The 144179-nt window shown below is 28.8% G+C and overlaps 7 protein-coding genes across 8 annotated transcripts; 3 read left to right on the top strand and 4 right to left on the bottom strand.

Moving 5' to 3' along the window:
- The first annotated feature begins 28740 nt into the window (after positions 1–28740).
- On the top strand, positions 28741–30004 carry LOC113553361 (ribosome maturation protein SBDS-like). The gene is made up of 5 exons (XM_026956663.1): positions 28741–28998; positions 29073–29293; positions 29366–29475; positions 29561–29728; positions 29790–30004. Exons 1-5 carry the CDS (start codon positions 28868–28870, stop codon positions 29916–29918), a joined length of 759 nt encoding a protein of 252 aa, XP_026812464.1. The 5' UTR covers positions 28741–28867; the 3' UTR covers positions 29919–30004.
- A 2066-nt stretch (positions 30005–32070) lies between these two features.
- Positions 32071–44544, top strand: LOC113551486 (protein bark beetle). The gene is made up of 36 exons (XM_026953752.2): positions 32071–32364; positions 32424–32596; positions 32673–32869; positions 32982–33156; positions 33718–33887; positions 34094–34323; positions 34390–34508; positions 34575–34711; positions 34800–35799; positions 35857–36099; positions 36163–36349; positions 36410–36570; positions 36633–36859; positions 36941–37123; positions 37187–37428; positions 37498–37738; positions 37806–37911; positions 37983–38225; positions 38340–38584; positions 38658–38842; positions 38911–39183; positions 39250–39536; positions 39601–39869; positions 39928–40072; positions 40291–40554; positions 40615–40872; positions 40950–41188; positions 41298–41512; positions 41966–42196; positions 42258–42382; positions 42445–42579; positions 42644–42914; positions 42975–43170; positions 43252–43496; positions 43599–43785; positions 43851–44544. Exons 1-36 carry the CDS (start codon positions 32071–32073, stop codon positions 44009–44011), a joined length of 8259 nt encoding a protein of 2752 aa, XP_026809553.1. The 3' UTR covers positions 44012–44544.
- A 510-nt stretch (positions 44545–45054) lies between these two features.
- Positions 45055–52174, top strand: LOC113554998 (CD209 antigen-like protein B). Its single transcript, XM_026959240.1, is given in 6 exon segments — positions 45055–45262; positions 45265–45288; positions 45374–45534; positions 46444–46579; positions 50775–50957; positions 51654–52174. Coding segments are annotated over 6 exon segments (882 nt in total). The 5' UTR covers positions 45055–45216; the 3' UTR covers positions 51986–52174.
- A 75-nt stretch (positions 52175–52249) lies between these two features.
- Positions 52250–72572, bottom strand: LOC113554996 (xaa-Pro aminopeptidase ApepP-like). Its single transcript, XM_026959236.1, has 14 exons — positions 72300–72572; positions 62518–62647; positions 62077–62161; positions 61445–61621; positions 61076–61301; positions 59358–59619; positions 58964–59084; positions 58272–58418; positions 57570–57783; positions 54708–54941; positions 53335–53406; positions 53079–53146; positions 52873–52968; positions 52250–52712 (listed from the first exon to the last, which is right to left on the bottom strand). The coding sequence occupies exons 1-14, from the start codon at positions 72325–72327 to the stop codon at positions 52506–52508; spliced, it is 2067 nt and encodes a 688-aa protein (XP_026815037.1). The 5' UTR covers positions 72328–72572; the 3' UTR covers positions 52250–52505.
- Positions 72573–72826: 254 nt separating this feature from the next.
- Positions 72827–76971, bottom strand: LOC113554997 (importin subunit alpha-7). Of its 2 annotated transcripts, none has more exons than XM_026959239.1 (8): positions 76774–76971; positions 76416–76605; positions 75631–75849; positions 75331–75551; positions 73939–74202; positions 73666–73870; positions 73458–73601; positions 72827–73392 (listed from the first exon to the last, which is right to left on the bottom strand). In XM_026959239.1, the coding sequence occupies exons 2-8, from the start codon at positions 76578–76580 to the stop codon at positions 73036–73038; spliced, it is 1575 nt and encodes a 524-aa protein (XP_026815040.1). In that variant the 5' UTR covers positions 76581–76605; positions 76774–76971; the 3' UTR covers positions 72827–73035. The 2 variants fall into 2 exon arrangements, with proteins under 2 accessions (XP_026815040.1, XP_026815039.1); XM_026959238.1 differs by having other exon boundaries at positions 76778–76971.
- Positions 76972–80884: 3913 nt separating this feature from the next.
- On the bottom strand, positions 80885–82307 carry LOC113554036. Its single transcript, XM_026957687.1, has 3 exons — positions 81986–82307; positions 81795–81917; positions 80885–81490 (listed from the first exon to the last, which is right to left on the bottom strand). Exons 1-3 carry the CDS (start codon positions 82141–82143, stop codon positions 81307–81309), a joined length of 465 nt encoding a protein of 154 aa, XP_026813488.1. The 5' UTR covers positions 82144–82307; the 3' UTR covers positions 80885–81306.
- A 26115-nt stretch (positions 82308–108422) lies between these two features.
- LOC113552487 (protein FAM166B) lies at positions 108423–109664 on the bottom strand. The gene is made up of 3 exons (XM_026955362.1): positions 109345–109664; positions 109050–109200; positions 108423–108659 (listed from the first exon to the last, which is right to left on the bottom strand). The coding sequence occupies exons 1-3, from the start codon at positions 109662–109664 to the stop codon at positions 108423–108425; spliced, it is 708 nt and encodes a 235-aa protein (XP_026811163.1).
- Positions 109665–144179: the final 34515 nt, after the last annotated feature.

Genomic DNA, 144179 nt, shown 5'->3' with positions numbered 1-144179 from the left:
TCATTTGGTTAACCAATTTGCTCATTTGGTTAACCAATTTGCTCATTTGGTTAACCAATTTGCTCATTTGGTTAACCAATTGCTCATTTGGTTAACCAAGATTGCTCATTTGGTTAACCAATTTGCTCATTTGGTTAACCAAGATGCTCATTTGGTTAACCAATTGCTCATTTGGTTAACCAATTTGCTCATTTGGTTAACCAGATTGCTCATTTGGTTAACCAATTGCTCATTGGTTAACCAATTTGCTCATTTGGTTAACCAATTTGCTCATTTGGTTAACCAATTTGCTCATTTGGTTAACCAAGTTTGCTCATTTGGTTAAAAAAAGTAGTTAATCAAAATTGCTCATTTGGTTAACCAATTTGCTCATTTGGTTAACCAAGATTGCTCATTTGGTTAACCAATTTGCTCATTTGGTTAACCAATTTGCTCATTTGGTTAACCAATTTGCTCATTTGGTTAACCAGTGCTCATTTGTTAAATTAAAAAAAGTAGTTAAATCAAAATTGCTCATTTGGTTAACCAATTGCTCATTTGGTTAACCAAGATTGCTCATTTGGTTAACCAATTTGCTCATTTGGTTAACCAGTTTGCTCATTTGGTTAAAAAAAAAGTAGTTGGTTAAACAAATTGCTCATTTGGTTAACCAATTTGCTCATTTGGTTAACCAAGATTGCTCATTTGGTTAACCAATTTGCTCATTTGGTTAACCAATTTGCTCATTTGGTTAACCAATTTGCTCATTTGGTTAACCAGTTTGCTCATTTGGTTAAAAAAGTAGTAAATAAAAAATTGCTCATTTGGTTAACCAATTTGCTCATTTGGTTAACCAAGATTGCTCATTTGGTTAACCAATTTGCTCATTTGGTTAACCAATTGCTCATTTGGTTAACCAAATTGCTCATTTGGTTAACCAATTGCTCATTTGGTTAACCAATTTGCTCATTTGGTTAACCATTTGCTCATTTGGTTAACCAATTTGCTCATTTGGTTAACCAATTTGCTCATTTGGTTAACCAATTTGCTCATTTGGTTAACCAATTGCTCATTTGGTTAACCAAGATTGCTCATTTGGTTAACCAATTTGCTCATTTGGTTAACCAATTTGCTCATTTGGTAACCAAGATTGCTCATTTGGTTAAAAAAGTAGTTAAATCAAAATTGCTCATTTGGTTAACCAATTTGCTCATTTGGTTAACCAAGATTGCTCATTTGGTTAACCAATTTGCTCATTTGGTTAACCAATTTGCTCATTTGGTTAACCAATTTGCTCATTTGGTTAACCAGTTTGCTCATTTGGTTAAAAAAAGTAGTTTAAATCAAATTGCTCATTTGGTTAACCAATTTGCTCATTTGGTTAACCAAGATTGCTCATTTGGTTAACCAATTTGCTCATTTGGTTAACCAGTTTGCTCATTTGGTTAAAAAAAGTAGTTAAATCAAAATTGCTCATTTGGTTAACCAATTTGCTCATTTGGTTAACCAGTTTGCTCATTTGGTTAAAAAAAAGTAGTTAATCAAAATTGCTCATTTGGTTAACCAATTTGCTCATTTGGTTAACCAGTTGCTCATTTGGTTAAAAAAGTAGTTAAATCAAAATTGCTCATTTGGTTAACCAATTTGCTCATTTGGTTAACCAAGATTGCTCATTTGGTTAACCAATTTGCTCATTTGGTTAACAATTTGCTCATTTGGTTAACCAATTGCTCATTTGGTTAACCAGTTTGCTCATTTGGTTAAAAAAGTAGAAAATCAAAATTGCTCATTTGGTTAACCAATTGCTCATTTGGTTAACCAAGATTGCTCATTTGGTTAACCAATTTGCTCATTTGGTTAACCAATTTGCTCATTTGGTTAACCAATTTGCTCATTTGGTTAACCAAGTTGCTCATTTGGTTAACCAATTTGCTCATTTGGTTAACCAATTTGCTCATTTGGTTAACAAGATTGCTCATTTGGTTAACCAATTTGCTCATTTGGTTAACCAAGATTGCTCATTTGGTTAACCAATTTGCTCATTTGGTTAACCATTTGCTCATTTGGTTAAAAAAAGTAGTTAATCAAAATTGCTCATTTGGTTAACCAATTTGCTCATTTGGTTAACCAAGATTGCTCATTGGTTAACCAATTTGCTCATTTGGTTAACCAATTTGCTCATTTGGTTAACCAGTTTGCTCATTTGGTTAAAAAAAGTAGTTAAATCAAAATTGCTCATTTGGTTAACCAATTTGCTCATTTGGTTAACCAATTTGCTCATTTGGTTAACCAATTTGCTCATTTGGTTAACCAATTGCTCATTTGGTTAACCAATTTGCTCATTTGGTTAACCAATTTGCTCATTTGGTTAACCAATTTGCTCATTTGGTTAACCAATTTGCTCATTTGGTTAACCAGTTTGCTCATTTGGTTAAAAAAAGTAGTTAAATCAAATTGCTCATTTGGTTAACCAATTTGCTCATTTGGTTAACCAAGATTGCTCATTTGGTTAACCTTTGCTCATTTGGTTAAAAAAAGTAGTTAAATAAAATTGCTCATTTGGTTAACCAATTTGCTCATTTGGTTAACCAAGATTGCTCATTTGGTTAACCAATTTGCTCATTTGGTTAACCAAGATTGCTCATTTGGTTAACCATTTGCTCATTTGGTTAACCAATTTGCTCATTTGGTTAACCAATTGCTCATTTGGTTAACCAATTTGCTCATTTGGTTAACCAAGATTGCTCATTTGGTTAACCAATTTGCTCATTTGGTTAACCAATTTGCTCATTTGGTTAACCAATTTGCTCATTTGGTTAACCAATTTGCTCATTTGGTTAACCAAGATTGCTCATTTGGTTAACCAATTTGCTCATTTGGTTAACCAAGATTGCTCATTTGGTTAACCAATTTGCTCATTTGGTTAACCAATTGCTCATTTGGTTAACCAGTTTGCTCATTTGGTTAAAAAAAGTAGTTAAATCAAAATTGCTCATTTGGTTAACCAATTTGCTCATTTGGTTAACCAATTTGCTCATTTGGTTAACCAGTTGCTCATTTGGTTAAAAAAAGTAGTTTTAAATCAAAATTGCTCATTTGGTTAACCAATTTGCTCATTTGGTTAACCAAGATTGCTCATTTGGTTAACCAATTTGCTCATTTGGTTAACCAATTGCTTTTTGGTTAACCAATTGCTCATTTGGTTAACCAATTTGCTCATTTGTTAACCAATTTGCTCATTTGGTTAACAATTGCTCATTTGGTTAACCAATTTGCTCATTTGGTTAACCAATTGCTCATTTGGTTAACAAGATTGCTCATTTGGTTAACCATTGCTCATTTGGTTAACCAATTTGCTCATTTGGTTAACCAGTTTGCTCATTTGGTTAAAAAAAGTAGATAAATCAAAATTGCTCATTTGGTTAACCAATTTGCTCATTTGGTTAACCAAGATTGCTCATTTGGTTAACCAATTTGCTCATTTGGTTAACCATTTGCTCATTTGGTTAAAAAAGTAGTTAAATCAAAATTGCTCATTTGGTTAACCAATTTGCTCATTTGGTTAACCAAGATTGCTCATTTGGTTAACCAATTTGCTCATTTGGTTAACCAAATTGCTCATTTGGTTAACCAATTTGCTCATTTGGTTAACCAATTTGCTCATTTGGTTAACCAATTTGCTCATTGGTTAACCAATTTGCTCATTTGGTTAACCAAGTTTGCTCATTTGGTTAACCAATTTGCTCATTTGGTTAACCAATTTGCTCATTTGGTTAACCAAGATTGCTCATTGGTTAACCAATTTGCTCATTTGGTTAACCAAGATTGCTCATTTGGTTAACCAATTTGCTCATTTGGTTAACCAATTTGCTCATTTGGTTAACCAAGTTTGCTCATTTGGTTTAAAAAAAGTAGTTAAATCAAAATTGCTCATTTGGTTAACCAATTGCTCATTTGGTTAACCAAGATTGCTCATTTGGTTAACCAATTTGCTCATTTGGTTAACAATTTGCTCATTTGGTTAACCAATTTGCTCATTTGGTTAACCAGTTTGCTCATTTGTTTAAAAAAGTAGTTAAATCAAAAATTGCTCATTTGGTTAACCAATTTGCTCATTTGGTTAACCAAGATTGCTCATTTGGTTAACCAATTTGCTCATTTGGTTAACCAGTTTGCTCATTTGGTTAAAAAAAAGTAGTTAAATCAAAATTGCTCATTTGGTTAACCAATTTGCTCATTTGGTTAACCAAGATTGCTCATTTGGTTAACCAATTTGCTCATTTGGTTAACCAATTGCTCATTTGGTTAACCAATTGCTCATTTGGTAACCAGTTTGCTCATTTGGTTAAAAAAAGTAGTTAAATCAAATTGCTCATTTGGTTAACCAATTTGCTCATTTGGTTAACCAAGATTGCTCATTTGGTTAACCAATTTGCTCATTTGGTTAACCAAGATTGCTCATTTGGTTAACCAAATTGCTCATTTGGTTAACCAATTTGCTCATTTGGTTAACCAATTTGCTCATTTGGTTAACCAATTGCTCATTTGGTTAACCAATTTGCTCATTTTTGGTTAACCAATTTGCTCATTTGGTTAACCAAGATTGCTCATTTGGTTAACCAATTTGCTCATTTGGTTAACCAAGATTGCTCATTTGGTTAACCAATTTGCTCATTTGGTTAACTAATTTGCTCATTTGGTTAACCAAGATTGCTCATTTGGTTAAAAAAAGTAGTTAAATCAAAATTGCTCATTTGGTTAACCAATTTGCTCATTTGGTTAACCAAGATTGCTCATTTGGTTAACCAATTGCTCATTTGGTTAACCAATTTGCTCATTTGGTTAACCAATTTGCTCATTTGGTTAACCAGTTTGCTCATTTGGTTAAAAAAAGTAGTTAAATCAAATTGCTCATTTGGTTAACAATTTGCTCATTTGGTTAACCAAGATTGCTCATTTGGTTAACCAATTTGCTCATTTGGTTAACCATTGCTCATTTGGTTAAAAAAGTAGTTAAATCCAATTGCTCATTTGGTTAACCAATTTGCTCATTTGGTTAACCAGTTGCTCATTTGGTTAAAAAAGTAGTTAAATCAAAATTGCTCATTTGGTTAACCAATTTGCTCATTGGGTAACCAGTTTGCTCATTTGGTTAAAAAAAAGTAGTTAAATCAAAAATTGCTCATTTGGTTAACCAATTTGCTCATTTGGTTAACCAAGATTGCTCATTTGGTTAACCAATTGCTCATTTGGTTAACCAATTGCTCATTTGGTTAACCAATTTGCTCATTTGGTTAACCAGTGCTCATTTGGTTAAAAAAAAAGTAGTTAAATCAAAATGCTCATTTGGTTAACCAATTTGCTCATTTGGTTAACCAGATTGCTCATTTGGTTAACCAATTGCTCATTTGGTTAACCAATTTGCTCATTTGGTTAACCAATTTGCTCATTTGGTTAACCAATTTGCTCATTTGGTTAACCAATTTGCTCATTTGGTTAACCAATTGCTCATTTGGTTAACAAATTGCTCATTTGGTTAACCAATTTGCTCATTTGGTTAACCAATTTGCTCATTTGGTTAACCAGTTTGCTCATTTGGTTAAAAAAAGTAGTTAATCAAAATTGCTCATTTGGTTAACCAATTTGCTCATTTGGTTAACCAAGATTGCTCATTGGTTAACCAATTTGCTCATTTGGTTAACAAGATTGCTCATTTGGTTAACCAATTTGCTCATTTGGTTAACCAATTTGCTCATTTGGTTAACAATTTGCTCATTTGGTTAACCAATTTGCTCATTTGGTTAACCAATTTGCTCATTTGGTTAACCAATTTGCTCATTGGTTAACCAATTTGCTCATTTGGTTAACCAGTTTGCTCATTTGGTAAAAAAAAGTAGTTAAATCAAAATTGCTCATTTGGTTAACCAATTTGCTCATTTGGTTAACCAAGATTGCTCATTTGGTTAACCAATTTGCTCATTTGGTTAACCAGTTTGCTCATTTGGTTAAAAAAAAGTAGGAAATCAAATTGCTCATTTGGTTAACCAATTGCTCATTTGGTTAACCAGTTTGCTCATTTGGTTAAAAAAGTAGTTAAATCAAAATTGCTCATTTGGTTAACCAATTTGCTCATTTGGTTAACCAGTTGCTCATTTGGTTAAAAAAAAGTAGTTAAATCAAATTGCTCATTTGGTTAACCAATTTGCTCATTTGGTTAACCAAATTTGCTCATTTGGTTAACCAATTTGCTCATTTGGTTAACCAATTTGCTCATTTGGTTAACCAATTTGCTCATTTGGTTAACCAGTTTGCTCATTTGGTTAAAAAAGTAGATAAATCAAAATTGCTCATTTGGTTAACCAATTTGCTCATTTGGTTAACCAAGATTGCTCATTTGGTTAACCAATTTGCTCATTTGGTTAACCAATTTGCTCATTGGTTAACCAATTGCTCATTTGGTTAACCAAGATTGCTCATTTGGTTAACCAATTGCTCATTTGGTTAACAATTTGCTCATTTGGTTAACCAAATTGCTCATTTGGTTAACCAATTTGCTCATTTGGTTAACCAATTTGCTCATTTGGTTAACCAATTTGCTCATTTTGGTTAACCAATTTGCTCATTTGGTTAAAAAAAGTAGGAAATCAAAATTGCTCATTTGGTTAACCAATTTGCTCATTTGGTTAACCAAGATTGCTCATTTGGTTAACCAATTGCTCATTTGGTTAACCAATTTGCTCATTTGGTTAACCAGTTGCTCATTTGGTTAAAAAAAGTAGTTAAATCAAAATTGCTCATTTGGTTAACCAATTTGCTCATTTGGTTAACCAATTTGCTCATTTGGTAACCAATTTGCTCATTTGGTTAACCAATTTGCTCATTTGGTTAACCAATTTGCTCATTTGGTTAACCAATTTGCTCATTTGGTTAACCAATTTGCTCATTTGGTTAACCAATTTGCTCATTGGTTAACCAGATTGCTCATTTGGTTAAAAAAGTAGATAAATCAAAATTGCTCATTTGGTTAACCAATTTGCTCATTTGGTTAACCAAGATTGCTCATTTGGTTAACCAGTTGCTCATTTGGTTAAAAAAGTAGTTAAATAATTGCTCATTTGGTTAACCAATTTGCTCATTTGGTTAACCAAGATTGCTCATTTGGTTAACCAATTTGCTCATTTGGTTAACCAAGATTGCTCATTTGGTTAACCAATTTGCTCATTTGGTTAACCAATTGCTCATTTGGTTAACCAATTTGCTCATTTGGTTAACCAATTTGCTCATTTGTTAACCAATTTGCTCATTTGGTTAACCAATTTGCTCATTTGGTTAACCAATTTGCTCATTTGGTTAACCATTTGCTCATTTGGTTAACCAATTGCTCATTTGGTTAACCAAGATTGCTCATTTGGTTAACCAATTTGCTCATTTGGTTAACAAATTGCTCATTTGTTAACCAATTTGCTCATTTGGTTAACCAATTTGCTCATTTGGTTAACCAGTTTGCTCATTTGGTTAAAAAAAGTAGTAAATCAAAATTGCTCATTTGGTTAACCAATTTGCTCATTTGGTTAACCAATTTGCTCATTTGGTTAACCAGTTTGCTCATTTGGTTAAAAAAAGTAGTTAAATCAAAATTGCTCATTTGGTTAACCAAATTGCTCATTTGGTTAACCAATTTGCTCATTTGGTTAACCAATTTGCTCATTTGGTTAAACAAATTGCTCATTTGGTTAACCAATTGCTCATTTGGTTAACCAATTTGCTCATTTGGTAACCAAGATTGCTCATTTGGTTAACCAATTTGCTCATTTGGTTAACCAATTTGCTCATTTGGTTAACCAAGATTTGCTCATTTGGTTAACCAATTTGCTCATTTGGTTAACCAATTTGCTCATTTGGTTAACCAATTTGCTCATTTGGTTTAAAAAAAGTAGATAAATCAAAATTGCTCATTTGGTTAACCAATTTGCTCATTTGGTTAACCAAGATTGCTCATTTGGTTAACCAATTTGCTCATTTGGTTAACCATATTGCTCATTTGGTTAAAAAAAGTAGTTAAATCAAAATTGCTCATTTGGTTAACCAATTTGCTCATTTGGTTAACCAAGATTGCTCATTTGGTTAACCAATTTGCTCATTTGGTTAACCAAGATTGCTCATTTGGTTAACCAATTTGCTCATTTGGTTACCAATTTGCTCATTTGGTTAACAAGATTGCTCATTTGGTTAACCAATTTGCTCATTTGGTTAACCAAGATTGCTCATTTGGTTAACCAATTTGCTCATTTGGTTAACCAATTTGCTCATTTGGTTAACCAAGATTGCTCATTTGGTTAACCAATTTTGCTCATTTGGTTAACAAATTGCTCATTTGGTTTAACCAATTTGCTCATTTGGTTAAAATTTGCTCATTTGGTTAACCAGATTGCTCATTTGGTTAAAAAGTAGTTAAATCAAAATTGCTCATTTGGTTAACCAATTTGCTCATTTGGTTAACCAAGATTGCTCATTTGGTTAACCAATTTGCTCATTTGGTTAACCATTTGCTCATTTGGTTAACCAATTTGCTCATTTGGTTAACCATTTGCTCATTTGGTTTAAAAAAGTAGTTAAATCAAAATTGCTCATTTGGTTAACCAATTTGCTCATTTGGTTAACCAAGATTGCTCATTTGGTTAACCAATTTGCTCATTTGGTTAACCAGTTTGCTCATTTGGTTAAAAGTAAGTTAAATCAAAATTGCTCATTTGGTTAACCAATTTGCTCATTTGGTTAACCAGATTGCTCATTTGGTTAACCAATTTGCTCATTTGGTTAACCAATTTGCTCATTTGGTTAACCAATTTGCTCATTTGGTTAACCATTTTGCTCATTTGGTTAAAAAAAGTAGATAAATCAAAATTGCTCATTTGGTTAACCAATTTGCTCATTTGGTTAACCAAGATTGCTCATTTGGTTAACAATTTGCTCATTTGGTTAACCAATTGCTCATTTGGTTAACCAAATTGCTCATTTGGTTAACCAATTTGCTCATTTGGTTAACCATTTGCTCATTTGGTTAACCAGATTGCTCATTTGGTTAACCATTTGCTCATTTGGTTAACCATTTGCTCATTTGGTTAACCAATTGCTCATTTGGTTAACCAATTTGCTCATTTGGTTAACAAGATTGCTCATTTGGTTAACCAATTTGCTCATTTGGTTAACCAATTTGCTCATTTGGTTAACCAGATTTGCTCATTTGGTTAAAAAAGTATTAAATCAAAATTGCTCATTTGGTTAACCAATTTGCTCATTTGGTTAACCAAGATTGCTCATTTGGTTAACCAATTTGCTCATTTGGTTAACCAATTTGCTCATTTGGTTAACCAATTTGCTCATTTGGTTAACCATTTGCTCATTTGGTTAAAAAAGTAGTTAAATCAAAATTGCTCATTTGGTTAACCAATTTGCTCATTTGGTTAACCAATTGCTCATTTGGTTAACCAATTTGCTCATTTGGTTAACCAGTTTGCTCATTTGGTTAAAAAAAGTAGTTAAATCAAAAATTGCTCATTTGGTTAACCAATTGCTCATTTGGTTAACCAGTTTGCTCATTTGGTTAAAAAAAGTAGTTAAAATCAAAATTGCTCATTTGGTTAACCAATTTGCTCATTTGGTTAACCAGTTTGCTCATTTGGTTAAAAAAGTAGTTAATCAAAATTGCTCATTTGGTTAACCAATTTGCTCATTTGGTTAACCAAGATTGCTCATTTGGTTAACCATTTGCTCATTTGGTTAACCAATTTGCTCATTTGGTTAACCAATTTGCTCATTTGGTTAACCAATTTGCTCATTTGGTTAAAAAAAATAGATAATCAAAATTGCTCATTTGGTTAACCAATTTGCTCATTTGGTTAACCAAGATTGCTCATTTGGTTAACCATTTGCTCATTTGGTTAACCAATTTGCTCATTTGGTTAACCATATGCTCATTTGGTTAACCAATTTGCTCATTTGGTTAACCAATTTGCTCATTTGGTTAAAAATTTTTTTTTAACTAAATTTGCTCATTTGGTTAACCAAGATTGCTCATTTGGTTAACCAATTTGCTCATTTGGTTAACCAATTTGCTCATTTGGTTAACCAGTTTGCTCATTTGTTTAAAAAGTAATAAATCAAAATTGCTCATTTGGTTAACCAATTTGCTCATTTGGTTAACCAGATTTGCTCATTTGGTTAACCAATTTGCTCATTTGGTTAACCATATTGCTCATTTGGTTAAAAAAAGTAGTTAAATCAAAATTGCTCATTTGGTTAACCAATTTGCTCATTTGGTTAACCAAGATTGCTCATTTGGTTAACCAATTTGCTCATTTGGTTAACCAAGATTGCTCATTTGGTTAACCAATTTGCTCATTTGGTTAACCAATTTGCTCATTTGGTTAACCAAGATTGCTCATTTGGTTAACCAATTTGCTCATTTGGTTAACCAAGATTGCTCATTGGTTAACCAATTTGCTCATTTGGTTAACCAATTTGCTCATTTGGTTAACCAAGATTGCTCATTTGGTTAACCATTTGCTCATTTGGTTAACCAATTTGCTCATTTGGTTAACCAATTTTGCTCATTTGGTTAACCATTTGCTCATTTGTTAACCAAGATTGCTCATTTGGTTAAAAAAATTATTTAAATCAAAATTGCTCATTTGGTTAACCAATTTGCTCATTTGGTTAACCAAGTTGCTCATTTGGTTAAAAAAAGTAGTTTTAAATCAAAATTGCTCATTTGGTTAACCAATTTGCTCATTTGGTTAACCAGTTGCTCATTTGGTTAAAAAAGTAGTTAAATCAAAATTGCTCATTTGGTTAACCAATTTGCTCATTTGGTTAACCAAGATTGCTCATTTGGTTAACCAATTTGCTCATTTGGTTAACCAATTTGCTCATTTGGTTAACCAATTTGCTCATTTGGTTAACCAGTTTGCTCATTTGGTTAAAAAAGTAGTAAATCAAAATTGCTCATTTGGTTAACCAATTTGCTCATTTGGTTAACCAATTTGCTCATTTGGTTACCAAGATTGCTCATTTGGTTAACCAATTTGCTCATTTGGTTAACCAAGATTGCTCATTTGGTTAACCAATTTGCTCATTTGGTTAACCAATTTGCTCATTTGGTTAACCAAGATTTGCTCATTTGGTTTAAAAAAGTATTTAATCAAATTTGCTCATTTGGTTACCAATTTGCTCATTTGGTTAACCAGATTTGCTCATTTGGTTAACCATTTGCTCATTTGGTTAACCAATTTGCTCATTTGGTTAACCATTTGCTCATTTGGTTAACCATTTGCTCATTTGGTTAAAAAAGAGTTAAATCAAAATTGCTCATTTGGTTAACCAATTTGCTCATTTGGTTAACCAAGATTTGCTCATTTGGTTAACCAATTTGCTCATTTGGTTAACCATTTGCTCATTTGGTTAAAAAAAGTAGTTAAATCAAATTTGCTCATTTGGTTAACCAATTTGCTCATTTGGTTAACCATTTGCTCATTTGGTTAAAAAAAGTATTTAAATCAAAATTGCTCATTTGGTTAACCAATTTGCTCATTTGGTTTTAACCAAGATTGCTCATTTGGTTAACCAATTTGCTCATTTGGTTAACCAATTGCTCATTTGGTTAACCAATTTGCTCATTTGGTTAACCAGTTTGCTCATTTGGTTAAAAAAGTAGATAAATCAAAATTGCTCATTTGGTTAACCAATTTGCTCATTTGGTTAACCAAGATTGCTCATTTGGTTAACCAATTGCTCATTTGGTTAACAATTTGCTCATTTGGTTAACCAAGATTTGCTCATTTGGTTAACCAAATTGCTCATTTGGTTAACCATTTGCTCATTTGGTTAACCAAGATTGCTCATTTGGTTAACCATTTGCTCATTTGGTTAACCAATTTTGCTCATTTGGTTAACCAAGATTGCTCATTTGGTTAACCAATTGCTCATTTGGTTAACCATTTGCTCATTGGTTAACCAGTTTGCTCATTTGGTTAAAAAAAGTAGATAAATCAAAATTGCTCATTTGGTTAACCAATTTGCTCATTTGGTTAACCAATTTGCTCATTTGGTTAAAAAAGTAGATAAATCAAATTGCTCATTTGTTAACCAATTTGCTCATTTGGTTAACCAAGATTGCTCATTTGGTTAACCAATTTGCTCATTTGGTTAACCAATTGCTCATTTGGTTAAAAAAAGTATTAAATCAAAATTGCTCATTTGGTTAACCAATTGCTCATTTGGTTAACCAAGATTGCTCATTTGGTTAACCAATTTGCTCATTTGGTTAACCAAGATTGCTCATTTGGTTAACCAATTTGCTCATTTGGTTAACCAATTTGCTCATTTGGTTAACCAAGATTTGCTCATTTGGTTAACCAATTGCTCATTTGGTTAACCAAGATTGCTCATTGGTTAACCAATTTGCTCATTTGGTTAACCATTTGCTCATTTGGTTAACCAGATTGCTCATTTGGTTAACCAATTTGCTCATTTGGTTAACCAATTTGCTCATTTGGTTAACCAATTTGCTCATTTGGTAACCAAAATTGCTCATTTGGTTAACCATTTGCTCATTTGGTTAACCAATTTGCTCATTTGGTTAACCAAGATTTGCTCATTTGGTTAAAAAAGTAGTTTAATCAAATTGCTCATTTGGTTAACCAATTTGCTCATTTGGTTAACCAAGATTTGCTCATTTGGTTAACCAATTTGCTCATTTGGTTAACCAGTTTGCTCATTTGGTTAAAAAAAGTGTTATCAAATTGCTCATTTGGTTAACCAATTTGCTCATTTGGTTAACCAGTTTGCTCATTTGGTTAAAAAAAGTAGTTAAATCAAAATTGCTCATTTGGTTAACCAATTTGCTCATTTGGTTAACCAAGATTGCTCATTTGGTTAACCAATTTGCTCATTTGGTTAACCAATTTGCTCATTTGGTTAACCAATTTGCTCATTTGGTTAACCAGTTTGCTCATTTGGTTAAAAAAGTAGATAAATCAAATTGCTCATTTGGTTAACCAATTTGCTCATTTGGTTAACCAATTTGCTCATTTGGTTAACCAATTTGCTCATTTGGTTAACCATTTGCTCATTTGGTTAACCAATTTGCTCATTTGGTTACCAAGATTGCTCATTTGGTTAACCAATTTGCTCATTTGGTTAACCAGTTTGCTCATTTGGTAAAAAAGTTTTAGTTAAATCAAAATTGCTCATTTGGTTAACCAATTTGCTCATTTGGTTAACCAAGATTGCTCATTTGGTTAACCAATTTGCTCATTTGGTTAACCAATTTGCTCATTTGGTTAACCAATTTGCTCATTTGGTTAACCAATTGCTCATTTGGTTAACCAATTTGCTCATTTGGTTAACCAATTTGCTCATTTGGTTAACCAAGATTTGCTCATTTGGTTAAAAAAGTAGTTTAAACAAAATTGCTCATTTGGTTAACCAATTTGCTCATTTGGTTAACCAAGATTGCTCATTTGGTTAACCAATTTGCTCATTTGGTTAACCAATTTGCTCATTTGGTTAACCAATTTGCTCATTTGGTTAACCAGTTTGCTCATTTGGTTAAAAAAAGTATTAATCAAAATTGCTCATTTGGTTAACCAATTTGCTCATTTGGTTAACCAAGATTGCTCATTTGGTTAACCATTTGCTCATTTGGTTAACCAATTTGCTCATTTGGTTAACCATTTGCTCATTTGGTTAACCAATTGCTCATTTGGTTAACCAGTTTGCTCATTTGGTTAAAAAAAGTAGATAAATCAAAATTGCTCATTTGGTTAACCAATTTGCTCATTTGTGTTAACCAAGATTGCTCATTTGGTTAACCTATTTGCTCATTTGGTTAACCAATTGCTCATTTGGTTAACTAATTTGCTCATTTGGTTAACCAAGATTGATCATTGGTTAACCAATTTGCTCATTTGGTAACCAAGATTGCCTATTTGGTTAAACCAATTTGGTCATTTGGTAACCATATTGTCATTGGTTAAAAAAAAGTAGGTTAAATAAAATTGCTCATTTGGTTAACCAATTTGCTCATTTGGTTAACCAAGATTGCTCATTGGTTAACCAATTTGCTCATTTGGTTAACCAATTTGCTCATTTGGTTAACCAGTTTGCTAATTTTGTTAAAAAAAGTAGATAAATCAAAATTGCTCATTTGGTAACCAATTGCTCATTGGTTAACCAATTTGCTCATTTGGTTAACCAATTTGATCATTGGTTAACCAATTTGCTCATTTGGTATCCAATTTGCTCATTTGGTCAACCAATTGCTCATTTGGTTAACCAATTTGACTCATTTGGTTAACCAATTTGCTCATTTGGTTAACCAGTTTGCTCATTTGGTTAAAAAAAGTAGATAAATCAAAATTGCTCATTTGGTTAACAATTTGCTCATTTGGTTAACCAAGATTGCTCATTTGGTTAACCAGTTTCCTCATTTGGTTAAAAAAAGTAGTTAAATCAATATTGCTCATTTGGTTTTAACCAATTTGCTCATTTGGTAACCAAGATTGCTCATTTGGTTAACAAATTGCTCTTTTGGTAACCAAGATTGCTCATTTGGTTAACCAATTGCTCATTTGGTTAACCAATTTGCTCATTTGGTTAACCAATTTGCTCATTTGGTTAACAAGATTGCTCATTTGGTTAACCATTTGCTCATTTGGTTAACCAATTTGCTCATTTGGTTAACCAATTTGCTCATTTGGTTAACCAATTTGCTCATTTGGTTAACCAAGATTGCTCATTTGGTTAACCAATTTGCTCATTTGGTTAACCAATTTGCTCATTTGGTTAACCAATTTGCTCATTTGGTTAACCAATTTGCTCATTTGGTTAACCAGTTTGCTCATTTGGTTAAAAAAGTAGATAATCAAAATTGCTCATTTGGTTAACCAATTTGCTCATTTGGTTAACCAATTTGCTCATTTGGTTAACCAGTTTGCTCATTTGGTTAAAAAATAGTTAAATCAAAATTGCTCATTTGGTTAACCAATTTGCTCATTTGGTTAACCAATTTGCTCATTTGGTTAACCAAGATTGCTCATTTGGTTAACCAATTTGCTCATTTGGTTAACCAATTTGCTCATTTGGTTAACCAATTTGCTCATTTGGTTAACCAAGATTGCTCATTTGGTTAACCAATTTGCTCATTTGGTTAACTAATTTGCTCATTTGGTTAACCAAGATTGCTCATTTGGTTAACCAATTGCTCATTGGTTAACCAATTTGCTCATTTGGTTGACCAGTTTGCTCATTTGTTTAAAAAAAGTAGATAAATCAAAAATTGCTCATTTGGATTAACAATTTGCTCATTTGATTAACCAAGATTGCTCATTTAGTTAACCAATTTGCTCATTGGTTAACCATATTGCTCATTTGGTTAAAAAAGTAGTTAAATCAAAATTGCTCATTAGGTTAACCAATTTGCTCATTTGGTTAACCAAGATTGCTCATTTGGTTAACCAATTTGACTCATTGGTGTTAACCAAGATTGCTCATTTGGTTAAACAATTTGATCATTTGGTTAACCAATTTGCTCATTTGGTTAACCAAGATTGCTCATTTGGTTAACCAATTTGCTCATTTGGTTAACCAAGATTGCTCACTGGTTAACCAAATTTGCTCATTTGGTTAACTAAGTTGCTCATTTGGTAACCAAGATTGCTCATTTGGTTAACCAATTGTATTTGGTTAACCAAGATGCCTCTTTGGTTAACCAATTTGCTCATTGGTAACTAATTTGTCATTTGGTAACCCAAGATTGCTCATTTGGTTAAAAAAAGTAGTTAAATCAAAATTGCTCATTTGGTTAACCAATTTGCTCATTTGGTAACCAAGATTGCTCATTGGTGAACCAATTTGCTCATTTGGTTAACCAATTTGCTCATTTGGTTAACCAATTTGCTCATTTGGTTAACCAGTTTGCTCATTTTGTTAAAAAAAGTAGTTAAATCAAATGCTCATTTGGTTAACCAATTTGATCATTTGGTTAACCAAGATTGCTCATTTGGTTAACCAATTTGCTCATTTGGTTAACCAGTTAGCTCATTTGGTTAAAAAAGTAGTTAAATCAAAATTGCTCATTTGGTTAACCAATTTGCTCATTTGGTTAACCAAGATTGCTCATTTGGTTAACCAATTTGCTCATTTGGTTAACCAATTTGCTCATTTGGTTAACCAATTTGCTCATTTGGTTAAACAGTTTGCTCATTTGGTTAAAAAAAGTAGATAAATCAAAATTGCTCATTTGGTTAACCAATTTGCTCATTTGGTTAACCAAGATTGCTCATTTGGTTAACCAATTGCTCATTTGGTTAACCAAGATTGCTCATTTGGTTAACCAATTGCTCATTTGGTTAACCAATTTGCTCATTTGGTTAACCAATTTGCTCATTTGGTTAACCAGATTGCTCATTTGGTTAACCAATTTGCTCATTTGGTTAACCAATTTGCTCATTTGGTTAACCAAGATTGCTCATTTGGTTAACCATTTGCTCATTTGGTTAACCAAGATTGCTCATTTGGTTAACCAATTTGCTCATTTGGTTAACCAATTTGCTCATTTGGTTAACCAAGATTGCTCATTTGGTTAAAAAAGTAGTTAAATCAAAATTGCTCATTTGGTTAACCAATTTGCTCATTTGGTTAACCAAGATTGCTCATTTGGTTAACCATTTGCTCATTTGGTTAACCAATTTTGCTCATTTGGTTAACCAATTTGCTCATTTGGTTAACCAGTTTGCTCATTTGGTTAAAAAAAGTAGTTAAATCAAAATTGCTCATTTGGTTAACAAATTTGCTCATTTGGTTAACCAATTGCTCATTTGGTTAACCAATTTGCTCATTTGGTTAACCATTTGCTCATTTGGTTAAAAAGTAGTTTAAATCAAAATTGCTCATTTGGTTAACCAATTTTGCTTTGGTTATTTGGTTAACCAGTTTGCTCATTTGGTTAAAAAAAGTAGTTTAAATCAAAATTGCTCATTTGGTTAACCAATTTGCTCATTTGGTTAACCAGTTTGCTCATTTGGTTAAAAAAGTAGTTAAATCAAATTGCTCATTTGGTTAACCAATTTGCTCATTTGGTTAACCAAGATTGCTCATTTGGTTAACCAATTTGCTCATTTGGTTAACCAATTTGCTCATTTGGTAACCAATTTGCTCATTTGGTTAACCAGTTTGCTCATTTGGTTAAAAAAAGTAGATAAATCAAAATTGCTCATTTGGTTAACCAATTTGCTCATTTGGTTAACCAAGATTGCTCATTTGGTTAACCAATTTGCTCATTTGGTTAACCAATTTACTCATTTGGTTAACCAATATGCTCATTTGGTTAACCAAGATTGCTCATTGGTTAACCAATTTGCTCATTTGGTTAACTAATTTGCTCATTTGGTTAACCAAGATGATCATTTGGTTAACCAATTTGCTCATTGGTTAACCAATTTGCTCATTTGGTTGACCAGTTTGCTCATTTGTTTAAAAAAAGTAGATAAATCAAAATTGCTCATTTGGTTAACCAATTTGCTCATTTGATTAACCAAGATTGCTCATTTAGTTAACCAATTTGCTCATTTGGTTAACCATATTGCTCATTTGGTTAAAAAAAGTAGTTAAATCAAAATTGCTCATTAGGTTAACCAATTTGCTCATTTGGTTAACCAAGATTGCTCATTTGGTTAACCAATTTGCTCATTTGGTTAACCAAGATTGCTCATTTGGTTAACCAATTTGCTCATTTGGTTAACCAATTTGCTCATTTGGTTAACCAAGATTGCTCATTTGGTTAACCAATTTGCTCATTTGGTTAACCAAGATTGCTCAATTGGTTAACCAATTTGCTCATTTGGTTAACTAATTTGCTCATTTGGTTAACCAAGATTGCTCATTTGGTTAACCAATTTGCTCATTTGGTTAACCAATTTGCTCATTTGGTTAACCAATTTGCTCATTTGGTTAACTAATTTGCTCATTGGTTAACCAAGATTGCTCATTTGGTTAAAAAAGTAGTTAAATCAAAATTGCTCATTTGGTTAACCAATTTGCTCATTTGGTTAACCAGTTTGCTCATTTTGTTAAAAAAGTAGTTAATCAAAATTGCTCATTTGGTTAACCAATTTGCTCATTTGGTTAACCAGTTGCTCATTTGGTTAAAAAAAGTAGTTAAATCAAAATTGCTCATTTGGTTAACCAATTTGCTCATTTGGTTAACCAAGATTGCTCATTTGGTTTACCAATTTGCTCATTTGGTTAACCAATTTGCTCATTTGGTTAACCAGTTTGCTCATTTGGTTAAAAAAAGTAGATAATCAAATTGCTCATTTGGTTAACCAATTTGCTCATTTGGTTAACTAATTTGCTCATTTGGTTAACCAAGATTGCTCATTTGGTAACCAATTTGCTCATTTGGTTAACCAAGATTGCTCATTTGGTAACCAATTTGCTCATTTGGTTAACTAATTTGCTCATTTGGTTAACCAAGATTGCTCATTTGGTTAAAAAAAGTAGTTAAATCAAGATCATTTGGTACCTCATTTGGTTACCAGATTGCTCATTTGGTTAACCAATTTGCTCATTTGGTTACCATTTGCTCATTTGGTTAACCAATTTGCTCATTTGGTTAACCAGTTTGCTCATTTTGTTAAAAAAAGTAGTTAAATCAAAATGCTCATTTGGTTAACCAATTTGCTCATTTGGTTAACCAAGATTGCTCATTTGGTTAACCAATTTGCTCATTTGGTTAACCAGTTTGCTCATTTGGTTAAAAAAGTAGTTAAATCAAAATTGCTCATTTGGTTAACCAATTGCTCATTTGGTTAACCAGTTTGCTCATTTGGTTATAAAAAAGTAGTTAAATCAAAATTGCTCATTTGGTTAACCAATTTGCTCATTGGTTAACCAAGATGCTCATTTGGTAACCAATTTGCTCATTTGGTTAACCAATTTGCTCATTTGGTTAACCAATTTGCTCATTTGGTTAACCAGTTTGCTCATTTGGTTAAAAAAGTAGATAAATCAAAATTGCTCATTTGGTTAACCAATTTGCTCATTTGGTTAACCAAGATTGCTCATTTGGTTAACCAAGATTGCTCATTTGGTTAACCAATTTGCTCATTTGGTTAACCAAGATTGCTCATTTGGTTAACCAAATTGCTCATTTGGTTAACCAATTTGCTCATTTGGTTAACCAAGATTGCTCATTTGGTTAACCAATTTGCTCATTGGTTAACTAATTTGCTCATTTGGTTAACCAAGATTGCTCATTTGGTTAACCATTTGCTCATTGGTTAACCAATTTGCTCATTTGGTTGACCAGTTTGCTCATTTGTTTAAAAAAAGTAGATAAATCAAAATTGCTCATTTGGTTAACCAATTTGCTCATTTGGTTGACCAGTTTGCTCATTTGTTTAAAAAAAGTAGATAAATCAAAATTGCTCATTTGGTTAACCAATTTGCTCATTTGATTAACCAAGATTGCTCATTTAGTTAACCAATTTGCTCATTTGGTTAACCATATTGCTCATTTGGTTAAAAAAAGTAGTTAAATCAAAATTGCTCATTAGGTTAACCAATTTGCTCATTTGGTTAACCAAGATTGCTCATTTGGTTAACCAATTTGCTCATTTGGTTAACCAAGATTGCTCATTTGGTTAACCAATTTGCTCATTTGGTTAACCAATTTGCTCATTGGTTAACCAAGATTGCTCATTGGTTAACCAATTTGCTCATTTGGTTAACCAAGATTGCTCAATTGGTTAACCAATTGCTCATTTGGTTAACTAATTTGCTCATTTGGTTAACCAAGATTGCTCATTTGGTTAACCAATTTGCTCATTTGGTTAACCAATTTGCTCATTTGGTTAACCAATTTGCTCATTTGGTTAACCAAAATTGCTCATTTGGTTAACCAATTTGCTCATTTGGTTAACTAATTTGCTCATTTGGTTAACCAAGATTGCTCATTTGGTTAAAAAAAGTAGTTAAATCAAAATTGCTCATTTGGTTAACCAATTTGCTCATTTGGTTAACCAAGATTGCTCATTTGGTTAACCAATTTGCTCATTTGGTTAACCAGTTTGCTCATTTGGTTAAAAAAAGTAGTTAAATCAAAATTGCTCATTTGGTTAACCAATTTGCTCATTTGGTTAACCAGTTTGCTCATTTGGTTTAAAAAAAGTAGTTAAATCAAAATTGCTCATTTGGTTAACCAATTTGCTCATTTGGTTAACCAAGATTGCTCATTTGGTTAACCAATTTGCTCATTTGGTTAACCAATTTGCTCATTTGGTTAACCAATTTGCTCATTTGGTTAACCAGTTTGCTCATTTGGTTAAAAAAGTAGATAAATCAAAATTGCTCATTTGGTTAACCAATTTGCTCATTTGGTTAACCAATTTGCTCATTTGGTTAACCAATTTGCTCATTTGGTTAACCAATTTGCTCATTTGGTTAACCAATTTGCTCATTTGGTTAACCAAGATGCTCATTTGGTTAACCAATTTGCTCATTTGGTTAACCAGTTTGCTCATTTGGTTAAAAAAAGTAGTTAAATCAAAATTGCTCATTTGGTTAACCAATTTGCTCATTTGGTTAACCAAGATTGCTCATTTGGTTAACCCAATTTGCTCATTTGGTTAACCAGTTTGCTCATTGGTTAAAAGAAGTAGTTTAAATCAAAATTGCTCATTTGGTTATCCAATTTGCTCATTTGGTTAACCAAGATTGCTCATTTGGTTAACCAATTTGCTCATTTGGTTAACCAATTTGCTCATTTGGTTAACCAAGATTGCTCATTTGGTTAACCTATTTGCTCATTTGGTAACCAATTTGCTCATTTGGTTAACCAAGATTGCTCATTTGGTTAACCAGTTTGCTCATTTGGTTAAAAAAAGTAGTTAAATCAAAATTGCTCATTTGGTTAACCAAGATGCTCATATTTGGTTACCAATTTGCTCATTGGTTAACCAATTTGCTCATTTGGTTAACCAATTTGCTCATTTGGTTAACCAATTTGCTCATTTGGTTAACCATTTGCTCATTTGGTTAACCAAGATTGCTCATTTGGTTAACCAATTTGCTCATTTGGTTAACCAAGATTGCTCATTTGGTTAACCAATTTGCTCATTTGGTTAACCAATTTGCTTTGCATTTGGTTAACCAAGATTGCTCATTTGGTTAACCAATTTGCTCATTTGGTTAACCAATTTGCTCATTTGGTTAACCAATTTGCTCATTTGGTTAACCAAGATTGCTCATTTGGTTAACCAATTTGCTCATTTGGTTAACCAATTGCTCATTTGGTTAACCAGTTTGCTCATTTGGTTAAAAAAAGTATTTAAATCAAAATTGCTCATTTGGTTAACAAAGATTGCTCATTTGGTTAACCAATTTGCTCATTTGGTTAACCAAGATGCTCATTTGGTTAACCAATTTGCTCATTTGGTTAACCAATTTGCTCATTTGGTTAACAAATTGCTCATTTGGTTAAAAAAGTAGTTAAATCAAAATTGCTCATTTGGTTAACCAATTTGCTCATTTGGTTAACCAAGATTGCTCATTTGGTTAACCAATTTGCTCATTTGGTTAACCATTTTGCTCATTTGGTTAAAAAAGTAGTTAAATCAAAATTGCTCATTTGGTTAACCAATTTGCTCATTTGGTTAACCAAGATTGCTCATTTGGTTAACCAATTTGCTCATTTGGTTAACCAGTTTGCTCATTTGGTTAACAAGAGTAGTTTAATCAAATTGCTCATTTGGTTAACCAATTTGCTCATTTGGTTAACCAAGATTGCTCATTTGGTTAACCAATTTGCTCATTTGGTTAACCAATTTGCTCATTTGGTTAACCAGATTGCTCATTTGGTTAACCAATTTGCTCATTTGGTTAACCAATTTGCTCATTTGGTTAACCAAGATTGCTCATTTGGTTAACCAGTTTGCTCATTTGGTTAAAAAAGTAGTTAAATCAAAATTGCTCATTTGGTTAACCAAGATTGCTCATTTGGTTAACCAATTTGCTCATTTGGTTAACCAATTTGCTCATTTGGTTAACTAATTTGCTCATTTGGTTAACCAAGATTGCTCATTTGGTTAACCAATTTGCTCATTTGGTTAACCAATTTGCTCATTTGGTTGACCAGTTTGTTCATTTGTTTAAAAAAAGTAGATAAATCAAAATTGCTCATTAGATTAACCAATTTGCTCATTTGGTTAACCAAGATTGCTCATTTAGTTAAGCAATTTGCTCATTTGGTTAACCATATTGCTCATTTGGTTAAAAAAAGGAGTTAAATCAAAATTGCTCATTTGGTTAACCAATTTGCTCATTTGGTTAACCAAGATTGCTCATTTGGTTAACCAATTTGCTCATTTGGTTAACCAATTTGCTCATTTGGTTAACCAAGATTGCTCATTTGGTTAACCAATTTGCTCATTTGGTTAACCAAGATTGCTCATTTGGTTAACCAATTTGCTCATTTGGTTAACTAATTTGCTCATTTGGTTAACCAAGATTGCTCATTTGGTTAACCTATTTGCTCATTTGGTTAACCAATTTGCTCATTTGGTTAACCAAAATTGCTCATTTGGTTAACCAAGATTGCTCATTTGGTTAACCAAGATTGCTCATTTGGTTAACCAAGATTGCTCATTTGGTTAACCAATTTGCTCATTTGGTTAACCAATTTGCTCATTAGGTTAACCAATTTGCTCATTTGGTTAACCAATTTGCTCATTTGGTTAACCAATTTGCTCATTTGGTTACCCTATTTGCTCATTTGGTTAACCAATTTGCTCATTTGGTTAACCAATTTGCTCATTTGGTTAACCAATTTGCTCATTTGGTTAACCAATTGCTCATTTGGTTAACCAATTTGCTCATTTGGTTAACCAATTTGCTCATTTGGTTAACCAGTTTGCTCATTTGGTTAAAAAAAGTAGATAAATCAAAATTGCTCATTTGGTTAACCAATTTGCTCATTTGGTTAACCAATTTGCTCATTTGGTTAACCAATTTGCTCATTTGGTTAACCAATTTGCTCATTTGGTTAACCAAGATTGCTCATTTGGTTTACCAATTTGCTCATTTGGTTAACCAATTTGCTCTTATGATTAACCAATTGGCTCATTTGGTTAAAAAAAGTTGGTAAATCAAAATTGCTCATTTGGTTAACCAATTTGATTATTTGGTTAACCTGTTTGCTCATTTGGTTAAAAAAAGTAGTTAAATCAAAATTGCTCATTTGGTTAACCAAGATTGCTCATTTGGTTAACCAAGATTGCTCATTTGGTTAACCAATTTGCTCATTTGGTTAACCAATTTGCTCATTTGGTTAACCAATTTGCTCTTATGGTTACCCAATTTGCTCTTTTGGTTAACCAAGATTCAATTTTCCACATTTTTTCAAAAATAATTGATCAGTGAGTAATTTTGGTTAACCGAATGAGCAATCTTGGTTGACCTATTTGTTTATCTTGTTTAATCTAATGAGCAATCATGATAACCAATTTTTTTTACCAATTGAGCTTTTTTGGTTGACTATTGACATGCTTTTATTAACGTATAACTTCGTGAGTATCTATTTTCTGTTTTCTGATGTTTTAGGGCTCTAGTATCTGAGTCCTAGTAATAATTATATCAAATATTGTTATTGTTTAACTTCAGAACATTAAAAGAGAGATGTAAAGCATACATTTATGTACGAATAATTGAAAAGGGAAATGCTTTATTCATTTCAAAACTCGATGAAATTCATAATCATTCTATATCTCCTACTATGTATAGTTTTTTCCCAAACCATCGTAAGGTAATATCAGAAACAATTGCAGTATTTTTTGAATTAATGGATTTAAATGCCAATAAATAATTAATCCAGAATATGTTGTTTCATTAAACAAACAGGAAAGATTATAACAATAAATGACATTACAAACAGATGTAGAATAGGTATATTATAGACTATAGTATATTATACTAACACTTTTTAATCGAATAACTTAATCCTTGATAAACAATCATGATTAATTAAGGTTCAGTCGTTAATCTTCATATTATTAATATTTAATAATATAAAATATGAGAGAGAACCATATGACAGCTGTTTTCATACCACAAATACTAGTACTTATTTGAACATTTGTTTATTTATTAAAAGGAAAACAACAATCAAAATGTGATATTGAAAAAATAATCCAAAAATTAAAAACATATTGTTGTTCAGAGGAATTGTCTGTGTCTGATGATAATAGTTTGGTTGGGATATTCATTCAGGACAAAATTATACAAGTCATTTCAAACATACCCTGAAGTAAAAATACTAGAATTAAATTTTTCTATATACATATATTATTACAAATAATTTATTAATATTTTTAAATTATTTTTAGGTGATTTTCGTTGATTCTACTTATAAATTAATATACTGGAAAATTCCAGTATACATACTATTATTAGAAGACAGTAATAGGCAAAGTGAAGTAGGAGGCTGTAGTAGAATAAAATATAACGAGATAGACAATAAATAAAGTGAGAGAGAGAAGGGGCTATGATGAGGGGATATAAATGTATTGGTGGATTGGTAAAGTAATGAAATGATAACAAGTAATAAAGATTAAAAGGGAAATAAGTTTGTGTATGATTTGAAATTAAATGCATTTGGTTGTAAGATAATTGAAATTAAATACCCTATCTGCATTATTTTATTCTGCTACTATTTATATTATTGGGTCGACATGAAGCTACGTATTTAATTTTATGTATATATATGTTAAATTTCCACTTACCTTTTTGTCGACGGATGTGTATAGATATCTCGGTGTTGTGATTCGATAAGCACTATTATATACGATCCGATTTACTTTATTAAGATAGATACTGAGTCGTTTGGGCTCGAGTATAACCTATATTGGTATATTAATGTTGTAAGATATTTAGAAAGGGTTGGATAGATATTAAATTAGGACTTAGGATCATAGGACAATGTATTAACATGTTATTGGATGCCAGGCAGTATAAATAATTATATGAACGTTTTTAAGTTTTAAGTAATAAAGCCAATATACCAATCTAGGTTTATACTTAGAAAACGGGGAACCAACGCAACGTTACGAAATTAATAATAAATAGGTCTTAGTACGCGAAATCGAATCTTGTGCTGTTCTCGCGTGTCTTCAGTATATTTTCGTGTTCTTTTGGCGGTGTTTCTGCTTGAAGCTTGTGTGTCGTGTTGGTGAGATTTTTACACTGCGCGCATGCTGTGAGGGCGTTGTGATTTTATATGCCTTCTTCAATGATGTTTTTGAATGTATGTTTGCGGCATTTTTGATATAGATAATTTGGTCTGTCCGTAATTATGTGATTGATATTTTTATTTTAAATTTAATTGTCGTAGTATTAGTTCCAGTATCTTTGTATAATTTGATTATCGTGGTATTTATTTTAATTCTTTAATTGCGGTTTCATCGCGTTGATATGATTGAATGATAGTATATGGTACTTATATTAGTTTGGTCGATTGCTATTTTATCATCTTCGTATAGTTCGTAATTGTAACATTTATTTTAATTCGTTTATTGCGTCTGGTTCCACATTATCTAAGTAAGCCTACAATCTTAATCCTAATGCTGTCATATATCATGTTTTCCTTTGTATGATTCAACCCTATGTGATAAACGATGGTTAAGAGGATTCTATTACAAAGAGCTTTAAAAACAGCCGTTGACAAATCTGAATGCAATCAACAAGATGATGTGGAAATAAATTTTGAACCTTGTATAAAAGTATAGAACAGATTAAATCAAAAAATCAAAAAAGTAATCATGAAAAATTTCGAAAGGCATTTATTTGTATTACTAAAATTGCTGAGCTTATTTCATATACATCTAATGTCAATTTTGATAGAAAACTTGAACAACTTAATTTACTGTTAAGAAGTTGGAGTGATGATGGAAAAGAGATTTCAATTACATTTATTAATGGTATAAATACCTATATAATAGCAGGCTATAGACACTGTCTGATATTGGCCAAATCGGGTGTCTCTGGCCTTGAACACGGTCTCCAGTGGACGTGACATACATTATCACTTAATAAATAATATCAATATTATCACAGAGAAATATATTTTGTTATTTATTTATTTAACAATAAACCAGTGTTAAATAACAATATTACAGTAGCACTTATTCATTTTACTAAGATTTATTAAAATACATAATAAATAATAGTATAATAATAATAAACAAAATAAATAATTTGTTTCCGTTTTTATAATTTCGTAACAAATAGGGATACACATTACCAACTTTTAATCAGATTACGGATACGGTTTTAACTTTTAGAGTCCAATACATATACCGTAGGGATACAGTAAACCGATCAGCTGGTTGAGTGTCGCTTCTATATTGTTCTGTGATAATAGTGGCATGTGATATTATGTTTTCTTATGTATACTTCAAGGCAATAATGAAAGAACGGAAGAGCCAATGGACATAGACGATATTAATGATGCCAATACGTGCAATGATAACATGTTAAATAATAATTTAAATGGTAATTAGTAAACAAAACATTGTAATGCATTTTGGGAGTTATTTTATTGTCATTTGTCTTTTTATATTCTTTAACATAATTACCTGCCAAATGTATGGTAACATACCAGTCAAAATATAAGTATATAATTTATATCATATGTTTATTAGGTGATTTTTTTGGACACAAGTTATACTAAACAAAATGTTAACACTACTCAACATGATCATAACTATTTTATTACTGCTGATGCTGAAGGATTAATGAATGAGAAATGTGCTGATGTCAGCAGATCTATTTTTAATAATGCCTCATCTGATCAATTAGATAAAGACGTGTCATTACCTACTTTTGGTATTTTTTTTTTAATTAAAATATTTTTATTTGTATAATACAAATTATAAATTTAAGTTATGTTTATATTGAAAAATATAATGAATAATTTCCCAGATCAACCTGAGAAAACATCAATTACAATAACCAAAGTACTGAAATCAATTATAAAAAATTCTACAAATCATTTGATTGGTATAATTTATATTATTTTTAATCAATTATTACTAAGATTTTAAGCTATTTTAATATTTTTACCAATTGCCTATTTTAGCTGTTAGTGATATAAAATTACCAACTAAAATTAAAACCTGTGATCAACCCAAAGAAGCTACATTGACAACAATTGGATCACAAAAAAAAAAAAAAGGATTATGTAAACCAGTTGCTTTTAGACTCACTATCTAGAACAACAAAATATAATCATTCAGTGGTTAACAAATCATTCAATTGTCCAAAATGTCAGAAAACAATATTATATTATACAAACAGAAGACATAAACACTCAAGTGGAACTCATCCATATGGGAATAGTTGAACCAGAAGTTAATATTAATTTAATCAAACCATTGTGTAGTACTGGTGCTTGGGATTTACTCAAAGACATAATTTAATTAAAAAAACATATTAATGCCTGGGTGTGCCCTACTTGTCAAAGTGAAATAAATTATGAAGATTCCATTTTATGTAATTCCTGTTTAACGCTACACTAGAAAAATTTTTAACACTCAAAAAGAAAAAATTATCTTGGTTCTGCTTAAGTTGTTGTAATAATTTGAAATCTAACTAACTACATAAATTTCAATATAATTATATTTATCATAAAGAATTGTATGCAATGTCTTCATTATTTATGCACACCAATACACCACCTCCGATGAACTTCACTCTTAACTCAGAATCCAATTCTGATGGCCTTAAAATATCCTGAGTAGGTAAATCCTACACAATATTGCTATAACTTAATTTGTTTTTATAATCTTGTAACCTAACCAGTAAGTCTATCAATTATCAAGTCCAAGATTTATTGAAATAAATATGATATACCTAGTGATAATACTGTAGATACAGTATATCCTGTATATCTACTATTATTAGGCTACTAACCTACTAAACATTCCTTTCTATACACACCACCATGTGGATAAACATTACATATTGTCAGTGGCGGTTATAGTAGAGGTGTAGCGCTTGCTACACCTTTTATAATTACAAGAAGGTGGAGTGGATTGTCTATTTAATTTCTCATAAGCGAATAATACAGAATAATACTTTGGGATATTTTAATAGTATAATAGTAAATTAGTTACTATTTTTTTTAACATGTTGAATAAACTATTCAGTAGATGGGATGTTTTAATGGATGAATATTAATGGGGGTGGGTGATTATTTCTTATGTTCCGCTACACCTATATTTTTAAGGATAGCCGCTACTGCACATTGTACAAAATTAGAATCTTTATAAAGTTTAAGCACCCTCTCGAAATCTAGAAAATCGTTAAATTCGTCACCTAATTTCATATTGAGTACAAACTTCAAAATTAAAAAAAAATTAAATATATGTAATAAAAATATTCGCAAATAACGTGATTCTAGTTATTTTTCGATAGTTTGTCTTGTCTAAAATTACTAATTAGCATATAAATATGAAATAATATTATAAATTGTCTAAGGCGCATGCGCATTAATAATTCGGCCAATTTGGGTATCGAACATATACACAGATGGATCCGTGTGCACTTTATCTACCCGGATATCTAGACACAGTGTAGATAATATCTTTGTCCCTGGTATCAATAACTATATCTTTTTATCATAAAATACAAAAACAATGCTTTCATTATTGAGCATTTGAAACACTCAAACTCTAATATATAAATATATTTATTTTTATTTTGAACTTTTGAAGATTGTTTTAAATTTATAAAACTATAAAAGTAATAATTTAATTGTTTTATAATAAGTTTTACCATGTCGAAGATATTTACTCCTACTAATCAAATTCGTCTCACTAATGTGGCTGTTGTTCGGATGAAAAAAAATGGTAAACGATTCGAAATAGCGTGCTATAAGAATAAAGTAGTTTCGTGGAGGAATGGCATGTATGTTAACACCAGCTATAATACTTGTTGTTTAGACAATATTAAATATTTGTTTACTTTTTTTACTTTTATAGTGAAAAAGATATTGATGAGGTGTTACAAACACATTCTGTATTTACTAATGTATCCAAAGGCCAGGTGGCCAAAAAGGAAGATTTACAAAAGATTTTTGACACTGATAACTTAACCGATATTTGCAGACATATATTAGAGAAAGGAGAGTTACAGATTTCTGATAAAGAAAGATCTGCTCAATTGGATGCTTCTTACAAAGATATTGCCACTATTGTTGCAGGTAATACATAAATTAGAAAATTAATTTAAAAAAATACAATTTAGTATTAAATGATATTATTTTTATTTCCAGATAAATGTGTTAACCCAGATACAAAAAGACCTTATTCTGTAACTATGATAGAAAAAGCAATGAAAGATGTACATTATTCAGTAAAACCGAATAGAAACTCAAAACAACAAGTAAATACTAATTACTTGGCAGACTTCTGATATTCCTAATTATTAATAAACAATAAATAATAAACTTGTTATGAACATTTAACAGGCTCTTGAAGTCATACGTTTAATCAAGACTGTGCTTCCACTTGATAGAGCTATGATGAGGCTAAAAGTTGAATCAACAAGCAAAGATGCAAAAAAATTGAAGGAAAAATTTGTTGCTTTAGCATCATCTGTAGAGTCAGAAAATTGGGATTCTGGAGAAATTACTTTGGTAAAAAAAATATTTAAAAAATCTATTTAACATTAATGTGATAATTTGTGTTATTCTGTAGATACTACTTATTGATCCTGGAAACTATAGGCAAATAGATGAACTTGTGAGATCAGATTCTAAAGGTACCACTCAAATGGAAGTTCTTAGTTTAAAAGAAGTTGTAGAAGGAGACAGTTTTTTAGATTAAAAGCTTTATGTTATTATTTTCTATAAAAAATTAATCAATTATTATTTATGTATTACTGTTATATATTTTTTTGAAGAACTGATAATTTATAATTGGTTATTTTATTAAATTTAAAATCAATTAATAAGTATGTGTAATATGTATACTGTTAATATAATGCATAAGTAATAAAATCTAGTATTTAAAAAAAAAAAACAATTTAACACAGTTTGAAATGTTTGAATTTTATAAACTTTTTGAATTAAGATGACATTTTTAGATTTTGAACGAAGTGAATTGAAGAATATGTTATAATATTACAATTTACTTTTCTATTAGCTACAATTAAAAATTGAAATACTTAGATCGCCGTACGAATAAACTCATAAGAATTGTGATGCAGTAAAACATCAGTGTCACAAACAAGAAGACAAGTACCCAAAAAATAAAACTATGAAAGTAGTTATAATACTCATATTTATCATTAAAGTCATTATATTGATAGCTGACACCATATAGGTATACAACTATATAACCTTTGTAAAGAATTTATTAAAAAAAACAACGTAGTTATAAACTACATTTTATACAAAACATTTTCTAACAAATTTCAAAAACTGTTAAAAATTTGGAAATCGGGGAATGCGAATATTTGTTTAAAACCTAGTGCACTCCCATGGTAATGGTCCGTGTTACTGTGTTAGTGAAATCTTTGTTGTAGTCAGTAGGGTAGACAATGATTGTCTACCCAAAAATATCAAATAATTTAGTTTTAAAAATTAGTTGTTTATTAAATGTTACTATACTTTATAAGTATTTTATTTTTTTATAATTTTATAAATAAAATGTTTACACTGATTCATTTCGTCTCTACAATGTCTGTATGAGTAGTGAATAATAAATATAATATGTACAGTTTTATTTATATCTTAATCTTATCTATACTGTAATTGCTGTTTGATCGTCACCGTCGAATCGGTGAGAGCGTGAGACATATTGAATTGTATCTCACTATTGATGACTTACGGCCTTACAGGCGTATGACATGGTAAACGAGGGACGTAGTGGGGTATTACCAAAATTATATGTATGGAAGAGATGTCTCAACGTAATAATTTAATATCATTCCGACTGTGGTTTAGGGCCTTATACACATGTGCAATTTTTAAATAAATTTTATATAACACCATTTTTTATGTTGTCTTGTTGTCCTTGTCTACCCTATAAAATTGTTCACGCGCCACCACTAGTTGTAGTACAACCATAGTTAGTACTATTTATTACTTTTATTCAGTAGGTATGTAATGTATTTATATAATATAATGAAGCCTCTCACCCTCTCCTATTAATTTAATAGAATCTTTGTTAAACCGTCTTGTACTTATTAATAACTATTGTAATATTATTATTTATTATATATGTAATATGTCACCGAGTTATGACACAAACAATTATTTAAATAATATTTCATACTCCGTTATAATATATTAAAATGTCTTTTATTAAATATAATTTGTTTTAATTTTGACTACTAACACTTAACAGTAGTACAGACTATAGAAAAAACAGTATTATAACAATCTAAAAAGTATTACAATAAGTAGTTGGTGAATTAAAACATAACACAATATATCTATAATCAATATTTAATATAACCATGAACTAAAATATAGGCTATAGCTACCTACTATAGTATATTAAATATTTACGTGATAAACACAATTTAAATTTTATAAAAATTTGTCAAATCGGCTGTCCATTGTTAATTATCTTTCTAAATTTAAGTAATATAACGGTTGAACTCAGTTGAAGAGGAATTTGAGAATCCAATAAAAAAATTATACTTATATATAATATCTTTGTTCCGTTCACCTGTTGACTGTTGCGACATCCGATCCCCTCCTTTTTACCCGTTACGCTATTAAAGTCAACAAGATTCTTAACTAATACTCAATTGAATATTGATAGTACCGTACGAAAACACAAACAATGGGTTGGGTGTAGAATTTCAAATATTTTTAATACATTTTTTTTCGTAGTTTAGTTAGTGAATTTTGTTCAGTTTTTTTTTTTTTTTTTTTTTTGTGTTTATTAGTATTTAGTGTAAAACCATTTGGACTAGAAAATTCGTTTGGACACGTTAATAATTTAAATGATGTGATATTAAAATAAAATGGCTTTAACTACAGTGAAATTACTAGGCCTATTTCAGTTTATTGAAATATTCGCATTTCATACACATGCCGATTACACTTGGGCTAATGGACTTAAATCTAATAAAGGCTACACAGAATGGTCTGGAGGAATCGTTGCTAATCATCATCGTTTAAAAACCGACCAAAGCCCATACTTCATCTTAAATAATGTTATTATTGAAGATACTGGTCAGCTTATTATAGATCCAGGAGTAATACTTAAATTTTCACCAAAAACTGGGATCACAGTGAAAGGATCAATTATTGCAAATGTAATGTATTTTAAAAATATCTAATAAATAAATAAATATGCTCATAACACATTTTATAGGGAGATGCTCATAACAAAATTGTAATGACATCTAGTGCTAATGTAGAAGACACAGATGATGGTTTAAGTCAGTCTTCTTCAAACATAAGACTTGTAGATGGTCCTAGTATACTAGCTGGACGTTTACAGTTATTTTATAAAGGTGCTTGGAGATCAGTCTGTACATCAACACAGTAAGGAAACTTTAATCTTTATAATATGCAGTAAGCTGCAAAATATTTTATCTAAATGTTTTATTTAAATATACAGATGGAACAATGCAGACCTCCAAACAACATGTCGGCATTTAGGCTTTCGCGGAGGTAAATTTTTACGTTGGATGGAACCTAAAGTAGATAAGCTGCACACACGACTTCTGTTGTCTAATTTACAATGCCAAGGTATTGAAAATGATTTAAATAGCTGTAGCGGATGGAAAAATAAAAAATTAGGATCTGGTAGCTGTGGTAAGTTTAAGTGTTTAAAACAATAAAATTTTATTTTTAAATATATGACTCATCAATCATCATTAATGAATCATCTTTAATCTCAAAGTATTTATCTAATTATAATTTTCAGATCTTAAGCAAGATATTGCTATTGAATGTCAGCCATATTATGAAAATAGCTTTGTTGTAAAAAGTTATTGGAAAGGTCTTAAATTTGAAAAAGCCCAGTTCAAAAAATCATTAATACATCATAATACCTTATATCAACCAGTCTCACTATCTGAACTAAATCATGTTATATTAACGTACGTAATTTTTTTATTCTTTACACATATTTATGTATGATACAATAAATTATTTATTCAGTGGCATCATTTTAAGGGGGAAAAGTGCCATTTTGATAATTTAGATAATATTTGGGCTCTTCATACCTTCTCATAAGAAAAACATTCAATTTAATACTTTTTTCATCTGTAATTATAAACATTATTAATATTAGTAATTTTTGATTATTGTTGTAGTTATTATACTTTTAAATAATTACTACTAATAATTATACTAATTAATACTTATAGACTATTTTTTAATTGTATAAATATATGACTGTTTATTGGTCAATGTGTATAAAAACTAATTAGTAACTTAAGTTAGTACATGGCTTTTCAATGAAATAGGCATCGCAAAAGTCATAAGAATTAACTACCTATATTATAAAAATCAAAAACCCTGGTAGAAATAAATATTATTTTCAAAAAAGTTGATCAAAATTTTGCCTCATTTAGTGAATCCTGTAATGATACCACTGCATTCATTATTTTTTAGTTTTTGTATTATTTAGTGTCATTATGATATTTATATTATGATAGATATGCTGGAGTTGGTGCTGAGTTTAAATCTACTTCAGTCATAGAAGTTGATGGAGTACCACCGTTATTAAGAAATGTGTCAATATTACATTCTGCATATAATGGAATTAACATAACAACATCAGATTCCATACTAGATTTACAAGACTGTATTATTAAAAATAATAGAGGTACTTTACTACTTTATATTAAATAAACTATATAACTATATTAAAATGTTAGTTTTTTTATACATATAAAATAATAAAATATATCAATGTGTTGATAATGATATGTGTTGGTTACAAAATATAATATTTGGTTTATCAATAATGTGTTTTTTCAAAAAAATAAAAAAAAAAAAAAAATATAAATATTTATTTTTATTTATTCTCAGGACATGGTATTTTTATGAATTCATCTTTTGGTCAATTAAGTTTAATAAAAACGTTGGTGTCTAACAACAAAGGAGATGGTATACATATGGTTCAAGGCAATGTCAATCGCGATCTCATGAATAATGTTAATGAATTATGTTCTCTTCCAACAACAACTAGTCAAACATTTCCTGTGCTTGTTTCTGTGCAACAAAATAGTTATAACGCTAAACAAATTAACTGCTACAAGGTATTTACTTATAATTTTATTTAAAATAATATTTAGATTTTTTAATCTATATATTGTTAATTACAGAGTTTATTCACTAAAATTGGACAAGTTTTAACTGTTAACATTGAACATACCCGTTCTCAACATTTTGACAATAATTCATTCATATACATTTATGATGGAGAAGTATCAACTCCTGATAGGTATTTTTTCATGAATTTGATATTTATTATCTTGTATTATTTTATTAATAAAATATATATTTTTAGGCTTTTAGCTACTATTTCTGTACTTAATAATACAGTACCACAATCAGTAACATCAAGTCGTAACAACATATTAATTCAATTTTCTGCACCAGCTAGAACAAATGTATTTGGTCTTCTTAGGGTAACTTCAGGATTTGGTAAGATAATTAATTTCAATTTAATATTATAAAATAATAAACATTAATTGATTAGATAAATTTTCTCATTTAATTTGATTTTTTTTAGTAAAATGGCATAGTATTAATATATCTGAAAGTATTCTATCTGATAATATTGGCTCTGGATTATTTGTTGAGAATTTATATAGTGCTGTGTCAATATTCAACTCTTCTGTGCACAACAACAGTGGAAGTGCTGGAGTCAATGTTTTTAATGGTTCTGCTGACATAACTATATTAGGTTCAGAAATTGTGTATAATAACGGATTTGGAATTTTAACTAATACTAATGGTGGAGTACGTAATGTTACATATTCATTAATCAAGTCAAATTCAGGACCAGGAATAGCTGTTCGGTTATTAGACAAAACAATCAGCAATGTACCTCAGAAAACAATTTTAACATATTCTCAGATCAATAACAATACAGTAGAAATTGATGGATGGTGTCATGGCAAGTCACAGATAAATGTCACAGGAAATGTTTTTAGTTTTAGCATTTATGCATTAGAAATAAAATCATGTATTGAGCGACAAGCTACTACAACTCATGTAATTATATCGTATAATGAATTTTTTAATAATAAAAAGTTGGCAGTACTTATAAGACCAATGCTTAACATGGATGCAATTTTGGAGTTCAATCGATTCAAAAAACAAGAGTATGGTTGCATATTAATTAGAAATGAACATTTTGATGAAGATTTTGATGAATCGCCAACAACTGCTTTACTGAGATATAATGAATTTTACGATAACAGTGGAAGCTATGTTGTTAATTTAGGACTAAGTACTTATAGCCAACTACATAATTTGCTATTCACGTGGAATTATTTAAAGAACAATAAAATAACTCAACCTTTTAAGTTGGTTTCAAGAAATAAAGTGGCGGCAGTAATTGTTGTTGCTTCTTCTAATATAATTGTCATGAGAAATATTATTGAAAACCCGTTATCAAATTATGAAATAGGAGTACAACTTGAAGATCAAAGTCTCATAGTAAACACTACTTATAATTGGTTGGGAAACACTGATGATCATTTTATTATAAATAGATTATTTCACAGGTAAGTTAAATTTTTTTCTTTTATTTTATGTTATTTGATATAGTAAATGTTTAACAGGCGTGATCGGTATAATTTGGCTAAAATTGAATTTGTTCCCTTCTTGTTACATCCTACAAATCCTGGTACTACGTCAATAATGACTGTTTCTACAGTTATAACCCAATTGTATAAAGAACCCAATGATTTTGGTGGAGAAGTTGATGGTGTAGAAACCGTATATAGTGGTGAATATGTTGTTACAAGAGACATTAATGTGGCGTCTAGTGGAAAATTAATTATTCATCCTGATGTCACTTTGAAGTAATTTTATACTTTATTATATTACAGTTATTGTATTTTTTGTCTAAAATGTAAATATTTTAGATTTAATCCAGGTGTTGGCATAATGGTAGCTGGTAAATTAGAAGCTCGTGGTAGAGGTTTTGGTAATATTAAATTTACATTAAATGAACCTCCTGTTCCTGTGATTGAGGAACCAATTGAAACTGTTAGTGTAAATACTAGAGTAAAGTTGGTTGCTGGAAGAACATTTAATGAAGGAAGACTTCAGGTATGATCTTTGTTTTCTTATTTTTGTTGCATTATATTAATTACATTTTGTTTTAAACAGGTATTCTCCGAAGAGTTAAATACATGGGGAACAGTTTGTAATTACGGCTGGACAATTGACAATGCTGCATTAGTGTGTCGACAAATGGGTCTAGTTTTAAATCCTGCAGATTGGAAAGTTGATGTACCCCTTGCTGATCCATTAGAACCAGTGTTATTAACGTAAGTAATTAAACTTTAAATGTTCTTGAATATTCCAATTATAATAGAATATTTATTTACAGAAATGTCACTTGTTCTGATGAAGATACAGACATGATGAATTGTAGAGTAGAAAAAGTAAGTGACTCTGAACAGTTATGTGATCATTCGAAAGATGTTGCTTTTCGGTGTGAACAACCTGGTTGGACCGGCTTAAGATTAGGTGTATTGGCAGATACGTGTAATCTACAATATGTAACAATAGAAAAAGCTGGACTTTTCGACTACATTACTAATGAATTTGGACCAGGTATATTTTCTAAAAATTAAAATTGAATTTATTCTTTTTAACAGTAGTATTTACAGTTGTATTATGTATCTATTATTATAGCCCTACAGGTAGATTTGAATAGACATACATTTGAAGGCGTTCGTATCACAGACAATGCTGGAAATGGCTTGGAAGTACTTTATTCTGACTTACATAATAGTTTGAGCTATATTCGTAACTCAGAATTTAGTGGAAATAAAGGAGCTGGGATATTTTTCAAACAACTTGGTTTGAACATTCAAGGTAAATATTATATAATGATAATTTAAGATAAATGTATAAGTATACTAGTATTTTTATTTTCAGATAGTAAAATTGAAAGAAATAAATTTGGTATTCAGCATGATGTTTCAATTAGTATTGATAAACAAAGAGAGCTCGCAGGATGGTTTAAACCATTTGCATCAAGTTCATATCAATATAAACCTGTATTATTGCCCAATGATCAATCAAATTTTCAAATAGACTTAAAAACTAATGAATTTAGATATGTTATCACTAAACAAATGCATTTAACAGAACCAATTCAATCAAAAATAATTTTTCAAGTGATTCATATTTTAATAAATTTAAAAAAAAATTGTTTATTTGTATTTATTTATTTAAAATTATTTTAGTGTACAAAAATCAATTTTGTGATTGGAATTCAGATGTTAAATATTCCACATAATAATAGTACTGAAAAAATTTCAATTCATAATATTCATAGTAATAAGATAAATGATAACATTTTATGGAGTTCCAATCAAGATACTGGTATTTTCCCTACTCAAAGTAGTTCCAATGGTATCATTTTGAATTACAGTAGTGGATCAAATCCACAAGGAAATATTGTTCTTCTTATATCATGTGTACCAGGTATGAATAATTTAATACTTAAAAATTTAATAATATTTTAATTGCATTATAATTATTTTATTTTTAGCTACAATTAAACAAGGATTATTAATTCAACCAGAACCAACATTATTTGTTACTAAAACTGCTATTAAAAGTAATGAAATTGGAGTATTTATGACCTACTATAGCGAGTAAGTTTTTTTTCTAAAAATGTATTTCTAGTTTTAAAATCATTTTTTGTATATATATATTATATGTTTAGATTTATGAGTACTGAAAGTCACAGATATAACAATAAACCCAAAAAAGGCCAGTATTATTTACGTGCTTTAAATGAATCGATACATTTATATGATTGTGATGTATCTTATAATACAAACGAAGGTTTGTTAGTTCGTGAAATTGAGCCATTTTCATTTGGACTGTTTAACAAATCTCATATTCATATAAGTGTCAATAATTCAATAATAGCAAATAATGGAAAAATTATCACTCATCACTCCAAGTATGTTTACTTATTTACACTTTATATATCATCTTTGTATTCTATTTACAATATTTGTAAAGAATTATAAATTATAATTATTTTTCTTAACCACTTATTTTAACTATTATTTAGAGATACACAAAATTCATTAAACATTTACAAATGGGAGTTAACTGGAAATTCATTTGAACGAAATCTTAAAGATGGTATCCAATTGATATTGCCATATTTATATTCATATGATGAAAACATCACTCATGTTGTGATAATTGATAATAATACATTGGTTCATAATTCAAATTTAAAATTGAACATTGGTGGACATTTTGCCATGTTAAATATCACTCGTAATACTATACAAAATAATATTTGTAAAGGTAATTTTATTAAGCCATTTCTTATGTACATTTTTCATTTTCATTTTTTTTATCTTCATTCAAAATTATTTAGATGGTTTGATAATGATAACGGGTATGGAAAAGTATATGTTAATCTGGAAGAATACGATTATTTCCAACACTGGAGAATTTATGATTAAGTTCAATATTAAAAGCCAGTGTGAAATTATGAGTTCGGTATTTGCATTGTTCAGAGAAAATATATTCAATAGTAACTCAAGATTACTTACAACAGGGGTAATTATATTGTATAGGTATTAAAAAGTGTTTATACTTCAATAACTTATAACTAATTTGTATTTTAGTCAATCTCTGCATTGATTATATTTGATGGAATTCAAAATGTTAAAATTGATCGTAATTTAATGTCATCAAGTAATAATATGAACTATAATGTTATTGCTGGTCTGCATACGTCAAGAACAAGTAACGCAATAAACATGGCAAATAATTGGTGGGGTTCTTTAGATATTAATCGTATAAAAGATCTTATATTCGATTTTGATGATTGGAATAATAATGCAGTTACTGTTTTTACACCATTTTTAATTGATGATTCTTTTGATGCCTCTTTATCGGTAAGTACCTATTATAACTTAAATATTTATGAAGTTTAATTATAATTTCTTATGAATTTGGTTTAGACAACATGGGATGATACATTCCGCACCTCAAATGGTGTATTAGGTGGTAAAATTTCAGAATCATTGATTATTACTCCACAAGAAAATGCATACACAGTTTTATCAGATATTACTGTAATGCCAGGAGTAACTTTAACTATATTACCAGGAACAACATTAGAATTTGCACCTAATGTTGGTATCCTTGTGCTTGGTTCTTTGGTCGCTCGAGGTTATATTGGTGGTGAAATAACATTTAAGCCTATAAATAAAGTTATGATACCACATTCACACAGTTTTAAGTCCAGGTATGATCATGGCAATTATTCATAATTTTTAAATTAAGTTTAATTAATTATATCATTCATCAAGGCCTACTATACGGTTAAATCATATGAAAAATGTTGATGAAACAAATGCTAATGTATTTGGATTTTTGGAGATATGGAACAGTACTCTAATGCAATGGTTACCAACTTGTGATCACTCATTCACTGAAGCTAATGCTAAAGTGGTATGTAAAGAAATTGGATCAAATAGTAGTACCTTCAACAATTGGTTTACCTGGAAGAAACATTATTATAATGAAAGTCAAATGGTAGTTGCTGCTCAAAGTTGGCCTCAACATTTTAGATGTTTTGGTAATTTAATTGAATAAATTTAAAAATGATTTGTATACCCATAAATGTTTTGTTTTAGGAAATGAAAACAATTTCCTAGATTGCCCAATTTTAAATTTTACTGATGAGTACTTAACATGTGATTGGAATGACGAATCATTTGTATTTGTATATTGTACTGAAACTATTCTTACTAAGAACCAGCATCATTGGGGAGGCATAAGGTAAAACATTCAAGAGATTACAACCAATTAAATATTTACTAATAAATCTAGGAAATTATGGTAAACTGTATTTTAAAGTACTTATAATTAATTAAACATTATACAATATTAAATTGCATAAACTTACAAAAATATTGACTAAAATAACTATGAAAATGTACATTTGCTTAATTTCAAATGTAATATAAATTTTTAGTTGATTAATATTACTTTTATAGATTTGCTAACAATGATTTTGAGGTAAACGATTATTCTGAATATTTGCACGATAATGAAAACCACGGATTGAAAACAAATGTGCAATCTCAATTACAATATGTACGAGTTGAAGGTGCTGGAGTGTTACATAACGAATTATCACCAGCTGTTATGATAGTTGGAAAATCTCCTTACATAAATTCTATTAATGTTACAAATTCAGCATCTCATGGGATATCTGTTATAACATTTAAACACCAAAACATACATCTATTTTCTAATTGGTTAGTGTAATATTTTTAGTAATTAATTTTATTCCACTTAAATGATAACTTGTGTCTTAGGATTGAAAATAATATTGGAATTGGTATTAACATAATTTCTTTAACTGGAGAAGGACAAGAAAACGATGAAAGTTCCTTTGATGTGTTAAAACAAGTGAATATTCCTAAAGACACATTCGGTTTGTTAGATATGTGTGATCCCATCAAAGATGTAGTAGTGTATGAACGAATGATAGTACACTTCAGATACAGTGATCAACCAATATCTTGTGTTAAAATTTTTCGTAGTTATTTGGGATTTAAATCATTAGGTTTAAGGTATAAAAAATAATAATTAGTATTCTTCTTTTTTTCAAGTAACTATTTTAATTTTAACTTTTTATATTTATTTATAGATTACTACAACTAAATCTAGCGCATGAAAATGATTATGTGGGAATATATGATGGAATAATATATAATAAAACTTCTGAAATTATCCGTCTTGTTAAATCTCCAAAATCTCAAAGAAGAAGATTTATCAAATCCACATTTGGTAGCATTAGTTTAAAAACTATAGCTCGAGCTGCTTCTTCTCGTGTTTATGGTTTTATTGCAGAAATTATGACCCTTCCTATTGCTGCAATTGGTTTTGGTATGTATATATTATTAATATAAGATTGTAATAGATTTAATAACGTATAATTAGAGTTATATTTTTCATTAAAAAAAGAGAAAAATTGATTTTTATTAATTAATTTTAGATCGCAACACTGAACATAATATTTCATATTCAGTGATCAACAATAATTTTATGGGTGCTATAAGCTATGCGTGTGCAGGTGAAGTAAATCCACATATTAGTGTTGCTTGGAATAAGATAATTAATAATTGTCATCATATACCCAATTCAAACATAAGTACATGTGATATGCCAATCCAATTTCAGTTGCAAAATACTCAAAGTTTACTACTTCATGTAAGACATTTTTTTACATGATTAGTTAAATAATAATTTGATTAAAATCTTAATATAAATCCCTTTTTACTTTCTCTTCTGATTGTTCCTATTTATTATTCATCCTTACTTAATCCGTACAACTATTGTTTGTTCTAAAATAAATTATGGGTTAGTTTATTTAACTATTCCAATACTTTATTTCTGACCTTGTTACAAATAGATAATTTAATTCCTCTGTCTTCAAATTTGCCTCCCTGGAACCACTTACAAAATTTATTGTCCTTAAGAATTTTTTTTTCATGAACATTCAAATATTTTCATTTTGAAATAATAATAATTCCATATTTCCATTTATTTATTCTTCAACTTCAATAACTGTTTTCTAATTTTAACGATTTATTGTATTTAATATATTTGATTTATTTTGCTTCAATTTTTATAAATATAAAGGTAAAATCTTTTTTATTTTAGAATAACCTCGTTATGAAAAATCAAGGTGGTCTTAAAGTGACAGCAGATTCTAGTGGATTCGCAACTGCTTTACAAGCAATTATCCATAATAATTTATTTACAGAAAATGTTAATTTGCCAGTATTAAATATTAGTGGTATACGAGTGGCGCCTCAACAACATATAACTATTTATCGCAACTTTTTCTCTGATAATATCGCTCCGTATGAAAACATCATTCAGCTCGTGCAGGTAATTATTTAATAATTTATAATAACCTCTTGTATAATTTTTAACTTTCTTTCATTTTAAGGTTATTTCAAATTTTACATTCAACTACGTTTATAGTAACATTGGTTTTCATGTTCTACAAATGTCTGGTTTTCACGGAATCCGATTGCCATTACAATCATCAACTTCACATAATGGATTTTATTGGTAAATATCTTTTACAATTTATTTCTTATTGTGTAAGTATTAATTTAATTTTGTTGTTACAGGAACGAAGCAACAAACTTACAGAACAAAGGGACAATATTGGCTTTATCAAACGGTCAATATTATATACATAATATATTTTATGACCCTGAAAATAACTATGAAATCATAGCTGCAACCAGTAATAATAGATCAAAGTAAAAACATTTTGATCTTAACTTTCTTTAGTCAAAATAATTATCATTACAATAATATTTGCAGTGATTATATTTATGCTATTGATGGTTCCATTGATGCTCGTCACAACTATTGGGGTTTTAATGATACTATTGCTGTGCATGGACGCATCAAAGACTACAAAGATGAAATAGAATTAATGCCAGTTGATGTAATACCGTATTACTCAACAAATAAAACTATTTTAGAATCAGAAAAATGTCCTCCACCTTGGATCTTAATGCCGAATTCTAATACTTGTTATGGATACATTGCCGTACCAATGACATTTTATGAAGCCAAGACATTTTGCATGGTAAGCAATGCACTTAGTGTTGTTAAATAAATATTAAAAATGTTATGTCTAATTTTTTAGACTATGAATGCTTCTATGCCATTCATTACTGGTGATTATGCAAATATCAGGAGAACTCTGCAATTGCAGATATATGACTATGGCCTAATCTGGGTTCAGCATATCGACTACATTGGTCAGTGTACAGCTCTTGGTTTTAACAAAGTACACACTAATGTAGAGTGTGCTTTTCGTAATGCTTTCATTTGTGAAATGGGTAATAATAAATTTGCTTTAAAACAAAATAATTATTAAGTTAAGTGATAATTTCTTTATTAAAATGTTTATTTGTTATTAGACCCTCAAGTGACAATAAATCCATTAAAGTGGCGTGATGATTTTGTCAACATTGCTGTTACGGGGTTAATATTTGGTTGTTTGATTTGTGTGGCATCTGTATTATGTTGTTGGTGGACTAAATCAAAGCGAAGACAGGTGCAAAGACTAAATAGACGAAACTCAATTCGCCAATCATTAACATCTTTACGATCATTATCCCTGTCACAGCCTGCATTTTCTGAATTAAATTATCGACGTAAACCAGTATGTTAAAATAATTGTATCTTTTTTTATTTTTTATGACCATGATTTTATAATTTTTAATAGTATTTGAGAAATATTTATTAGAAATATATTAATTTATAGATAATTGATAATAGCAGTGGTTTTAACACAGTATCATCCAAAGCCAACGGAAGTAACGATTCCATAATGAAATCACAATTCAATTCATCTGTTGATGAATATGAGCCAAGTGACTTATACGAAGTACACAATGTTAACGATCCCATACACATCGAAAATGATTATGATTTAGCATATAAAAATAAAGGTATTTCCTGGTTTTATTAAATTGTAAATATGAAAAAAAAGTTATCTCTATGTATATAAATTTAGGTTTTAGAGACAACTCAACATTTGCATCTACAGTGGGTATGTGGACAGACTTAAGTAGTCGAGGAGTATACAGTAGTGCAGAAGTCCTTGAAACAAATTTGGATCAGGCACCTTCGCCTCCCCCCAGATCACACAGCCAACCACTTGAAACCTCAATGTGATATATTATTATCCTATTTACCTTATTTTAATTATTGTATTTATTTATATTGCTTAATCGATCTCTTAGTTCAGAGACCACTCACCCAATAGAATATAGTGTATAAAATGTTTACGAAGTATTAATAACGATTAATTTATTTGTACCTATTTATTACTAAGAAATTGTGTTATAAAACATTACGCACTAGTGCACTACACTGCCTGTGACTATATTCAAAGTCCCTTATTTTTGTTTTCGTGGATAAACAGACACTTTTTGTTAGGTTTAGGGAAATTGACAAGGTATATTTTAATTTTTTTGTTTTGTTTTTTTTATATATATATGTACAATAGACATAATTTAATTAAGAGTTAAAACATTTTGTAATGTGATTAAAACGAAAAAGTATTCCGTCCAGTTTACTAATCACACGAGCCGTCCAGAATAAAATTGTTGATATCTATGTATAATTAACATGTTTTAGAAGCAACTATAATTAGTTAATATGTATATTTTTTTTTACATACATAAATATATAATAAATGTTCTTTTATACAACATTGTGTTATGATTTCATTTAATATGACGTACTCTCTAATATTACGGAGAGGTAAAACCTATTTGTCACCGGAATATGCAAATGAGCAAATGATGTCAATAACTGATACGGATGGGATGCCCTCATGCTGTGAGAATTATTATTATTTTTTTTTCACAGTCCATTTGTTTTAGTGCGTGGAAAACTTTCACTCGGCCAGTGGTTCCCAATCGAATAAATTTTTTTTCTCTATTAGATCAAAAGAAAAATCACTTTTCGTCGAACCAATATACCTGGGCGGAATTTTCTCTGCGCATCAAAATTCGCACTAGATATAGTAGTATAGATTACCTGTAGAAAATCCCATTAGGTGCATCGACTGCATCAATGTCGTCGATTTGTCAACGCATTCGGCCGTTTAACGAACGTGACCGTAGTTAAGGTCCAATGGTTTTAGGTCAGTAATTAGTAACACGTTTGCGGTGCGTATTTATTAGATGGTTGACTTTGGTTTCTACGTTCAGTGTGGCACTGGTGTGATCATCGGGCAGATTCTCGCGATCGTTCGCTTGCAGTGCACAATCAGCGCGCATTTCTCCAGTAGTTTAAACCTCTCTAGTCCTCGCGCCAATAACTATAATAATCGTTCTCGTTCCTTTTCACGAGCAGGTATATTACAGTTAAATATGATTTTATCGAAAATAATAGCATGTGTCGTCATACCATTGCTGTTTTCACGGTCGTTCAGTCAAACCGAGGTAATTTTTTTTTAAATTTATATTTTGAAAAATAAATCTCAAATCTTTATAGCGTAATTACGAAATGACTTGATCATTCTTTTAGATTTTGCTCACCGTTTAACAACTATTGAAGACTTAGCAACACGCGACAACGTCATAAACGTGCCGGTAGCTTTGCCTACCGGTTACGTTGTGAATCGACCGTCTCAAAATATAGCTGCTGCAGGAGATCGAGTGGACGTTAACAAAGAACCAAGCAAAGAAGTACTTGAAAATTTTATCGTTTATTCACAATTTCTTATGAAAAACTTATATGATACATTTTTTAATAACTAATAAGGAATGCTGAGCCATTTAAGTAATTTTTTTAACCAAGTTTAAGTTGTCCCTCACGGAAAATAATAATAACTAAACTAAAATTAGGTTAAAATCATTTAAAAATATAAATTGATTTAATTAAGTAAGTTAAATTACAAATTTTCAGGAAAGTTATAATTTCTTTAAGTTAAAGTCGGGTTACTTTTTTTTAATTACCCTTAACTACCTATACTAATAAACATATTTATCTCATCGAAAAGAAAATGACTAGTTTTAGTATATGATGTAGTAGGTACTGTAGTAAAATAATATTCAATATAATTATTACTATAATACCTATAAGCCATAAGGACTATTTCTAATAAGCAGACCTTTCTTCCAGACGATTCGGGCGACCATAATTATTATGTTAATAATATTATTGTCGCTGCGTTCAAATGATATCATATTTACAATTACGTACAATATTATTCGATTTTAATCCGTAATAAAAAAAATACCATAGATGAATACAAATAATATACAATTTATAATAGTAAAAAAATTTATAAAGAATTTTAATTTTAAGTTTAACAATATAATTAAGTTAAGTTACAAAAATTGTTTATAAAAAGAAATAACTTAATTTGAAATTATAAGTTATTTTATAACATTCTATAACTTTTAACTTTTTTATACTATGGTTACTGTCCAGCTTTGTTAATAAGTAATAACTAGTAAAATTTTGAATTCACATTATTATTTTGAAATTTGATCAATAAATTCGCGCGTTATGTGGAATAGTTTATGTTATAAATGTTTAACTCGATGTATTACCTCTCATGATTCAACAAAAACTTTATGTTAAATTTATAGGTTTCAGAAACTGATATGTATTTACTAGGAGCTATAGAAAAATTGGTACATAGAATGGATTTAATGGAAAAACGGTTAAAACGATCAGAAGAACTCATTCAACACATTGTAGAAGGAAATGCAGTCAACAGAGAAGGTTAGTCACGATCTAAATAAAACTATTCAGAAATTAAAAAGAATAATAAAGCATAACAGTTATTATACACTATTATATTTGCTTAAATATTTCAAATATGAAATATATTAATATTTATTAATTATTATTGATATCAATGACGAATACTCAATTTCTATAAAACGACTTGCACAGTGAATATTGTACATGCTTAACTCTTAACTATTTACTTACTGGGTAAGTGCGATTTAAAAAAGTTATTTACATTAAAACATAATACGCTATAATAATATGAACGTATGTAGCCATGTAAGTAAGATTATTTACCAATGAATAATCAAAATTTTTCGAGTTATTGAATTAATAATATTCAATAGAACCTGCTGTTCATAACTTATTTAAATATCGACACCTTTTTGGTATAGCTAAACATTTTTAATACGTTTAGAAATATTATGGTAGATCAATGAGAGTAAATTTAAATGTTCTCAGTTCTGTTATAATTTTTATACATCACCAAATACTTCGTGATTTCTGATTGTTTTTACGAGTGAATTTATCATAATATTCATAATTAAGTTACATTTATTATCGACTAGTAGGTATGTTATAAGTTATAACTCATAAGTCATAGTTCATAATTAATTTAGAAATAACTAATACCTATGTACATTTTAAGTTTTTATTTCGGTATAGCGTGTAGAATGACTATAATGTAGATATTGTACGTAGTCATATTACCACAATAACTATAGGTACTGTAGATACTTACTGATCATTATAAAAGTTTATACATTAAATAATAATACTACTGTTTCTTTAATAATATTATTAAATAAAATACGATTCATATTCCATTTTGTTTTTTATACATTATTATAATATGCAAACTATAGACGTGAATAATGGATGATTTAAATGCCCATTAATCCATTGCATGCTATCATGCTGCGTATATGCTGGTACCTATATAGAGAATAACTATACTTGTTATTTTGGCCATGGGTATAAATTAACCAATTAGAACAGTAAGCATTTCTAAATGTTTAACAATGTAGTTATAATATGTTTACAATTATAATAATTGCATTTATTTTTAAATTAGCACTTAAGTGTGTTTGTTTTATACAAGTATTCAGTTAATTTTTGAGATAGTACCTATAGGTCCTATAGGCTATAATACAATACATTATAATGTATGCTGTCCAAACAATCGAAATATTGGATATATAGTTTAATTTAATAAGTACATTTATAATTATATATGTTAAAATATATTACATATAACATATTATTTGTCGAAATTGTATTATTTTGAATTTGAATAGTTAGGAGCATTTTATTTTTTTATTATGAAGTCAATTTTATACGGTATGATATTCATGATTATGAATAAACCATAATTTATTATTATTATATGTAGTTATTGTAGTTATTTAGCATTATTTATTCTACAAATTATGAAGTCTGAAACACAATTTTAATTATATGACACGTGTTACTGCAGTATTTAAATATAATTAAGGAATTATTTCTTATTTACTATTAACATTTCAAAATAAAAAAAAATAACTAAGTCAACTAAACATTATCGAACACTGAGTCCGAAGTCTAAATGAATAATAGGTATTACATACTATACTTAAGTTATAAGACTGTCAACTTAGTGAATCCTAAATAATTTAAAATTTAAATGAAAATAATAATATAGATACATATTCATCAAAGTAATTTAATAGTACTTATAGAAATGTATATTTAATAATTTTAATGTATTACAAATAGTGCCTAATTATTTAGTTATGTGAATTCGTACCTATATTAGGCAGGTATTTAAAATAAACTATTAAATTATTGTATAATAGTTATATTTTGAAGTATAATGTTTATTACTTAACTTTTAATTTATGATCAAAATGTTGACTTATTATTACCTAGTTATTTATTATTAACCCATACTATACATGTAATTACTTCTTTAAGTTTTCCGTGTAAACTATTCATGTATAGCATGTTGCTATGTTTAAGATTATTTGTAGCGATTGTACACCCGGTACTCGGTAGTTGGTAGTGTTAGTACATTCGTACACTGACTAGCTGCGATTAGAAATCGAGATTCAAACTAAAGATTACCTATAGAAAACACTTTTTTTTTAAATTACTTTCTTATCAATTCTGTGAATAATATTACTAAAATAAATTTAACATGTTTTTCAAATTAGTTCATTTTACTTTTAGATACAAATACAAGTAAGCCGATGTGTAAGTGTTCGAAGTTTTTCAAAATATTGAATTGTGCCTATACTATAAAACAACCCTATAAACTATAGTTATATTATTATTTATTAGAGTTATAAATCATTTTTTTTTTTAATAAGACACTTTATATTTATTGATATCTAGATAATACATTTCACTTAAATACTGAAATCATATGGGTTTCATACTATAGTTGTGTACTGTTTACAGGTATCACTGCAGACGTACGAAATTAAACTGGTTGTAATAGAAATTTACATATTATAGAATTTTATTTTCAGAATAGGTTTTCAACAACAAACGTAATTTCGTATGGAGCTGATTTGCCTATAATAGTAGTATAGTATAAATAATAATATTATGATATCCGCTATCCGTTAAGTAATACGTTCTATTAAACATAACTCATGAAATATATAAAAAAAAGATTAAATAAATCACGAAATTTTAATGTCATTGTGTCAAACTATTAAATTTGAGAGTTGAATTAAATCCAAATTGCATACTTATTTTATTCTAAGTTGATAAAATTGTCTTATAATTTACATTACATTCCTTGGTTTAATTAGTACATTAATTTCTAGTTTGTTTTAACACTGTGTATAAAAAAATCTTTGAATTCGTCTTGTAATCAATCATTATTTTTTATTCTTCTACATTCTATGATACATTTTTTTTATAAAATTGTGATTATTTATCCTAATTAAACTATTACATTTTGACTAAATTTTCATCTGTGATTGATTTATAATTTTTTCAATCTCCGTGTTCATATGACATAATTTACAACTAGTGTCTTGAGAGATGAGAGTGTTTTGTTTATTTCTGTAACTGAAATTTGCTGTGACGAGTCAATTATAATAATTTTAATTACTGGAAATGTACATCTTAACAATGACATTTTTAAATAAAAAAAAGAATATTTAGCTAATGAATAATACAAAATCAATAAGTTTATCCTGGATATTAATATTAAACGACATTAACGAGAGTTCCTAACATCTTAGCTCACTGACACGGTCAGTCGTTTTGTTTGAGAGTAGGTATATTTATTGTATGTTTACTCTTCGACTCTCGAAATTCTTTATCAAAAATATATTATATTAATATGAATAATAATTACGTACTATAATTCAGTAGAACAAATATTCTAATATTTCAGATGAACAACACTATTATAAGAGGAACACATATTTTGTTATTATTTTTTTTTTAATATTTATAATAGGTACAAGTATACAACTATTCATTATAATTATATCTAATTACAATATTGTATTTTAAGATTTTTCTTATAAAAACATTAGAAGCTTATGATAATACTTTATTTAATATCTATTTTGTATAAAGACAAATTATTGTTCTAAAACAATCAAACTACTACTTCTGCTTATTAAATAATATTATTTATTACTGTATATACTTACAACAATTTATAAGCAATGAATATTGTATAGACATATTTAAGTAGTATCGTATATATAATATAATATTACAGTAATACATATTATAATATAATAGTTACATTAAAATAAATATTTAATATTTATTAATAGTAAAACGATACAATATTATCTTAAGCAATTCAAGTAATCAAGTGCAATAAACGAAAATATTGAACGACAACGTTTATAACTTATAATTATGATATCTTTGGACATATTTTTCTTATCAAATTTATCAGGTTCTAAATATAATAATGTCTAATAATAGAAGGCGTTGGCATATCGTGTAAATTAGTCTTAGCATTCAAATATTTATTTTAGGTAATAACAATAATTACTTATAGGTAGACTTACGTGCACGTGTACTTATAAACAATTAAGTATAAAAACAATATGTATATATGTAGACAATCGTATATGCGCGAGTACATAATATAATATATTCTACGGTAGATCAATATTATTTTATTATTTGTGAATATTACACCTATATAATGCTATTTTTTTCATAGATCCTTGTCCAGGTAATTTCACGCGTATCGCACATACTTGTTATCACTTTAGTGAAAGACAGTATAACTGGAAGTCAGCTATGTCGATGTGCAAGAGTCTGGGAGGAAATCTGTTAGAGTTCGACAACAAAGACGAACAGATTGATGTGCTGACGTACCTTATCGGTGACAAGTATCTAAGAGGTGAGGGATTATTTTGATTATTTTTTTCTAAGTATGAAGGTTGCAGGGTGTTTTTAATGTGCATTTTTTAAAGAAATAATTAATTTAAAAAAATTTAAGTGGTGACAATTTTTGGAGTTTTAATTTTTTTCGGTGACGACCTACATTTCTTTTTTCATAATCTGAAGCAGAATACTTTTGTAAACATTGAGAATTATGATTTACTTATGTAATTTATGTAAAATCAAATATTGAACAATATTAGTTTTTTTAAATTAAATGTATTGAAAATAAGTAGTAAACTAGTAATGTATCAGAAAATTTATTTATTTTCTTGAAAATTACATTTTTTTAATTAATAGAAAAAATAGCGATCGGAGTTTCATGTTAAAAAATCACCCTGTATCAGTGGCGTGCTCAGATTTTTTGAAAGGGGGGATATTCATTTTTGACTTGTCACAGACCCCTAAATTTTTTTTCATGTATATAAAATATCATTACAAAACAATCTAAAGAGGGGATATGGCATCCTGATCCCCTATGAGCACGTCACTGCCCTGTATACATTATAGTACATAATATATATATATATATATATATACGAGACAAATAATTGAAAATTATACGCGAACCTGTTGTAGCTGGAGCAGGTATCGATTATTAAAATTGTTTGTTTTTTTTTTGAAAATTCTTTAATGTATATCGGAATCACTACAGGTTACGACTATTGGACGGGCGGCCTAAACCCGGGATTGCTTTGGATATGGGCTAACAGCGCGCGGCCCGTGGTGCCCAAGGATTCAACGAGGCCCGAGGATCAGATCAGCGGGTCCGGTCGGTGTTTACGTCTCACCCCCAACGCGGCAACCAAGGTGTACTCGTACTCTGGCGCCGAGTGCAGTAACCGGCACCGGTACGTGTGCAAGCACGAGGAGAACGCTACGGAAAAGGCGCTGACCAGGATACATAAAGCGCTTAAGGACGGCAGCCAGCAATCAAAACCAACGATGGTCTTCGGATCATCGCCACTGATTGCGGCCACCGTATAACCGTATACACTACTTATATAAACTAAATATAATAATCTATTGTACATTATGTGATAACACTGATAACTGATAAGTACCTAATTCACGCATTACCTATATATATATAAATAATTAATTGTGAGTCCTACGAAAAAATTCAAACGCATGCAAAATTCGCGAACGGCTATGAAATTTAATTGTATAAAAAGCAAGATTTGTATAATATAATAGGTATTGTAAGTTTTTTTTTTATTTATAATTTATAATATTTAAATTTCCAAAGACCGTTTCTTAACGTAAGTACCCCTTTTTTTTACGTATTATGTCATATTTATGTTTATTACACGTTCGACGGAATATTATAATAAAATATCTGCGGTTTTTTTTTAACGTTTGTTGTGTATGCTAATAATATTATCTCATTTGCGAAATGGTGACTATTGGCGTCATCACACAGCATATACGCGTTTTTCATAACGATTTTTCAGTAATAGAAATAATAATAATAATACGAAGTTCGCGAGGAATCGATTTTTGGAAACTAAACAGTCAGCGAATTGATGGTAACAATCGCGACAATTAGCGCGGCGGTAATCAAGGTGCAGATCTCGTTCCTACGCCCATCCGAAAACAACGGCATCGTTCGATCCATCATCCATTCGAAACCTAGTCGGCTGCTGTTGTCTTTTAGGAGCTCATCACCCACCATCTTCCTGATCTTGATATTGTACGCGTTTAACCACTGCACCTGATGCAAAAAAAACCATATTGATTGATGTCGAAATCATTGTCCAGTAAAAAAACGTAAGACAAGCAATCATGTAGCATAATTGTTGCAAAAAAAAAAATTGTATAACTAATTTTTGGTTTTATTCGAATATATTTCACAACAGTAACATAGTACGTACTTGTTTTGGACTGAGCATGTAGTAATCTATGAGCTTTGGTTCGAACGGCACTAGAGTGATCGGCATGAACGTCAAATATTTTCCCATTGTTTCGTTCTATACAATTTATACAAGTTATACATTTTAGTGATATTATTTTTTTCTTATTCAAAACAACCCCTCGAATTCATAATTAGATAACATTTGTAAGTATATATTATAATTACCTTTGTAATCACTTCTAATATAGTTTCTAGACGTACGCCAAAATGATTTTCTTTATAATAACCGGGCTCTGTATTAAAAAAAAACATTTATTATTCTTGACTAGTAAAATATAAACAATATATTGTAATAAATATGCGCTTCCACAGTCACTACGCTCTATATAGTATAAAATGAACAAACAAATTGGAGATCGGATATTCGAATGATGGTCATCAATAATATCAATTATAAATGAGTAATTCTACCTATACTTACCGTCAGATATAAAATATCCTTCCTTGAGCACTATGTCACTTGCTTTTTGCCCATAATACATATTAACTGGTGCTTGAATATATAAACAAAAATAATATCAAAATTATTATAGTTATGCTGATTATCTTAAACAAATTCAAATTAAATTGTACAATATATATTTTTTTAAATAGGAAATTTATCAAATACCAATGCGGTAGTTCTATTTTTTTAGAGGATAAATTTCGACTTTTAGCTTAACGTTTCTGTTTGATTATTATTAATTAGTACTTAATTACTATTCTTGCGTTGATTAAATGTATTTTGCCGTTTTAATTTATATTATTCGAATATCGTTAATAGAAACTAGAAAAATTGTTCTAGAAAACCAAAATATAAAATAATAGCTCTGTTATATTTATCTGCGGACTGTTGCCAAATGACAGCCTTTAAAATTTAACTCACTCTAGTATCAGTGGCGTATTAACTGGTGAGAGAAAGAAACAATTTGGATGGCAAATCTTCCGGTTATTTTCTATAATAAAAGGATTTAGGTATATGTATATATATATACGCCAGACACCTATATACATTAAATCGTGTTTAGTATTATGTAACTATTTTAGAAACATTTTCATTGATTTTTGAGGTTTTCTAATTTTTGTTAATGCAACATTGATTGAGAATTTTAGATTATAATGAATAATAATTATATGATTATTATGTTGTAGATATATTCTAATTAACTATTATACAGTTTAATCTCAAAGAATATGTTTTGAGTATAAACCAAAAATGTATTTCAGATACAATTAAAAATAATGAACGTAATGATGTACGTCATATTATGGTAATAAAATATTGGAAACCTTCATGGGGCCAAGGGGTGTTATATATGCAATTCAATGCCTCATTCCCTCTCTTGAACAATTCTTAAATAATAAGCTGCTGCATAGTATGTATCATATTTATATTCTATTCATGTAATTATATACATATTTATAATGTACACGACAATCGAAAATCGTGCAAACTTTCTACTTTCATAATGACATTATATTATATAATTGTGCAAAATATTCAACAACCACAGAACGAGAATCGGGCTACAGACATAAATACTGAATTTGATGTCACTTAATTATATCCCTTCAATATAAGGACATAATTATGTATAAGAATAGTAGATGGTAAATATTTGAAAACTTTATGTAAGTTCTACATAGATTACTAGTGGAATATAATAGTTATTTCAGCCAGATTCTATTGTTGCAGTCTTTGAATGAATATGATGGAGGCGGTGATATACGTTAGGGGTATTTACTATTTAGATTTGTTTTCTCTTCTTTCCCTTACATAAAAAAAACATAGTATAATCAATAATGATCACTTACGTTCGTGGACTTTGAGAAACACTCCAATCCCGTGGCTGGTACCGTGTTTGTAGTCATAACCGAAATCCCAGAGCGGTGCCCTCGCGATTACGTCAATCTGATTAAGTTTTAAATTGTACGGAAATGTAAACGACGCAAGGTCGATGGAAGCCATTAACACTCTCGTGTATGCTTCTATTTGTTCAGCTGACGGCTGTCCAAAATGTACCGTCCTAGTCACATCCGTAGTTCCGTCTGCAGCAGATAAAGTATACACATACAATTAGAATATTATTTATCCACGTAGTATTTACTTTTATTTCACATTAAATATTTTTATACATTAATTATTTTCGTTACGATAATTACACGATCCACATGAAACGTAGATTTCTAGTGTGTTATAGTGGATCTGACTACTCGAGTTTCGTCTCCATTGACAATAAGGTCCAAGAATTCCTCATCAAAATGAGATTTTAAGCTATAGATTACTAGATTTGGCTAAAAACAAGTTGTGTCCCAAAAATTGAATTGTGTCCCTCAATTTTTTTCGGGTTACACAAATTGTGTCCAACAATTTTTATAAGTTCAAATCGTGAATTTGTCTATTAAAAATTAAAAGTATGTTATATATTATAATAGCTTACATAAGAAATGAAAAAGTTCGTATAAAAAAGTCATAATATCAAAGTAAAAATTGTACTCTAATCTAAAAAAATTCAACGTTGTTTCGTCTAAGAATGAAATATCAATACCAAATAAAAATAACTTCATTAATAGTTTTAATAAAACTACATATAAAGCAAACATTTAAATAAAACAATTTTTATAAATTCAAATCGTAAATTTGTTTATTAAAAAATTAAAAATATATTATATGTTATAATATTTTACACGAAAAATAAAAAAGTTTGTATAAAAGTCATATTTTCATAGAAAAAATTGTAACTAATCTAAAAAAAATCAACGTTGTTTCGTCTAATAAATATAAATATAAATCCAAATTAAAAATAACTACATTAATAATATTAATAAAATTACATATTTGGCAAAAATTTAAATGATACCATTTTAATAAATTCAAACCGTGATATTTGTCCATTCTTATATGCATTTAATTTTTGGCTAAGAAATAAATGTTATTCACGTGTTTTCTTTGATAATTGTCCAGAACTTCTAATTTTAATATAAACATCGCATTGCAAATTTTTTGTATATAATATAATATATTGAGATGTCTTGAATAAAACATAGAATTAAATTTCGAGTGAAATGCTTCACAACTATTATTAATTTAATATATGTGGATATTTATACAACATTGAAATGGACAAATTTCATGATTTAAATTTATAAAATCTTTTATACTTCAATTAACGTAACAACATATTTTATTCTTGTTACCTAATTTGTGTAAAAACTTATAAAACAGTTGGGACTCAATTCGTGTATCTCTCTTTTATCAATGGGACACAACTTGTGTACCCCACTTTTATCATTGAGACACAATTTGTGTACGAGAAATTTCGTCAGGACACAACTCGTTAACTACGATCTTCACGAAGTGACAGGAGAGTTCTACGACTTGGGCATAAAAAAGATAGTACATCACATTCAAAAATGCATCGATATCAACAGGGATTATGCAGAAAAATAGGTAATTATCTATGCTTTCTAGATATATAATATTTAATGGAAATAAATATGTTTTTCCTAATAAAAAATCATTGGGAACCTTATATTTTACGGACAACCCTCGTTTAATGATTATTATTTCCATTACATTTTTAGATGACATTTTATAACAATTAGTATACTTATAGCAGCGATAAATTTAATATCGTGGTATTTAATTACCATATCCTGCTCATTTGGAAATTATTTAGAATGTATATTAAAGTTTAAAAAGCGGAATTTCAGAGGTAATTAATTAATAATTTGATATTTTGATATAGCTTTGTCAGGATGATTACATTTACTTTCTATTTCAAAAATATCAATGACTTATGAGCTGATCTGGTCATCATGCGAAAAGCTATATTTCCGATTTGGGCGGGTCCTAAACAAGTCTTATATCTTTATACGTATGCCGTATCAAAATTCAAGACAATCGTTAAATCGTCGATTATAATTTTCGGTGCCCTTTGGCCTTTGGTATGATATTCGGTGACGCCAACTGTAAAAAATCGTTTTACTACCAACATGGCATTTAGAATGTTTGTTTGACCTACATTTTTTTATGAGAAATGATAAATTTACTCTATAAAACGATTTTTATACTCGTTAAATAAATTACCTACATATAATAATATAAACTAGTGTGTAGTGTCATATACTCATATATCATATATATGATATAATATATGATGTATTTCTTAATATTAAGCCGGCTTTAAGAAAAATAATACAAATATAAGTTTCTCATAATATTGTTCTTAGAAATACAAATGTTGCGAATATGTGAGATGTTTATTGAAGCGTGATGTAAAAACAAAACACCACTTTCGATTATTCTACTTATTTTTAATCGCAGCCTGCAGATAACGGGTGTTTATTTAGTATTATGTTCATAGACCTATAATAAATACATATTATAGGTACGATTTAACCAAGTCTTCGTGTTTAAAGTTGAGACTAAATTTTTCACTTTCTATATTAGGTATGTTTAATAAGTATTAACAACTTATTACATTAACTATACTACACTCACATTATTATAATTTCACTATATATACATTATACCTACTTTTATCATATTAATTCCTATGTACAATAATGATAAAACACGAACACATAATGTAAATAGGTATATTAATTCTATCACATTCAAAATCATCGAAGGGTGTTTATCAAACATGTAATTGTGCTTAACGTCAGACTCACCCCAATAATGAGCACCGCTGTCAATGACTAATGTGCTAATGTGATCAAGTTTTAAGCTGCTCGAAATCGACGGTGTATAATGAGGTATAGCCCCGTTGGGCCCGTACCCTACAATGGATTTGAAACTCGCACCACGACTGAAGTTTTGCTCGTCTCTGTATTTATCCACCATGTTAGCCACTGCAAGTTCGGTGAGTTGTTGTCCATTTTTAAACTGAAAAATATACATTTAAGAAAGTATGATTAAATACGTATACATATACATATTGAAAAGTAATGATATAGCTTCTATAAACAGAAGTATTAGTTAGCTAACCTTTCAAAACTATCAAACCGTTTTGGCGATAACTTTTGTCACCAACTTGTCCTCGATACTTATTTTGAATTTCAAAAATTAGGAATATTTAATGTATTGTTTGTATAGATATTACACGGGCGGAAATCCATTCAAATTTCAGGGGGCATACATTAAAAAAAAATTGAGGACTTAGCACTCTCCTAACTATGGTAGGTAACCACTTATATCACAATATAATTATTACAATAAACTAATCAAACCAAAATAAATTTGAAATGTTTACAAGCAACATGTATTTGTCTAGTTCAAATGTTCAATATAAGTATATATATATATATGTGTATAATATTGTAAGTATCAAATAGAATAGTTAAATAAATTGTAATTGTGTTATTATAAAGTACCTGCTCGTTTAGCTTGGCTAATATATTACACATAGCCGCCGAATCTCTAATGTGTGAGAGTCGCATTCCTTCCTTTTCGACGGAATTCTTTTCTGCCATCATGTACATGATTGGCGAAGGAGCCTGCTTTCTCTTTTCGGTATTGATCTATAACAATCAAATCAGCAAATTGAACCTCATAAAAATAAAATCATTTAATTATATTTTCATCACACCCTGCACAGTTGAAAGTTTAAACACAATATTTATTATTCATATTTCATTACAGAGAAATTACATTTATATTTTACACCGCTACAGTCCGTAATAATCAATCTTAAGTCACGACTGACAAGGACTAAGCTATATATATAATACACATTATATAAATTGTAACAGTATATTATAGTAGTTAATGGCGGAAGATTATTTAAAATTATAACGGTATATGCTTTATACATAATATTGTTTATTCATTATATCGCAACCTATACTTTCGAATAAAATTTTTCAATTAAGTAGATTAATTATGTTTAGATGATTTACATTAATTGCAGTGAAAGATTTAAACGAAGTTTTAACGATATATTAATGTTGAACGTGAAATACATTATTAATTATTATTAATAAGATGAAATAATTATAATACATTAGTAATTAGTATACGTCATACAATAATAATATTCTACAACGACCATACTTGGAAAACTCACCAAAATGTAAATGCATCTGCTCGCTCCATTGTTGAACTCTGTGGCAGACGGTATTAGCACTTTTTGCCAAATTTGCGACAGTGTTCTCAGGTCGATCCATATGGCTTCGTAATCGTGGAGCCTATAGTGTTAGTGTGATATATAGGGACATAGCTGTATTATTCTAAATATCGTTTTATATCTCAATGGTATAATATTATTTCAAGTAAATATTATTATTTGTTAGAACCATAGAGAGTTAGAGGACAAAAATACTCATAACAGTCGTAACATAATAACACATTATATTATTGATGGTTATTTTTTATGATCATAATTTGTATACCATAATAAACTAATAAATATATACATGTTATCTTATAACTTTTAACACATTAACAATATGTGGTCTAACCTGGCGCAGTGGGCCGAAATACAGTTGTCCGTATGCAGATGTCTCCGAACGTCAGGACTGAGCTTCACGGAATCGGTGTATAGATGTAACTGGTCTTTGCTGATAATTACGTACGACTTAAGAAAAGGTCCGTATGGTATGTCGTGGCCGCGTATGTTCAACAACCACGCGATTTCGTCCAAAGCCGTCACGACCATTGCGTCACACCCCATAGCTTTGATTTTTTCACGGGTAGCATCCAACTTGTCTTGCCAACTCTTGCCTGTTTTATAAATATTTCAAATTTACTAATATACGGTGACTAATATACTAATATACGGTGTTTATGGGAAGCAATCACTTGGTTTGAATTTTATTTCCCTAAGCCACGGCAGATATATAAAATTAATATCAAACTAATAACAATAATATAATATTTTTTTTTATTTTTTTATTTAAAAGGGAGTACTTATTTATACTATACGTATAACGTATATTAGGTATGTATACACCAAGTTTCAGTATAATTACTAGTTATTAAGAAAATATAACTATTGCTTCCTTCAAATTTATTTAACAAAATAGTAAAATCTCTATCATGAATAATATATTCTTATTATATATATATTGGTACATAATATTATATAGTTATTATTATAATAACAGTACCTAACCTAACCTACAGACATTATGTCTGTAAACTTAATGTACCTATTAAAAAATACATAGAAATAATATAGTAAATATATTTCTTTAGAAATAAATCATATGTGTAATATGTACATAGTACATGATATTTATTATATACATTCAATTATAAATTCATTAATAATCGTTTAATACAATTTTAATCTTTGAATAGTTTAAAAAAAAACTAGTTATTGTCGGTTAGAAATCATTCCTCTAAACTAAATACATCATTCCCAAATAAAAATTAGTGTGTTACTGTATAGCGTTCTTTTCAGCCACAGTGATAAACATAATATTAAAAACAGCTATCACTGTATCATATTATTTAAATAACTATAAAAAAATAATAATAATAAATGTATAAAACCAGTTTAAACTGCGAAAAGTATTATTTAATGACAAAAATATATTATATACCTATTTACGTGGGTAGTGGGTACCTTTATATAGGTAAATTCAATATTTAATTTTGATTTAATAGTAAATTGACAATTTAGAAATTAGAATAATTTACAGAAATAAATAAATGTTGTGAATATGAATATAATTATTTATTATTTAACTATTCAGTATTCGACAATAAAATCAACGTTCAGAAGTGCTGCATATCACCCTTGCAGTCTATAGGAGATACATAGCAGTGGCGGATTTAAGGGGGGCTGAAGGGCCTCCCCCCTATTGGCATAAGTTAAATACACATATTTGTATGTATTTTTTAATTACTGAAAAATTTAAGATTTGCGTTTTGGACTATGTCCCCCCCTACAAAAAAAAATTAAATCCTGAATCCGCCACTGACACATAGGTACAAGCAATTTTAATATTTTATTATTATTAAATAAATTTGATTATACGCAGATAGGTACATTTTTTACCCTATATAACGATCATTATATAATAGGTAATATAATATATTCATATGGACGATGTACCTACATAATGTATTTATTTATATTTGCTATGTGTAATAAATGCATATGATATATTAAAGTGCAACTCTATCAGGCATCGGCTAACGATATGTATACTCAGCTAACAAAATCAGGTACCTGCATATTCCAGCGGCCAGACGTATGCTTCACGTGTTGGATTATCGGGCCGATTATCCACCCATATCATGTCAATTATGTTGTTATTGATGGGCACCAAGCTGATGGACTCGTTTGCTAACGCGTGATACAAGAATTCCCAGTCACCGTTCGAAATGAGCTTAAGGTCAGCACCTACCCTGGAATTAGGCTTGAACTCGTCCAGTAACCATTCATCCAGTCTTTTCTGAAAATATATATACATTTTTTTAGTAGTAAACGACATACATGTCAGTAACGTGCAACCGAACAATAACTGCCACCACACTGTATAATGAATCTGCAGTTATTAAAAAACAATTTTTATACATTTGTAATAGTTGCACCTACCGACTCTCCGTGGACCAACAGCTCCCAGTCACAGGACAGCTCTTCATCCGCCTGTTTGTGGTACATCCACACGGTCCAGAATATCGCTTTAGTCTGTGTCACCACAGCTACCCCGCCGGTGCCACTGAATCCCGATAGGTATTTCAGCCTCTTGTCATGGTCTGCCACTTCTTCGTTCTACACACACAAAAGTATTTATTGAATCACGCGTTATAAATTATAATATTACGATAGATAATGTATACATTTTACTTAAACGTATTTTTATATATACGCTATCTCGTGGATTTTTCTGTATAGAAACGGATTATTGTTTTGATTAGATTCCAAAAACCACATGTTGATCGGATTTTAAATATTTAAAATAATGTTATTTTATATACAATTATTATTGACATTATTATCAATTATTATTATCATACATTAAATTTTTATTTGTACCTATGCAAAATGTATCATTGTATTCTCTTATTATTATTTTTTTGGGTGCTAAGAATTAAGCCACAAATTAACCTTTTTTCAAAAAGGTATACGACATTCAGGCCACCGTTAAATTTTAAATTTTTATAGAATAATATTTAATATAAGTTTTATTAGGAGTTCAATCAAAAGTTAAATAAACTAATAATTACTTGATGTTCATCCGTATCTGGAACTATATACGCATCGATTGGTGGTCCATGGTGTGCATTTCTTTTCTTCATTTCATTTCTTAACCTTAAACAAGTTTTTTTTAGCTTTTACTTTATACCATTTCAATATATCTGTTATAGCTTATTTATTCAATGAAAGATCATAATATTATACAAGTACAAAAGTTACAATAATGTAATACTAAAATGTAATGTGACTACTTTATGAAGTAGTCAGAAGTACCTATATATTATTATGTATTAAACTAAATGTATAGGTATATATCTACATTAATATACATAATATAAACAAATACACAATACTCTCGTTCTTTTTTTATACGTAGGTATATATATTTTTAAATGTCTAAATTAATAATAATTGGTTATAACATAAAAAATCAACTCTCTCTTAAATTTTATTTAATATTTGTATTTTACTCATGGAGGATAGCAGATGTGTTGACTCGATTAATGGGCTGCGGTACGTTTTCCATCGGCGGACATAATTTTCGACCCAATGATTTTTCATTTGAATCTCCATTTTGGCTGTATGCTGTTGTCCAAATGTCTAAAACGCAAAGTCAGTTAATAGGTAATATTATTCATATTATTTAATTCTACCATTTTGACATAAATAATATGCTTTCATTACTTAATTTACCACATATTTTATTATTATCATCAAGGTTCGGATTTTATAGCATTATGATACTTATTATTGTACATAGATAATAGATAAAAATAGCAGAGTTGGCTATAAATTTGTTTTATGAACCAAGCACTCCAAATATAAAATTTTATTTTGCTATTTTTTGCATAATAGAAGTATTTTAGATTTTTAGTAATATTTTTTGCTAATATATATAATTTAATGCTTTATTTTGAATTTATCATAAATCTCGTTTATATTGAATGAAAAATAGTATTAATTTATGTGAATCCATAAGAAAAATTCCCATATTTTGAATAGTTGCATACAATCGATGTCATCATTCAAGGTATATCAGTATACATATAAATTTTTTGAAATTGTAACAGAAGATAGTCTTAGTTTTTTTTATATATTTATAATTTTATAAAATTATTTAATAACTATTTAATAAAATTTTGTTTAACATTTTTTGCTATTTTTTTATGTTTTTAGGGCATAATATATTTATGGAGCATATTTTAAGGTTTTTTTGGTAATATTATTGCTCATATTTTAGTATTTTTGATACTATAAAATCCGAGCCCTAATTATCATAATTAACTTAATTTCTATGACATACTAAAAAATATATAAAAAAAATATCGAAACGTGAATTTTTATTTTAGTATAATAAATGATAAGAAATTGAGACAAAAATAAAACAAAAAAGCGGGGGTTACACCCTCATGACTGATGATCGAGCCTCTAACTAATGCATTATCCGTGGATAATGAACTTATATTGGTATTTTTGGTTCTAGCTATTTTGCAAATGATGAATAATTTCTAAATATAATTTTTATATTCGTGGGATATACAAAGATATAGGTAAAAATTTACAAAAAAAAAAACGTTTTAATTGTTTCCTGAAAAAAAATTAAAAAAATTAAGAAAATGCGAAAGGGTGTCGCGATCGACTCAAATTCATCTCGAGATCGATTGGTTGGCCACCCCTGCTATATAGGCATATACTATAATATGCTTGCACGAAGTATCCCAATGATCTATCTGACAAACATAATTTTAATGTAAAATTATCATGTCTTCATGATATACCTTATATAACCTCATAGATAAATTGGTAATATGATATACTATAATACTATTAATATACTTATATATATATTTATGGAGAGAGATAGAGATAATAATAATTAATAGATACACTATAAGCACATTAAACATATTACTTATATTATATAACCAAACGTATAAAATAAAAACAACAAATTTATCAGAATCACCCTTCTGAAAAATTCATCTTTGGGAAAGAGAGACATCCCAACGACCCAACGGTTGAAATTACTTTTTCAAACAATATTAAATGTCTCTATGTTGTAATTAAATTGAAGAAGACCTCGATTCATTGTATACAGGTATAGTATAGTAATAGACGTATAGTGTTTATTCTCTCGAGAATGTATACTAGCAGCAAATGCAATCAAACATCATTGCGTAAATCTTATTGCGCTCCCTAAAACTCGATGTAACAGCATAATAATATGTAGGTACCTATAGCTAATAATAAGGTTGATAATAAATGTATCAAGTATTAATTATAATACAAAATAAATACCTATATTGATTGATGCATCTTAGTATTTTACAAATTACAATGTACCTATTTTGTATAGTGTACACTCTATACATATTGTATAAATAGGCCATGTATCCATGCGTATTTCTAATATAATTTAGCCAGGTGGTGATCATTTATTTTGACCCAATTTTGGATGACATTTAAATTCCTCGAGGGACGTACATATATTGTTTCATTAAAGGTTGTTTCTGCGAGGGCTGTATAAAAATTGCTGACATTTCAAAATCGTCAGATATAATCGCGGCGTTCACGAGGCAAGCTATATGACTATAAGACTCAGTTGTGCTCTTGTTGTATTATGTCCAATAGAAAAGCATCAACACATTAATAATTATACCAGGAATTAAACGAAAAAATGTAATTATTTTTGTACACTTTCATGGTATACGCAAGTTAACATAAAAAAGTAAAAGTTGAGTTTAAGTTCCTTACAAAAATTCCTAAATTTAAGTTCCAAGTTTTCAAAATACTAGCTATTCTATTTCAAAATTACATTAAACGCTTGCAAAAACACCAATCGAAAATAATACGTATAAATAAAGGCAACACTATTATTAACCGTACTCGTGGTATTTTTTATGCATCTAATATGTTGCATGAGTTCTTAAAGCTAAACTCAAACATTTCTTAACCCACATTGTATAATACTTATCTTTAATAATATATTTTATATATAGTAGGTAGGTAGTTAGAAAAATAATAAAGAATTTATATTGATATATACATACAAGCAATGTTAAAGCTCTGTAACTCAAATTAAATCCTTTACGTGGGTACGCTATGAATATACTACACCACACCTAGCTATATATAATATATTAATAAATACCACCATAGACATAGCCCCATTAAATTCTACATTTATCACGCACTATACAAATATATTTATATATATATATATATATAATATAGGTATATGTAATAGGTAATACGTTGGTGAGAAGTATGAAAATAACCCTTTCTTGTTTAATTAAGAAATATAGTTTTTTCGTCACCATGTATAATATTATATATAAGTTATATAAGAAAGTTTGAATCACTGTCAAATTTAATAGTTTTATGAATACGATTTATCATTTTTTTATGGTTATGTATACTTATATTATTTAATTTGATCAAATATGTTGATTGTATTTTCAGAAGACTTGGAATATTAATACTAAGTATCATATTAGTTAGGTACTATAAATTACATGCTCTATTCAATACATTTTAAAAATATTTAAGTAGAGATACTCGTAGTTTTTTTTTTATGAGCAATGACGATTTTAAAACCTCCTATAAAATAATATGGGAGCCGGGAGGTTAGGTTAAGTTAACATTATATGTCTATATAATATAAATGTATAGTAAACTAAACCTCTGCTACGAATCATCATTCAAATTTGATGATCTATCAATTCTTTTTAATGTATATTTGTTACAATGTTGCATACAGCATGCCGCTCTTACCTATCAGATTAATTGTATATAGACAAGCACGCCACCCGGGGTAGCATTTTTTGGTGAAAGAATTTAAAATTTTAATATTTAAAATATTTTATAACTAGTAGGGGTTTACTAGTCTATAATAACTGTATTGAATAGTGATATAGTTAATTGATACATTATTTAAAAAACAACTGGTATTTATATATAAATAAATATAGGTAATATACCTACACAGAAGTATGCTGACTTTAGTTTTGTTGATATAAATATATAATTAATGGAAAAAAATAGTAGGTATGTTAGTATGTATAAAACATTATGAGGGGCAGTAAAACTTAGATTTGCAAAGTGTGTTTAAACGCCTTGGTCGTGGGCTGATATAGAGTATGATATCACTACTATAAAATAAAAAATATAAATTAATCTAAATGAAAAATTAATAAATATATTGATGGAGCTCAGTTTATGACATTATAGAGTTATAGCGAGACCTAATATACTCGCGAGTAACAATACTTGTTCGAACTGCCCACCGTTCACGTGATCCTTTTAAATATCACTTAAAATAATAAATATGGTATACATATAATTCGGCTCATTATATTCGTTTTTCTCGTATTTTGATTTAGCAGAGTCCGAAACATGCAAAGTAATAATGTATACAATTATATTGACAACTATAATATAGGTATTGTCCAACGCTGACATGAACGAATAAATGAGACAAAATACCAATGGCTTTATCAGGTCTCTGCAGCACATTGATGAGTATTTAGTCTGTATTTTTCTTCTTCTCGACTCACAGCCTTGAATAATAAAGGTTTTTTACTTGTAACTCTATTGCGAATATTATTACATCTATTAAATATATACATAGGCAAGCAGTGTACTTAAACGCAAACGGAACGAACCATTCAATACCATTCAATGGTGGCCATTATATTAATGCGTACGCTTTATATTTACTATAATTATATATATATATATATATATATTTAGTGTATGCATTATAATAGGTGTATATAAAACAACACCAACTGAGTGCGGACAACGCCCAAACGGCGGAAACAACCAGAGGAAGTTTGTCCGTGGCCCCATCAAAGTTTTTATTGATAGAAGTTTTAAACATCAATTTAAAAAAAAATGAAAAGAATAAGTATTAAATATTATACGTCTATACAGGTACATTTCATATATATATATATATATATAAACACACACAGATATAGGTATATACTATACTATATATATTTTAATGTTTAACAAATTTAAAATGCGTTCGACAATATGTTTGATTAAAAACGGAAAAATATTAAGTGCGTCTTGACTTTTGAAGTTTAATATAGTAACTTTTTCTTGTTACAATTATTAAGTACCCAGGTATAGATCTACACTATATACCTACATAGATTCCTCTCCCGTTACTAGTCACAAATAATAAATAAGTACCTATTAATTATAAGTTATAATTTATAAGATTAACAAATGAAGCATATATTATTATAAATACCTAGGTCGTAGCTGCTGGTAATATGCATTGAAATATACATGAAAATGATTGTTTACTTTTATAAAATATTTTCGATATGAAAAAAAATGTATAGAAAGAGAAAACATTTAAAATATAATCAAAATTAACTGTATTGTATTTACAACGGATCTTGACAACATTTCAAGTAAAAACGAATGTCAGTTATCATCACTATTCACTAATAATTACTATTATCTAATTCGTATATAACGATATCAGGATATCAGATTTTATGCATTTTTAGTGCAACAATTTGTCACATAATTAAAACACTACATTTTTTTGGCGTTATTGTAAATTAATTCAAAATCTGCGTAATTTGATATGACCTGATTAAATTCAGGCCATTTCTCTTCCAACTGAAAAAAAATTATCAAAATTCAACCATTCTATGAAACGTTATTGAGTAATTATTTTTCCTATAAATGCAATGGAATTGTTGAGTTTGTTTGATTTTATATTTCCGTACCACTTATTATATGATCACCGCGCTAAGTAGAAGATTGTCCGAATTTTTGTTTTTAATAAATACCTAGTTGGTTTCCGAACTATATACATTATTATTGTTTGTGAATACCGGATGGCAATAAATTAAAAAAAAACCCATTCACATGTGTTTTATTTAAATATTTCAATACTTATAACTAGGGTTAGGATGTTTATGCATTAAAAAATGTATGAATATTGTATACATTTATGCACTAAAAAACAATTAAATATGTATGTAAATTTTGATAAATTAGCATTAAAAAATAAATAAATGTGAACAAGCAATAAATATATATAAACAAATTTAATTACAGTGAAACTTCCATAAAACGAACTTCTATTTTACAAAATTTTCTGTTTAACGAAATATTTTTAAGAACTATGACGTTTATTGTTAATGAATACGTAATTCTATTTAACAAATTCTTCCATATTACGATTTTTTTTTTTTTTTTGTTGCTTATTCGACTTGATTGTATGGAAGTTTCACTGTATTAATAGAATATAAACGAATTAGATCGGTACCTACTATTTTTATGTACTCATTATATTAATTATTGTTTATAATATTTTTTAATTTTCTTATTTATTATTTAAAATAAAAAAAAATACATTTTAAAAAGAGTTGCATTGAATAATTATTGTTTTTTTTTTTTTTTTTTAATGTTTCAATGTAAATCTTCGTTTATTTGGTATTTGGTGCAAATACGTTTTCGAATCTATTGGAAGAAAAATCTTTAACACGAAACTCGCAATATAGGTAGGTACTCTACATCGGTCGTAAACTAGACGACAACTAACTGAACTAACTACAAATTATTAAATGTTCTGTGAAATATATTTGATAAAATTGTAATTTGTAATGGCTCATAGTTTTAAGAAAAGTTTTGATTGTAACAATTGACGATATTTATCAAAAATATTCAAGTTAAGAAGAAATAAATTATCATTTGTAAAAAACAGATGATCAAACTTGTATAAGATTCGGTTAATAAAATATAAAATTACATTATTTTTCAGCATTTTGCATTGAAAACCGTTAAATATGCGCTTAAAAACAGAAAAAACACAAATTATGCACTTATAAATAAAAAATGGTAAAATATGCAATTATATGCAAAATAAAATTTTGACATTTTAAATATAAATATCATGAAACACATTTCTATACAAGAATGGAAGCTAGTGGAGAACCTAAAAAAAATAATAAACAAAATCATAAACATCCTAACCCTACTCATAACTAATTTTCTTTTAGTTATTAAGTATTTATTATTTTTCGGTTGCCATGGTAATTGGTAATTATAAAATACTTGAAAATATTAAAAAAAACTTTTTAATGATGTATGAATATTATATCTAGAATGTAACTAATGTAAGTAGGTATAATTTACAATACAAAATACCTACAATATATATTACATAAAAATTTTAAAATATGTAATTTTTAAGCTCATTGAGATTATATGTCTATTATTTAATAATTGAATATCAAGTGTTAACACAATTTACAAAAAATAATAATAAATTAATAAAATGTTAGAAATTTGGAAGATAATAGATCACATCCGGTCGTGGACCGAATGTCTACTGAGATTATGTACAATTCCCCTCTTTTTGACACACATATATCCTTATTATCATATATATTACAAGATTTAACGTAGATATCGAAATGTGATTCAAATATGCAAAATATATCTATTAATTTTTCTAACAACCCTACAACTCACTAGCAAGTAAAAATATGTAAATATATATAAACCTCCGGGTCTTAGTATTTATAATACAACCCTATAAACTATAGAGGCCTACACTTATTTTTAGTGTCATAAATCGTCATGACAAATTACGTAAAATCACGATTAAACGACAGGGGGTAATACGGTTTGATTATGTTTGAGCAACATTTCTATAAAGGTAGTTAATAATAAATTATATAATCTCAAATCATTTCTTGAATAAAAACCCCTGTTGTGAAAGCTCTACAATGAATAATACCTTATCTATTGAATAGCATTTCATAAAAGTAATATATTTCAATAGTAATTATATTGGTTTTGTTATAGAGAGTAATAGGTAGCAAGTATAATAAGGTACTTCCTTACCTAGATTACCGTTATTTACATATTTTGTTAATTTTTAAAGCACATAAAATGCCTGAAAATCAATTTAGTATTGATAGAAGTGTTTAAGGTATGCAAATAAAAAATTCTTGACTGATTTGTTTTTATAATTGTTGATCACTAACAAAACTACAAAATAATCATTAAAGAAGTTAGAATATTATAGGACATTCTGAAGTGTGTAATATAGTTATAGGTACATTTGTATGCAAATATTAAATACATAGTTTATTAATGGTATAAAAATCATTACGTATTTATTAAAATATTATATTATAAATAATAATAATATATTATGATATTAATAATAATATTTATAATATTCGTAATCGTCAGTTATCACAAAACTATAAAAAAACCTTCGATATTTTTTTTTAGTATTTGATAAATTATTAAAACCGATTTGTATTTTAATTAAAAATATACGTATAAAAATAAAACTCAAAATAGCCCGCATGGATATCTAACTAGGTAAAGCTTAAAATAATAAAATTGTCTAAATTATCAGAAATGTGAATAAAATATTATACATAAGTTAAAACACGCAAAAATTATTGACTAAAATTAAAAATACCGTTTTTCTTTTACTACTACAAAAATAATTTTTATAGTAACTACCTACTTGATTTGTTCTTAATTGTTACAAATTGTAAGCTTTATTATAATTAATTAATACATTGCAGATTAATTCAGTCTATTTAAATACATACTTATTAAAATTTCAATAACAAAAACAAATTAAATAATTAAACTTTGTATTTTTATAAGATGGGTTATAGTGGAATGTCTTAAATTTAAGACCACTGGTGAAAGTTTTTGAAAATCGCTCAGCTTTTTCTGTCACAGTTTTCATTAAAGAGCTTTGTTTTTGAAAAAAAAAAAGAGCGTAATTCAATAGAAAAAATGTGATATTCGTTGTCTTCCTAAGGGTAATATTTTGGAACTGTTGAATTTTGTTAGTAAATCTTAGAAACTTTTGCAGTCCCTCATAATTGATGATAATAGGTAGTTCCCAATTTTCCATAGTGGTTTAAGTGATGTTTTATATACAAAAACAAAGAACTTTAATACATTTTAATTCAGAGTAGATAAAAAAGGTACATTTTACCTGCAGAGATGGGTGTTTAAACTTAAAAGCGTGTTTCTTGACACGTAAATGGCCTGTTCCAAATGAGTCGTTCACTCAAATATTGAGTCCTAAGTATCTAACCGTGATAGTCATTGGAATAGGAATAATACATAGGTAAACACTACAGCAAAGAGTAACATAGAATAGATGTTTATGTACTATGACTTATTCAGATTAGCTATCATGCAGATTTAATGTGTCATTTTGTGTACCATTCTGACATTAAGTTGAGATCAATTTGGAGATTATCAGTCAGTAAGAGGATAGCTTCGTTATCAGCGAAATCAGTTAAAATAGTATTTTGGGAAATAAGCAGATAAGCTGATCTAATGTGTAGAGTATAGATATTAAAAAGAAGGAAGAAATAATTTAACACTATATTAAGTAGGTATATATAATGTGAATAAATGTAATTAATTTTAAATGAATTAAAAAAAATATATATAATTGATACAAAATACTAAATAACTATACTTAAAAATGTTTTTACTTTTAAAATATCAAAATGTATTTTATTTAATATTTGATAAGTCTAACCGTTATAGGTATCAAATAATGTTCTATATGTATGTGTTGTGTGTAGATGTACTTATAAATTGTATTATCATAATATGTATAACTTGAATAGTTGAATATAAATACGATTTATAATGAATGGTACCTAACAGGTATTACTATATGTATTAAAATATTATTTTTTAATGCGAACATTTAAGTATTTTTTTCTTAATTCGTTTTTAACATACCTATTTAACACTGGTTAATGGTGTAATATATAGTGAATTAGGTATTGTTGGTTAAAGCTGTTAAAGATGAACGAAAGCCGCAAATTTTCTTTTTGGTCATAAATGAAAAGCATCTTAAACATTTTAAATTATTGATAATAACAACAAATTGACTATTACTAATTATAGGGAAAAAAAAAAATTAAGTAAATATTTATGTATAAGCTTCTATATATTTAAATCTACGTAATATCAACTTCAGAAAATTAGTACTTTACAGAAAAATAAATAAATTTTAGAAATCTTGTTTATATTTTTATGATGAAATTTTTACTTTAATATAGGTAATAAAACTTAATTTTTTTACATGTATAACATTTTCGTTTTATGTTTAATTAGTATACACATACTACATACATAAAAAATAAAAAAAACTCTATTTTAAATCATTAATTTTTTTCATATTTACGGAAATATAATAAATAATTTAAATACTTACACATTAGTAGAACACATATTCTCTTCATTTTTGTAGAGAAATGACTTAAAAATTTTGAAGAGGACACCTAAAACATTTTTCACCCCTAAATATTTAGCACATTAATAACAGGCAAGAGTTTCGAAATAAATGACCGCCTTTGAACATCAAATGTATAAGGTCTTCTTTAACTGGACATAAATGCATTGGTATCAGTGTTGCCATTTATGAAGGTATTAAGTACCAACATAGAAGATAAAATCATGTAATACTGTTTATATTATAAATTCTTTTTGTTAAGTAAATTTTTTATTTTTATTTTTAATAATTACAATTTTAACAAAAATGACTACACATATCTCATTTATGTACAAAATATATTTTTGTATTATTGATTAACGTAGTTTGAAGAAGTCATACTTTAAGTTATTATCTGAATAACTTGTGACAACAATTACCAAATATATTATTATTCAAGCAAAATTGTTTTAATATAATATTACTTGATTCTTAGGAGTGTAATATTAAAAAGAAAATATAACATTATGTAAAAACACTAGTCGAAATAATCCAATTTATTAATGTCGTTCAAATATTATTTCATCATCTTCGGAAATATACCAGTAGTTGAATGCAATCAGTCACAAGTTCTTTAAAGGATAGAGAATGTCTCTATTGTTTTCTAAAATGTATGTGCAAATAAGAATCATGAACAAAACAATTGAAAAAAATCAAATCATGTTTCCTGTAACAGTTCTTAAAATTGGAATCTAGTCATAGGGACACTTTGATCCCTAAAATCATACTGTTCAATTCCCTGTTCAGTTTCTTGTACAGATGGTGCAACACGTGGATCATCTTCTTCAGAACCAAAATAACGTTCAATAATTCCAAAAGCTTTCTGATAAATTTCAATATTTTCGTGTGATTGCAAAAATTCAATTTTGTCTAGCCCATAGCATTCTTCTAGCAGAACAGCATACTGATTAACAGCACCAGTTTGTCTAGCTAATTGTTCACCTAACTTAAGAATATTTTCTAGACCATTCAAAGCCACCTGGATAATTTTAACATCTGTGACTGTCAGGAGATCACACAGTGGAGGGATACATTTCTAAAAACATAAGTATGAAAAATAAATAACAAAATATTAAAATATTTTTAAATAGAAATACATACTTGCTCGACTAAATGTTGAATTTGTTCTTGGGTTCCTCCAGACGTAGCATTTGTTATTGCCCATGCAGCTTCTTTTCTTGTCTTGAACTCAGCTGTTGCCATAATATGAATGAGTGCAGGGAATATATTTTCATTCATAACAGCCTATAAATATAAAATGTATTCTACCAGTGTTTTAGTTTTAACTTTTGAATATTAAATATCTCACTTGTATTTGGTTTTTATTTCCAGCAGTAATATTAGAAATTGTCCAACAGGCCTCTTTACGAATAGTTTCTTTTGGTGATCCTAACAAGGTAAGTAAACAAGGTAAGACCGAACAATTTAGAACAACTTGTGTTTGAAGATCATCGCCAGTTACTATATTACCAACAGCTCGCAAAGAAGCAGAGATAACATTATTTTGTGTGTGCCTTTAAATAACAAAGTAATGCTATGCAATTTATTTACAATTTAATTCTTGTTATTAATTATAACTCACATAAGTAATTCAACTAAAGTTGGACAAACTTTAGCATCAATAACTGCTTGAATTTTTTCATTTGGACCATCTGATAAATATGACAAAGCCCAACAAGTATCTGCCAGTACATCTGGATCATTATGACTCAACAATTCAGATAAAACTGGTAGAGCTGGTGACACCATAGTGAAATCAGGCGGGGGTACTTTTCCACGACATAAATTAGATACAGCCCATACAGAATTACGAGTCATTGAAAGACGTGAACAACTATTTAATAGCCTAATAAAATAAAAAAAATATATATACGAGTTGTCGTGACATACAAAAGTACATTTTACAATACAAAATTTCAATATTTATACATCAAAATATTATAAAATATATTCTGCTAGAGAATATGAAATTAAAAATTATAATAATAAAGAATATAATTGTTTTAAAAAAGTTTTTTTTATTTAAACTGAAAATTATGCTAGATAGATAATTTCAAAAATGTTAATAGATTTTTAAATAATAAATGTTGTTGAAAAAAAAAATCCCTAAACGATTATTTTAAAATTGTAAATATTTTATGAAGTTATAAATCACTTAAAAGTCAAAATATCAATTAACATCTAGGAGATGTCATAGATAATATTTTTACTATAACTTTAATAAAATAATCAATTTTATTCACTGTAATACCTATTAAATGTAACATAAAATTGATTTTACTGATAAAAAATGAATTGTTTAATATTTCTAAGACCTCAACAGCATAAACGAATGTGATATATCCTGAAATAATGAAGACATCATAATTTGACTTTTGAATAAGATTCACAGGAAAGTTTTAAAAAATTATTTTCAAAAATATTGTAGATAGCCAATTTTTAGAGTTAATTTTCTTTTAATATTAACGTTTCAATATTTTAATTTCACGAACCCCCTGATTTTTAATATTTTTTTTTTAGTTTCGAGAAACCAGCAGTATGAGCACGCGGGCCACATGTGATACCACTGTCGTATTAAATAATTAGCAATTTTTTTCAAAACTAGAAAAAATATTAAAAATTAGGTTATTCATGAAATTAAAATATTGAAATGTCAATATTAAAACAAAAATTAACTTTAAAAATGGCTATTTTCAATGTTTTTGAAAATAATTTAATTAAAAAAATTTTTTTAACTTTTTTTAAAATAAATTAAAATATGAAATATTTGTAGTTCTTGTTCCTGTGAATCTTATTAAAAAGTCAGAATTATGGTATCTTCATTATTTCAGGAGATATCACAATGGGTAAATCCTCACGGGAGACACTGTATAATAAAAGTTGATAATTACTAAATATTTGCATAGGTAAAATTAAATTAGGTGAATACATTTATAATATTATACAGTTGATAAATTTATATAAAAATTATTACTTTAATAATGGCTTCATTATGCCCATATTCAAAACATAATCACGACACATAGGAGAATCACCAGCAATATTTCCTAGAGCCCAAACTGCTTGTTCTTGTACATCTTCATGTGGTGATTCAAGCAAATATATGAATACCGGTACAGCATCAGCTTCCATTACCTTTCGTGTCTGTTCTGATGTTCCAGAAGCAATATTTGTCAAGGCCCATGCTGCTTCAAACTAAGAAAAATTAAAGGTAAAAGAATTAAGAATTGCTAAATCAATAGCATTATTAAATAATATATATTGAATTATATACCTGTAGATGACTATTTGTTGTGTTTTTCAAAAATTCAACAAATCGTGGAATAACACCTGTACTTATAACAGCATCAATAGGAGGATTAGGTTCAGATGACAATAATTTCCTAAACTTTTGTGTTGCTTTTAATTGATCTTCTTCATTAATGCTATACAAATGTTTAAGCAGTTCTTCATTTATGTTAGACCAATCAGTCACAGCACTAGGTAAAACCACCTATAAACATACGCATTTGAAAATGTTAACAAAACATATTACATATATTTTAAACAAATATTAATTAAAAATCCAAAACAAAATTATAGAAAATGATTATTCCACCTCATTAGTACCTATTAAAATACATAAATAATAGCTATAAATATTTGTAATCTCAAGAATTATAATTAGGTACTAGGTATTGATAATTATTATCAATAATTTTGGACATTGTATAGAAGTAAAAGGTAGGTTTAAAAATAATATTGAATCAAATATCAAAGTTGAGCATTTAAAAACATTATTAAGGTTTCATTTATTTTACATTAATTGAGTGAAGTAAGTTTGAAATTTATGAACTCTAGTAAAAATGTAGACAGTGTTAAAATAAACATTTGAATAATTATATACTGTATAAACAAAAAGTAATAAATAATATAGAATATATTTTAATAATTAAACTTGATATAGTTAACATTACTTCACAGCTTCTAAAATGACAGATACGTTCAATCATTGGGTTAGATTATAGAATTAACTAGTGTTAATATTGGAGTCTTAATTATACAGCATATCACACTTACATCAGAGTCATCATTTTGAATAGTTTCGTTGATGTTGCGCCTTTTGAATAACTGAATGTCTCGTTTTTGCTTGCGCAACTGTATGCCTTCTTCTTCACGCCTGCGACGCAACTCTTTTGAGTCAACGCCTTCGTTTTTGTACCGCATTCTGTGCGTGTTGGACATGATTTATGTCTATCGGTTACGGCACCTGTGCAAAGAATAGACAAACGATTGAATTGACGTACAAGATAAAAGTTTCCGTGATACCACAAAATAAAAAAATACAGTTGGAACACACGACATTTAAGGTTAAGTACGGAATATTATTAACATGCGTACTATGTAGCTGATGGAAGTTGAGTGGCGGACGACATACTTACGATTTAACTGCACTACGTATAGACGACAGACGGCTTTAGTGGTGGAGATGATATTGTGAACAAGCACACAAAAAAAAAACAGATTATATTCGACTGGTTTTCAGCGAGATCGGCGCGGAGAACGTGCAAGAATATCGCACTAGAGCGTAATCATAATATCACATCCGACTATCCGAGTAAATAAATAAAAAACAAAAACGGGCGATGCGGATGGTAAACGGTAGGTGGTCGGTGGGAGCGGGACCGAAAGTGCGCGCCAAGACCTTGGAAGAACGGTTAAACAGCTGTTGCTGCGGAGTAACAACAAAGGAATTTGATTTTTACATCGTCTTTGAAACCGGGTCGATCAGTCGCGGTAGCGATAATTGGGCGGCGGCGCCAATCGAGCCTTTAACGGATTTACGGAGTACGGACTACGGATTAAACAAACAACAGCTTTAACTTGTAAATGATATGAAATTGTGAATTCAGAATTGCAATTTGCCTGTTGATTTTTTAAATTTGAATCTTTTCGAGCCGAATGTTTACCCCTTGATAATTGCCATATGTTGGTCACTACGAGACAAAATGAGTACACGCAACGACTCATTTATTTTATTTAGTGAAGTCGACTGACAATTCATCGTTGGTATTCAATCTCCAAATTGACCAAAATTGATTGTTTCTGTACATGACTTCATGTATTAATCCTTAAACATTTTATAAACAAATAACTATCGTACTATTCAGGATTAAAAAGTATAATATAAGCTACAAAGCGTTATAATAATAATATCATGATACATATTTTTATATATGTATGTAATATTAGAAATTAGGACTATAATAATTATTTAGTGATAACTGATTATTAAATATAATATTCATGACTTTATAAATCTTGAATTAAATGCATTAATTAATTTTTATTGTGAATTTATTAACTAATAATCTATTACAATGTAACAACTAACAAGTAAATACATACTTATTTTTATTTGCTACAAAGTACATTATAGAAATAATTTAGTTCATTCAAACTTCAGAGTGTATTTTACGATACCTACTTTAATATTGGTTATTTTTTTTGTATATCAGGTAATAAATTAAGACATTCCTATAGTCAATAGGCTATTATTTGAACATGATGGATAAAAATAATACATGAATCGCTAACTGCAGAAAGGAAGTCCATTCTTATCAGTTTTGATTTATTTATTTATTATCATTTCACATTAAGCACGCGTAAATACATCATTTACTGCAGATGTTTAAAGAAATCAAATTCGACTATCCAAACACTAAATACCTTTAGTGTTTGGAAATTTCACTTTATTACAGAAAAGGAACATGTCAACATTTAATTTTTTATCATTCCTGAAAAATAAGGAAAAGTGGACTTGTCACCTTTCTGCAGTTAGCGATTCACATTCCTAAAGGACATGTATATTCAAAAATAATACGCACAATTTTTATTTCAAAACTTCTATCCTGGGGTAGTTATCGTAAATTTTCAGGGTAGTATGCCATGCCATAGCACTATAGTAGTAAATAATAAAGATAAATAACATATGAATAGATCATTTTAAAATGTGCAGTTTCAAAAATTCATAACTTACTTAAAAATAATAATATAAATAAAAGGTTATGAGGAGCCCTGGATAATAATCTTAAATACCTTTAAATTGTATAATAAGTTAGTTCACTCTAATATCAAAACTAACAGTACAATATTGAATTTGATGAATGAAAATTTGCTATGTTGTACGAGTCGCGTGTAAGACGGAGATAGGTAACACATGCAGGTACTACATCCTCTTAGAAAACCATCAGGCCGGCACTGATTGGAGTTCAAATAATTATTATATTGTTATATAATACTTAATATGACAATATGACATCCTTGTTAGTTGTTTTATACAACATTGAAGTGGTTTGTCCTATGTAGAGATGATAGTATATTAAACATGTCGAGTGTTTATTCTGTGATTATACCAATAAGTTTGATAAAAATTGCTTAAACACTATCATTTTTTTATTTATAAACCTATTCAAAAAAATTATTTTTCACTACCTAATAGATATTGAGTGAAAAGATGAATAAATATTAAATAGAATAAAAACGTTTTTTTTGCCTGTCTGTTAATGTCACTTTTAGGAGCAAAAATCTTATTCAATTTTAAGGATGATTTCTATAAAAATAGTTGTGAATTAGATTTAATTGATACTATCTCCAACTTCAGGCATAAAAAACACACATCATTGTACAACTAATTCATATACTGATTTCTAATTTTAAATTTTTAGTTTCCAAGTAAACTTGAGTAATGTAGTCAAAATTTAAGTCGGCAAGTTTAAATTATTACAAACCACAAGAACTAAAAATTCAAATAACTATTGAAACTTTACTGCTAGTAAAACCTGTCAAAACAATAAACTTCAAATTATCATAACTTTTTTTAATTATTTGCAAAATATTTAATCACTTCTATCATAAAAATATAATTGTTTAAAATAAATAATGAAAATCGTGAGTGGACTAATGTTTATTAGTTTAGTTGTTCCAAGTTATGAAGGTTATATATTTTACTAATATCAATTAAAAGGATGTCAGCATACTGTTTGTTTTCTCTCTGACCCACACACAACATGGTAAATTTGATGTTCACAATAATGACTATAACCATAATAATTTCTCAAATTATAGCAAAAGTACCTCTTATAAAATTTAAAGTTAAGAACATTATCTAGGGCATCTCATAAGTGTTTTATTATATTTTAATTTTAAAGAAAGTTATGAGTTTTTTAAGATGTATAAACAATTTACAATTTTAAAATATTTATAACTCGCTTTAAAATTAAAATATAATAAAATGCTTATGAGATGCCCTAAATAATGTTCTTAACTATAAATTTTATAAGACGTCATTTTACTCTAATTTGAGAAATTTATATGGTTATAGTCATTATTGTGAATGTAAAATTTGCTATGTTGTATGTGGGTTAGAGAGAAATAACAAATACTACGCCTGGCATCCTCTTAATATTAAATAATTTCCTTATATATTCAAATTTTATGCAAGTTGAAAATTCATAAAAAAAATGATATTAGTACACAGGACGATTCTTTTATCATGAACCACTCATTGTTTCAAAAAATATTCATGTTTCTGAAAATATTTTTTTACATTGTTTCAAGTTGTTAAAAAATCAACTTTTTTTTTAAAATTATATTTTTAAATATTTTTTTTTGTTTTTTACTTTTTTGAATGATTACATAGTTTTAATTTCATAATCCAAAGCAGAATATTTTCCTGAGTATTTTAATACAAAAAAATCAAATTTAGGACGAATAGTTTATGAGTTAAAAATATTTTAAGATGCGCAGAGTGGAGTAGTAGGAGGTTATTCTGCAAAATGTTTGTTCACTACTTCGCTTATCTTTACTTCAAATACTATAACTTATAAACTATTCGCCTTAAATTCGATTTTTATGTATCAAAATACTCAAAAAATTATTTTGCTTTGGTATATGAAATTAAAATGCTATGTTGTCATTCAAAAAAATAAAAGGATAAAAAATATTTAAAAATATAACTTTTTAATAAAATCGTTAATTTTTTAACAACTTAAAACTATGTAAAAAAATGTTTTTAAAAACATGAATACTTTTTGAAATAATGAGTGGTTCATGATAAAATAATCACCTCGTATATTATATTCATCACCATCATTATCCATTGTTAATAAGTACTTTTTTCTAAATTTTAATCAACATTTTGAATTTTTAGTTCATTTTAATTTAATATGTTATGAAATAAAATAATTTTATCTAATGATAAAAACAAAACAAATTGTACATTTTAAAATTTGTATTATAATTTATGTGATAAAAAAAAAAATTATAAACACTACATTGTATATTTTAACTCAATAATTATCAAATAATATTCTTCATTATGTATAATATATTAGTATACATTTATTTGATGCACTTAAATTTTTATAAAGAAAATTATCAGGTATAAAATTATGTAAAGTATTTAAGTTCAAAATTATAAATGGTATGATAAAAACATATTATACTGTATAGTCTAAGAAACATGATAATATTTATGATCTACTAAATATAATGAACACTAATATTATACTTAGTTATATTATCTATAAGTTATAAATAATAACTATAATTTATTATATCAAACAATTATTTAATGGCGGTAGTACTACATTTAATGATTTTTTCGGATTATTTTAAATTACAAATCATTACCTACGTATGTAAATATGCATACATATACATACAAAAAAAGATCATTCATAAAGAATAAATTTATTTAATTTTGAATAATATGAATATTATAAAATTGGATTATTTTATTTCTTATCATAATTCTGGTATTACCAGCGATATTATATATAAAAAAAAAAACAGAAATAACAAATTAATGATATAAAAAAAATCAGCCCTCTATATGAAATTGAAATTAAATTTCTACAAAGAACTTAGGAGGTTATTTAAACTAAGTAATCACCATAAAAACAAATTTCTATTTTTTATTTGCTTTAACGATTTTGTCATTGTAACTCAAATATGCAACACCACAGCCAGTCAATGCAAATCCTGAGATTAAACCAGCAACAGTAGTTAAACCAGAGTTATTTGGCAATAAACTACGTAAAATAGCCCATGATAATACCGATCCCATGTTGAACAAAATTGATCCATACACACTAAAAATACAAAAATATTTATTATTATAAAAAGGTGTACAATAACAATTGTTTAGATTTAAGAGAACATTATACCCACATGTGTTGTCTGTCTTACTAATGTAGATCATAGCAAATTTGCGTTAAGCCGGACACATTTTGTGATATTACCTTTAATATTAGAATACATTCAACTACTATCAAATTTACTCTTATATTAAAGCACAAAATGTGTTTTGCCGAACACAAATTTGCTATGATCCACATTAGTAAGACAGAGACAACACATGCGGGTATAAAATCCTCTTAATGAATAATTTTTTACCTGTATACTACGCGTAGTTTAAAAGGCGCTTCACTGAGATGCGGGCGTCCAGCAATAAATAAAAATGATCCAATACAAGAGTTGAATAAAAATACATTTGTGAGGTCTGGTTTAGGTAGAACTCTATAATCATAAACAGAATACCAATTAATATTTGGATAATGTGACAATTATTTAGTTTGACCAATTACCTTTGCAAAAGTCCAGGGTTCATAACATTGATCGATAAAAATGCATAGTTGAATGTGCCAAATGCCGGGGCGTAGTAATTTAATGTAGTATCCTTATTTAATGGAGGTGGTCTGTAATTTGCGATTGCTTTAACCAATGGTATCTCATCACTTGCCATTATAATTTAAGAATACAAAAAAAACTATTAACTTTTAAAACAGGATATTTTTTGTACACAAAAATTAATATAAAACTTAAAATTTATCAAAATCGAAAAACATAAAAAATATCAGTCAATATCATGTGAAACTGTGAACACAGAACTGTAGTAGTTTGGTCCGTAGTGTGAACCAACTTAAAAATAATATATTCATATTCTTATCAGAGTATCAACATATGTTTTTGTTGTGATTATATGCTTTTATACAATAAAATAATTTTTCTTACGTTGGTATATAAAACAAAAGTGCGCGAATTTATTTTAAAAGTTGAATTATGATTCAAGATATATTTCAAACGTAGTAATAATTCACGCTTAAATTTATTAAGAATTAAAACGTACCATTAAAATTTTTGTGAGAAAGAATATCAAAAATACAATATTTCAAATCTAAATGTGAACGGTCACATAGATCCTTCGACAGCTAGATCCCGGTGACTAACTGACGCAAGAGGATGAAATTGACGCGAAATTAAAATGACGCATGAGGATCTAATTGACGGGGGTTTAAAATAATCATAATGGTTTTACAAATTAATTAATTTTGTAATTATTATTATTAATTTTTAATTATCAATGTATTTAAATGCTTTTACGTTATTATATCGTAGTAACACTAGTATAACAGTTGTTATCTAACATAATCCATATAATTTTTGTTTAATAGACAATTAAAAAATATTTTCTATTATAACCTAATGTTTTAATAATAAATGCATAAATAAAGCTTTCATAATGTTAGGTTTCGTTTATACATCTAATAAAAAATTTAAGTGTAGTAACTGAAGTTACTGAACATTCCACTTCCTAATTAAAATAGTCATAGCTCATGTCTGGTCACCATTTTATGTTTTTTTTTTTTATATTAATCAGATATCAGAACAGTATATAACTTAATATAACCATATAACTATAGCTACTATTATATTATTATTATTGCTTAAAAGTATTAACTTTATTCATATTCTCACTCCCAGTCTCAGAGGTTAGTCGTAAGTCTAGTGGCGCCGATCTATATTTCATGTTATGGAGAAAAAATGCTGGTGTTAGACCCACCTACTAAAAAAATATTTAGTTAGTTACGTTCGAATAGTACTATATTTATTTCTAACTATATATACATACAGATTACTGCATAACAAACTATTTTTGATTATCACCCACCCACTCATAAATATTTCTGGGGGATTTTCCCCAGTTCATATCCGTGTTCGGCGCTACTGTAGTACATATACCAAATTTGAATATTGACAAAACTGGATATTTTAACGAAAAATAACGATTATTCGCGTATTATTATTTAACACTAACAGAGAAGTATTCAAAATATTATGTAGATTAGTTTTAAGCTGTTTATGCTATAAACTTATTAACACCTGCAGTGGCAGCTTGTCAGTGGTCTTTGAGACAGTGACTCACCATAAAAAAAAAAGTAGTAAATAATTTGTAATCATCTTCATTAGAATAAAATATTAATACTTTGCATTTTATCTATAAAGATTTGGTCTAGTTTATATGTTTCAATTTTACGTATGTCAAACAGCTAAAATAGAAAAATAGATCGTATAATATCACAAAGAGTTCTATATAGATTTATCATATAATATTCGTCATCCGTGGCATACGACAATCGACGACTTTCGTCGGAGACGATTAACAATTTTATAAAAGTCTTAATGAACAGTACTGAAGTACACGACAAGTACTGTCATTTTCATTTCGTTCTGTTTATTTTCATAAAAATGTATTTTTATTCTCATTATCATTTTTTCTATTAACGGTATAATTTTCAAATAATTGTAATTCATTTTGAGCTCTTTATAGACAATTATATTTGCGTGCTTTATTAGTGTTTTTTAATAGCAAAAGTTGATAAATGGGTCAAAATCCTTGAAAATTGAATTAATAATTTCTTAATAAGTGGTTAATTTACTCATTAAAAATATAAAAAATGTATATTCACAATATTTTTATAAACGTATACAGTGGTGTAGCTAGAAATTTTAGTTGGGGGGTGGACAAAATTTCAAAATTGTTCATAATAATCATGGATTGTACAACATCAAATACACAAGTATATAGCTACCATATACTACCATATAGATAGTAATATAATTAGTAATTAATTTCAGTAAATGAAAATAATACAATATAATATAATATAATATAATGATACAATATAGAATAATACTATGCAATTTCTTATACAATTTTAATATACAGCATTTTTAAATTACCAAATTGTGTTTAAAAGTTAATTTTCAGGGGTAGTTGGAGGAGAAAGCACTCCCTTTTTCCAGTTCACAGCACAGTATTGTGAACTGGAAAAAAATAATTCAGCAGGAAAACGGTTAAGGTATATCTTAATTCGTGGTTGTGACTCGTGTTATGTATTTGATTATAAATAATCATTATAATTTATAATATTGTTATTCGATAGCTTATAATGTCGTCGCCAGTGAACGATTTACCACAGCTTACATAGTTACATTGACTTATTCATAAAAACTCGCGTAAGTATTGATATTAATTATTGGTTAGGTACTACATAGTATAACAGTAGTTTCAATAATAGTATAATAGTAAATAAAAGTTAAATCAACAAAATCATAACCAATATAGTTAACAAAACTAAAACAGTTTTTATCATAATTGTATTGAATTTTACTTATAACTTATAAGTTATAATGTTTTATTTTCTTTCTGTGTATAGAATGAAAAAAATAAAGAATTAAGTAGTTCAACCAGGAGTAAATACAAATTTAAATTTTATGATACATTTGCAGTAGAGAATAAAAATTCCTAAATTGATTTACTTTTTACGGCTTCTAATGTTTTTAAGACATTAAGTTTTCTCGATATTACAAAAGAAATTACTATCTTGTAGAGACATACACATACAAATTTATATTTTTCTTTTATATTTATTCAGAAAAGGAAAAGGCTCGTAATAGTTTTTCACATTGGGGCCAAATTTTTAAATAAGTCGTTATTTACTCGTTAGTAATACTAACTTAGTATGCAAAAAATGTTAAATAAGAGAGGAAATTGCATGCGAAAATTATAATATTTGTATCTTATAGTCAAATCAAATTATATTATTGTTATTCACTTTTGAGAACGGTGTGAATATAATATGTTCGTAGTATAAATATAGGCAAATAGGTACAGGCTAAATGTTTTGAAAATTACATTATGTATTTACAAATGTATGTATTATTTACATAATTACATTATGTATTTATACGTACAAATGTTATGCCACCCAAAATTAATATTTTTGAATTACAACAAAATAATTAACATTATTCTTCGTTAAAATCTTATTTCATCCAACTTTGAATTTCAAATAATGCTTAGAATAAAAACTGTTCTTATAAAATTGAATTTTTTTTTTAGATATTTTGGTTTTATTATGAACTACCTATGATGAAATTTGTATTAAATTTTCACTCATTAGCTATACAAATTAAAAATTTCTAATTAAAATATATATTTTGCAAATTTTCAAGCTTTTGACAAATCTTAGACATTTTTAAAAACACTAAACAATTTAAATGTCCGAAAATCGCTTAAATTTAATAAATATTTTTTAATAATAAAAGATGTATAACTATATCATTGGAAAATAGAATATATTTGGAGTTCAATTTTTTTTGTTACAATTATTGTTGTGTGGTTATATAGTAATTAATACGACACCTATAGTTTTATATAAAAAAAATAGATACAATTCTAAATGTATTTAATTTATTAGTTTTTGAGCATCAGAATTATGTCAGTATTTGAATTTACTAGTACTTATATTGTATATTATTGTACTTATACCAATAAATCGATTTTATTTATATATCTCAGGCCCTCAACAGCCTTATTGAATTCTTCACTACGCAACATTCAACACTTTACAATGACAACTAATTACCGTATTGTATTTTGTAAATTTAATTAACCGTTTATTTTACGTGAATTATTCAATTAATCTTAAGACTATTTTATCTATCTGTGATTAGATGATAAATAGGAAAAACTAACAATATAAATACATATAGTTCTTAACTAAAAATTTTGAATTTACACAATATTTATTTTATCCTTGTATAGTTTGTATAGTTATGTTAAATACTATTGTATTCAAATTTTAAACATAACTAAATTAGCATCAGTCATATTTGAGAATTATAGCTTTGATTTAATTGTTAATAGGTATAACTGAATAACTTTTGTCTGTTGTCTGTTTATATTTGTTTGATTATTGTTATAATATGTTAATCATTAATTTGTTATTAATTTATTATTTTAAATTGTATCATAGATAAATTTTCATTTATCTATCATTTATATGTATAGTTTGATAGTGTAGGGGGCAGATTCACTCTCCGTTTGCTTTTGAAAGCTATTGGGCTCAACGCTCAAGCACTGTATTTAAGAAACATAGTTATATCAATAGCGCTAGTGACAATATTGTCATCGACATTTGCGAACTGTGCGTCAGATGTCAGTGTTTACTATCCTATATTCGATATTCCAAATAATTTGTAAATAGTCAAATAGATGATTTTTTTGAAAATTTAAAGTTGTATCCAAACTAACATTTGAACGAGTAGTTTTTAAGTTATTTAACCTTATGTAGTGTAAGACCACCGTCCATCCATGATAATACAGTAAAACGTAACTAACGATATAACTATGTAAAAATCTTACAGACTAATAACCTTTGCTGTTGAAGTCTTAATTCATTAAATAAAAAAAAAAATGCTTTAATTAGTAATGTACCTAATACCCTAATCACTTATATAATTATTTAATATTTACTTAATTAATTTGAGACTTGTAATGTAACCTGAAATTACTCACTTAAATATTTTATTAAATAAGCTAATATATTATATTCACTTCTGGATTTTGTGATGTATAAGTATTTGAACCATATCCGGTATTAAACTGTATATTAACATTAAAACATTTTATCTCTGATGGTTAAACTGTATACATTTTATTGAAAATAAAACCTAGATCCTCAAGAACCGAATTAGTATTTTTGAGCTATCGTCCAATTCCCTGTAACAACAAAAAATACTATTATACATTGGTTCATTTAAGAATGTTGTTCAAAATTTCAAATCGTATTTTTACTTTTCTTCCGTAATAGTACAATATAAATAATTATATAGTTTAGGTATTCAATGAATTTATTCAATTTAGATTCGTAGCATACTTATTTGTAACAAGATAGTAAGTTAACATTTTAACATTATTCTTATTCTATGGGCACACAAATGTGATATTATATGATTTTGAAATTTTTTTTTTTTATTATAGCTTAATCATTTTAGCATGTTTTCAATGTTAATATTGCTGGATTGAAAAATCGAATACAATTAATTTTTAAAAGAAATTAATATTACTTACGTAATATAATCAATTGGTTCATCATCTTCAACAGCTGTAGTACATAATTTATGTTTATCCGAATAGAAGTAATCACTAAAAGTTTTATTTTCAACAAATGATTTGTTTCTATTTGGACAGCTATTATTGTGCCTATAAAAATGTATGTCAAATTTAAAACTTCAAAATGGATGTAAATCAATTTTGTATTTCTAGGGAAATAGGGTAAATGAGGGACTCACCTCCAAAGTCCAAACCTATTAACTTTAAATAAATCTCTATTAAAATAATTTATTTTTGGCTGATATTGATTGGTAAGAATTTAATATTTATACCAATAGAAAAACAAAAATGTCCAATATAACAAATTTATTTTATTTTCAGTACTTGTATCCGAGTTTGAACAAATTCCCCTTTCCCCACTATTCAAAATGTATGTTTACGCCACTGATTTAGTGAATTACAGGTACCTGATGTACCATACACATATTATGTAGTTACTAAAAAATATTATATCATTAAACCTTTACGTGAAGGTTATGCTTATAACTTATAAGTACTGGAGAATGTAATCGTCAGTAATCACCTACAAAATACTGAAATACACATGTTTATATAAAGTATAATATCAATAAGAAATATATAATAATCATGCACTTTACTTATCTGATTTGAACTTAAAATCTTTTCAAAAAAAAATTGCTTTTATATACTTAAGATTGTATGGTTTCAATATGAACTACTTATGAGGAATATTGTGTTAAATTATAAAAATAAAAGTTTTTATGAATCTTTAATTACAAAATAGTTTGCTTTTTTTTGTGATTTTGATAGTTTTTTATCGACATTTTTGGAGAAAAAAAATTAAGAAAAATTGAAAATAAACTATGAATAGTTTAAAAAACATTTTTATTGTTTTAAAAGGTGTTGATAGGCCGAAGAAAGAAACCACTCATCATTGTAAAATGAATATATTTATCGTTACAGTCAGAATCTAGTAGAACCGATAGAAAAGTTTAGTAGCATCATTGCATCAACTTGTTTGAACGTCCTTATTAAAATTTAAAAACCCATTTGGGTCGGGACTCGGGAGATGAATCTATTGCAATATTAAGAGACTGAGTATACATCATTCTTGGCAACGATCTAAAGCTAAACATCGATTTCAAATCTATGCGTGGTCTTGAATTCGTGTATATGATCTTATACGGTTCAAAGCGAACTAGCGTTTATACATTATATCCAATAACATATTATAAAATATGATACTTTTATTTTCCTTGCAGAAGAAAAATATCTAGTGGCCTCTACTTTTTTTACTAAGCTTTTATAGTATACATCGTGTATTCGCGTGAAAAAATAAATAATTATTATTTATACATTCTATAGGATGTACATAACGTGTTTATTAAAAACCCCGATAAAATTATGATTTTCAGCATTTACTGTGTAGTACTATGACGTATAGGGGGGGATAGAGGGGGGTGATCACCCCGGGTGGCATCAAATGTTTACATAACCCATCTTATGAACAATAATATAAATTGGTTAATATATTTTTTTTATCAATAATATTCTAAGAATGTAACACTTGGCAGTTGGCACTTACTGAATTGATAAAAAGAAAATTAGAAAAATTGCATAATGACCTGGTAAATGATCATTTTTCATTCTTTTTTAATATAACCGAATTAAGCATTCTAAATCTAAACAACTATTCGTTTTTTCCAGGACGAACTCGGGTTATACAGCTAGTTCTAAGTAAAAATAAAAATAAAATAACAACACACGTCATTGTTTAACCGATACATTCAATCGCTCCACTCAGAAACTAATATCGTGAAAAATCGCAACAAACACGTTTCAAATCAATACGGTTGGTATATGTTGGCACGCATACGCATGTTTAGGATAACAAATCACCATTATCATCTCCGTCGTCTCTATAGTTAATATAATATTATCTTATACAATACAATATACGTTTACAATGCGACACGCGCAATATGTTGTTGCTATTTCATACTTATGCGGATACGACGCGGACGCAATGTAATAATAAATGTTTATACATATATTAGATACCTGCTATAGGTTGAATGGCGCGTGTTCTCGAGAAATTCGCGGCGGCGGCGCCATGGCACGCGCAGCATCATACCTGTACAATGTAATATAGACAATACGGACTCGTCCGAAAAAGGCGCGTTGCTCTTGTGCACCGGTAGTAACTAGTAATGTAATATATTATATAACACACGCGCACGCGCGACGTCTACACAATTACGATCCAACTACGATATAGGTACAGTAAAATAATGATATATCGTTCATGTCGTTCATATTATTATATATTTTATTTTACTGTTGTGCGTGTTGCGGTGCGTGTGCACGCCGGTGTAGGGGAAGTCTACGGGCACGTGATGTAAAATATCATCATCTTATTATTATTTATACGTATTTAATCACCGACTGCCAATGTCTTAATGTGATTCGAATACGCGACGCGTGCAATAAGACTGAACCAGTTCGTAGTCGTTTAGAATTTTTATTTTTTATTTATAAACTTGCTTCACCGCATTATCGTAGTATTATTGGTATAACAGTATAACATTGTGTCGATCTGTAAGTTACTTAGTAGCTCGTTATACCGTTTACAATATAATACATACGATAACGTAATACACATGTGAAAACAATTTGTGTTTGAAAATATACAACTCGAACTATCTTAATATAGTCACAGTTGAGAAATAATTTAAACATGAAGTAGAAGACAATATTAGTTTTGACATAGGTTCGTCTTTATTTGTTTTACATTTTATTAATATTAAAAAAGTCATTTTACTTTAAGAACTATAAAAATAGTTCATTTCAAAACAATAATAACTTTTTTTTGTATTAATGAGATCAAAAATTAAAAAATAACGTTAACACCACTAAATGTTTTATCATGTATTTATGTCATTAATTTGGTTTCTTAACCAAATTCAGTCTTTTTTACTGATGTAGCTTAAATAGTTATTTTTCGCCCAAGTCCGATTTATACATAACTTTATAGTTACGCAACAATTAACATAGTAACATGGTACTGACATTAGATCACTTATAAATCGCTATTTATTGGTATTAAATATATTTAATTTAAATATGTTATTAAATTGCCTATATCAAACTCCTTACAAAGCGGGTATATAGCATTACGTTGATATCACTTTATAATATATAGATTATACAGTATACGAATACAGTTATATTTTTTACATTATATTATAGCAATTGTGCAAGCATAATAATGTAAATTAATTGTTTCATTATTCTTAATAAATTTGTATGCAATGAACAATGGCCATAATAACTACTTAGATGTATTAAAATCCTCGTTATTCGTCATAATTTTGATTAAATAACATACATTTAAATTAAATATTATATGCATTATAAAAATAAACTAAACATGATAAGAGAGAGAGGGTTGGTTAAGTTAGATTCAAATAAATGATTTTACAAATCATGTTATTGTTTATGTTAATTGTGTGTTTAATGTTTATCAATGATTATTAATTATTATCCCATTTTGTATACTTGTATAGTGCTGTCTCTAAAACTTATATAGATTTAAGGCATTCCAATTCACGTAATTTTGGGTAAACATGAATACTATAAAATATTAAAATAATATAGTAAATAACCGGCAACTTTGGTTAGGCAACCTATTTTACATTAATGTGTATTTAATTTTGTTTATATCAGGAGTTCGAACGGAAATGGTAATTTCAATATTAACCAAAAATTGTTTAGAAGACAATAAATTCACCTGGTGTACAAAATATTTTACATTTACTCTCGCATTTATTTATTTTGTGATATTGGAACTTATATTTCGTTGTTCCACTTATTATTTTGTAAAAATAATTTCATTTCTACTCAGGCTTTCACAATCTTGAAATTTTTAACAAAAAAACACAATTATTTTATTTTTGTATTCAAAATATACAACTGTGCCATAACAAGCGTATTGTTTTTTTTATACAATTGTACTCGAATAACAAATGCTCAATGGTTATATATGTACACGATAATATCGAGTTTACAATAGTCTACTTTTTTATTATCTGTTATTATATAGCCATACCGGGTTTACAGTTACCCATATATTATATATTTACATTGTATAAATATAATTCATATTGATATTTTTAAAATGTAAAATATTTATTATAAAATAATTGAATTGTGATTAAAATACGTTAATATAATACTGTTAAATATACATATATATTAATAAGCTGTAAAATATTAAATTAATGTATTCTAAAATAATAAATACACTATCAGTATATTTAGTAATAAAACGATTCGTCTACAGTGACTATTGTAGGGTACCTAAGACTTTAATATTCTTCCAAGGTCAAAAATCAAATGCGTCATTTAATTGTCCACACACAGACTCACAGTGAGCCATATGATGTTATTATATTATGTTATACGCATCGGTGTGTATTTCGAATTTCGAATATCTATTGTCCGTGGCTGCATCAGCACACGTGTTTGAATACTGAATATACTGTATTGAATTAAGTCGATAAGAGGGTTTTGGTGGGAGGGGACGAACTTAGGAAAAAGTAGAGAGAAAAACAAATCTTAATCACACGTATAATCCTAATTAATTATACCCGTTAGAGTTATTACGCCATACGTGGGTGTCTTGATGCCGCCACATCCCAGTAAAGCGCCCATCGTAATAATGTTTAATTACGTGTCATATACGGTTTTGATAAATCTGTGTTTCGTCTTAGTGCCTTACACACGTTGTTAGCGATGGATAATTAATTCACAGGTGTCGGGGATCATTAATAACTGTTCGAATGGCATAATCCCCCGTGCACAGGCCATATAGGAGAAACCAATAGGCAATAGAACAATAACGTGCGACAACGGCTGCAGTCTTTTGTTCTTCAATGTATAACCATCCGGACTACAACACGCGTGTGTATACAATGAAAACCAAGCTCCTTTTCTTTTTGATGTTACATTAATTTTTATTCAATAATAATAAACAACTAGTTTTTACTTATTATATTAGGGGGGGGGTACATGGTAATCATAATAATAATATTACAATATAACAAAATCATAACATAATAATACAAAATATTTATACTTTAACAAGTCATAACATTAAATGTTTATTATTAGAGCTACTTCCTCTCAGATTTAAATCGAATATAATAAATTATTATTGTAGAGAGTGAACCATATTATTGCATTCACGATGAAATAAAATATAATATGGTACTTAACTGATAAAAATTATGATATATAGTGGTAATATCTTATTATAGACTATAGAATAATATATTATATAATGCTTTAAGTTGTTATGTAATATCATTTATTCGTAGAGAATTGTTATTATTAGGTATAATATATGCTGTTGGATGTAAATTATAACTTACATTTTACATCTTACGAACATACTTGGAAACTGTTAGAGAAACGAACAGATAATCTCTTTGGACTAAATTGATTTAGCTGCAGCTTAACCGCAAAAAAAAAAAAACAAAGTAATAAACACATTGTACGTTTGGACAATGCGCGAGGTTTTAAGATAACCGACGTGGGATTCTATTGCGGTTTGTTCGTTCGGTACCAACGACCGAATGTTTTCCAAATCATTTACTGATATATTATGTACGTCTTTATGGAACACCCTACAATGCTTCAACGTGTGGTTTTATAGTTTTTCGTGGTTGAACTCGTATAAACTGGTGCCTGTAAAACGATTTTGAAATAAATCTGTTATTTATGAGTTTTTGGAGTTTGGACTTAGATCTCCATTGAAGTTGAAATACGATTAAATTACTACATATTGAAAAATATGGACTGAAATACATTGAATTAATATTCAATATGAAATGTATGTTTTTAAAATTCTGAAAAATATTTATTATATAACTACAAATGTACGTTATCAATGTTTTTTTAACATAAACATTAATTTTTGATTATAAAGGATATTACTATTCGTCTATGTTTCCTACTTTAGTTTTATATTCGTACAAATGTAAAATAACATTTAATACATTTTTAAATCGTTTGAAGTAATTATTATACATAAAAATATAACTATAGTTGTTTATACAGGTATAATACTAGCGTTTCATCAACGATATTGATACAGTTGTTTTTTTTAATAATGTACTTATTTATTTAATTGTTATTATATTTATATACAATTATTACAAATTAATGATTTAAAGTTTAATATTATGTTAGTATAATATAATAGGTACAAGAGCAGAATTATCAAAAATACGGTTGGTTTGTTATCTGGTTAGGTAGTACTCGGTAGGCATCTTAACCCTAAGAATAGGATGCGCGCATTTGTGAAGAATGAAAAATTATTACATTTTAAAAAAGGATGTTAAATGAAAATATCCTATGATCTGAAAGTAATATTTCGCTACAATTACGATAAGTTATGCATTAACAATATTAAATGAGCATACGGCGTGGTGAATAGGCAATTTAAGCACACCACTGTTGCAGATATTATAATATTGTTTCTTATTTCTCTTTCTAGGATAAAGGTCGGTCGTTATAAAAATCAATTTTACCATTATCGATTGATCACGTAATAAAAAATCGGATAACATGAATTATTCTCAAATAATTATTTTTTGAAGCTTAGACACTTTTTTTTTTTTATTCATCTTCCTAAAGATCTTAAGTTTCCTGAATGTCGATCACTAGTGACTTAAAATTTCGAATGTAGCTCACTTGTTTGAAAAAGCTGGTGACCCTTGTTTTAAAGTAATGTTAAATTATAATATATGATGTTATATAAATTACATTCATCATACGTGAAGAATAAATGTTTTAATATCTTTTACATTAAATAAAACTAATATCAATTATATATCTATAAAAATTAAAACAATTGAATGCAATTTAAGGTTAGTAAACACACACACATAATATATATATACATACGACAGTTATTAGAAATTAAATATTATTAGGTATATAATAAAAATATATAATACTATTATTTTAAATATATTATTATAATGTTTAATATTATATGGTTCACGGCTTAGTATCACGCTACTCACGGCCCACAAATGGGTTACGGCCCATGGGCTGGGAACCGCTAACCTAAAGAATTGCAATTTTAATTTTTTTCGTGGCAATTAAAAAAATAATTTTAATAATAATACTAATAAAAATATTAGTTATCAGTTTTGAAATATTTGAAATTTTTTTTTTTAGTTGTGAACGGATATACTATTTTTTTATACTATAGAAAAGTTTACAAATGAAATAAAAATAATATAGGCCATAGGCAATCGACTAGTGGAGTGAGCAGTTACCCCGCTAGTTATTTATATAGCTGCAGTTTTATTTAAATGTTTTGATATATTAACATCATTGTAAATTTTTTATTTAATATTTGTATTGAATTTTATCATTGCATTATGTCTATATGATAACAATATTGAATAATATTAGTTGCAAATTGGGTTAGATTATATGATCGAAAAACACGTCTATAATTATAATTTGGTAATATCTATAAAGTATAATTTATTTTAATACTTATTATTACATTTTTACTTGTTCAATTATTTATTAGGCACCAACCTACAGTAATATTTTATGAATAACTGTGGTAACAATTGCATTTTTCTAATTTATAGTGTTCTAGATTTAAACAATAGGTACAACGGATTATTAGCGATAGATATACGCCTGTATACCAAGATCGCTTATATTATTGAATTCTTGTAGGCGTAGGATGATATTATTTTCACAGATTAGCATTCAATAAAACCCATTTATTTATGAGTTAAAACACAACCGGACGAGAACGAAACAGTTTGAATATAAATTATACCACTTGAGTTCATCGGAAAAAAAAAATCAACGTCTATAATACACAATAATACAAATCTAACCCACGTGATTCGACACCTCTAAAATTGGTCCCTAATAGAAACAAACCGCAAAAACCACACCCAACCCGATGATGTACATATACGTCGCACGTAACCACGTTGAAATATTCTTCTTCTACGCCTTAAACGTTTATTCCACTAATATTATTGATTACTTTTACACGTCTATAGTGTGGTTCATAATTATGTATTATGTCACGAATGATAAGTTTTTATTATTATTATTGTAATCATCCTCGTCCATGTGTTGTTGTTTTGATTATACCAAATATCGCGAGTGCGTCAATATATTATTGTAGTTAAATTTTTTTCATTACGTTGATTAAATATTTCAAAGTTAGTTTACTAATTATCTAATTAAATATTCGAATGGAATTTAAACAAGCTTTTTAACTTATTATTATTTCTGTAATAAATATTAGTATTAACGGGACTTTCAATTGCGTATAGAATAATAATGTGTGATGATTAAATGTTGTAATACATAAGTATAAGTATACCTTTATAATCACGGGCAATACCAATCACGCATACTTATATTATTAGATTTACATAACTTTTGTTGAATATTTTTTGAAAATTATTGTACATTTTACTTATTTATTGAACATTCAAATAATGCTATTTATCAGGAAGAATACAATCAACACATAGCTATCAAAAGTTATTTCAATGTGTTTATATTTATAATACAATAAGCTCAGTTAATAATTTTTAATTTTTATTTAAAGATTATTATTTTAGGCATAAATATCTTTACAATATTTATAATGTTTAAAATATTTTTAATACTTATTATGAGAAATTATATTTATACTTTTTCAAATATAACAATCTTAAAAAAAAATAATAAATTTTTAGATTAATAAATATAGTAATTACTATAGAAAGTATTATTCTAGTCATAAGTTTTTAATTTTATTTATTAAGTGAAAATTAAAAATTACTTAAAATAATTATTTGATATATTTTACAACAATACATTTGATTTAATACGTTATTATAAGTATTATTACTTATTTATAAGTACCTACTATAATGACTATTGTAAAAAAACAAATTGAGAAATGTGTTAGTTTTTATTATACAGCTGTTTATTTTTTATATAATAATTATTATAATTAATAATGTTTAGTTTAAACAATCTAAACAGTTTTAATACATTTCCTAATGGATGTTTGACTAATAACTTATAATAGTACTAAAGTACCAATTCGAAGACATTTAAGTGGAGCCATTAATGTACGTATACATTGTATAGCCAATCTTAAGTGTAATTTCATTGAGCCCTAAAAGTTTGTAGAAATTGATCTTTGAATTTTCTATTTCATATTAAAGACGATTTTTATTCTTTATTTTTCACATATTTCATTTGATAAAGTGTATGACGAGGAATGAAAGTAAGCAAATAAAAGTATTCATAAATAAATCGTTACAAGACGGCGGTTTTTTTTTGTTAGAAGTCCTTTTTGGTATATAATATTGTATTACGTTGTTCCATTTGTATAGGGAAGGTATTAATAAATAATAACTAAAATCAGAATGTCTTATAAACCGTTCTTGCAATATTGGCTTTAAAAATTAATTACTTATTTTTGTTCAACCTTTTATAATGTTGTCTATTTAAACAGTTAAACAAAAATCAAATATCTTTTGATATTTATGATGTTTTAAAAACTAGTCAATTCAAATTAACAAGATAAAAGCTTTATTTCCACATTAAAAAAAGAAGATTAAAATGAAATTTAAATATGTAATTACTTTGAAAATATAAGGGAGCATGTATAAATAAAAGACTACTGCAAACTATATTATTGTTTAGAAATGGAAAACAATTTACATTGATTTGAAATTTGCTAGTACATATATGATGCATTATATTTTATGATAGAACGCGTGTTTAAATATTTAAGCATCACTGCCTAAAAAAAAATGAGTCGACATTAATTTGTGATGATTGCTTTCTTATTATTATTGTTCGACGAATTCAGCTACGCGGTTTGAGGTATTGTTAAAAAAAATGTTTTTGTACCGTGTAGTCCCCGTCTCGTATATTGTTCACCCTTCGAGAAAAGGAAGTTAATGTAGTACGATATAAATATAATTTCAAAATTGTAAAACGCCGAATGAAAAAAAAAAAAAAACAAAAACACAAACACAAACCACGGAACGGCAGACGAGAAGGTATAATAATATATGTATACATATACTACTGTAGCACTGCTGAGAGTATATATATATATGTTTATCGTAGGTATACGGACGGACGAGGTACCCATGTTATTAGACTACACGAAATCTCGAAGAGATTTATATGGATCCGAATCCTTCGTTCGAGTAGTTGGTATTGCTACGAAACGCTTAATGCGACATCCGTATTATAGTCCCGTCAGACGTCTAGGCCGAGTGTCCCCAGACTACTCCAGTGGCGACTGTCGCCAGACCCTTTTCCAGTCTCGCCGTTCCGTGTTTGCATTCGGCGACACTGCGTTACGTATAATACTATATACATATATATAATATATATATATATATGGGTGCAGGTACTGTTTACATTTGATCTGCAGTAGACGACGCCAGCACCGTCGGCCGTCGTCTGAGTCAATTTTACGGAGGGGGTGGGTCGAAACCAGCGCGGAATGTGTGCCGGAGATGTACCAAAACCGCAGTGAAAAAGGCGCCAAAAAATGACGTTGTTTTGTCCCTTATGACTTATGATACATTTTAGTAATATCTTATATAAAGCGTATAACGTCGTCATAAATAATAAGATGCAACTGTCATTATAACAAAATAATACGCGTAATATTATACGCACACGTATTATAATATTATGTTCCGTCGAAAAATTTTTTCTTGACCGTCTCGTATAATACACTAATGGCACTAACGCCAATTTGTTATAAGACTAAAAAAGAAATAGTAAAATAAGACTAAATTATATTGTATTTTGCATACCAATATAAAATTGAAAACATTTCGAATCAAATATCAAGAAAATTGTATTCATAAACTATTAGAAAACAACCTTCCGTTTCATTCAAACATGTAAAGAAAAAAGATAGTTTTAAATAAAATTGTTCGTGTAAATAGCTACGCGGAAAATTATGTTAAAGATCTGGATTACAGATGAATTAAATTATTAAAAAAAATTTCTATTAACTATACGTCACAGGTGTTTACGCGAGTGAGGAGATATATGGGCTATAAATAATGGTATTTTTTTATAATTCCACAGTTTTGTTGCTTTTATTTATGTTGGAATTTTTTAATATTTTGTTTTAAATTTACATACATATATTATTTTTTTTGTAAATTTTGATTCGTTTTCTTTTTTATATTTGTTTATTGCGTATTAATAACCGTTCGAAAAACTAGTTACATTTTACCTTGATTCAGACATTCAAATCGTTATTGCTAAACTAAAAATATATCTAATAAAACTGTAATAACCTTAAATTTCATTAGTTGTTTATTAAGTTATAATTTAGTATATATTCAATAATATATTATGTATGCAAGTGTATTATAATTTATAGTATGGCTTAAAATTAATATTTTTCAATATTTCAAATAAAATAAATTAATATAATTATACAGACTTTTATACTTACTTTTAAATATGAGACTTAGTAAAAAATAATATTTATTGTATTTTAAATTGTTATTGTGGTGAGTGTGGACGGAATCCATCATTTTTCAGAAAATTTTGAAATGAATATTTTTATCCCTTCCATTAAAAAATCTTGAGAACTCCACTGTTAGGTATATTATGTATTATAGTAAAGTACATTCGCGCGTTAATATCAATCTGAAATCCGAAGCGATACACTCGGGCACCTATGTGTTATGTATTTATATACTTAATATACCTATACATATACATATATATATATATAATACGATGTATAAGATGACATAAACTCTATTTGTACGAGGTTGACAGGCGGAATGTTTTGCTTTTGTACATTTAGTCGGGGCGGGAAGAAAACAGGTATTTCTGGATAACGGAATATAATATACGAAATCCATAATAATAGTCCGATATTCCGACGAATATGTATATCCATGAAATGATAATAAAAAAAAAAAGATAATAATTAAATGTGTCAAATGTTTGTATACATTTTTTTTATTCTCGTCAGATATTATGGAACGAACTGTATTTATTTTATTATCCGAGTTTTATTATTATTGTAATACGTAGGCACCTATGAACAAATATATAGGTACGTCGGGGGCAACATGCTCGGTCATATTGGATTAAACCACTGGAAGACGCGCGTTTCTACATACCTAACATAATATAATATTATTATGTAATAAATTTATTTATTATTCTTTACATCCTATATAATATACCTTAAGAGTTCAAACCTGTATGTGAATACGATTTTGAATTATTTTGAGTTTGGAGTTTGGGATGTTTGGGTTGTAGGTGGACAAATAATAATTCCTTGCTTACTATAATGAATTATTCAAATCTATATAATGTGTATACATTTACGGTTGGTATTTGCTATTAGTAAACTATAGACTATATTAAAAATGTAATAAGACGGCTTAATCATTATAAGCTAATTTTTTTTTTCAAATATCGCAATAAAATGATTTACGTCATTATGGTAGGTACAAATTGTTAATATGTGCTGCCGTGTTGATAGTATTAAAAATATTTAGGTACAACTGTTTATTGGCATAAAATAATGATTTATTTTATAACTATATTAAAATTGATGTTTTATTGTTGTTTACTCACTGCAGTATTTTTATGGAAAAATATATGAAAAGTGAGATTATAGTTGAAAAGATATTTGATGATTTAGGAAGTGTAAGTTATTTCATTTTTTTTTTTTTTGTTGATATACATTGCCATGTATATTCGATATACTATAGAGAAATGTATAGTAAATGTTAATACAGAAGATATGATTATTTAACGTTACAAAAATGTTTATTTCCTTGCGTTTTACATTATGATCGATGTATATATATATATATATATTAGAATTCTAAATAATATTTTAGAGTAAAAGTGTAAGCAACTGATAATTATAGATTTAACGACAAAATTGTATGTTACATTGAACACAATTTATTGGTAACTACAATACTTACTATCACAGTGCGTTAAAAACTACGTTCATTATTGTTGCTTACTGACTACTGCGCGAGCAATTTATCGCGTATTTATAAAGCTAATGACTTAAGTGGCCTAAGCAATAATTGAGTTTAAAAATATGTATACACAATATATTTTACAACCTAAAGTGATAATCAACGCTTAATGTTTATTAGCCAATTAAATGATAAATGGTATACATAATACCTAGGTATGTGATTTCTTTGGCGCAAAAATTGTTGCGACATCGTTTTAAACTTTCTGTGTGCTGTTTGGTGTGCTGATACGCTGGTATGTAGTGGTACAAGGTTATTATACATAGAATTAATTATATGATGATTTGTTCACGGGTGTGGCAAGAAGTCATTCCTGCTGGTTCTATATGTATCGTTAACGTGGTACGGCAGCTATAGATGTATTACGATACATACGAGATTATTATTATTTTTATTAACATAATTAAGGCTGTTTTAGAATAATTAGTGTTAATTATTGGAGATATCGCTGTTATAGAATCGCATGCCGTAAATTGAACAGAACGACACCAGAGCAATTAAAAATAATTAAGTATACATTTTATATCAACATTTAAATGTTATTTATGATTTATTGGAGAGTTAATTGTATTACGCATTGTTATTAAAAATCAGGAGCAGGAAATTTGATTTAATCTTATAATATAGCTGAGATTACCAAATTATATATTAATATCTATATTTATTTATATTAAATAGTACTGTTGTGTTATTTGTTAAGTACAAATGGTTGGTTATCACATTATCAGTACAGCTACTTAATAAATATATTTAAGCCAGGCTTATACAATATAAATCACACTACACCATGTCATGACGAGTTACATATAGGTTTCAAAATATTGGACATGGTTACATGGCATAGTATGAACCAAGTTTTCAATTTAAGCAAAACCATATTTATGGTTATTACGATTTTAAGAAACATTTATTTTTAAAATATTTCTAAATCAATATTGTAATTTTTTTCACTAACTTGCACATATGATCAATCTTTTAAATAATTTTCAAGTTAATATTTTAATAAATAGGTTTAGGGATTGTAATTATGCTATAGCTCATAGCTTAGTACTCTGATTACAAAAATCTATTTTTTAAGGCTTCAGTGAGTTTATAACATTCTTTTTTTTGTTATTAAACATTGTTACATAATAATAAATTAACATAATACTCAACAATTCAAGTCAAAATTTTCATCTTAGGGTGCACACAATCTGAAATGACGTTTGTATTTAAGAATCATCTTATAGGGTGTCAACTGTCAATCACAATCAGACAAAATAATTCATATTATGGTATTCCTGTTAGACGAACCATCATATTCAATTAAAAATCATGTATACACATTACACAACCCTAATACAATAAAATATTTTCAATGTCAATTAATTTGACCAAAAGTTAACCAGTTTTTTTTATCTTGTTATTTTTATAAACCTTGACCTTCTGTAGATCAATTTCTAGAATATAAACAGATATTTACTACATAAATACTAAGATTTTTTCATATTTTAATTTATTAGCATTTGACAATACAATTTTCATTGATAGATACTTAATATAAAGATTAAAAAATGAATTAAATTAAAAGTTTTTGAATACTTCACTATAATAATAGGTATTAACTTATAGTAAATTTGGCTAGATTTAAAATCTGGTAAATACATGACTTTATGTCATATGTGTGTATATGTAAATTTAATTCTGTCGGTCATTTTTTCACCAAATGCTATTTTAATTTTTAGTTTGTTTGAAAACACTCATTATTATACAGGTACATAATTTTTCATTAATGAAATACAATATGCATTCGATATTTATTTTGTTAGTCATATCAAGGTCCGAGGGGTGTATGTTATCACTCATCCCTCTATATATTTACCTTACTTATATTCGTACGACACCACGTGCTCACGTGATTTAATTCTGGTGAATTATATTAGGTAGATACATACTTTTATTAAACTAATCGAATTATGACTCAATAGTCGATGTTTGAACAAAGGTAATTCAATCGTGCAAAAAACTAATAACATTATATAGTTTATATTATGAACCACGATGAGTCCATTTAATCAACTAATTGATGTCCATATGAACTGTTAATAAATGTGTTATGAAATAGTATTAGAAGGTATCTTCGTATTATATTTTTTAATTTATAACTGTTGCGTACCATAAGGTAGTACATAACATTATTCATTTTAGTGACGATGATGTACACAACAGAATATTTCTCCATCAGTTTAAGCTGGCATTTAAATCTCGGTATTTAAATAAAAAACAGATTTATAAATTAAGAATCATACGGGATAACAATAAACGATGGTTTAGGATTTTATTTAAATTCGACACGATCATCGAAATAATACATAACGCGGGTGAGTAATAAACATATAAATATAAAAATACTCGAATGTTCGATGCGTTCAAAAATCGCCCGCGTGTTTTACACCTTTGAACCCAATAATATATGTTCTAACCGCCGACACTAATCGTCCGAACGGCACCTGGGCCTGATGTATACCGTTACCAGATACGTGATTTTTGACAGATAACCTATGGAATCTTCTTATACTATCCTGTATATATATACATATATATATACTATAATTACCGTCTATATACCTCGGTCGGGGTGGCTCGAGTAAACGACAGACAGATTCGTGTGTGCCGGAATGATGTTTGGGTATAAATAATAAAAATAAAAAAAAAGTAGAAAAAAAACCATCTAAAACTTTATGTTTCGATCCGGTTAGTCGTTTATGATTTATTATTTTTATTTCTCGCATAAGGTAATGCGTGCAGTGATCCACCGTAAAATTACCATCAGTATCGACCCCACTAATCATGAGCATATCACACAAACACTCATACACATATACAATATATACATGTATTTATATATAGACACATCACTGAGCTTCGACGAACACTACTAGAAATATATATATAATATTATGTTATTATATAAGTGATTCGACGGGACTCGTAGTGAGTAAGCATTCGTCTATTGTTTTTTTATATTCGGCCCCATCGACATGGCATCCAACAGTGAATGTTTTTTTTTTTTTTAATTGTCTGCCTCGCTTCAAAATTGTTATTAAGAAATATTGTAATTAAAAAATAGAAATAAATACGCTGTTTGAAGTTATTGACAGGAAATGTTTTCTAATAAACAAACCACATGGTTATAATAATATTATAACCAGCTAGCTCTCTGCTGTGCGAATAAATAAGCTTTTTTAACACGCATAAATCAATAGAAAATGCACGTACGTGTATAAGACGATTACGTATGAAAATACACGCATAATATAATATATTATTATACTTGTTTAGTTGTTTATGTTATGAAAAAAAATCAGGACTAAACAAAGTACCTATAAGATATGACGTAATTTAATTTGAAAATAATGAAATTAATAATGTTTTATTTTATGATATTTTTCCAAGGCTTATATTCTGTATAGTTATAATAAAATTATGCATGTGTAGTAGATATGATTATACTTACAGCGATAACGTTACTTATAGTTTCTTATATAAGATTTGTATTTATTTATCTATTATATCTTTGATGAAATAATCAAAACCAATAACAATTTTATTTAGCGTCCCGCGCTTTTCATTCTAAAACAAAATACCACTTCATCGAGGATTGATACAATACAGCACTGTAAATTCGTGTTTATATAATGTTACTTTAAGTATTGAAATTCTCGATCAAAAAATAAAAATATTTTTTTATCGATTATGTGACGAAATAATTATCTTTTTAAAATAATTAACTGCAAAACACAATTATATTATACAGTGTGTGCTTTTAACAAGCATAACATCGTAAACTTGTACGACAAAAAATATATAATATACAAGAATCATCGTAATAATTTACGACAGCCTCATAAAATTTAATATCTTAATATCTGTGAGCATGTGTGGTTCGTGTAATTTCTGAACGACTAGATAGTTTTCAATAAAAGTTTCAATAGATTCTTTAAGACTCGGAGAGTGTTTATAGTTAATTATTTTAGCTTCTATAGGTTGCTATAGAGTGGTTCACACATACATTTTTGTTTTGGCTCTTGAAAAATGAATATTTTTTTTTTTATTTAAGTGATTGCCATTATTGGTTACAGATTATATTACTATAAATATAATAATTAGTTTAAATAAAAAATATAAAATTGTTTACAAATATACTAAGAAATAAAAACAAATCGTAAAATCAAATATATTTTATGAAAATAATTACAATGATCACTTTTATGATTTGCAACCACGACTTGCTTTTTTAGTTCTGAACATATTTTTAATATAAACATATAAAAACGAATGCCAATTTTAACAATATTGGATTTTGAAAATTTGATAAATCTGTCTTCAGTTTTTTTGTGTTTACGTAAAAAATATGCTCAGAATTAAGAATTAGAAATTAATAAAACTATTCAATGCAATTGTATTATATTATTTAAAATAAAGTAAAAAGCGATTCAAAGATATAGATTGATTTTAATCCCGGGAAAAGCTGCAGGGTAGTATATATATAACTTATCTCAAGGTTTAGGTATTTTTCTATAATATGTGAAATCGGATGAGGTACAAATGATCAATAGGTACTTCAATATATTCATGAATAAATATCCGCAGTGCGTATTAATTAACGCCGGAAATTCGCTTCATAATAATAATATAACCGAAGAGAAATAATAATGTCCCTAATATATGCGTATGAATGCATTGTATAAACTTAATATTCTTTATTGCATACTCGCATGTACCTATTATAATTATAATATTATTGGACATGTTAAAGAAATCAACTTATTTTAATAATCAATACCACGTAACATATTATATCAAATGTTTAAATATTGTTCGAAGTAACGGTAACAATGTGTAGAGTCTGTAACAATGTAACTGACTCAATATTATAATAATGTACTTCTAAACCATCACAGAGATTTATGCGTGTATAAGACCCATTGGAAATTAATTTCGAACGATACCTAGCGTCAATTATCTTTTGAAGTATGTGTTAATATTTTACGAGTAATAATAATCATAACATATCGAATTTAACGGATGATCAGTACTGATAATACTTAACAAACAAATTGACTACGAGTGTCGAGTACGGGTGGAATACATTTCGTGGGGAATATATAGCGACCGCATAAATAACGACTAAAATATTACTGAAGTCAAACTAGAATGATAAAACTTTATGAAATAGGTACAGCCGTGATTGATACGTTCAAAACGATAATACAAGATGCATATTTCTTCAAATTCGTGTTTGAATTCGAATTTTATAGTATTGCTACTATTCGTTTCCCGATCAACTTCGGACATGCAAACGTAATTTTCCGAGTTACAGCTTTACAGTAAGGGGACTGGGTGTCGGGTGAACACACTAAAATGCACATTTGATAACACACATTAGGTACTGCGTGTAAATACGAAATAATTCCACGTTTCACAGGCTATGGAATACAGAATACTGAATAATGCATATTTACATTATATTGGTTCTGGACGAAAATCCAGTTTTTATAGACTATGCGCGACGGCCGTCGTCGAGTTGATATGACGCCGATCGTTCAAACATCGAATAACATTTATTGTAGACGAGCGATAGAAGTTCGATGCGCGTAATGATACACCCAGAACCGTATACCTTATAGCAATGTGCAATGGAGATTATTCAAAATTTAATATTATGTTGCTGACCATATTGTGACCGAATAGTATGTATAAAATAATCATACACACACACACACTACGCATTATAGACGTGTGTATATATACGACAAACCGCGGTCTCTGCAGGCCGTTATTATGATAAGTAATTATATATATTTATTGTATATTACGAGTGGACGTATGGACGGACGTCCTATACACAAATCCAGAAGCGGTTGCTCGCAAATGTCTGCGGGCTACCGTATACGATAATAATTTTGTACCTACGTATTACGCTGCGTCGTGTATAGTTCATGTACTCGTATCGAACGCGACAGTAATAATCACACCCTCTTCGCCCACACTTATACCGTGCACTGTGCAGTAAATAGTAATCAGCTCGGTCATCCCGGAGCGAAAACAACAACAACAACAGTAGTAGTAATAATAATAATAACAAAAAAAAAAAGTCTCACGTGGCTAAGTAAATTTAGACATATTATAAGCAATAAGCTGAACATTTTTTTTTTCATACCTATCTCAGTGTACGTTTGGTGGAAAATAAGAATTTATTTAGCCACGGGTTCTCGTACCTACGTTTTTGTCAAACATAATAATGTCACGTAATGTGATATACGATGGTCGTGTACTCGTGTCAGCCGGGCTGTATTGCATGCACCCGAGGTTACGCACACAGACACGCGCGTGTGGCGTGTAAGCACAGACGTGTGTGTAATAATTATACATTTTTTATTTATTATTTTCAATAGTGTGTATGTGTGTGTGTGACGGACGAGTGGTATTATCCACGGTGAGCAGACATCGTATAGGGACGGCGCGTGGAAAAATCCGACCGAACGAACATAAGACGACCTCTGTGGTTATGTAGTTTATTTCGACTGTAACGTGCGCATGAAAACCATAATGGAAATAATGAAAATCGATTTAAGATCGATCGTCGTCGTCGTCGCGTCATATTATTTATATAGTCGCGAGGTGCGCAATTCGATCGGTGTATAAAAAAAACAAATTGCTGTGACGTATTGTACGAACGATGTGATTATATTGTATGTCTATACTGCTCACGTGATCTCTGCACGCTCGGTCCGTTTGTTCAAAGCCCCATAGACGCATAGAAGTCAATCGATGACCGGACCAGGTCGAGGTGCTGTCACGTGTGAATCCTTGTTACAATAATATCACATTCGACTGGCACAAGCGTCAATCTAGGTGTCATTACAGTCCGACGGATTCGTTTCGGTAGTGATGTACAACTGTACTAGTGTCGCCAGACGCGTGTGCTCCACGTGCCGTCCGGGAAAGCTGTGATGGAATTTTCAACAAATCAAAGACTGTATTATGATTTGTATGGATAATAACGATGTTATCTAACTGTTATATAAATATAATATATATATTAATTGCAGTTTTGAAAATAACCGCGGAGTTATTCCGGATTTATCAAAAATCTCAAAACTTGGAATACCAGTATACCACGAATAAGCTTAATTTTCGTGCGTAATTGGACGCAATAGCATTTTGTTGAAAATATTTAGTGGGCATCTATTTGAAAGTAAATAGGTAAATAATAGAAAAAAAACTGGTTTTATACAGAAGAGCTAATATTAACGGTATATAAATCGTTAGATTAACATACATACATTACACAAGTATCAACAACAATTATGCTTTCCAAATTTCCAAAAAAAAATTAGTCAGGTAGAATTCTGAGCTCTGAAGCTAACAGTACTGCAATCAACATTTCCAATAAAATGTCGTTTTGGAAAACTAACTTTTAGTCCGAGGGTCTTCCAAAGAAATTTTTTCGAGTACTGCATATACATGTATAATATACTACTTATATTGTTATAAAGATAACAATATGCTTTATGCTCCCATAGAATAATATAATATTAATTATCAACTCTATACTTACCAAAACTATAAAACTAGTTGTATAGATACAGATATTTTTTTTGTGTACTTATTTGTATTAAAAAAAATATTTATAGTATTATACATTTAGACCTCTCAATCTTATCGCTATATAGAACTTAATTTGTGTTTTTCATACTGGTCAGTAAATATGTTTAGCGCTTTATTTGTGGCAGGAGTATATGACTGGCCGAATTGAAATAATAAACTTGGTACATGTCCTGCGTAACCAGCCATAAATTTTTTATGAGGATTGTTGTTTTCCAAAAAATAAGGTGTATCGCTAGGTGGAATTGGCAAGGTTGGTTCGTATTGTCCTTTGAATAACTTCACACCTTCAAAGTTCTATAAAATATTTTAATAATATATTATCCAATGATATACAATAATAAATAATAATTTTAATCTCATATTTGATAAAAAAAAAAAAAAGGTGTTAAATGAATAAACTAGTGAAATGTATATTAAATCTATAGATTAAATGTAAAAATCAAATGTTTAAATAACTAAGCAATTCAGCAGTCGAATAAAAAAAATGTATAGGTATTTTTCAAATGTTAATTATTCTAAAATTAATTAGGTAAAAAGTGGTTTTGGCTATCATAAACTTTTACTGGTAATTTTTCAAAAATGTTGAGTAACAAATAATTGACTATATTAAAATAATAATAATAAAAAAATAGTTTAAAAACGTTTTCATGTAGTAACATTTTATCACTGCAGTTTTTACTTAACCTTTTGGAATGGCTGTTTATAATTATTGACATCTTTAATCTTCTTATCAAATTTTTCAGAATACTCTTGAGACTTTTCACATTGTGGACACAAACATGAATTTTGTATTTTCACAAAATTGTTGATTCCCAGAGTTGCGTCTACAGTAAATCTTATTCAATAATAGACATATTAAATATATAATTTTATATTTTTTATTAAAGATATAATAACAGTCATTAGGATGCCTTTTTTAGTGGATATTGTTAATATTGGGAAAAAATAGTTTATATTATTTGAAAATATTTATGTATACTTGTTTCCACATAAGAAGTTATACTGAGGTATATATCCGGAATAACCAGGTATCATATCAGTAGTATATTTGCAATTTCTAGTTTCACATCGCTTATTTATAGAGTCTTTTTCTTCAAGAGTACAAAACGTATCATCGTGTACGTTAGTAAGGTCACTCAGTACTGGTATGTTAGATCGATTTATTGTTTTGTCAAAAAACAAATCGTGAGTTAATTTTCCATAACTCTGACCATAGTAAAATTTGTAGCCTGGAACATACCCAGCGTATCCGGACAAGTAATGCGGTTGGGGTGGTAAAATCTTTTTGATAGACCCCATGATAAACTATAATTCTATTAAGTTAAATAGTTTAAAGCACAACTGAAGACTGAATTTATAAATTATTATTAGGCTTTAATCTAATAATAATTTTATATAACCATGACAACTTTAAACAATATATTATGTGAACAATTAAGGTACTTAAGCATAAATATTTTTTAATTTTCTATAAAAATCTAAGGTATTTAAACGCGAAAAAATATGTTGCATAGATTATTCTTTCTATAATGTTAATGAATATAAATTTAAATATTTTTTAATACAATTTTCATAAAATAATTTAGGGTCAAAACATAAAATTGAATGTAATGTTAGAATTCGTTTTTTTTTTAAAAATTATATCTAAAAATATACGACTAATTATTTAAATAGGTACTGAAAATACTAAACTAACTTAATTTTGACTTAAATTATTATACATTATATGGATTTAATTCTGATAAGTTATAACTTGTATTATAATTTATTTAACTGTAGCCGAGTTGTGACTGGATGTTTGACCAATCTATACCAAAGGTAATTAATTCAATTTTCAATTGTGCAGAAAACTAATAATTATAGTATATTTATTTAAATTCTGTTTAACAATAACGTATAATATATACGCGCCATTGAGTTATTATTATTAGTTATTAGTAATAACTTATTACTTATTGTTGTTGTTTTTGTTCTGGGATGGCAGAGTTGACTAAAAGTTAAAACGGCCAGTGGACAACAATTTTTTTATCATGCAGTCATGTCACCTCTCTCGTCGGGGTGTGATATGTAATTACTTATAATAATCGGTATACAAGGAGACGTTTGTCGACTTGTCGAATTAACCGGATAACTGCGTGCGTTGGCCTCAGCTCGAGGTTATATACGCACATGCAGACACGCACGTGTGACGTGTAGGCACGGGGCACGCGTGTGTGTATAATTTTCAATAGTGTGTGACGGTCGATGGACGAGTGGTATAGGAGATCGCAAGAGAAAATCGTCGGAACTGCGCGTGGAAAAATTCGGCCCGACGAGCACGGGACGACTTGTAGGGAGACGGCGATCTCGTACATTTCGACTGCAGCGTGCGCGTGAAAATTGAAATGGAAATAATAAAAATCGATTTAAAATATGTCGTCGTATATTATTGTATTGTCAAAAGGTGCACGCACAAACCGAACTGTGGAAAAAAAAGCAAATTGCGGTGACGCGACTTCGTATTATATACAGCCAGCAATTAGTCGCCTACTCGCCGCGTGATCTCCGCACGCATGATCCATTTGTTCCGGGCTCCGAGACGCACAAAGGTTAATCGATGACCGAACCCGGCCGAGGTGCTCTTTCACGTGTGAATCCGTGTCATATTCGTCCGACACACGCGTCAATCGATGTGTTATTATATTTTCATCGTCCGGCGGATTCGTCTCGGTATCTGTAGTAGCCGGGTAATATAATGCGATCGCTTCGCCGCCACCGTCCGCAGGAAAATTGTGACGGAATTTACCGGTAGCGGGTATCCGCGATACCGTAGTAACAATGATGGTATAGACGCGGTATAGCTTAGAACTCGTACGGGCAATAACAGACTAATAAATTAGTAAAAATAAAATAATGTCATCGTAACAACGACAGGGGATTGCTATTTGCTGCAGTTTTTAGAATTGTCGGATAATAAAAGTCCGTTTGAGTGACGTGCGACGAAGAAGACGAAGATGGTGGAATGCGCAGGACGCGGTAAAAATTGAAAATATAATAACATAATATATTTTGTATTATTGTTGTACGTACACAACAAGCGGCTAGAAGTCACGACGGGTGGTCGACGGCGGGTCAGCTCGAGGGGACTTGGTTAATATATTATTTTCGATCGCGACAATATCGAATCGGGCGCCCGTCGCAACACGCAGCGAGTACAATGCACATATACACACGTTATACGCACCCTGTTTGTTTTGTGTTTGCATGTGAATGTGCGTGTGTACTTGTGATAAACATCTAGAATACTCGAGAGAGGGACGGATGGATGACGTCGAGTCGTCGACGACGAGGGCATTCTAGATTTAATCGGGTCGGAGGTGAAAATAAATTTAACACCGGTCAAAACGACGTTTGCGTCCAGGAATCATCTCGGGTGTATATGTAGGGAGGGGAAGGGCGTCTATCAATCAAACGAATTCTTATAATGTACCCCCGTAGATAGGGACATATTATTCGATTAAACTTGTATAGTTGTACACAATACAATTTTCGATAAAATATTTCCATTGAATATGATATGATAATTTTGATCGAGAAGCAGTCTACTCGAACATTTTGATCAGAACCAGGAACTTTATTCTTGTTTCTGTAAGAATTCTGACCGTCTTGTACATCGATTTCCATTTCAACGCATATTTTAGTACTTATTTACATAAAACATTGAAATATAATTTAAAATGTCTTTTTTCATAGTTCTTTTAATATTGGAAACACATGATTGTTAAAACTGTTCTTCATATCTTGTAATAGTTGGTAGTTCAGTGATCACTGACAATCATTTAGTTATCAATCTATAGTCAGAAAGTGGATGTGGGGGAGGGGTCAGGATGTTTGTATGGCGCTAAAAGACAGAGAAGTGTAGACTTATTTTGATTTTGTAATCAAATAATAAAACTATTAAATAATATAAAAGTAACAAGTAAATTGTATTATTAAATTTGTTGATTGACTTGACGTACATTTTGTTTGCTCTGTATTAATACGTATATTAGTTGGTAAAATAAACTACAAAATTGTCACCAAGTAAATAAACCACATTATAATTTAAAATTACTGCGAATTTTTACTTTTAATCCTCTATAATACATCAACTAGATCCAAGTTTCTACCAGAAACAACGGTTAAACAGTTTGGTTATTCTAATCCTAAAATCTAAATTAAAATTTCGCAATATTAGATGAAATTTTTATTAAACTATTAAAACAAAAGTATATGTTTGAAAAATGTACTATAGTTTATTATTAGTTTTTAAATATTAATTATTACTGTATTTTGTTTCATTGTTATGGCTAGAAATAAAAAAACATAATTTTCAAAACCAAGATATGTAAATAAATATTTTAGAAATCAATGATTGAAAATTATGAATAATTCTGAAATAATAATTATAATAATATTTAAAAAATATAATATAAATATTATACAGTTTCAGTCAGATATCTAATAAGTAATAATTATTGTGGTTAAAACGTATTTTATCAATACCTATAATATTGTTAGGTATATAAAAATAAATTTATTAAATTTGAGCTTACTAAAAGCAACTTTAAATTTTGTAAGATAGTTCACTTGAAAAGTTAGAAACAACTATAACAAAGGAAAGATAAGATATATTTTAAATATAAGCTTTTAACGACTTTGCGTTTATTATTATTAAAATAAAATATACTGTAAAAAAGATTTAAAACCCGTTAATTTAAATTATATTTAACCTATTTCTATGTTTATCTAAATTACATAAATGTAATGACCACTATTATATATTTTTAAATTGTATTAATATTTAAATACAGAAAGCTATCTTTAATATTTAATGCTCTTTAAAATTAATTACAATACGAAAATGAAGTTATTATAATTTAAACATTTTTATGATTATTACTATTATTATTATTTTTATTTTCGAGTAAATTTTGAGTTTATTACATCTGATTAAAAAATATAGTTTTAGTGGTTAAATATTTTTTTCCATGTGATTAATTGTATATCATAATAATATAAACCTACATAAAACATTGATCTTTACGATTTTATTTACATTATATAACAGTATATATACATCATCTTATTTTATATAATATTTATTACCTACAAGGATAATATCCACGTACCATTTTCACTGATATAACACTCATTGTATTAAGCACATACATCAATTTACTTTGTAATGTAATGCAGCACAACCTGCAATCAACCAATGTGTTATTTCTATTATGAATAATAGTATAATACTATATATTGTATAATATGTATTATATTTTTGCAGAATTACAATAAACGATGGTAGCAGAGGAGTACTTGTAGTATTGTTCATACAGAACAGGAGAAAAAATATACATACGTTTAAATAAATTGTTCAAGATTTATATTTTTTTTTTATTTTTTTTTTTTTATTGTATTTTGATAATTATTATACTATACAATTATATATTATGGTTTTTGAAATATTAGTTGTAATAAATTACATATAATGGCTATAATTGAGTATAATTTGTCTAGGTAATATGAATTATTATTTAATGAATGTAATTTTTTAAATAATTTTTTTATACATAGTATGTAAATACTTATTTATTACATTTTTATAATAATTCTTATAATAAATAATAATAATAATAATAATAATAATTCACTGATTAAAAACTGATATTTAATAACACACTTTAAATATTATTCATGGATCAATATGAATAATATAATAAAAAAAATTAATGTAAGAAAATATTCAGCTTAAAAAAATGTTAACTTACAAATCTTGAAATTGTAATAGATTTTCTATTGTAGTTTGGTAAATACTTAAAAGTATCGCAGCGTTAAAATCGCTGTCTTGCTGCAGAGTTACCGAATTAAAGTCTCTACAAGTCACCGTAGGAAAAGTTATTATTTATTAGCAAATATTAATAGTATAATAGAGAAAATAGAGAGATGAACCATTTCTTTCTAATCTTAGTCTTAGGTAGATTTTATTTTATTCTAAAGTATACCGTGACATATGTGGTAAGCTACGGTTTAGAATAACTATTAAATTATGCCCTCGAAATTACTTTTACGTTCACCCTTCGACGAAAAAACATTTACTGTTCAAGTAATGGATGCCGGGAAATCATAACATTTGGATATAAGTACATTAATTTATTAAAGCATGTAATACGATAGGTACATGAAATAAACGTAGGTATTGTTAATTATAATTTTCGTGTAAATTGATGATTACTTTCAGCTTATAAGTTATTAAGTTAAAATTAAATTATGGTTTATTTATAAATTATGTTTCATTGCCTTTGACAGATTTGGCAATTAATATAACTTTTAATAAAATAAAATAATATTATAATTTATATTATACGTTATAATCGATGAGGCTATGATACTAGGATATTTATTATTCGGTGAGAAATTCAAAAATGATAAATAAATAAGTTAAAATAACAGTAAAAAATCATATTGATAGCTCCATCTAGAACAGTTTTCGAAACAAATTATAATCGATCACTTTCTTATAGATAAACTACACATGTCGAACACGCCCATAAAAACGGACCTACCTATGTCGCAATTTATATAAAAATAACTCCGACAGAAGTCAAGCGAATCAAGACGAGTATCTGACATCAAAATTATACTGTCTCAGATTTGAAACGTAATAACTCATTAAAATTTTAAATCGTTATTGTTTGCATAAAATCAAGATATGGAACAGAACAAGAACTGTATACATTTTACAATTGTAAATGTTTCTTTTTTTTAGGTTTTTTGTAATTGCGTTTAGGAATAGAAGACTTAATAATTTTTAAACGACATTTCTAAAAAAAAAAAATTGAAAACTCGATTGCAAATATTTTAAGTTATTTAAATTCAAGTTCACCTAAAAAACAAAATCGATGTTTTCGAAAATTGGATTTATTTAAAAATTCCTGATTTTCCTAATTATAATATAAAGTACTACCTATTATTAAAGTATTACCTATTAGAGTTTTTTATTTGTACCCTTCAATGTACCAAATAAATCCAGTTTTCTACAGTAAAATACAATTCTCTTGTGTAGATACGAGTAACTTTTCTAAAGTCCTTTTTTTTCAGTTATGATTACTATAATGTAAGAAAAAGTATCAAGTTACATTTTTAGAATAGCTTTTTTTCTAAACGTAGAAGTAGGTATATTATATACTAGTATTTGCAAGATATAAATCATGATTTATACACTAAATAGTAAACATAATATTTAAGTATATTATGGATTAAAAATAATTGTCTTTGAAATTCAAAAACACTATTAAATGCGCCTAATTATATGCTTCATACTTATTAATCAAAGACAATATGAACTTATCTAATATCTCTGGATTTTCTTATGGGGGTCATCGTTGCCCTCATATCAGTAAATCCAGATGACTGAACACTGAACAGTATTGTACATTTTATAAAAAAATAGTGGTAGTGAAAACACTGAAACCATTATTATTTTTTTTTTTTAACATTAGGCAGTCTTAGAAAAGAAGAAAATCATTTATAAGCATACGGTTCAGAATATAATGTGAACAAAAAGTCCTTAGAATATGTAATTTAAAATAATTAAAATATACGGCCGTTTTTATTAGTGAAAAAATAAAAAAAACCTACAGTAAGTACATAAAATAATGTAAAACGTCTAAAATAATTTAAAATTTATAATAATTGTTAATTTATGAACAATATATTTTTATTTGGTTAAACGTATCAATTAATTGCCAACGTATTAACTAACCTGTTTGTATTCTATATAATTTCTGAATAAAATATTAAAATTAGTAATGAAATCTACTTGAAAATAATTTTCATGTATGTTTAAACTATTAATATTACATACGAAAAAATCATTATAAAATCAATACATTTATCTTTCGCTAAAAATCTAAAATAATATAATTATTAAAATGCTTGTCAAACTATTGGTTTTACTTTAACCCTAATAAGAATTGAGATGTAAAAAAATTAAATACCATAATATCTGCATGTGACTGGCTAGAGAGGCATAAGAAGGATAAAAATTCGTATAGGTTTGAGTAGGACGAGGTGTTTTGGCATCGTCCCTGAATGACAAACTTATATATTTTAAATTGTATAATGCGAAACGAAATACGATTGTACGAACAAATTTTCGTATAACATACATTATAAAATAAAGCAATTATAAATAAAAATAATACATTTAAAACGCATTAAAATAATAAAGGATAACACTTAAGATTATATTATTGAAAAAACAAATAAGTATTGACAACATTTTTAGATCAACATTAAACAAAAACTAATTTTCTTTGTATGCAGTATAATTTTTTTTCAAATTGTTTGTTTTTTATTTGTTTAATTTATTATATTTTCTACTCATTATGTCTTTTTTATTTTCTTATAATAAATAATTGTATAAACCAGATTCATTATAATCATAACTGCCATTTGGTCTATAATATTAGTTTCGTTGTAATTATTACTGAATGGTGTTAACTAATTAATACGTGCTGAAAATTGTACATATGAAAAAGAGGTACATCATCGCTGCTACTGCAAAATATCTATTTAAATCACTTATTGTTATTATAAGTATAATAAGTGTGGGTTTTCAACCCGTGGGATCGTATTTGTGTACACGTGTCGCGTTTAAGTGGCTCTCACAGCCCCGAACACTTATATACCTACTGGGCTAATCACCAAAATTTTTCTGTTTATCGTACACAATATCACTATAATATTATAATATAATTTATATATATATACGTTACACATATTATATACCCTTTAAAAATCTAAAAAAAAGCACTCGACGGTTACATATAAAAGAGGGACATGTCAACACAATACATAATGGCGGTGACAAAACGCAGGGAGATTGCTCACATTGTCATAATTCAGTCTTCAGCCGATTATGTGCTTTTAAGCGGCGGGTGTGCTGCAGCTCTCGAAGGATTAACCCTTATCGCCGTCATACGGTCGGAATGGTATTTGGTCGCCGTACTTGAACATAATATTTCGGCTGCTGGTCTTTTGAGTGCAGTTACGAGTTTAATTTTAAAAGTTATTATTACATAATATTATTAATTATTTTATATAGGTATTATCCATATTAATCGCTCATATTATTATCTACCTAGTTGTATTAAATTGTGGTGTAACACTGCACGTTTTATTTTATTTTATTTTTATACTCCCTTTATTCTAGTAATGAGTTTTAATAAAACGAGATACGTTTATATCAATAAAAAAACATTTCAAACGTAGATTTTTACCGTGTAGCCATAGCTTTCCGGGTGCGTACGTATACGATGCGGTTTAATTCCTATTCGGCTTCTGAAGAATACTTTAAACGATTTTTATATTTTTAAGACGATTATAAGTAGATTGTCACGGTACATCTCTTGACAGACAGAAGGTCTAATGATTTTTTTCCCCTCTCCTTTGTTCCCAAACGTTTAACGTTCCTGTATATATATTTATACGTATATTGTACTTTAATCGGTTTATAGCTTTAAAATTGTATATTTTCTTTTTGTCGGAGCCGCCTCAGAGGATTCCGAAGCCAATCCTCCGAGCAACTCAATAATAAATCTGCTACCCGTATTGGTGTGTGTGTGTGTAAAGAAGAGCGATTTACATTCCGCAACCAGAAATATTCTCAACGTAAAAAAAAATACAATTTTTACACAAGGCCAACGTAGAGAATTTTTTAAAAATATTTGTATTGTTAAGAAAACAGTTCTTTTCCCGTGGAATCAAAAAACACGTTTTGAGATGAAATATAAAATAATCTATTTAAACATTTTTAACATAATAGGGAAGGTAGAGTGTAGTACCTATTTATTTATCTACACGACAAATTTCTTTTAAAGTTTTATATTTATATTTATTGTATAATATTATTATTTTATATAATTTAATCATTAAAAATAATCGAATGCATTTATTCCAAACCTTGGGTATTAAAAATGACTTACTTGAATTTTTGACCATAGCCAACATTTTGTCTGCTCTTAGTTTTTTCATTATGAGTACTTGAAATAGTGTATTGCCTAGGTATTTCAATTAAAATGTCAATTTTAAATTAATTTTTGTTTGTTGTACACTTGTATGTCACCAAGATAACAGATTGTTAATTTATAATTTTTTATTCGATATTATCCACAGATATATATATATGTATATATATATATATACATATTATATATTATTATATTATTATTATATCTGTAATATTACCTAATGTCTTATTATAAAACCATATTAATATAGTTATATTCATAGACCTTATAAGGTCTATGGTTATATTATATTATTTTATTAAATTGAAATCATATTAATAACTCCAAGGAACTTAATTTCTATGGTATAAACTATAAATCACAGACCTATTAACTAGGTCTATGAAATGAACAATCAAAGCTCAGCTGATTAGTTTGATAATATTTCTTGTTGATATTAAATTATTTATGTCTTAATATTATATTAATATTACAAGCTAAGACATCATAAAAGTAATAATACTCTTTTTTTTATCAAAACGTTTATGATAATTGAAAATAGTAAATATCACATGAACTACTGGTTATAGAATACTAAGTCTTTGTATAAAAAACAAAGAGAATTTAAGTTCCTATCTATCTATTTTGGACAAAAAAAAACTTGTAACAAGTACTGCACTAAGCAATCAATGTGTGAAATAACAGAATTTATTAATGTGATATTATTGATATTATACTGTAAAAGTTTCAGTCTTATACATATCATTGTGTTATTATTAAATTTCACCTATGTCATATCGAAAAAATTATAAATATTTAATGTAAATTAAATTGGATATTAAAGTTTGGCATTTTTTTAATTATTATACGAAAATGCATGTATACCTTTATTATGTTATTGTAATAATTATGAATAAATTACACATATAATACATATATTATTATTATAATACTATTAACATATCTAATTATAAGTAAGGCTGGTATTTTAATGCTTTAAAAAATCTCAAAAATTAAATTTATTAAAAAAAATATATTACAAAATTTATTTTTATTTTTTTAAATAAGTATTAGGTAGTAGAATTAGTATACCTAAATTTAAAAAAAAAAGTTGTACAGAAAGGTATATCTCATTTCAAGGTTCTAAAAAAACCACATTAGCTGTATCGTAGACGTCGTCTAGACTCATCGTTATCTAGGTTTTGACATTTCAACTATTGATCGATAATATAATACGAATTAAAAGTAATAATTGATACATTGCATTGCAGTCACACAGATTGTAAAATATGAGGAGTACAACACAATTTTAATATTGGTACACTTGCTTTGGATACTTGCTTCTGGTCTGGTAAGTGAGTCCTTTTCAACCAAAATCGTACGCTTTTCCTTTTCGGTTAATTTACATTTTGGCCAAATACAAACTAAATGTTTAGTATTTATATTATTTTATACGTACTTATAGAAAAGTATGAAAAAAACTATATAATTATTTGATCGGCGATCATCGAGTTTGATTGTGAGGATAACTACCATGCATAGAATATACAATGTGCCCCAAAAGTCCTGTATCACTCTTAATTTCTCTGTAAAAAACCAATATATTTAAATGTGTTTTTTTTTATTAGAAGAGACTTAAATGCTACGAGTAAATAGTTTATAGAAAATCAAATTGTTATATGGGATCATTGTGAAAAAGTATCACAACAATCATTCTCTATATGATCGGGGTTCGCAATTTCGAGGCAAATCATTGTTGACTATATAGTATATACATTATATACAACTTATATTTTTAATATTTTCCTTTAAGTATTACAAAAATTAAAATTTAACATTTTGGTTTCGCTCAATGAGTTTAGTCAAAAACGGTCATCCTTAACTGTACGGTGGTATTGGTGCTTACCAGTTCAGGTATGACGATTGAAGCGCCGTTGGTGATTTCAACAGCCACCCTTCGTTCACAGATTTATAGCGAAACGACCGAAACGCGATTCGCGAGGGCAATTAAAGATTTGGTACGATAATAATAATATAATAGGTATACCTCCTGCCTGCACGGCGTTGCCCGAGGTGCGCTTGCACTTGTCGACGTTATACGTACTAAATAATGTGTATACAATAATATAAGTCGCGTTACAGCCGCCCCGATGCCGTTTGACATGATGGATATTATTGCTGATCGCAGTGTCGCTATCCCATTATATATCGATCACCACCGGTCGTCTCGAAAAACACACAAAACCAGCCCCGTGCGCGCGATGAGCGTCTTACGTATATTATTCGTGTGTTCAAAGCGGAATAAAATATAATATAATAAACTATACGCTATTGTAATACGTACTACATTAATATTATATATGGGCCGTATACCATTATAATATTTTGCGGGACGCGTCGCGATATTCCGTCGGAGTTAATATTGTTACGGTTACGCTTTTGTGGTTTTGCGGGCTCACCCCATTGTGCCCACGGTTTATCCGATTTTCTGGAGTATTTTATCGACAATAAGTGTGCGTTATTATTATTATATACATACGCAGGTATATTGTTATGGTCGTTCGTCGTACGTGATATAGCCGGTGGTATACCTGTATGTACCTACCCTCTGAACGCGGTCTCTTGTATAAATGGGTAGCAGATTATTGTTGTATTATTATTATTGTGTATATATAAAAATCTACAGCACTCGAATAATATGTGTGCATAAGTGCGGTGGCTCGCTCGTTCTTTTGTCGCGCACTCCATTACTGGCGATGCTGCGAGGCGGCTATAATATACAACACGATAATGTATAATAGTTATCTATACTCACGCGGTGCAACAATTTTTATAAATAATGTATTATACGGTCCTTTTGTCCAAAATCCGAGAAAAGAACGACCCGCGTCGTGGGCCGTGCGGGGCAAGAAACGCGCGAGTGTGTGTGTTTTTTCCTCTTTAGCTCTGCAGCTGTACCGTATATTATATTATTATTTAAAATAAATATTCCTCCACGAAAGAATCTGAGCAGATGGATATTTATACATTTTTAAAACGATACCTCGACGACCGCGAGTTTAACGTTTTTAATGCGCGGCCTACCTCAAATCCCCCGCTGGTCCCGATTTTTTTTCCGTGTAGTAGGTACCGACTTTTCTTCGCGCACGCATCGATTATTGCGATTGTATCGAAAAAACGAGCAGATGGCTAATTTACCAGCGCCGTGTGGCGTGTATACGTTATTTAAATGCGATTTGCTGCACAAACCTTTTATCGACGGTGCGTACACATACACCCAATATGTAATATTATTTATTCTTCAAAAGCGTATCAACAGCCGTGTAATCTTCTTTAAAAAAAACTCGGCCAACTGATCAAATTATCGTACACATTACACACACACACTCACACTCATTGCACTGACAAGATCGAACGCGTTGTAAACTATACTGCGTCTTATTCCCGCAGCTTATATAATAATATAATAATCCATAATCTGTGTAGTTACCAACATCGTAATAGATCATTGAAAAAATCGTTTAGTTTGGATTCCGAGTTTGGAATCTATTGATTGTCGTTGAGATTTTACGGGTTTTGAATTATACAGGAAATAGCCAGATAGGTGTATTTAATAGGCAGAAGATCGTGTACCTATAAAACATGTATACGAAGTGATCCATTTAACATAAGATAATTTCAAAAAACATAAATGTTTTTGAAAAAAATTATTTTATATAAACTCATTTTTTTGGAAAAAAATACAATTTCTTATGTACTATCCTTTTATCGTTATAATTTTTTATAAAGTTTTTTTACAATTTTGAATGGCATAATAAATATTTTACATTTTTTATTCCAAAGCAGAATATTCTTGAATACTTCGATGTTTAAATATCAAATTTAAAATAAATAATTTTAGATGAACCGAGTAGTGGACCAAGATTTTGTGGGTACCTTTGTACCACTCCTCTCTACAGGCTCATCTAAACTTTAAATACTTATAACTCGTTAACTATTTAGATAAAATTTGTTTTTTATACATTTAAGCACTTAAAAAAAAATAATTATCTGTTTAAGAATAAGGAATAAAAAATGCTTAGTATTACAATTTCTTTCAAATGATAACAAATAGAAGAAATAGTTAAGAATACAGTTTTTTTTAGAAAAATGTTGTTTTTTAAAGACTTACATAAAAATAAATATTTTAAAAAACTATTTAAAGTAATAATGAGTATCTTACATTGAATAAATCGCCCGATATATAATAATAATAATAATAATAATTTTAGTATTATGCACATCAGCACCAACGTCACCATTGAACATATTGAAAAAAGCTTTATATTTTTGAAAATAATATTAAGATCAAATCGATTGGTGTATGGGGATGGAGAAACGTAAGCCGCCGGCGTGTGTCATGGATTTCCTGCAGCAGGTGGTTACCGTTTCGATGTTATCTAATATCGATGCATTGAAGTGGACAGCTAGATCATCCGCCGCATATGGTATTCGCGGCACACTTCACGATTTAATAACGAACGATCTAAAATATTAGTTTCCTTTAATTAATATCCCAGTGGCTAATATTTATGCAAGGACTCGTCTTTATAGAATACTATTACTGTATAACTACTGTATTCTGTGTAAGCCGTATGATCAACACCGGATAGTTCAAATATTTAACTACTTCACTGAGCCGCTATTAGTAAAGTTTTTAATGATGAGTAAAATCGTGGTAGTATAATTGTATATTAGTAAATATTTATTCAAACGATACATTATAGTCCTAATAACTGACTCGTAAATTTTTAGTTAATAGATCGTCAGTATTGAAGCTTCTTGTCGCTTGTACCCTGCACCACAACCTCGTGCGTATCTCCTGTTTGTCGTATTTTTTTGATATCAGCATCGGTAACGATCAATGGATCCTCAGAACAAAATTTCTCGATCATTATTTGATCTTTTATTACTAGATCTCCCGCTTTTTATTTAAAGGATTTGATACCAACTTGTTCTATCTCTATACGTGAAACATAGAAATGTAGTCGTCTTCTTCGTCAAATGTACTGATTGATCTAATGAAGTGATATAAACTGAAAATAAATTTGAATTTGTTGTGAAGCCTACTTGATATTGAATATTGAATATTTTTGTTTTATTATTTTCAATTTGAAAAAAAGTTACATTAAAAAAGTATAAATTAAAAATTGTCATATTTCAAATGTTGAAGTTATAAACAATTAAAAGAATGTAGGAAAGTCGATCTCAAGTAGACCAAAAAATTTAAATCTTTTTTTAGATTTCTTATCGATTCACTAGATCAATTGTTACGTTTAGCAAAAAACATATCTGAATTTCTATGTCCCGCGTGTGTTAGACAAAGACAAAAACTGTCGATATATTAAATCTCCTTAACAGCATAATGAACAGAGTAATTCTGCTTGACAATTACTTTTTGATTAATTAATACTTTCATCGTTTGATGTATATGAGGAGAAAAGCATATTATGTCTATACTGTTGCAGATTCATTGTTTTTGCCGTTATCAGGTTTCTAATTACATTTCAATTCGAGCGATTCATCATTATCGTATAGATGATCACGTTGTCCTGCCGCGCGAAAAAACCGCGTTCACTCCGTCGATTGAAAACACAACAACTGTCGTATTTCCGGTTTACCGTTCGTCCGTTGCAGTGGTGTCCTGTCCCGTAAAAACACTTAGATTACTTTGTACATACCGGTAAAATAAATTATCAGAACCTAGAAAAATACTGATCAAAAATATATACAGACAGCGAAAGGTTCCAATTCAACGATGTCTCAACGTTCCGTCAGTCATCTCAACTGTTATTAAATACATAAGCAATTATTTTGATGGTTTGTAATGCGGGCATAGGCGGAGCCGGCATTTATGTTCAAAGGGCGTAAATATTCCTAGAAATCTTACCCCTTCTCATCATAAAAATATTATTATTACAATATTATATATTATACTGTACTAATACTATGTATTTATAACATATATAGTTATAAAACAAAATTACTAAAACAACTACAAATTGTCAGATTACCTGTATCGTATATTATACACAATAACTCATTCAACTCAGGATCTAAAAGTTTTGTATGTTCAGAACTTTTTTTGTTTAGGGGAATGTCACCGCATACCCTGTACACCCCCTGGCTACATCTATGATTACAAGTAACTTTTACTTGTCTTATTTTTTTTTTAATATGATGAAAATTATTTATATATCACTCAAATAGATAATAATATTTTAAGTTTCATATTATATCAGTTATTATATTTAATATTCGTTAAAATGTATAGTTTGTAAATCGATTTTCTAAAGTAATTATTAGGCAATTTGGTATAGTTGTTTTTATTGTCAAATACATACTTCAAGCAACAGCAGTTAAAATTTAATACATTATGAAGTTTTAATAAATTTGCAATTAATAATAATCATATTATCATTATTCGTTAAACAATATTTTATAGTATTATAAAATAAAATACTTTGTTCGTACGGTAAAATGCACATTGCATGTGAGTATAATAAAAGTTGTTCCTATTAAATTTTTAATTCAAGAAGCGATACTGATAATTACATGTTATATGCAGGATATATATCCAATGTTAAACTCTATATTTGGTCACATTACACTTTCAAGTTTTAACAACAACCATACACACAGACTAATATTGACACTCGAATAATAATTAAACATCATGCGCACGTGGCCATGTGCGATGCACATTTCAACATTATAATAGTATCGTTAATAGATAATTTATAAAATCAAAATATAATGATAGTGTGTTGTTTGATATTTATAGGTCTTCGATTTGTGTGAATGTCTAATAAAAATTATTTATCGAAATTAATACGATTCAATTAACATGCCCGTCGAGATTTTTGTATGCTGTATAATAAAACGAATTATCTTAAGATCACTATTTGTTTATATATGCACAATGTACCTATTTACCGCACTATCAGATACGATACCAAAATATAAGCAGGAGTGGCTGTCAACGAATAAGATGTACAGTGCATACTTAGCCCGCGATCTAACCCATACCTACGCACATTATGGACGATAAGCAGTGACGTGCCCAGGAATTTTCAATAGGAGAGGATGTTATTTTATAATTAATCATAAAATTCAGCAACTTTCGGAAGTAGAACTATAACGACGCAATTAGTGGGTCTTTTTGTGTTTAGTAATTAAAGTGTTAATATAGTTTAGAACCGTAGGAACTAAGATATCATTTTCAAGTATATCATATATATATATATACTTCATCCTTAATAATTGTATAAGAAAAACATTTCGAACGTTATAACTTTTAGAAGGATAAGACTCGAAAAACGTATTACTAGATTTTGTAGACGAAAAAGAATCTTTCGAATTTAAAATCTTGATTTCTATATTTATGGGAAAATACGTCTTTTGCTCGCAAAAATAAAAACAAAAGTTAAAAAAGTTAAAAAGTTAATTTTTTCAAATTAATATGTGACCTGTTGCTATTCGTGTCCAAGAATTGTTTTGATTTTAGAACGAGAGGATTGTCTTACAAATTTCAAAACTAAGTTTGCATGTTTATTGGGGCATGGCGTACATTATATACGTAAAGATTTTTTCGAAAAATCTTAATTTTTACTAGATAAAGGCCAGAAATATGTACTTATCGCCGCGTCGAGTAATTTTGATTTAGCGTGGGAAGGAAATATTATACAGTGCGTAATAAAAACGTATTCTAATATGTGTATAAAGTTGATAGGGTGATAAGGTCAGCTAAAAAATAAAAATGAAAACGAAAGGGGATATAACCCCTAACTTTCTTCTCTCTGAGCAGGCCACTGACGGTGAGATTATATTATATATTATTCTTATTCAATATACATGCACTGTCAAAATCATTGGCCTATAATAGGTGCGCACGCTTTATAAATTATGATGTATTCACAAATACACAATGCAGAAATTAGCGAAATTTTAAACGTAGGTAGGTAGTTACAACTATAATACATACTTTTTGTCAAGTGTATGTAATTATTATATTGTTCACTTTCATGAATAATCAGGTCCCAGGTGTGTATGAATACGACGACATGCGAATATAAATCATAACCCGCTCTTGATGTTGCCTACATTGCTACATGATATGATATTGTTTTACCAGCGTCAAAGACAAGGCGATAATCCAAATCCAGCCGAGCGGAGGTGTGATGTACACGTCATGTACGATATGTTTTTTTTAAACGCACATCACATAGTACGCGTTTGTTATTTGTGTTATATACGATCTTGCGCACACGCGTATTACTATAGCTACAGGATTTCGTTATGCACGCCCACGCGCCTAAACAAATAATAATAATAGGTTAGAGTTTATTTTTTTTTAATTCTTTTGTCGAAAGGAAAAAAGTGCCTGAAAGTCCGCACACGCACGTGACACACGCCGGCAAGAGGGTTATCGAATAGTATAAGAAGGTAAGTAGGTAGATACACCGGTGTATATATATACATATATACACATCACGCGTTAACCAGGGTAGTCGTTTTCCATATTGTGCACGGAGGTCGACGACGGTATAATACTATATTATATATATTTATATATACCTCACCAGACGGACCAGCCGACATGATTTTATATACATTATATGCACACAGAGATGCTGCAGAGTTGCATATATCGTATGTAGCACGACGACGACGACGAGCGGCGTAGTCTGAAACGGTGCACACACGACCGACCGACACGCGGGGGTTAGCTCATTTGAATTTACACTTCGTCGTCGTATGGTGACTGCGGAGAGTAAACAACAATATTATATTATTTCACAATACTGGTGGCAGAGGCGACGACGACGGCGCATCGTTATTATTATTATTCTTACCCATACACAGCTAAGTATACGCGCTTTAGCTTATCGGACGACCGTATCCGTGTGCATTGTGTGTGTTCCTCTTCGTACACATACACACACCATGTATGCATTATAATAATGTACCTATGTAGAGTGATCTGCGGGTAACGCGACGACGGGCAAAACGTATAATGTAATAAGTAATAATATATATATATAAATAGTAACAAAGTCGTGTGCGACTTTTCCTCACGGGCCAAATCGATATAGTATTATGTAGAGGACGTGTATTCGTGGATACACGACTACCCGAGATCCGTAAACACGATACATATGTTAAATTAAATGGTGAACGAGAGTATGGTAATGTATTTTAGAACGAAAAACACGTAGATACGTGATGTCAATTAAATGACTTTAATGTGTTGCTACTGCAGTTTCGTTGCATCAGCGCACATCATGTACCTGCACTAGTTACAGTTACGTACGGGTAGTAAGTACACATTATAATTTAAACCGATAATTCGATAAAAAAAAAAGAAAGGAAACACCTGGTTTTGCCAAAAAAAAAGTTTTCTTTGAAATTCTTAAACTCAACATAAACCGTTCTAGCACTTCTAACCTAACCTCCCTCGATCATAAATTTACTAATAAGTAACATTATAAAGAATGTCTGTTACAATAACGAAATAAATATTATTATAGAAATATTTATTAACATTGAAAATAATATTTTATTTGATTAAATGTATATATATTATTTTGTTAAATAATATATTTTATTCAATATAATTTTCCAAAGTAAAATAATAAGTATGTTAAGAAAAATATTGTAAAAATAATGTAATGTTTTAATGAGCACCGTAGTAGAGGTAAGTCTGTTATTACTATAACAGATTAAAAAAAAAGTTAGATGTTAGAAGAGCTTTCCCTCCCCTCTAATTTGTAAATGAATTACAATTATATCTGCGTTAAGTGTTCGGCGTACACAGTTGATGATATAATAGATATAGGTACACATTACTGTATCTTACGTAGCGATTGAGTGTGGAAATTGATTCGTCGTCTGAATTCCGATGATAATTGTACTGAAACGCGTAAAACGGCCGAATACCGCGCAAACACCACGAGTTTAGTATGTAGAGATGAATTATTATTTAATCGCATCGAAACTCGCACATAACTCCACCGTGAGATGTTGCAGGTCGAGTACTATTTTGCGCGCACCGCTATTATTCTATACGTTAAAATAATTACAATCCCGTCTGGTATACCGTATAACCTACGTATAGAACCGTTTTATATTGGTACCGACGTAAACATGAAGTGATAATATGTATGCTATAATATTTAATATCATAATATAGAACGATCTCGAGTCTAAACATATTTTAGTTTAAGTGCCGCCTGCTTAAATGAGTTCAAGTGCGTGTCTATAACATAATATTGTATATACTGCTGCAGTGTATTTCTTGTTATTGCACAGACGACGCTAAGAGACTTGTGTAGGTAACTGGTGAGTACAAAAATGTAGGTACCTTATTTTGTCCTTAGAATTAATTTTCTTCCCGAAAATTTAATTTGTCACGACAAATACGTGCTACTGATAATTGCAGAAGTGTTACTAATTTTAAATCGAATACATTTCACCGACAGTTCGGTAGATAACGTGATATACGACACGTCTTAAAAATGTTTTTGTTAAATACTAATTTTGTTTCTTAAACATAATTGGTACACATTTAATGTGGAATTCGGTTAAATATTTTATACACTTTATTACAAAATTATCTGTTTAAAAAAGAATGGAACAATATCACGATGTTGAAAAATAAATTGGCACAATTTTACAACTTTAAATTAAGAATAGTCAATTATTTTTTTTTTTAATGGACAAAAGGGGTTAAAGAATAGGTGTATAGTTTGTCACCAAACTCTCGTATCACCCTAATTATCTGTATGAATGTGGAAAATCGTTATGTCCAAACGCGGTTTTTTCAATAGCAATCTTTACTAAATTTATGCCATTAAATTGGTGTTTAAATATATTGATGTGTAACGGTCTTGCAGACCGTACAGGGGGAGGTAATATGATTCTTTGTAGCACACTATACATCATATAAGTATGTATTATGAGTGTGTATGATGTTACTCTGTTATCGATAGTTTTTTTTATTTTTATCCAAAGATTACTGTTCCGAAGTCAAAATTAGTATTAGAATAATCTATACGACTATACTACACGAACAATAGATTTTTTAATGAATCAGATATATCGTACGATTCTTATTTCTTACACTGAATTTTAATTGGAAATCAATTTATATTTTGTTATGCTATGTAGAGACCCGTCATTTTACATTGTTTCGTTACTAATAAATACTATCTTACTTTCATAGAAGATTAAAGCACATATTCATATGTATCTATATATTATAAGTCTGTATTATACTTTGTATAAATCGTATCATGATAAGCAATATTACTGTAATAGGCATGGCTCGTTTAATTAATATCCAATTTAGAAACCAATATCCAAACTATATTATGCATTGTATACTCTAACAAAATATAAATAAATATTATAACTTTCAAATTAAAATATGTAGTATGGTAAATATATGAGAAAATTATTTAAGCTCAAAATTAATATTATGTTTATAGTACGGTCGTATTATGATTAGTTTGTGTACTGTATATATAGTAATAAAATATACTGTGTACTTGAAGTATATTATTTTGATAAGTAAATACACAATGTAACGATATAATAATATGTAGCGTTTAAAACGGTTACATATTACATTATACACTTATAATTATTTTATTTTTTCATATATAAATTTAATACGCATATATAATATACATATATTAATATAATGTTGTCTTGTGCAATTAGTTTGTGTTATTTTTCACCGATCTCGTTGGTTATAATGATGCATATTAAGTTTAATTAAATAAATTAAATACATATCGCATTTGACCTAGGTTATTGTACAAATTCGGGTTTCGTCGTTTTTTCCGCTGTGAATTTCAAAAATAATTTGTGCTATGTGAGTTAATGGATTTGGCACATGTTGTGTTTCCACGTCAAAATATTTCCAAACATATACTATACGTATAGTTAGTTCTGATCGATCAATTTTTTTTCTTTCTCGTCTGTATGAAAAAAATAATATTTCATTGATAAAAATAAAAAAAATAAAATAAAAATAATAAGATAGGTATACAATATACTAAATAATATTGTTATACAACTATAGGTTTACGAAGATGGCACAACATTACGAATCGGGGTACTTACATATAGATAAAACCCTTAGGACCGTAAAGAAACGTACCTGTTGTACGTTTTTTTTGATTGCTCTCTTTTCTTATTGCGGCGGCGGCGGTACACGCAGTACCTATGTAATACTAATTATCTGTGAACAATGACACACGAATGCGTAACCGAACCAAAATGATTGTGCGGCCGTGGCAGTACAAACGAAAGCCGACAATACGGTGGTTGGATTAAAATAAAGAACCGAAAAGAAAACGAACTCGGAACGTTATTACTTATTATTATATTATTATTATACTTTCGACCCCCTAAGTAGCTCGAATAACACGACTTATTACACGTCGCCCCGAAGAACAACAACTGCTGCACATAAGCGTGTTTGATATTTTTTCGAGCTTCGGTAAAAAAAAAAAAAAAAACAGCAGGGCCACTCTGATTTTAATTAACAATGTATCAACCAGTTTTTTATTTTTGTTTATGGCCCATACACACACACACACACACACACACACACAACGTGGCGGTTTTATCATTTTCGTGTATAAAATATTTTCTTTTATCTTACAATATTGTAATGATATTATGCTGATCGCCACACAGCGGTCAGTGGTCGGACGCTGCAACAGTGTGTATAGCGTGGCCGCTCGGCGGGTGTCCGCCGCCGCCGCCGCCGGAACATAATCAGAATTACACATCCGCGGCCGATTTGCATAATGTAAACAAGATATTAAACGGCAATTATAAAAACGACTACGGAAAAGAAGATAATAATATAATATACTAACGCGCGTGCATTGTATCATGTATAAATATATATCATGTATTATGTGAATGCTACACGTAATATACTATATTATTTATTTATACCTGTGCCCCGCGCATCGTATACGAAAAATCCACGAACTTGTATTATTAATACGACGTGTATTCCTCCCCGTCACCACCACCTACCCACCTCTCTGCCGATGTCCAGTCTAACAGTTATCCGTGTATATATGGGTATACTCTTGGCAATCTCTTCCACTGTATCCAGGTATCCACGTCATATTATATTACCTATATACCAACAATAAATAATGCGATTCCAAACGATTTATATAACAAACGGCAACAAAGCGTTTAACATATCATTGTTGTTTTAGTCGAATTTACTCGTACGGCGCGCGATATTGTACCTATACCTGATATACCTAATATACATCATAACTACACGCTTACACGCATAGGATGTATATCATGTTATTATTTTACCACCGACGCCACCGCCACTAAAATAATATAAAATAATAATATGTGCAAGTATAATATGCGTCTTATTACTAGTGCCGATACATAACCCGACGGTTTTCGCCTTTTGAACGGCACGAACAACTCTCAAAGTATTATATAATAATTATTAAAATTACTTAGAAGGTGTCAAAAAACTTATTTACGAGTATGCGAAATCTCAACTCCGTCGTTATGTGTGTTAATAATTTACGTCGTCCACCGCTGTACATCCCGTAGGGCGTATACTGCCGCAGACATCGGCTGTGCTATTTTAATTTGGTTTTAAATTATGAATCCTGCAAGAGGTGTGTTGTACGGAGCATGCACATCATACGCATAATAATATGTTGTTTTACGAATAAATCAAATGTTGTTGTAAAGAAGTATAATAATATTAAATATTATTGTCTCATTTAATAATGTTTACGATTCGTCAATAATAAATATGTATAATATAGATACGCAGTAAATCTTGTATAACGAATGCATTCCATAGTGTATAACAAAAGCGTATATAAGTAATATTTTTTTATAATTTATTTATAGACTATAAATAGACTATAGGTATTCTGTGTATAATATAATGTGTGTGAAATATTAAAATTTAATAAAAAAATATATTTGAGATTTTCCATAATGGTTACTTTGAGTAGGATCATGCTTACGCTGTCCACTTAAGACTATTGTTGAACCGATAATAATTATTGAATACTTATCTTTACAAAAGTCTGTTCGATACATTTATTCGCACAGGAAACGTTCACTTCAATTCGCACCACCCTATATTTGAACTATTATCGGTGTTCACAATTAATAACCTTTTTTTGCCGTTTCAAGCTAAATTGATTTCGTTTTTAAAAACAAAATCACAAATAGACTATGCACAATATGACATTAACAATGTCCCATACGTTATGCTATATGTACTTACCAGACGTGGTAGGTATAACTACGTATTATTATCGTTGAAGTCTTTTTAACACCACTTAACAATCCACAACACACACTTGCTTTTATATCCCGCATGTTTTTTTTTTTTCGCCGAGCCCTAACATTTATATTTTATAATAATACCTATGGGCTACGACACATTTTATTCGAAACGCACCCCTGAGAAACCACTCTGGCAGAAACACTTTTTGCGTATGTGATCCGTGTAATAATAAGTGCGTGCGACCACTCACGTTGTTCGCACAGAACTCTCTCCATCTCGTAACGCCACACCATCATTTCGTTGTCAATAGGGTGCAAATGTACGTTCTGCTGTAGTTCACGTTTAGCTTCGTTAGATTTAGTATTAGTGTCAGTTGACTTATTATCAAACTTAAAGGTGATAAAGAACATTACTTGTGCTAGACGTGTTTGAATCTATACGCGTTGGTATATCATGTTATTTTAATTGTTAAGCTAGTTATGAGCATTGTCCGAAATGCCTCTGTTGGAAAGTGTTTTCGTTCCTGTACATAGTATAAAGTATACAACAGTGGCGAAGCTTAAGTTTTTAGTTGAAGAGACATTGAATAAAATGACACTAATACGCTTGGATTTCTCCCTTTTTATTTTACCTATTCGATAATACATTTTTTTCCGTATGAGTGATTAATAATTCCATCGTTCAAAATGACATAAATTAAATCATCAGCCACGAGGACAAACTATAATATAAAAACAACAATATTAAGAAACACGTATCGGCTGTCAGTAATAGCGATTTACAGGGGACGATGGCGTGACAACGCGATGGCGATGTTGACAATTGAGGAAATCCGAATTGCGAGACGTGTCTCATAGCGAAGATAGTAAACCCCACTTACATTAAAATCCTCCCCTGTACCCGCACGCCCATAATTGGGAGACGTTGCATCGTAAAGTCTCATTGATATAATATAATATTTGGAATGACCCGCACAGCCGTATTGCGCGCATCTAATCTATTATAATAATTCTCAAAGACTATAACTGTACAACGAAAAACCAATTTTAACAAATATTAAAACATATATCATTTTTATAATATAAATGACGTTAAAATTTGTAAATATTTTATAAAACAAAATAATTTGTCCTGTGTTATAATTTCATAGTGGGTAGACGTTGTCTCATTGTCTCCTATGACGCTTCGCCACTGGTATACAGAGTGTAACTCGTTTATTTGACATTATTATATTTGCACTATTATTGAATTTGTCAAATAGACGAGTTACATCTCGTACATAACCACTAATATCATACGACACTTAAAATTATTGTAAAAATACATATTTTTAGATAAAATGAATATCAAAAAAAAAGTTATGGGCATTTTAAAATTACAATATCCCAGAATTGTACTTACAATTCGTCTAAAAGATAGACGTACAAACGTTAAAAATTTTTGTGAAATTTACAACTGAGCTTAACACGAATTATTGATGATCGTAAACTAGTGAAACATAATACGTTGAGACAACTACAATTGGGGAGGGGGTAGTGGCCTCCTCTCGAAAACGTTTATTTACGAATTTCGCAGTATTTGACTTACACATCGCGTGTCATATATTATTATACGCCAATATACTGAGTGTCGATCGGAGTGGCTTAGAGGCAAATGATTTGTACTAAACTGTTTGTTTTTTACCACTTATCGGTCGACTATATTAGTAAACAGTCAATGGAAATATAATGTTTATACGTCCGAATGATCGCAAACGCGCACGTATTGCCAAACACGCATTATAATTGGCGAACTGCTATGGCATTACAATATACATTTAATAATATCTACATCACGCACACACAATAATATTAATAATATTACCACCTAAGGCTCAACGCATATCAGAACACCAAGAACTGTATTACTTACTGCTGTTAAACCTAAATCCGATATCTAACGTGTTATAATATAGAATATATTATTGTACAAGTGTTGGTTGTTATTATAATACAAAATTCGAAATTGAGTTGTTTTTAAATGTTACATTAGTTTTTCTTCGGAATAAGTGGGTGAAGGGGTGAAGTAGCCAATAGGCATACTGAATTCTTTTAACAAACGTATACCTACCATAGACATACTAAGATATTTATTAATGTCAAATCTATGATATCTATGTATTTTTAATCAAACATAACAAGTTATCTGTAAATATCTACTCATGGCGATTTATTTTTTTTTTGTACGTAAAACTCAAATCCAACGGAAATAGACTTTTCTTGGACATATCATTTAATAACAATAAAATTGTTTATTGTGCAACACAAGTAGTGTATACGAATATACGCGCGTGTGTCGCCATGAATGCAGTGCCGTCGTCGGGAGCACATTTCAAGACAATGGGACGCGGACGGAACAAAAGAGGACCTACCGGTGTGGTACAATTATATCTATCTAGTTCAAATCCATTTGTCATTTATGATTGATTCCCGGCCGCACAATGGCTTGTAAAAACGACCGGACTGCAGGTCACGTTATGATTTAAGCCTGTTTTTATTTCATTCTAATAGGTACGGTAGTTTGTTTTTTTTTAATCGTAAAACGAAAAAATAAATAAAAGAAACCAGTAGAGACTTTGAAATCGTAATCCTATAGTAAGTTTTATATACGCGCACTGTTTGGAAAAAGACGAATATTGTGTTCCGCTTTGGTATATAATATATATATATAAATATATATATTCATTATAGGCTTACGGTCACGAACGACGTTTATCCGACGGGAAAGTGTGGTCGTAAAACGCGTCAATAAATTGTAACATTTTTTTATTTTGACAAAAAAAAAAAAATGCGAAAAAAGATGAAAACCAAAAAAATACCTTACTAGAATACATTTACACTTGAAGCTTCTAGGTGCATATTCATCTTCATTCGAATCATATAAAATAACGTTCATATTGTTTAATGTCATATCAAAACTCATTTTTGAAAATTAAAAAACTTATGGAATGTTATTGTATGTAAAAATATACAAATTAAGATAATATATATTACAAAATCAAATAAATATTTTGTGTAATAGGTAATTATTGTGAGTTTATTTTAGAAAAATCGTATACTTAAGAGTGAAATACTGAGTAAAAGAGGTGTTGTAAGGATTGACCAAAACAGACATTATCTGAGAATGGAAATAATCAATACAAGCGAGTAGTGGTCGAATAAGGGAATTTGGATCAAAAGAAGTTAATTTATTCAGTGAATTATTCAATAAACTCTTGATGGATAAAACATTTAAATATCCGTCTTACATCGTAAAAACATGCGATTATTTGAGCAATACTTCACACGCGTTCTCGCTACTGATACTTTTATTTATGTGTTTATTTTAGATATCTTTTAATAATCAATAATAATAATATAATAATTATAGTTTGATATAACTTAATAAAAATATATCACATGCATACATTAAAATGTTTTACCTAAACGAATTATTTCAACTTTTAACTTTATATAGAATAGATTATTGAGCAGATAAATATTTTTAAAAAAATTTTTTTAATTGCAAAAATCAATAACACTCATATTATTATATGGGACTGCTCTGATATAAAAAAAACCTCAGATTATCTATATTTACTATTATAATTATATTAAAAAAAAAAAAATAATAACTAATTAAAAAATGAACACCTAAAGTAATAAATCAGTAACTAAATAACCTTTATTATAGGTATTTTCCCAACCTTTTTAGCTTTTGTAAAACTGTCATAAGTTTCGCCGGTTTCAGTCGATGCATAATTTTTTACCTTCTTTGTGTTATCAATGTTTATATTTTTTTCGATGATGTATGAAGTAATGGTCATACTCCGATATTTGTTACGGTTGACTATAAAATAGCATTTTCAGTTTTCACAAATTATAATTAGGCAATATTGAAAAACCAAACGTTATATGTGTATCAATAGAAATTTTATATTGTTAAAAACTACAAAAGAAAAGAATATTATAGTTATACTAAATTATACTAACTGTAAATTGATTTTTTCTTACAGGAGTAATCTTCAAAACTTCTTTTATACTTTTGCCGCTTGTTAACCTAACCTAACCCGGCTCATTTACTAATAAAAAATTATTAATGAAAATGTTATTTTTTATAAATAATTTATAATGATTTAAAATATGGGTATTGTAAAATATTATGATAAAACGGAATTTTACTGTAAATTCTATGCGCTCAAACACATTTACAACAAAATCAGTTTATTTTTTATGATAGAAATTTGTAATAATTTATCAAGTGTAATAAAATTAACATATGCCCAAAGTTAGTTCATGCAAAGCTAGTTAATGAAATTTTCTATAGACAAAATACAATAAAAATTAAGTATAATTTTAATACCATAATGAATATATATGTATATATATATATATGTTATATACATCTATCAATCATGTTCATAGATGATAAAGGAATAATATTTTTATTCAAATATTATGTTAATGAATTGCTGTGAGTTATAAATTTATAATGATTTCAAGAAAGCGATTACGCGCAATATAAATATATTATATCATAGTAAATTATTCTAAAGCTAAAACGAGCTTTAAATATATATATTAAAATATAAATTTCGATTTCTATCGGTTTTTTTTTTTTAGGTAATGTGCACATGCTATAACAGAATAACTACAAATTTTTAAGTTTCCCTTAAACCTTATTTATGTGACTTTTTTTTAGTTTATTTTCAAAAATTAAAATAATAATACGCACACCCATACACATACTTCGAGACTAAAGGTTTTTTCCCATACAAATATTATCATCATTTTTTTTAAACGCTGCACATAATGTTATTATTTATCTTATATACCTACGTTTAGTTATTAGATGCCTACCTGCGTCAGCGATTTGGTTGTAATTATGTTTAAAAACAATAATTCTTTGCAGGGATACGTTTTTATCTCATAAAATTTGAAAGGTACCGCGCGTGTATAATCCGCTGCAGTCGTAATGCGTTGACAATGATAATAATATAGAATATAAAGTACAAAATTATCAAGACCTGTGCCATTTAAAAGGTAAGTAGGTAGGTATATATTTAAACCGAATCTGTTTTTTGCTTCCCAAACTATAAATATATACGTAAAACATAATTTGAATGTCGAAAAAACTAAAACTCATTTTAAGTGTCGCCGACTTTAACGTTTCGACGTATATTATCTATACAGGTACAACTATTTAGGGGAAGAACAAAGAGGCGCATATACACATACACATAATATTATAACCGTACGGGTAATAAATATAAAACAAAATGTCATTGTGTACAGCATGCCCGTAATGAAAATATACATAATATACCTGATATGCATCCGGAGACCTTTACCATTATTGGTATATACCATTATAGGTATATATATACCAATACAACAACGGTTTGATAGCAGACTCGCCTGTCCATTGTTACAGGTACCTATACATATGTCGGGTGGGCGTATACCTATGTAAATTATACGAGCACAGTCCGTCTGGAGTCGAGTGAAAAAAAAATGTAAAAGATCATTGCTGAAACAACTATGGAGGTACGTGGACAAACATTATTGTTTTTACGATAACGCGTTGTCGCGTTACTGTCAAATTAACGCGACACTCTTCAGCGGCCCACACTATTTCGTATATAATATTATATTGTACCTATATAAATATTTAAATTGATTAATGTTGTAGCAGACGGACCCACCAGGTTATTTTTTCAATTTTCCATACCAACAGAAACAACCATAATGTACTAATATATGCTGATTATCAAATATAATACATTGAACATTGAACATGGTTTATTATTATATAATTTGGAATACAATGCATAGGTACTTAAACTATACCATTACCTAGGTACAGTTTATTCGATTTCAAAATGAAATCTGTACGTGACAAGTCGTATGCATTATTTAATAATACATGTATGATTATGTATAATTGAAACAAATTTATTTCGTAAATGAAAACTACGGATAGTAGGCGTTTAAATATCTTGCCGCGCGGAGTTTGTGTCAGTCTACGGAACGTACACTGCAGTTATATAATCAACTCGCTTGTCTATTATACAAAATGTATGGACGATTTTACTCGCGATACCTATCACATAACACATAGCAGGTATGTGTCACTACGCGATAGTGGTCGGATTTTCGAATACCAATCCCGTGTACCATTTTAACTTGCAATATAAAAATAGGAATATTTAACGATATTATGACGTTTTGATCGGATTTCGCGGGTGCAGCATAATAACGTGGATTTTCACACAAAGCTTAATCAGTTGCCCGAAACGTTATTCCCGATCCCAGATAAGCATCACGCTCAATCCTACTAAACAGATATATGGTACGCCGGTATCACAATATATCATACGTATAGGTACACGTATGCATTATACCAGGGATGAGCTACTGGTGGCAAATGGCGTACCATTTTTAACTGGCCCGTGCTGCATTTCAAATTATTTTATAAAAATATAAAATGTTAGGATTTTTCTGTATTTTATTTTGTTACATTTATTTTATAAAATTGATATAATGCTTAGCCTAAAACGTAGATATGAATTCTTATCTAGTATTGAATTATTATAATTATATTTTTTATAAATAAATGTATACAAATGTCAATTGACTAAACTTTATTTATCTTTTTTTTTTTTTTTGCTTTCAATGGTCTCTGACTCGCTATATTTTCACTTTCAATAAATTTACGCTCTAGTAGTATTGAGTTTCCTAACTCTGTATTATACTGTACACTATACTTTATTATGTCCGCATCGATAATGATAATATTTAAGTATAAGTTAGCTTGACAATACGTTTATAGAAGTAAGTACTATACATTTGTGAAGAAACACAAATGCCGGAAATATGCCGGTGATACGTGGGGTTGGCAGATCGCAGAAGTAACAATTGTGGCTGCAGTGAAGACGAAATCGTATTATATTTGTTATTATGATATTTCTATTTACTGTAATATATATTATATAGGTACTCCGAGTTCGACAACAATACAATTTAATATTAGAAACAAGAAACAGGTAATTTCGAGACGGGTTTGATTCTATAAATGTAGAGAGAGGGGGGGTATCGTTGGCGGTCTTTTGCGATCGGATTACGTTTTTCCGATCGGCACACAACGGCCAGGGCGACACGCGGCACAGGCGACGTGTTCGCTCTGGGCGCAATCGATTAGGCTCGACTGCTCGAGCGGGCAATTATTACGCTATTATTACAATATTATATTATATTATGATAATAACAACGATGATGATGACGACGAAGATAATATGTGGCCCGTCGCCGTTGTTGTCAGCTGGCTGACGGGTCTCACTTCTCCACCGGAGACTGCAGCGGTATAATGCCTGCGTGCAGCCGTCGTCATATTATACCAATAGGTATGACTACGACCTACACGCGACACGCAACACGCGCGCGTCATAGTCTAAACTCTAAATAAGCACGCTGTACATAATTATTGGTGTATACCTTACATATTATAATATCATACTCGACATGATATATTCGACGGCCGTGTTCGATATATATTATAAATAAAAAGTCGATACGACTAGACGGACAGACGGTTGCGGCGGCGATAGCAGTGACGTCTCGGAAGAGACCCCCCCCCCTCTCATCTCTCCGCCCCGGAGGTAAAAGGGTTGTAAACACTCCGTTATGATATATTTATATTTTATTATTATTATGCCCTGCAACTTTGTACGTACGGGTTACTATTGTGTATGTGCGCGCGCGAAGATACGATTTCTCACGGGCTCCTTATGGTATTACAATATATAATATATATATTATATATAGTTATTATAGTATTATATATACGTACACCGTCGCAGCCCTGAAGCGACCACGACCATGGTCGCAGTAATGGTTGTAGTGATGGTGGTGGTGGTGGTGACGGCGGTGGCGGCGGCTCTGCGTGCTCCGGGCCCAGTTTAATGCGTATAATTTCGAGTTAGAGCGAAAAAAAATTATACGCGTGCGCACACATACACACACAAGTCTGACGCGTTTACCCGTAAGTGTGGTAAACATTTCTATATAGGTACTCATAGATAGGTGTACGTGATAAATTTGTTTTTGTTTGGATTTCTTGTTTGTTCTCGACACGAATCTTCGCTAAAACGTTTTTTTAATTTTAATTTTCACCTATAGGCAAAATTCCGACGACTCGCTTTCATTGTATGCACTATAATATACGTAAATATATTCCTATGTGTAAACACTATTTATACGTTGTAAACAGTTTTTTTGTGCAAAATCAGAGTTGGTAATATTTAAACATGTGAATTTTTCATACCTTAAAATTGTCGAGAAGTTGAAAGCAATTTTAACGCTCTGCAAAGTGTATATAATATCCAAAATTTTAGCATTATAGTTGTTGTGAAATAAAAAAAAATACTATAATTTTTTTTTATTTATTATTTACAAAAAAATAAATATAATTTTATTATTTACTAATGTTATTTCTCATTACTATTCCTAATTCGTATTAAATCGTATTTAAAATATACGCAAATGAATGTCGAATTGATATATTATAATATTATAGTTGTCCCGTTTTAAATGATTAATGGTCAAAAAACTCAATTACTTTTAAATTCTTGTCTAATAGTACCATAATGATGGTTCAAAAATGTAAAATATAATAACAAGCATATTATATTATGTTTGTATGCTGTGTATATATATAAAAATATTATAACACACAGGTCTATTCGATGACGAGTTATTAAACATCAACAAAAAAATACAGTTCCCGAATTACGCGTATGGCGTATATTTCAATATACGCGGTCATAATAGATGGCTGAATCCATTATAATGTTAATAACAATAATAATTTACAACTTGATCATTGGTTATTATTTGGTAGCGAGTTAATATTAAGTCTACCCACGACGTAGGTATTATATAAACGTAGGTTCAACGTTTATATAATAGATTCGGATCTTCACAGATATATGTGTATATTTGTAGTTTGTAAAAAATAAATAATAACAATTTACTAGTAAAGTGGTTATCAGATTTCTATCGAACTTAGCTTTTCTACAAAATGTTATTAAAAACTATCGTGCTATACGTTAAATTCATTGATTTAATATGGTTATAATAATACTTGATAGGTTTCGAAATTATGAACATTTATGAATATTTATACGAGAAATGTACAAAAAACATAAGTTTCCATATGCCAAAACGCAAAAAAAGAATTCATCAAGTTTAAAAAAAAGAAAAGTGGTTCAGTTAGGAGTGCAGGATGTTAACTATTTTTCTATATAATTTCCATTCTTCTTGATAACCAATATATTGGAAAAATGCTCAGGTACTTCATTGGAATCAGTCCCTAACCTCGTAGAAAAGTTTTAATACCAAAAAAGACCGAATCTGTAAGTTATTAATTTTGTATTTAGTGATTAATGTTATTAAAGTGCTTTTAATGCAATTTTGAATTTTTATTTCAATTTTGAAGCGGCTGCCGAGGAAATGCTCTCCAAATTCTGAGTAAAACGATTGACATATATAATATTATTGTCTCAAGCGTATTGTAGTACCTATACAAGTATTCAATACTCAATAGCATCAATATATTATTATAATTTATGAATCATTCGACTATCCCACACTGTTTTGCGGATGTCGAGTTATATTTTAATTCATATATACATGTATAATATACATGCCACAACAACGGCACGACCACGATGACGGGTGAAATAATCAAACCATAAATGTACATTTTAAACATTTCTATTTAATTGGTCGGACGAGACGAGTCGATCTTCACGTCCGATCAAACAACATGTCCATCAGTACAATATGTGTCGATAAGTATCACATATTATATCAACGACTAGAATGTTTTAATCGAACCCACAATCGTAAACCGTCGACATAATATATTATATAATACGTAACGATAATGTATCATCGAAGTAAACGAGTGGTTTGATACCTTCGTATTTTCCAAATCGATAACCCCCACTGCAGGTATTTCGAAGACTAATTGTTAAAAAGGTTTTTTTTTTTTTTTTATTCTCTGGACGTGTTTTGAGATCTTCCTATTCGAGAAACACGATATAGAGGTACATGCGCGGAAGACGGACAGTGTGTTGTGATTTGTAGTATACAAGACAAATCTTCTTTTTCACTTGTCATCATTACTCGAGATTACCGAGGCTCGCCCAAAAAACGAATCAGTGATTTGAAAAACGAACTAAATCCTCGAAAACGATCTCGGTAAACTCGTAATAATAACCTACTGCGTGGAAACGTATATAATGTGCACTACCTATATACATTAAAAAAAAAAAAAACCTATAATTTACTGGATTTATGGTCCAACTAAATAGTCGGTTGTCATTTCACGGTGGTTATTATTACCTTTTACGAAATGTCTTTTCGTAAATCGGATGTAATCCTCTGTAAAATTTCGTCGATTGTTTTTACTTAAAGTTATATTCGGCGTTATATTGTCACACGAGAACAGTCTGCATACGTTTATTATTATATTTGAAGTCACATAAAAAATAATCCATACAGAATTTGGTCAGCAAAGTATAATGCGCGGTAAATATTACATAGAGATGCTTATGCACTAAAAAAATAATATGAATAACATAGCATAGGTACTAAACATTTTTAGTCACAGCTTTTGGTCGCGATGACCTGTACGATTCCATTGCGCTGAGTCGGTTTGAAACGAGTTTTCTTTTGAACATTACAATCGTGTATAAAAAATAGAAATAATAAAAATAAAACGAAGAAAAAAGTAATTTGTATGATGACAGAAGATAAAAAAATACCGACGTTGGACTGCGAACGGACGGGTGAAATATTGCCACGGGCTGCACATATGTGGCAATTCGTTTATTGAAACGCGTCTATCAAATCGTCGATCTTATTTTTCGAGATTAATGCACACAAGTTCGGAAACACGGAGCTATTGTATAATATTTTGATATTTTAACGAATACCCATCTAATAGTATCGTATATAATGTAAAAAATGTACGGATAAAAGTTAAATTGAGTTTAAAATATACTTATCATAATCAAAATATTAATAATAGTAATAATACAATAGATTTTAATAATATTTTAAATTTTTAAATAATTCTCCCCGCAGAAACGAAAGAATAAAAACATAATATTACGCTCTCTCGGTTTTAAAATATAGCCGATGGGTAGGTTATTACTTATATTACTGACAGCGTACGATGTGAAATAAATAAATCAAAGTTAATGTGTTTTTTATATATGAATGCGATATATAAGAGCATATTTATAATATAAGATAAATAATATTCATAGCAATAAATTTCAAAGAATTCAGTTTTCTCAAACTAGTAAATGTTAAATATGTATACAAATTTACGTTAAATATTTATATA

The sequence above is a fragment of the Rhopalosiphum maidis genome, chromosome 2 (assembly GCF_003676215.2).
Source record: "Rhopalosiphum maidis isolate BTI-1 chromosome 2, ASM367621v3, whole genome shotgun sequence".
Classification (NCBI taxonomy): domain Eukaryota; kingdom Metazoa; phylum Arthropoda; class Insecta; order Hemiptera; family Aphididae; genus Rhopalosiphum; species Rhopalosiphum maidis.
This window is presented reverse-complemented; position numbering and strand designations above follow the sequence as displayed.

Excerpts from the sequence above, each read along its gene's own strand:
- LOC113553361 (XM_026956663.1), top strand. The coding sequence starts at position 28,868 with ATGTCGAAGATATTTACTCCTACTAATCAAATTCGTCTCACTAATGTG. Across the intron at positions 28,999-29,072 it reads GTTTCGTGGAGGAATGGCAT|TGAAAAAGATATTGATGAGG; the intron begins GTATGTTAACAC and ends TTACTTTTATAG. Across the intron at positions 29,729-29,789 it reads ATTCTGGAGAAATTACTTTG|ATACTACTTATTGATCCTGG; the intron begins GTAAAAAAAATA and ends GTTATTCTGTAG.
- LOC113551486 (XM_026953752.2), top strand. The coding sequence starts at position 32,071 with ATGGCTTTAACTACAGTGAAATTACTAGGCCTATTTCAGTTTATTGAA. Across the intron at positions 37,429-37,497 it reads AATCAAAAATAATTTTTCAA|TGTACAAAAATCAATTTTGT; the intron begins GTGATTCATATT and ends AAATTATTTTAG. Across the intron at positions 39,870-39,927 it reads TCAACATTTTAGATGTTTTG|GAAATGAAAACAATTTCCTA; the intron begins GTAATTTAATTG and ends GTTTTGTTTTAG.
- LOC113554996 (XM_026959236.1), bottom strand. The coding sequence starts at position 72,327 with ATGAAGAGAATATGTGTTCTACTAATGT. Across the intron at positions 59,085-59,357 it reads ATTTCGGCCCACTGCGCCAG|GCTCCACGATTACGAAGCCA; the intron begins GTTAGACCACAT and ends CTAACACTATAG. Across the intron at positions 53,147-53,334 it reads AGGATATTTTATATCTGACG|AGCCCGGTTATTATAAAGAA; the intron begins GTAAGTATAGGT and ends TTTTTAATACAG.
- LOC113554997 (XM_026959239.1), bottom strand. The coding sequence starts at position 76,580 with ATGTCCAACACGCACAGAATGCGGTACAAAAACGAAGGCGTTGACTCA. Across the intron at positions 75,552-75,630 it reads CAACAAATAGTCATCTACAG|TTTGAAGCAGCATGGGCCTT; the intron begins GTATATAATTCA and ends AATTTTTCTTAG. Across the intron at positions 74,203-75,330 it reads ATAATGAAGCCATTATTAAA|GCTATTAAATAGTTGTTCAC; the intron begins GTAATAATTTTT and ends TTATTTTATTAG.
- LOC113554036 (XM_026957687.1), bottom strand. The coding sequence starts at position 82,143 with ATGGCAAGTGATGAGATACCATTGGTTAAAGCAATCGCAAATTACAGA. Across the intron at positions 81,918-81,985 it reads AACCCTGGACTTTTGCAAAG|AGTTCTACCTAAACCAGACC; the intron begins GTAATTGGTCAA and ends TTATGATTATAG. Across the intron at positions 81,491-81,794 it reads AAACTACGCGTAGTATACAG|TGTGTATGGATCAATTTTGT; the intron begins GTAAAAAATTAT and ends TTGTATTTTTAG.
- LOC113552487 (XM_026955362.1), bottom strand. The coding sequence starts at position 109,664 with ATGGGGTCTATCAAAAAGATTTTACCACCCCAACCGCATTACTTGTCC. Across the intron at positions 109,201-109,344 it reads AACTTCTTATGTGGAAACAA|ATTTACTGTAGACGCAACTC; the intron begins GTATACATAAAT and ends TTATTGAATAAG. Across the intron at positions 108,660-109,049 it reads ATAAACAGCCATTCCAAAAG|AACTTTGAAGGTGTGAAGTT; the intron begins GTTAAGTAAAAA and ends AATATTTTATAG.